The sequence below is a fragment of the Protomyctophum parallelum genome (genome assembly GCF_964188405.1).
Source record: "Protomyctophum parallelum genome assembly, chromosome: 15".
Taxonomy (NCBI): domain Eukaryota; kingdom Metazoa; phylum Chordata; class Actinopteri; order Myctophiformes; family Myctophidae; genus Protomyctophum; species Protomyctophum parallelum.
This window is the reverse complement of record NC_139710.1, coordinates 38,553,281-38,675,176: the sequence shown is the minus strand read 5'-3', so window position 1 is coordinate 38,675,176 and position 121,896 is coordinate 38,553,281. Positions and strand designations below refer to the sequence as shown.

Below are 121,896 nucleotides of genomic sequence, written 5' to 3'. Positions count from 1 at the left end.
CTCTCTCTCTCTCTCTCTCTCTCTCTCTCTCACTTGGTTTCAGTTTCCACTGACAGTTTGCTACTGTATTACTTCACTGCCAGAGGAATCAGTCAGGCACTTACAGTTTCTGTGAGTACAGGGATTATTACATCTATCCCTCATTTCTGTTTTTCTTTAATTGAACTTTGACAGGCTAAAATGGCTTAGGGTTGACGACAGAGTACAGCAGCTTGCAATGGGTCTGGTCCATACCCAACACCAGAGGGAGTTCAACAAACCATGTGCAACCCAGATTCGGCACAAACACGGGACTAAATTCATTTCGCTCCTATGCCACCAAAATGTGGAACGCCATACTAACATTAAGACATGCGAATCCCTTGACTCCTTCAAAACCGCTCTCAAAGGTCACACATTACAGACGGCTGCAATTCGAAACTGGCCCCCGTAAAATCTGAATCCCCCACCCACCCCTTTTCCCCATCACTGTATATGTTTTTTTTTCTCCCCTTTTTACCTCTATGATGATTTCCTGTATTTGTTATCAAGTATTAATTGAACATGGTGGACCCTATTGTAACAAGTGTAATGCTTTATGATGCCGTCCACAGTTAACAGTTTGTGTACTCAATCAAGCAAACATGAACATGAACATGAACAAAAGTCCTGCACACTGCTCTTGCTCATCAGCCTCAGTTTGCTTCAGTTGTCACTGTACTAGCACCAGAGATGGGCAGTATTTGAAATACATTTTGAAATACGTATTTGAAATACTTTTTTGTATTTTGTAATTTGTATTTCGCTGGGATGGAAGAAATGAGATGTATTTTGTATCTAAATACTTTCCGATTGAGTAATTTCTGTATTTCAAATACATAAAATACTTTTTTTGTTTTAATGTAATTTTATTCTCAAATGGACACATGTTAAACATTTACACTGCCTCAGGTTTAAACTGTAGGGGCAAAACACACGCACCCACCCATACACACAACACAACACAATGTGTGATGTCACTTCTATTCCGCCTTCTGATTAATCAATCAGATTGATTGATTGAAATATTTATTAACAGTTTGCAGAATTACAGTACATTTCAAGCACAAACTCAATACAAAGACTGTTTACTGTGAGTGGACGACCCAATTAATCATTACACTTGTTTACAACAGGGTCCACCATGTTCAATTCATCAAAACATTTAGAGACGTACAAATAGACACTTCTATTAGTTAAAGAACAGAACAGGAATTCATCATAAAGGAAGCAAAAAGGGAAAAGAAAGATATACAGTGAGGGGAAAAAAGTGGGGGGCGGTGGGGGGGGATTCAGATTTTATGGGGGCCAGTTTTGAATTGCAGCCGTCCGTAGGTGCCCTTTGAGAGCGGTTTTGAAGGAGTCAAGGGATTAACATGTCTTAATGACTGTTGGTAGGGCGTTCCACATTTTGGTGGCATAGGAGCGAAAATAATTTAGTCCCTTGTTTGTGCCGGATCTGGGTTGTACATGGTTTGCTGCACTCCCTCTGGTGTTGTGGGTGTGGACTTCGTTTACATTAAGGAAGTATTTAGACAGGTACATGGGTATCTTAGTGAAGTATTTAGACAGGTACATGGGTATCTTGGTGGTGTATCGAATCTTGTGGACCAGACCCATTGCAAGATGCTGTACTCTGTCTTCGACCCTAAGCCATCCCAGCCTGTCAAAGTGGGCAGGGGTGAGGTGGGTTCGGGGGTGAGGCCAAGTAGGAGCCTGACCAGTTTGTTTTGGGAGGTCTGGAGCCTTGTTTTAAGGGCCTTTGAGGTGCTGTGGTACCAAGAGGTGGATGCATAGTCAAAGAAACCTTGTACGAAGGCTCCTGTTAAGGTCTTCAAAGTGATTTTGTTGACCAGTGAGGAGATCCTGTAAAGGAATCTTGTTCTTTGATTTACTTTTTTGATTACGTTGGTGGCCATTTTATCACTATGCATGCACCTCTTGGTACCACAGCACCTCAAAGGCCCTTAAAACAAGGCTCCAGACCTCCCAAAACAAACTGGTCAGGCTCCTACTTGGCCTCACCCTCCGAACCCACCTCACCCCTGCCCACTTTGACAGGCTGGGATGGCTTAGGGTCAACGACAGAGTACAGCATCTTGCAATGGGTCTGGTCCACAAGATTCGATACACCACCAAGATACCCATGTACTGTACCTGTCTAAATACTTCCTTAATGTAAACTAAGTCCACACCCACAACACCAGAGGGTGTGCAACAAACCATGTGCAACCCAGATTCGGCACAAACAAGGGACTAAATTATTTTCGCTCCTATGCCACCAAAATGTGGAACGCCCTACCAACAGTCATTAAGACATATGAATCCCTTGACTCCTTCAGAACCGCTCTCAAAGGGCACCTACGGACGGCTGCAATTAGAAACTGGGCCCCATAAAATCTGAATCCCCCGACCACCCCCCCTTTTTTTCCCCTCACTGTATATGTTTCTTTTCCCTTTTTGCTTCCTTTATGATGAATTCCTGTGCTGTTCTTTGACTATAATAGAAGTGTCTATTTGTACGTCTCTAAATGTTTTGATGAATTGAACATGCGGTGGACCCTGTTGTAAACAATTGTAATGCTTAAATTGGGTCGTCTACTCACAGTTAACAGTCTTTGTATTGATTTTTTGCTTGAAATGTACTGTAATTCTGCAAACTGTTAAAGGGATTGTGACATTAAAAAAAAGGTTTTGGAATTGTTCTTATTTTTTTTAGGTTTTCTAATCTCAATTGCACCCAAAAAACATGAACTTTTAACATTCAGTAGATTTTCTGTGATCTGGGGTTTTCTGGCTCAAACAGGTGCTCTGATTTTCCTACTGTTTGTGATGTAAGATCCTGCAAATCCCATATATGTCAATGGGATTTGCCAGCAGATGTCACTGTTTTCACTGTGTTGCCTGTTTTCATTTTAGCTCAAAAGGCTTCCAAACCCCAAAGAAAACTTCAGACCACAGAAAATCCACTGAATGTTCAAAGTTCAGGTTTTTTGGGTGTAATTGAGGTCATAAAACCTAAAAGAAAAAAGAAAAAGAAAAATAAATGAAAATGAATGTCATAAAACCTTCAATACATATTTCAATCAATCAATCAATCAATCAAAGCTTACACACTCAAATTGAACCACAAATGAGAGGCAGAGTAGGGCGGGCCTTCAGTTGTTGGAGACTAACCTCACAAGGCTCATATCTTCAAGTTCTTCTTAATAATCTTCAATGTATTAGACATTCTGACAGGTCATTAATTTAATATTTGGCAATCAATTATGAATTTACTTATCATTATACACATGTTCATAAAAATGTATTTTCATGTATTTTCAAAATACAAAATACGTATTTGTATCTCAAATACATTTCTCAGACCAGTATTTGTATTTTGTATTTAGATACATTTTTTGACCCAGTATTTGTATTTTGTATCAAAATACATTTTCAATGTATTTTTTGCATTTTCAATGTATTTTGCCCATCTCTGCCTAGCACCTGCATCTGAACAAAGTGGATGTGAGAAAATATCCTTTGCATAGATGTTTGAGGGGCGCTAGCCCCACCTATGCCCAGCGTTGTGTATGTATGCGCTAGGGCATTCACTTATAGTCATTTTGACTAGTTGACTAGTTGACTAGTTGCCTAGTTTACTAGTCGACTAGTTGTTTAACTACCTATTTTGGAAATAGATATTTGTACATTTAAAAACTGTGTACATTGGTGACTATAACTATAATCTACCTGATCTTGAGGCCTACAAAATCGGCCCCATGATCCCCATCGCAATGATTTGATTGGCTGAGGGCTTAAAAAGTGAGGATATAAAGTGAGGACAGACAAGTGAGGATGCCAAAAGAGATTGGCCGGAATGTGATGATGTATGATGATGAAGTACTGTATAAGAGTGCACCTCACTTCACACGAGTGTCATTTTTTGTTGAATTAAAATGTATCATAGTTGTATCATTGGCATTGCATATATATATATATTTCTATTTTTTTAATAATTGTGTTGTGATGTGTGGCCTAATGTGAGTGCAACATCAGTCTTCCAGTTCAGTCATAAGATCAAGTGCTTTTACCGAGTTCTGAGGAAACGGCACATTACATACAGTATGTTGTCGGAGGCAAGTCAGTAGTTTCTTTTTCTTAAAGATTTTCTTTTTTGGGGTGCTTTTTCTGCCTTTATTGATAGAGTACAGTAGACTGAGATGAGGGGCTATGCTGAGATGAGGAGTGCCACGCAGCAATTGATCGTTTGGATCGGGACTCGAACCCGCGACGTGCTGTCAGGCTAGTTGCCAGGACGACTACGCCAGCCGTCCAGGCCTGAGGTCAGTATAGTTTCACTCTCCAACTCTTACAAGCTTGTCTCTTCAAAGCCTAAAACAGAATTGAACTTATGTAGCCAAGCCAGGCAGCGTCTAGTGAACAGATCTAATGAACAGATTTAAGGCTTCCGGTGGACGATCTCTTCAAAATAAGAGTACCCTCTAGAGTATTGAAAAAAAGTTTAATTTGCACATTAAAACTACAAATTAAGCATTTAAATGATGCTATATGATGCTATAAGACACACATTATGTTTCTGTGTAAAAATAAGTAATTAAATCATTATAATAATAATAATAAAGTTATCTAAATGGATAAATGCTATTCACTGGAGTGCATGGACTTTATAAAGTGGACACTGGACAAAAGACGGCTCCGCGAGGCAACTATCTGGACATACCCACGCGTTCGGGGAGATGTCCTCTACCACACCCCACTCTCCGCTAAGCGGGAGAGGTGTAAAATTCACAGCAGCAGACCTTCTACTGTGGTCAATGCTGAAAAAAGTACCGTTTCCGGACCCAGAATGGACACTGGACAAAAGACGGCTCAGCGAGGCAACTATCTGGACATACCCACATGTTCGGGGAGATGTCCTCTACCACACCCCACTCTCCGCTAAGCGGGAGAGGTGTAAAATTCACAGCAGCAGACCTTCTACTGTGGTCAATGCTGAAAAAAGTACCGTTTCCGGACCCAGAATGGACACTGGACAAAAGACGGCTCCGCGAGGCAACTATCTGGACATACCCACACGTTCGGGGAGATGTCCTCTACCACACCCCACTCTCCGCTAAGCGGGAGAGGTGTAAAATTCACAGCAGCAGACTTTCTACTGTGGTCAATGCTGAAAAAAGTACCGTTTCCGGACCCAGAATGGACACTGGACAAAGAGGCCTCCGCGAGGCAACTATCTGGACATACCCACGCATTCGGGGAGATGTCCTCTACCACACCCCACTATCCGCTAAGCGGGAGAGGTGTAAAATTCACAGCAGCAGACCTTCTACTGTGGTCAATGCTGAAAAAAGTACCGTTTCCGGACCCAGAATGGACACTGGACAAAAGACGGCTCCGCGAGGCAACTATCTGGACATACCCACACGTTCGGGGAGATGTCCTCTACCACACCCCACTCTCCGCTAAGCGGGAGAGGTGTAAAATTCACAGCAGCAGACCTTCTACTGTGGTCAATGCTGAAAAAAGTACCGTTTCCGGACCCAGAATGGACACTGGACAAAAGACGGCTCCGCGAGGCAACTATCTGGACATACCCACACGTTCGGGGAGATGTCCTCTACCACACCCCACTCTCCGCTAAGCGGGAGAGGTGTAAAATTCACAGCAGCAGACCTTCTACTGTGGTCAATGCTGAAAAAAGTACCGTTTCCGGACCCAGAATGGACACAGCACTGTAAAAATAAACTATTACTGTTAATGGCCCATCTACATAGTGAATGACATTACCATTGTCATTGATGCAGACATTAGTGTTCAAACACCAGTAATTACCAAAATAATTAGTATTACTTTGCAATGCATGTTATAGGCCAGTGATTTCATGTCAATGCCCCAAGGCACAGCACTTTTTTGAGCATTGACCTCAGTAGAAGGTCTGCTGCTGTGAATTTTACACCTCTCCCGCTTAGCGGAGAGTGGGGTGTGGTAGAGGACATCTCCCCGAACGCGTGGGTATGTCCAGATAGTTGCCTCGCGGAGCCGTCTTTTGTCCAGTGTCCATTCTGGGTCCGGAAACGGTACTTTTTTCAGCATTGACCACAGTAGAAGGTCTGCTGCTGTGAATTTTACACCTCTCCCGCTTAGCGGAGAGTGGAGTGTGGTAGAGGACATCTCCCCGAACGTGTGGGTATGTCCAGATAGTTGCCTCGCGGAGCCGTCTTTTGTCCAGTGTCCATTCTGGGTCCGGAAACGGTACTTTTTTCAGCATTGACCACAGTAGAAGGTCTGCTGCTGTGAATTTTACACCTCTCCCGCTTAGCGGAGAGTGGAGTGTGGTAGAGGACATCTCCCCGAACGCGTGGGTATGTCCAGATAGTTGCCTCGCGGAGGCCTCTTTGTCCAGTGTCCATTCTGGGTCCGGAAACGGTACTTTTTTCAGCATTGACCACAGTAGAAGGTCTGCTGCTGTGAATTTTACACCTCTCCCGCTTAGCGGAGAGTGGGGTGTGGTAGAGGACATCTCCCCGAACATGTGGGTATGTCCAGATAGTTGCCTCGCGGAGCCGTCTTTTGTCCAGTGTCCATTCTGGGTCCGGAAACGGTACTTTTTTCAGCATTGACCCCAGTAGAAGGTCTGCTGCTGTGAATTTTACACCTCTCCCGCTTAGCGGAGAGTGGGGTGTGGTAGAGGACATCTCCCCGAACGCGTGGGTATGTCCAGATAGTTGCCTCGCGGAGGCCTCTTTGTCCAGTGTCCATTCTGGGTCCGGAAACGGTACTTTTTTCAGCATTGACCACAGTAGAAGGTCTGCTGCTGTGAATTTTACACCTCTCCCGCTTAGCGGAGAGTGGGGTGTGGTAGAGGACATCTCCCCGAACGCGTGGGTATGTCCAGATAGTTGCCTCGCGGAGCCGTCTTTGTCCAGTGTCCATTCTGGGTCCGGAAACGGTACTTTTTTCAGCATTGACCACAGTAGAAGGTCTGCTGCTGTGAATTTTACACCTCTCCCGCTTAGCGGAGAGTGGGGTGTGGTAGAGGACATCTCCCCGAACGCGTGGGTATGTCCAGATAGTTGCCTCGCGGAGGCCTCTTTGTCCAGTGTCCATTCTGGGTCCGGAAACGGTACTTTTTTCAGCATTGACCACAGTAGAAGGTCTGCTGCTGTGAATTTTACACCTCTCCCGCTTAGCGGAGAGTGGGGTGTGGTAGAGGACATCTCCCCGAACGCGTGGGTATGTCCAGATAGTTGCCTCGCGGAGGCCTCTTTTGTCCAGTGTCCACTTTATAAAGTCCATGCACTCCAGTGAATAGCATTTATCCATTTAGATAACTTTTATTATTATTTAATTACTAATTAGTAATTTAATTACTTATTTTTACACAGAAACATAATGTGTGTCTTTACAATAACTGTAATGTAATAATAATACTAATTGTTATAATAGGTGTATTATTGCTTGATGAAATAGGAACCTTTATTGCTTAGATAGGAACCTAGGAACCTTGCTTATACAGGTGCGTGACGCACGGTACGCACGGTACCTGTTGTTGGTTGCACTAGACTGAGCTGACAGGTTGTTTATTACTACTCTTAGCACGGGACTTTATAATAAACTATTGCCCGGCTGGGCTAAACTACAATCCTTTTTGGGTGATTCTTAACGAAAAGAACACACTTTTACACTAATAATGTAACGTAATAGTTATTTAATTAACGAATTAAAAATATTATTTTATTCTGAAGGCAACCGGATGTCTTAAATCTGCTAGCTCTCAGAGCGGAAGTCTTAAATTTGCTCATAAGACGGAGCCACGAAGCCACGTGAAGCATACTGACTTCCTCTGACCACACAGTGTCACTATTTACTATTTTGTGTACGTACACCGTTATTATTCTAGGAAACAAGTATGCATAGTTTTGGTGAACTTCACATGAGGAAACACAGCATATTCACAAATTTCACATCTTCTGTTACACGAGCAACAACCCAGTTTAATATTATGTGGGTTCAATTAAGGCACATAACTATATTTCTTATGTACAGTAGTAGTCGTAAACCTGCCATGTTGAACCAAACGGTAATATTGCAAACAAATGCATTAGTTCTACACCAATCCAGTGTTATTTTCGTCGACTACCTTTTTTCACTGGCAAAAACAAAATGGAAACTAAATGAAAACTAAGCTACGATGACTAAAACTGAGACTAAATATATTGACAATTTCGTCAACAAATAAAAACTAGACTAAAATGTTAAAAGTAAGTCTCTGGGCTCTAGAAACTAGTGTGCGGACTAAAATCTCATGACATTTAGTCGACTAAAACTAAACTAACACGAACACATTCCAGGTGACTAAATGTGACTCTAAAACCAAGTGAAAACTATTCAAGAGACTATGACTAAAACTAAAATAGAAATTTGCTGCCAAAAACAACACTGGTGTACAGACCGCTCCCCATATACGCTCACCTGAGCAGCACGTACTGCTGGGTCAAATGCAGTACAGTAATTTCCCCTCTGCGATCAGTAAATACAGTGCATACTAAGCAGTGTTGTTTTTGGCAGCACATTTTGATTTTAGTTTTAGTCATAGTCACTTGAATAGTTTTAATTTAGTTTTAGTCACATTTTAGTCACCTGGAATGTTTTAGTGTTAGTCTAGTTTTAGTCGACTAAATATCATAAGATTTTAGTCGACTAAATCTACAGGTGATTTAGTCGACTAAAATGTGTTTTGGCGGGCCTTGATGGCGTCGTAATGACTGTTTTTACATTTGCTGAAAATAGCCAATGCGCTTGTAGATCTGCTATTTTCAGCATGCAACCAAGTGTAAAATTACTTATACTGGATCTCTTGTCCACTAGTCCCTTCCTAACATTTTAGTCTAGTTTTTAATCGTTGACGAAATCGTCAGTATATTTAGTCTTAGTTTTAGTCATCATAGCTTAGTTTTCATGTAGTTTTCGTCAGTAGAAAAAGATAGTCGACATTTTTCGTCTTAAGTTTTAGTCGACGAAAACAACTGATTCAATCTCCTCCCTATATAGACAGACAGCAACAGCAGCTGAGTATGAGGTTAGGGCTTTTATTAGAAAGGAATAAAATAATAATAAACAATAATTCATACATGTCAATTTACAGGCTGTAGGCTACATATTATGAGTAGAAAAAAAAAGAAAAGAAATCTCAAATACCTGTTATGTACAAGAAGTGTTTGCCTAAATGGTGTGCTTAGTTATAAATACAAAGGTTTTCACACTAGTCAAGAGTTCAGTGATCAGTAAATGCTTAAAAAAAAGAGTTGTTGGGGGAAAAGGAAAAACCAACAACACAACTACAACAACACACAGACTAATAACAGACCTAAAATAATAATAAAACACTGGATGAATAATGAAATGAAGTGTCAGTGTCCAGCACTGGCAAACGTTCATCTGACTATCATATCTGTCTCTGTGCTGAGAGGATTCACACCCTCTGTATTCTTTTTTTAAGTGCTGAGATCACCACATAGTATGGTATTCTTGTTAAGGTATATTTCATGAATGTGATATAGGCAATGATATATGGTGATATAGACCCTCCAGAAACATGTGTTTATTTATGCGACCACGCAGATTATGAAGGCGTCAATTTATTCCAAAAAGGGGCACAGCAATAGTCACGCAAACTTCCCGCATATTTCACAGCATAGAATTACAGAAAATCCCACGTATGTGTTTACACATATTTCACAACTTTCCGCATATTCCGCATCTTTTCGCATATTTTGCATTTGTCATTTTTACACAAATTCCCGCAATTTCACAGGATATAATCACATAAGAACCATGCATATTTAATCGTAAATTCAATGATTTCAAGCCGCATAATCATGTTATTTTTTGTTTTCTTTCTGGAGGGTCTAGTAGTAATCTATACAGTAGTTGCTCTTCCTGAAGAATCCTTAATAATAATGAGAGACCTGAACAGAGCACCATGTAATCGGTTTTTGAAAGACCTTCATTATTGGGATGAGAACAAAACAATGTCAATACATCATGTCAGCTCTCCTGCAGTTAAACGTTGACATGCTGTAGATGGCGCCCTAGAGCTTTGTCAGCAGCACACATACAGCGCTCCTTTCCCTGCATCTAGCACAGTGGTTCCCAAACGTTTTCATGTCAAGGACCCCCAAATTGACACAAATGATCCCGCGGACCCCCATTTAAAAAAATATATGCCAGGGACCCCCCCCATGAGAAGATTTTTACGGCTCTAGCTGTGATTCTCAACCCGTTTAATTTCAAAGACCTCCAGTTTGACATGCATTAGGTTACGGACCCTACCCCCTGGAACTCCCTCAAGGACCCCTGGGGGTCACGGGACCCCACTTTGGGAACCACTGCCCTAGATCAGTGGCTCTAAAATGTCTCAGGGCACCCCTGAAAAGAACTTTCCCAAACCCACGGGGGTGCCGTGGGTTTGGATTTTGGATTACATCATTACTTTTATAGCACCTTTTGTCAAATTAACGGTACGTACATATGTAAATCTCTCCCCTAAAACTATACAGTATACAGTATGTCACAAGGAAAACTGGAGAGAATATTTGTTTCCATTTAGGACCGATAAATGTTAATACTTGGCCCTTCGTTAAATTTCTATTTTAAAATACTCCCGCACACTGTAGATCCGCTCGGTACAAGAGGATAATTTAATAATACTTAATACTAAAGCCTTATAGTAAATTACTAAATGATCCTCTTGTACCGAGCAGGTCCACACACACAGTGTTTTCTATTTTATTGAACATGCTTGGAGTTTAACCATGTAAACCGCACCATTCTTATTCTAGGGGGGGGGGGCATTCACCAAAAATAGCCGATCTACAAGCTCACAATGCGTCACGTTGCGACGCATTGCGAGCTTGTAGATCGGCTATCTTTTGGCGAGGAGGTCTTGCCAAGTCTAGTGGGTCTAAGTGGTCAAACTGAAGTGATACTGATGAATTCCCAAATATTTTTTCTGAGGCACCCCCTGACTTGACTTGCGTCACGTCACCCTGGCCTAGGATGCCGCGGCACCCACTTTGAGAACCACTGTCCTATAGATACAATACATCCACAATGATGACACAGTAAACTAACAGATAAAACTAAACGTTCTATTGCGCTTCAGTCTGTGAATTACTAAATCAATCTTCCAACCGACTCAACCGACCCCAATCAACCGAAAGGAGGTAGGAAGGACGCGTGCGGTTCACGACATCAGGACAAGGGGCGCCAGAAACAACAATGTGCAAAAATAAATATGAATATAGCTGCACATGAAGTGCCAACTCTGAGGAGACATCGTCAATTAAGTTTTCCTGAGAAAGAAGGTGTAATTGATTTGATCAGTATTTCAGTTCAGTATCCCCCCCCCCCTGCCTCCACAGGATGTAGTACATTATTATGAAAGGTTCTGTGTGCCACAAAGCACAGAAACCGTTTAGTTTCAAATTCACCGCGGCGGCTGTGCTGCCGCTATTATTATTCACACATTTCTGCAACCGAAGAAGTCCATTCCGACGTAGCGGGGGTAGCCTTCTAGTGAGTTCATGTTGACGGGATCAAACTTCCAGTATTGCCTTCCGCGGATGAAGTGAGCGTAGCCTGATATGAGAGAGAGAGAGAGAGAGAGAGAGAGAGACAGTTAAGTGTTACATTCCTGGCCGCTAATATGGGGTAGAATTCGGATATGCCTGGAATTAGTTTTTTTGGTTATGTCACAGAGCGCACAGAGTGTGAAACTGGTCATTTTAACCAGTTAAAACATGGGCCAAGGTAAATGATGAACACTTGTATGGTGGTGTACTAAATGCTTGCCTTGCTAGCTTAGCTTTCGTCCCCGCGGCGGGGAGTGCTCGAGACGCAATCACACTGAACAACCCCAACTTCTGAGTATGGTTTGCCTTAGCCTGGGCACCATTCCATTTCGGGTTCATGAACTGGTTGGGAGCAGATGATATCGCTACGTCATGTTGTAGTCAGCAATCAGAACTCCCTTTTCCCTCAAACCGATTTTTCTCAATAAAAGCTACAGGCTACGAGAGCTTTTATTGTTATTCTTCCGGTTTGAGGGAAAAGGAAGTTCCGTTTGATTGTTCCTGCCTGATGACTACAAAACAATACTACAACATGACATAAAGATATTATCCGCTCCCGACCGGATCATACGTCACTTTTGGAACAGAGACCAGGCTTTCCTCCGAGGTGGAAAGCCTGGTGAGGCGACGTTAGGGTTGCCTGGGCTGGTCAGTGCGGGCACTCGGCACGCCCAAGGCGCAGCGCACCAGATTTTCGAACGACAACACACAGAGTGCACTGAATAAACTAACAAGAAGAGGGCACACCAGTGCGCTCAGTGCGAATTTCCGAATGCACCCGTACTGTCAATTTTTCCAACATGGAAACAAACAATTGACGATTATGCAAAACTAATTGCAACTATCTCAAATAATTGTGATTAGGCCAGTGGTTCTCAACCAGTGGTCCGGGGACCACCAGTGGTCCTAGAGGGAGTTCCATGATGGAAGAGTTGGTAAACAAATGGATTGTAAATATTTAACTCTTGAGAGAGCGGGTTCCATTTGGTTTCATCTTACGCTCTTTCCTTCTTGTTTATTAGAAGCATAATATTAAGAGTTAAGAGAACTTACCATATATGTCTTTGAAGGCGGCGTCGACGTCGTCAGGAATGCCGGCCCAGTCCTGCATCCTGCGAGGGTAGACGGAGTCGACGCGGTTCTCCCGCGGACTGAACTTCCAGTAGCTTCCCGACTTGAAGAAGTAGGTGTTGTAGTTGCTGTCCTGACCCCAGCGGAGGGACGCCTGGATGTGGCTGACCGAGAGGCCCAGGCTCCGGATGGACTCCGGACCCCTGATCTGTCTCTCGGCGTCAAACACCCAGTAGTTCTCACCTAGCAAAGAGGAGGAGAATCAACACTGGATATACCTCAGATTAACATAGAGGACATTTGCGAGCAGTGGCGTAATGGTGATTTTCCTTCCCCGCAGTAGCCTACGGCATGTTAATGACGCCCCAGACATGCAAAAGTAGACTTAAAATAATCAGACACATTTACTAGTAGCGAAACTAAAACGTTTCCTTTGGACTAATCCCTTCTTCTTCGGTGGAGGAGGAGGCATATATTCTTGTTGCGTGCAAACAGAACAGGACAGAAGCAGTAGGCTAAAACTGGAGCCATACTTTAGCCATGTTTATAAAGCTCTCAATAGTCTTGCACCTTCCTACCTACATTAATTACTGCCTGCCTACTGCCTATAGAGATATGTCTCAAACTGTCCCCTCACTGCTGGCCTGCTCAAAGTGCCTGAAAAAATGGCAAAGCATATCAATTCTTGAGCTTCAGCTTCTAATATATTATTTATGCCCCAAAAACTATAAATCTCACACTATTGAGGCAACCGGCCGGTTCCACACGCTGCACAAGGTGCCCTTTTTTTCACTTGAGCACCTGCCCCTCTAAATGTCTGTGCACGCCACTGGTAATTTACATACATTATCTGATCTAAGCGCGATTGAAATATTTACATGAAAGACTTACATGTCACGAATCCAAAGCCTGGTATTTAGTTTAAAGCCTGGTAATTAACATTCTTTAAAATAGTTATCCTGGGCTACAAGGATTATAAGATGTTTGACTTGTTATGTTTATCCTGCTGTGTTAAACATCCCGAGGCGCTCCTGTGATCCATCCGTCCCTAACGTTCAACCAGTAAACCACATGACAAGCAAGAGAGGGTTATAGCATCATCTCCCGCCGTCGCCCCACCTTGAAAGAACCAGATATTCCCTGACTGGTCTTCAAAGGCGGCGTCGATGTTGTCTGGAATCCCCCTCCAGTGGCGGCTCGCCAGCGCCGGGTACCCCCGCTCAAGGTGCCCGTCCCGGATGCGCCACACGTAGCCCGCCTTGAAGAAGAACAGCTCCCCTCGGATCATAGACACGGCATCGAAGTCCGTCTGGCAGGCGTCGGGCTATAGGAAAACAAGACGAGAGCACTTTGTTCACTTCCCGAACACCGGTGAATGTTGGGGTGGTTTGCCTGGCGTTTGCTTTCATTTCAGCAGTGGTGGAAAGAGTACTCAATTGTTTTACTTAAGTAAAAGTACCAATACTGCAATTTACAACTACTTCGTTATAAGGAAAAGTATGGAATTTAAAATGTACTTGAGTAAAAGTACAAAAGTATCGGCATCAGAAGTACTCATTGCAGAATGTCCCATTTCACAAGTGTACACAATCTATTGAAAATAGCAGATCTACAAGCTCACAGTGTGTTGCGGTGCGACACATTGTGAGCTTGTAGATCTGCTATTCAAATGGCCGAAATGTATAGGGTTGAAGTGGTTAATGTATGTTTTCTAATCTAAATTTAAATCGCCAAAGTAACTAGTAACTAAAGTTTTCAAATTTTGGCTCTGAGATGTAGTGGAGTATAGAAGTAAAAGTACTGGAAATTGGAAATACTCAAGTAAAGTACAAATACCTCCCCCACCCTCTGGTTAGTACATAGTCGTTTTACAATTTGCTACTGGAAATCTGAACTTGGACGATACCTTACTGAAGATGTGGGCTCCTAATTAACTATACAGTAACTTCAGTCTGTCCCCCTTCAGTGTGAACAAGGTCTTCTTGCTAATGATGCCAGTAAAGGGCCTTGCAAACGGGAAGCGATGAAATGCGCCTATAGTTCATTTTCAATGAGACCTGTGTTTTTGCTCTGACCTGTGTTTTTCTTGCGTTGTTGTGCCCCTCTTCAACAGACCGGGAGGAGACCTGTGTTCATCCAGGCAACAACGCCTGCGTTCCTCGCTTCACGTTTGCAAGGCCCTTAAATGCATACTGTCTTAAACTCTTTGCTGCTAATTCCAGAATGCATTCCACACATTTTTTTGAGTGGTGCACACCGCTGTGTCTATGTACGTAATATTACGGTCAATGCTTGTGTGAACAGTTGGAGCGATTGGTGCAGGCAGTGATGACTGATGAGCTACGGCAGTGTTTCAGACAGACATGTTTTTCTTAATTTCCTGAAAAATGTTCCCCCTCCGACAGCACAGCAGAGATAGAGCCTTCTGATTTTTTTTAACCCGCTTTCTGAAGGGTCTCTCTCTCTCTCTCTCTCTCTCAGCCTGGGCACACTTGAACTTCCACGCGGCAGAATGCCGCTGCGGGGCAAGCTTTTCCTGGGAATCTGCCACGTGGGTTTAGAGCTTCAATTCCATCCACCAGCTGTCTAAAAAACCCGGAAATGACGCAAAAGACAGCTTCTTTTGTCCGCGCATGGAATCTTAGATGTAGTCTCACCCAGTGTTGTTTTTGTCAGTACAGTTTAGTTTTAGTCATAGTCTTTTGAATAATTTTATTCACCTGGAATATTTTGGTGTTTAGTCTACTAAAATGTGTTTTGACAGGCCTTGATGTCGTTGTAATGGCAGATTTTACACATTGTTTGCATGCTGAAAAGCTGCGACGCGTTGTGAGCTTGTAGATCTGCTACTGGATCTCTTGTCCACTAGTTCCTCCCTAACATTTAGTCTAGTTTTTATTTGTTGACGAAATTGTCAATATATTTAGTCTTATATAGTTTAAGTTATCATAGATTCGTTTATTTTTTGTTTTTATTTTGTTTTAGTGGAAAAAAGGTAGTCGACGAACATTTTTCGTATTAGTTTTATAGTCGACGAAAACAACACTGCAGGTCTCACCGTTGTGATGGTGATCTCGTTGGTCTCGGGGTTGACGGGCGGGGGCGGCGGCGGGGGCAGGACCTGCGGACGCTTGCCGTACAGGTGTTGGATGCCCTGCTTGTCGTCGTCGCTCAGCTCCAGCGGGTAGGAGAAGCTGTAGTAGGCGGACATGACGGCTCCGGGCTCGTTGGAGTGCTGGAGGCCCAGGACGTGACCAAACTCATGGGCGGCCACCTGCAGAAGGTCTGTGCCTGTATGTATTAGCAGCAGGGTTATACATACAGTATGTATCTGCGCTGCACACGGGTGCAGTCTGTTTGTTTACAAGTGAGAGACGAGCGCTCTAAGCACTTCTGAACTTGAACCCTAGCATCCCTAGTTCTGGGGGGTGGCGGGGGGGGGGGGGGCAGGGAGAGGGGGGGTTGGGGGGTGAACTATCTGCAACAACAACAGAACTGTCACGACATGTCCCGACGCGCTGTCGTGTGGTGACTGACTGGTGGTGAGGTTGTACGTCGGCTGTTTTGGGGCCGAAAACAAATTGTGTTGTAGAGGGAAATAAATTCACTAGCACTATTCACTTGGTGGTGCCCTAAACCTAAACAAACATTAAAAGTCCATAGACTTGGTTGCCATATGATGTCACGTTTAGTGCCCTAAACCGAAACAAACATTAAAAGTCCATAGACTTGGCTGCCATATGATATCACGTTTAGTGCCCTAAACCTAAACAAACATCAAAAGTCCATAGACTTGGCTGCCATATGATATCACGTTTAGTGCCCTAAACCTAAACAAACATCAAAAGTCCATAGACTTGGCTGCAGCCATATGACATACTTTCAAAAGCCAAGCATTGGAGGGGCTGGCGCCCCTCAATTGTTGAGGGGCGCCAGCCCCTCCTACATCCAGCCGTGTGGTTACCGTCCACAAACTTCGTCTTAAACAAACATGAAATTCCCATTGACAATGAATGGAGAATTTTACGTCATAGTGTCTGAGGCAAATAGGCACAGTGTCTATTTTTCGTTGTGATGATGTACATGTATATACGATGATAAGAGTGCCCCTCACTTCACACGGGTGTGTGATTTAAAAACAAACAAACCAACACATATTTGGTGTTCTGAGGAGATTATATCAAATGCAGAGAATACGATAAACGATACCAGAAAATACCTTTTATATTTGCCTCATGTCACTATAACAATGAGACTTGGCAGCCAGATCCTGTACTTTATACTTACCTACTTATTATAGCCTCTAAAAAAGACAAAGGCTTACCCATGTTGTTGCCGACGGTCCATGACTCATCATAGTCGAAATGGATGTCGCCCTGCCGGTGTGTGTTGGGGAAGAAGGCGTGGGCGAGGATACCTCCGGGCCCGTCGAACGGAAGGCTGTCCCCGTGCCAGTACCTATGTGTTCCAAAAAATATCTTAAAGGAATACTTCACCCCCGGAATGAAGATGTTTGTATCAAGTTATTCACCCCGTGTGTTGCCGTATTGACTTGGTGCCGCACGATTCTTGCGCAAATGTGAATCTCGATTTTCTTTTTTTCACATGATTCTCATTGGTGATATGAGAATCGTGGTAATATTTGGTAATATTTATTGTCTTCTATAGTCTGTAGTTGCTGAACATTAACTACATTCAAAATGTGGCACCTGGAGCCATAACTACTGTGGCTTTAAACAGACAAACATCAAAGTGCTTGACTTAAACCTCTCTCAAAGTCAAAAAATAAGAGTAACTAAAATGAATTGGACAGCCAACTCGTGCTGCACCATTCTTGCTAAAAATTTAGAAATGAGATCACATGGTGTCTGAATCTAGAATCGCGATTTCTTTTCGATTCAGCTTTGGATTGTATTTTTTTGGGGCCTTTAGTTTTTCCCCCTTTGGCACTGCTTTCCCGGCGGGCGAGAATGTGCGTGTTCTCAACATGCACACTACTCGTTTGTAGTGCGAGACTTAATTGTTTACACGGAAATGCATTAAACAGTTCACGAGTGGCACGATGGATGGCATGTTGTTTTGGAAGTACAGAGCATTGCAGCTGGATAAATGGACTGTACTGTTACTGTAAGTTATGTGACGGTTTACAAAACGGATGTTTTGATCATCATTTGATGTGTTGTTTTTGTCGTTACTGTAGACGCGGTCGCCAAATTCATCAAGCCTCCTCTCGGTTCTTTGTTCATCGGGGAGGCATGCGAGGAGGAGGACGAAAAAAAAACCAATGTCTCCAGGCGTTCGAGGCAACATGGGGTGAGTAACTGATATAAATATTTTCATTTCGGGGGTGAAGTATGTGGGTATTATTGCATACTACTAAGTCTGGGCTAAACGCAAACTCTTGCTCCACTCCCTTTGATCTTCAAATGAACAAATAGGGGAAGAAAGAAACGACGGCAGGACTTTGTCATGTCGTCGCAGCTGTTTGTTGTTATTTTTGTTATTTCTTGATTGATTTAAGAAGATGACACCATCCATTATGTTCATTATGGTCTCCGCTGTTTGTCATTATGTTTGTCATTTCACACACGCACGCACGCACGCACGCACGCACACACGCACGCACGCACGCACGCACGCACGCACACACACACACATACACACACAACCGTACTGGCAAGATTTCTCTCCCTCTCTCGTTGGTACTGTGTCTCTCTCTCTCTCTACCTCTGAACCCACAAATACTGTAAGCTCTATCAACATATTTTTGGATTCATGATGTACTTGTTCCCTCTTGTTTTCAACTCTTGTTGTTAATCTGTCTTTCTGCCCTTTGTTCCTTGTGACGCAAACGCGCTTTGTTGGCGAGGCTCTTTGTTAGAGAGGCAAACCTCGTAAATATGTTTGACTTGATTCTGCTTCGACTTGATTCTGCTAGCCTAACACATTCTGGACGGGAACGCCTTTTGGTGTTTTAAGCATTATGTTATAATTTTGCTATTGAAAAATAGCAGACCTACAAGCTCATGAACTTGAAAATGTGCCACAAATCTTTGAATATACTGTATATTCTTTCAGAGAGAACGTTTGTAACTCAAATCTTTGCTCCTGGGGGGTTGGGGGGGTGGTGGTCCCTGGAACAACATATTTTCAGATGGGGGGTCGGCAGCCAATTACATATAATCTTTGGGGTCCTTGACATGAAATAGTGAGCACCACTGACATAGAAACATGAGGATTTTCCAGAAAAAATACATTTTAAAAAGACATTTTTGTAATTTCGACGTTGGGGCCTAAATGGGCTAAGCTTCGCTAAAAGCTTTGCTCGCACACGGGGGGAGGGAAGAAAAAGAAAAACATCTCCTTCACCTCGTGAAGTCGATGACGATGTCGGCCTTGCCGCTGCGGACCTCGGTGAAGGTGAGCGGCGTGACGTCGCTCCACACGCGCAGAGCCTCCTGCAAAACACGGCGCACCTTGTCCTCCGTCATCTGCCAGGGAAAACGCACCACCCTAGGTTGGGGGCAACCACACACACACACACACACACACACACACACACACACACACACACACACACACACACACACACACACACACACACACACACACACACACACACAATATATAACATCATCTGCCAGGGAAAATGCACCACCCTGGGTTGGGGACAACCACACACACACACACACACACACACACACACACACACAATATATAACATCATCTGCCAGGGAAAACGCACCACCCTGGGGTGGGGGAGAACCATGTTGCCTGATCAGCTCTCGGCTTGGGTATTCCTACAATCTGCAGGCCCCTTACGACTGATTTATGGACATTAACGAGGCTTCCAAATATGAACACAAGTGGTTTACATTTGTAGCCAAGCTGTATAATGGCATCCTTAAGACGCTGGTACTTAAGCACCTTGGTAAGGAATGCCTCTTCCAGACTGTGGTCAAATGTACATGCCACTTCCAAACACGCACACGCACACACACACACACACACACACACACACATACACACACACACACACACACACGACCCAGCTGGCGCTCGCTCACGCTCACGCACCAACACGCACCAACACGCCTCTCTTCACTGGCTCCCTGTTCGTTTTTAGAGTACTGTAGATTTTAAGATTCTATTGTTTGTTTTTAAATCACTGAACGGTCTGGCACCTCAGTATCTCTCTGATCTCATGGTTTAAACTCCCTTCAAGTGGTCTGCAGGCCACTTGAATCTCGAGGTCACAAAGAAGACATGTTTAAAGACCAGAGGTCTGTCGACTCGTAGCCCCCAAATTGTGTAACGAGCTCCCCTCACATGTCAAACTGGCCCCCACGCACCATCGAGACTTTTAAATCTCGCCTTTAAGACCCACCTTCACACCTTTAATTCCGTTTCAGAGTCCCTGTGGTTTTTGTTTAGCTTTGTTGTCATGTGTTCTTTTTTTGACAGTGTGGTCTTGCTTGTTGTTTCTAAGTGATATCTTTCTGTAGAGCACACGCGGGGGCAAAGACACATGCATGTCGTCCAACCACACACATACACACACACACACACGCACGCACATGCACGCACGCACGCACGTCGCACGCGCACACACACATACACACACGTCAGGAACTGTAGATGGCTGCACACAACAGGGACCACCAGCCTTGCAGGTGTCGCTGCTCATCTCATCTGATATGAGGTGTGCTGCTGCCAGCCAGCGCCCCTAGGGCTCTGATACCAGATAATACTATATCATATCATGGTCTTCCTTTTTCCCTTTTCTTGGGGGTGAAACCACCCAGTGTGATGTATGAGAAACACCTCCCCCCTCCCTCATGTGTCATAAACAGACACCATCACTCATATGCGTTACATTTACAGGGCCTTAATGCCTTCTTAATAATGATGACTCCATGCCAAAAAATGTAAACAGCTGTAACAATGCATATACGACCGATGTGTGGGGTTCCTTGCATTATGCGGCTTATTATAGTAAATTGTGTAATGTAATGTGGATGATATTGATATTCCTATAGACTGAAATTGGCCCAACAAACAGAACGGCCTCTATGCACACGTATACACACCATTTTGGAAAGAACTCGGGCCACTTCCCTACTTCCTTCACAGGTGTTACCAATGACAATAATGAAGGCTCTGTTCCATTCTGGTCAAACAGAGTTAGGGTGCTGCTATAGAGTGTCACAGTCCCGCCCTTAGAGTATATATGAATAGAGAAGGCACCCAGAGGAAACACTGAGGCGAAATGGACATAGTGGCCGAATTTTATATTGCAGCCTGGCCCCAAACACATGAACGCGCTGGTCCGTTGACTATCATTGTGCACATTCACGACGGCAGCACGCTCGTGCGCGTTCAACGGCAGCGCGTTCATGTGTTTGGGGCCACTCAATATTGCAATCCATCCCAGAATGCACTCTGTTCCTATCCGGAAGAAGGAGTGAAATCGCCTCATGCGCTTTTGAGCAACTTAATGCAAGTGGATGGAAGGAGAACTCGGATGTCATCTCTATTCATATATACTCTAAGGTCCCGCCCCCTTTCATGACGACGGCAGGCCCAGGAAATAATTCCAAATGCATTCCAAATTATGGTTAGAAAGTGTTTAAAAAAAAACGACACAGACGCTTTCCCGGGTTCGTTGTAACGGTTTAAAAGAGTATCAGATATTGGTACAGATATGCGGTTCTCAACTGAGGTTCCCTCTAACAAATTATTATTAAAAAAATAAAAAAAATAAAAAACGTTTCTACTTCAACCAGATCCCTTTCAGGTGTAGTGGAATAATGGCTCTCAGATGTACGGTATTCATATCCGGCTCCCTGGATCACATAATTCCGCTGAGCGCCGAAGGCTTGTGGTTCACGTTCAAGTGCCTTCCAGTAGTAGCGGTGTGTGATGTGAGCGGCTTTGGTTACACCTGCGTTAATCCATTAAGACCTGGGACGCAGCTGTGTCACCTTAGCTTTTACAGTAACCACTTTAACCTGCACACTTTGGGGCGGGAACCCCTTTTGGTGTTTTAAGCGTATAATGTTATCATTTAGCTATTGAAAAACAGCAGATCTACAAGCTCATAGTGCGAGCTTGTAGGTCTGCTTTTTTTTTTTTTTTTTTTTTGTGAAAATGTGGCGCAAATCTTTGAATATATATATTCTTTCACAGCGAACGTTTTTAACTAAAATCTTTGCTTCCGGGGGGGTCCCTGGTCCCTGGTTCCTGGCTGGTACAAAACATTTTCAGATGGGGGTTGGTGGCCGAATACATATAATTTTGGGGGTCCTTGACATGAAATAGTTTTTTTTTGTGTTTTTCAGAAAACTGTCAGGATTTAGAAGATGTTTTTTTTAAACATCGGCCTCTGGTCTAAATGGGTTAATAGCCGTGTTTCCTGTCTTTCAGCAGTTTTGGTAGCAGATACATTAACCCATTTAGACCTGATGCCGATAAAATAAATAAAAAGGCTTCTAAATCCAAACAGTTTTCTTAAAAACCTGTTTCTATGTCAACCATGTTCATGTCAAGCACCCCCAGAATCATCTGAATTTGTCCGCCGACCCCCCATCCGAAAATATGTTGTTCCAAGGACCCCCTCCCAGAAGCAAAGTTTTGAGTTAAAAATAATATATATTCAAAGATTTGTGCCACATTTTCAAGATTTTTCAAAAAATAGCAGATCTACAAGCTCATAGCGCGGCACCGAGTGCTGCGCTATGAGCTTGTAGATCTGCTATTTTTCCCAATAACTAAAGTATAACATAATGCTTAAAACACCAGAAGGGGTTCTCCGACCCTGAGTGGGTTAAGTAGAAGCTAAACACGCCTAGCAGGGTGTGATGAATTAAATCCTAAATCTTAATGACTTGTATTTACCCAGAAAGATTTGCTGAGCATAATACTGTATCTATCATGGCGTGTTGAGGTTTATATGAGCGCTGCTCGTGAAGCTTTCTAGAGTACCACCATCTTTCTTGTATGCTATGAAGTGGACCGGCTTCCTCCGTGTCCATACATAGACTAGTACTATGCCATTTTGCCGTGTTAGCATTTCAACGTCCCATTCTCTTTTTTTTTTATCCCACGATTTTGCAACCCATTTTTTCACCCAGTGTCAATTATCTAATGTAATCCGGGGCGCTACACTTCCTCTGCCAACCTGGGGGGTGGGGGGGGGGGGGGGGCGGGTGGCGGCAGCGGACTGACCTCATGCCCCCTTCTATGCATGAGGAGTCCAAGCTGCTTCTTTACACCCGACAGGGGGGAGTTTACCCAGCCGGACGTAGCGCCTGGAAGGAACACGTTATTCCGACCAGTTCCTTAGAGTTCACATCGGGCCCGAAATTTGAAGCCCGGCCCGGCCCTAACTGGGTCAGCCCGAAGCCCGGCCCGGCCCGGCCCTAAAAAATACCATAATGTTAGGCCCGAAGCCCTAAAAAGCCCGACAAAGAAAAAAAGGAACGCCACTTTAATGCATGGCCAGCGCAGCAGCATGCGCCATCAGTGAACCACTGACGGCGCGTGCTGCTGCGCTGGCCATGCATTAAAGTGGCGTTCTTTTTTTTCTTTCAGTGTGTGTCTGTGTGAGAGTGAGAACGGAGTTCAATGGACTTATCGCCAAAATAAAGGATTTATGTAGCTCACGTTAGACTGTTAATGTACCATTTCCATATCATTCTAATGGATTCCATTTCCAGTGGTTGTGAGGGACTGGTGAGTAGCTCCCTGTTTCCTCTGAAGTGAAGCTATGTCCAAGACCCCAAGTATCGTCCCCGACTCCCCGTTCGGTGTCCAAAAGAACAAACATATAGCCTACAAAGTTTACAAACCATCCATGCACCCGCTCATGGCGTGTCTCGACAGCTTAGAGATCTGTTATTTTACATCGGGCACATATAACGAGGAGCGCCGCTGCCGCACTGAGGGACGGGCGGTTATAATACTAATCATTTTGTAAATCAAATAGCCTGTAGCCTGCAGTGGACTGTAACATTGCGTGGTCAGATCATACACTACAGAATTATATGGATCGGTTGGTGACTATATGACGTTGATTAGGCCTAATGATTAGGTTATTCATCGCAGCCAGCTGGGTTTAACGAGATGGCTCAGTGCAACTGTTTTTGTCATGTGACTCATGTTGCAGTCTATCGTGTGATAATCCGATTGATTTATAAAATATTTAGCATTATGAACTGAAGCTCATTTGGTGCGCCGCAAAACAGAGGCCAGCCAGCGGTATAAACATTAAACAACCACCCCACCGTTCACTTCTCTCTGCCTGCGCAGTCAGTAATCCATTCCAAGCCCCCCACCTCCACTCCTCCGTCTTCCTCCTGTCACAAGTGAATCGCCATAGCGCAGCCCTCTTCATAATAAATACATACTTGTAGGCTATATAGCCTACACATTACACAAATAACAGAATTGCTATTTTTATTATAATAACATTTTTGAAAAAAGAAAAGAAAAATCACGGAAAATCACAGAGCCCGAGGCCCGGCCCGGCCCGGCCCGGCCCGACTAATTAGCATATTTCTTGGGCCCGGCCCGGCCCTAAAATGTCGGGCCGGGTCGGGTTCGGGCAGAAAATGAGAACTCTCCTCCATCAGGCACCCCGGTTGGCCAGGGGGATGTAGTTTAGAGACCAGGATTACTGTATATGTTTTGTGAGGGTAGGCCCACTACCTACCCTAGGGGACCCAGGGAGAACATGCAACTCCACACAGAAAGGCCCTTTCGCCAACCCCGCCTCGGGTATGGGCACTGATGACGTGGAGGAGAGAACACGCCCCCCAGTGCCCACATCGTCCCGAGTGGGAATCGAACCTAGGACCTTCTAGCTGTGAGGCGACAGCACTACCGACTGTGCCACCGTGCCTACCGACTGTGCCACCGTGCCCCCCACGTCCCCACAGACAGTGGCCTAGTGGTTAGAGTGTCCGCCCTGAAACTGGGAGGTCGGTCGGGTTTCGATCCCTGGCCGGGTCATACCAAAGACTGTAAAGAATGGGACCCAATGCCTCCCTGCTTGGCAGTCAGCATCAGTGGATTGGATTTGGGGGTCAAATCGACTAATCAAATGATTCCCAAGCGCGACACGGCTGCAGCTCACCGCTCCAAGAAACGGGTCAAATGTGGAGAACAAATCTCACTGCGGTAACGTTTGTGACAAATTGTGCAACTTTGACTTTGTTTCTCATAATTTCTCACCATTCTAAGACGGAACACACACACACACACACACACACACACACACACACACACACACACACACACACACACACACACACACACACACACACACACACACACATACACATACACACACACACACACACACAGTGTCCCAAACATGGGATGGAAGGAAGCTCATTGTTTTTGACAGGACTTGTTTTTTTGCAGTCCGTTCCCAAGGTCTGAATTGAAATGGGCCATGTTTGTCTCCTAGCCTTGGAATACTCTGTGGACAAAGTTAAGAGCTGCATGGTCTCTCTTTTCTGTGTGTGCGCGTGCGTGCGTGTGTCTGGGGGGCGGGGGGGTAGCTCCATAACTGAATCTTATCTTTATCTTACCCTTTCTTATCTTCATTTAAACATTTCTGACGGTTTCAGATAGGACTGAATTGCAGTCGTGACATAATGCCAAATACATCCTTTTTTTCTCTCCCGGTTATCATTGTGACTGATAACAAAAGCCCTTTGTTCTGTCTCTCGTTCTTTATATTGTATAAAATAAACAATGGCGGCTACAAGGAAAGTATTCATGACAGACAGACAGACAGACAGACAGACAGACAACAGCCTATATATATATATATATATATATATATATATATATATAGCATGCTGTGCTGTACTCTGTTGTGGTGGGACTCGGATGAAAGAAAAACAATCACATTATTCAGATGCAGTGTTTTAGGAAACAAAAACTCTTGTTTTTCAAGAATGCCATTTAACTTTTCAGAAACATGTGTTGACACAATGAGGCAAGGGGCAAGCCACTGATTGCAGTTGGCAAAGAATTTGAATTATGTTTTGTGTGCATTTTCTTTGTATGCCTGTACCTGTGCCTTTCATCCAAAAATGAAAAAAGAAATGTGTTGACACAGACCGCAAGCAACACAAGTTCATTGTTCAGTAGGCTATCTTTAAAACACATTATTCAGCAAGTGCTATATCACTTTAGGGATACACGTTTTAGGATACAAGTTACCTGCTTTATTTTTTTGGTATTTTGAGCGATCCGTCATTTTATCAGAGTATCTGTCACTTTTTACAGCTGGTGGATGTCTTATCTTTGCAGCTTAAAGCCTTGTATGTCTTCTTGGCAGTACAGTATATCATGACAACACACGGCTCAATTATGGCTCCAGGGCAATGATGACAAGTAGCCAAATAAATCATAAAGTATGGAATTTTCATGAGTGGAAACTCCTTTTATAAAAATAATACTGCCAATCAATTATATGAGCAAATATAACTCATCTCGCCATCTTTGGCTCAGCTTCAACCATATTGTACCCCAATGTTGTTAAATGCACACATTGTTGAGTGCAAGTTCAAATAGACTGTTTAAGTCTATGATTTATTGCACCATATTTGACAACCCCATGAACCCTATAAAACTATGTGGATATTGTGTACACTATAGACATGTGCCCGTCGGCCACCGGCCTACTTGGGGACGATGCAAGTTGGGAACCTGTTGTCATAACACCCATTTTAACAGTCTGACTGTGTGCCTTTTGTGCCCATAATGGAGATCCCCGTATCTGTCTGTCTGCCTGTGTCTGAAGAGTGCAAACTGACTGTGAAACGTGGACTGGTTAAGTAATCAAAATGGTATAGGTGTGGGTCAATTGGCTGAGGCAGAGGTCTAATGGTTTGAGGTCAGATGAGTTGCTGGCCATGACATCAGGGTGCTTAACTGAGACAGCAGGTCGCATTTACTATATACTATATATCCATCCCTGATGATGTCATGTGTGATGTCACAATGACCTGGGCACCTGGGGTGAGCCCCCTGCAGGGGGCTTATGTCACGTGATGTCACGATAACCTGGGTGGCTTGCCTGGGGTGACCAACCAACAACCAACACACACACACACACACACACACACACTGACAGGAAATGTTGCATTCCTGAGTAATTAATGTGATGCCCCGCGGAGTAGACTCAAACGGTCTCCTACTAGAAGTCTGCTATAGAGCGTCGCAGTCCCGCCCCCTTTCATGACGACGCCTGGCCCAGGAAATGAATCGCAATGCATTTTTCCCATAGACATTTCAAAAAGTATTTATTTAAAGACCTTTTAAGCGCCGTACAAAGCCAACTCGAGTCGTGACAAATCATGACAACACACACAATATTTTGGACAAAACAAATAATTACATAGAAGAAAAACAAACAAAAAAAGTGTTGTAACCTGCCGTTTTTTTCTACTTTCTAATTCTTTGTTTGGCCCGAAAAATTGTGTTTGTTGTCGATGATTTGTCACGACAAGAGTTGGCTTTGTCCGCAGTGTAAACGTCTTTAAATAAATACTTTCTGAAATGTCTATGAGGAAAATGAACGGAGAATCATTTCCTGGGCCATGGTAGGGGGCGGGACTGCGACGCTCTATAGATCAAATCATTGGCTCCTTGAATTCAAGGCTTCATGGGTGTAATTTTGGGTGAACTACTCCTTTAACCCATTTTGGGCGGGAACCCCTTTTGGTGTTTTAAGCATTATGTTATACTTTAGCTATTGAAAAATAGCAGATCTACAAGCTCATAGCGTGGCACTTGGTGCCGCGCTATGAGCTTGTAGGTCTGCTATTTTTGAAAGATCTCGAAAATGTGGCGCACATCTTTGAATATATATTCTTTCCGAGCGAACACTTTTAACTCAAATCTTTGCTTCTGGGGGGGTCCCGGGAACAACATATTTTCAGATGGGGGTCGGAGGCCTATATTACATATAGTTTTTGGGTTCCTTGACATGAAATATTGAGCACCACCGACATAGAAACATACAGTAGCTATTTCAGAAAACTGTCATGATTTAGAAGACATTTTTTACATTTCGACTACGGTAGTACATTGAATAGAATAGTGTAGTGCAGAGTTGAGTACTATATACTGTATATACTGTATATATGTGGTGAGTGACACGTACTTGTAGGTGAGATCTGTCTTGTCCCAGCGGCCTCCATAGAGGACGAAGCGCCGCTGTCTGTGTTTCCCTCTGTAGTGGAGCTCCTTCTGCGTGGGGAAGTCCGGGACGCCGCAACGCGGACGGTTCCACAGCTCGCTGGCGTTGGCGGTCGTCGTCGGCGGCAGCGGGCTCGCCTCCTTCACCAGGTCCTGGGCGTGATGCGCGATCCTTCCTCGCTTCTTCAGGTCGTGGAACTTTTCGGACATGTGGAGCAAGCCCTTCAAAACAAACAGCCCATCGGTGTTCATCATCATCAGAGACAGTATAGCTAGATGATTTTTTCACAATAGAGCTGCCTTTGACGGAAAACCAAACCTTTGTCGGAATTCTCCGTCAGTTAATGTACTGTACTTCATCGATATATGAAAGGTAATAATTTACAATTCTGTCCATATCGGGTCGCAACTCGAATGGGGCTGAGCGAACTTCACGACGTTCGACACGACAACTCGCGAGCTTTAACTGTTTTATAATGTGAAAATGCCACGCGCCGCTGGCGCCCTACTACTTCCTACTAGACATTCATGGACAACACTGTTTAAGATGACTCGATGTCATTCTCCATAGAGAAGTTATTTCCTCAAACCAGGGGATGAGCGAGTGACGTCAGGACTTTATCAGTCAGCATCTTTTCCACTCTTGTCTCTCTGGGTCATTCACACCTGCATAATAATAATGTGAGACTGGCATTTGGGGCAAGCGAAGGAGAAAGAAAACCATGTTATCCTTTCTTTCTGAACTGAGGCAAACACTTGAATTTATTTACATGCTGGTCATATATATATATATATTTAGCAACACAGAGACTTGTAATCTGGTCATGTTTTTTTTCCTCTGTCGTAAAGTGGGTCCCAGAAGACTATCACTGTCCCTTATCCCTCTACCTATTAGAGTAAATACCCCCCCTGCCAAAAAGAGTGGAAATGGCTTTGCTTATTGCATCAGGGGGAAATTACAGAGAGTGCAGGCTCTCCTCTCCATGACCACAGTAGTGTTTCACTAGCTTCTCGCGTGGCGCCAACCAAAGCTTCCGAATTACGTTTTTTTTTTTACAGTTCTGGTGGTGCGCTTTGGGCCGTTCCTTAAATTACCAAACTTACACGCATATCCTCTTCTACTGCTGAACAGAACAGGCCCTGTGGGATGTTCAGCCCTGACGGTGCACGTTGAGGAGGTGGAGGCATCGTCCCACATTAACCTTATGCAGACCGCGGCCATCTTGCCATTAAGTTAATGGCAGGAAAAGCTTGAATTGAAAGCTTGAATTGAATTATCCTCTTTCAATCATCTGCAAAGTGTTTGTTTCATAAAGAAAGATCCACCGCAGACATGTTATGAGCTACTTTCTGTCAAGAAATTCCTCGCAGGTGATCACCTGCAAGTGTTGGGAGTTTGGAAGCACTCGTTATCAGTAAAGCAACGTCCTGCTGCATTCTGTGACAATTCAAAACAGGTGGTGGTTACAATGCAGGCCCGTTGAGTGATATCCAACGAGCACTCCCAAACTGCAACACTCCCAAACTGCAACACTTAGAAAAATAATCACTTGCAAGGAATGTCTTGACATAAAGGAGCTCATACATAACATGTCTACGTTGGATTTTTATGAAACAAACACTTTGCAGATAGAAAGAAGACAATTCAAGCTTTTTCGTTCAGCTGCAATGTTGGTGAGAACATCGTTTAACACAATCAGATATGACTTTGTGGGTTTGGATGTTTGGGCTGTCTACTTACCACCCATTAGCTTAATGGCAAGATAGCCGCGGTCTGCATTGTGGTCTATGGACAATGTGTTTGGACTCATTCCCGGGTGTGTTTTTATTATGTTCTGAATCAAGTGACCCATCACCGTCCGTCCCACTGTGCTGTGCAGGGCTGTAACACTGCTGTGTGGTTACAGAGCCACAGAGAACAATACCCAGCAGGATTCATGGAATGTGCTCCAACAGTCAGTCCCCGAGTCCTACAACTCCTCCTGACCACAGAAAGTAAAGGGGCTTTAGTTCACAGTGAGTGATGGACCTTGATCGAGGGAGAGACGCACACACACCTCTCGGAGCCCCCCCACCCCCCCACCCCCTCTAGCCGCCATCTCTCCATTAGACTGGCTCCACTGTTCTTATTGCCTTTTACATTTCACTTAGTTTGAAAGATACCCTTTGACGTTTTGGAATTTCTGCCCTTTTTTGTCTTTTCCGGCGACGGCAGGTTTTTCATATTTTTGTCTGCCAGTTTCCCCCTGAAATGAATAGTTATAGCTCGTCCTTTCACACTGAAATCCAGGCTTTGCACTGACCATGCATTCAGGAATCAGGACGCAATATGGCCGACTAAAGTGGCATTACTCCTAAAGCTGTTCCTATGTGTGTCTCTGTGTCCGAGCACGAAAATAGCAAATTAGTTGGTTTTCATCACCAAGTGTCACTGTTGTGCAGCCTAACACACACACACACACACACACACACACACACACACACACACATTGGGTGTGACAGTACAGTGACAGTGCAGTACAGTAGAGGGACCCCCAGGGGACCCCCACACGGTTCGGGCCACCACCCTGGGCTCGTTCCTGTGGGTGTGGGAATTCCGGGGACCCCCTGGGGTCCCCCACATCGAGTTGCACCACTCACTTCACACGTGTGTGATTTTAAGTATAAAACAGGGAATAAGTGGTTACATATAAAGGGCTAATTGAGTCCTGGTTTTGATGTTTGAAGGAAAACAACTGGCTAAAATTGGCATATGTCAACATATCCCTTTCAGAGAGGGGTTTTGACTGTTGTTTCTAAACAGACTGATCCCAATCAGTAAGTTGAGAGGAGTATTGGGCTGTCAGGGTTGTAAAACATGGCTAATTCTAAGCAGTAGGTGCATGTGGTCTCCCCTGTCGTTTCAAAGGCATGAGAGATGAAACGATTGCGCGGTTAGACGAAATAGTCCCGACTCAAGTGTCAAATGGACCTATAGTTGACCCTGTCTGACCCTGCCTGGGTGAGCGAAAACACAGCCAATACGTCTCCAAAGAGAGACCCACCAACAGGTCTGGATCAAAGTTCAAGGTTACACCCATATGCCAAGTTCATTAACTGAGAAGGTTTGGTCAGTGCAAAGATAACAACGTGTTGCACTATTGATGTCAGGGTTGTCATTGTGTGTGCCACCAAGACCGCCCTAGGGTGATGGTAACAATCCCCAGGATAGCTCAATGATTCAAGCATGGTGATGTAGGATAGACACTATAGAGTATAGAGCGTCACAGTCCCTCCCCCTTTCAGAACGACGAGTGCCCCAGGAAATGAATCCCAATGCATTTTTCCCATAGGTATTTCAAAACGTATTTATTTAAAGACCTTTTAAGCGTCGTACGAAGCCAACTCTTATCGTGACAAATCATGACAACACACACAATTTTTCGGGCCAAACAAAGAATTAGAAAGTAGAAAGAAACGGCAGGTTACAACACTTTTTTGTTGTTTTTCTTCTTTGTGTGTGTTGTCATGATTTGTCACGACAAGAGTTGGCTTCGTACGACGCTTAAAACGTCTTTAAATAAATACGTTTTGAAATGCCTATGGGAAAAATGCATTGGGATTCATTTCCTGGGCCACTCGTCGTTCTGAAAGGGGGAGGGACTGCGATGCTCTATAGAGTACTGGTTCTATAGTACTTCAATGAGCAGAGCATACTATTAAGAATGCCAGAGTCAGAGGTTTGTTTCCCTAAGACTGTATCATGTGTTTTAGAACAAGAGTTATTTTAATGTTCAATACCTTTGTAAAAGTCACAGTTGAAAAAATGATTATTCCACTAATGGAATAAAGGATTTTCTACTTGAACTGTGAGCAGAGTCGCCTTAATTGGACCTTCTTTAAGTTTGCCACCATCATTTATTTTTTCACTTTGATTTTACACATTTTTACAAACTTTAAAAGAACTCTTGTCCTGAAACAAAAAAAAAACCCTCTCCAAAGAGCACCTGTTTACAGTTTTCTATATTTAAGGACCCACGGAGCGCTTTATCTTCTTCTTTTGTCATATCATATGTTTTAGTGTAGAAGATGGAAAATGTAGATGGAAAATGTAAAGTTTTTAGTAGTTCAATCAAGTTCAGTGGTTCACAGGAGGTTTAGTTTTGGCAGTCGCATGCAGTCACGCAGATGTGGAAAGCTTTGTGGCCCAACATCGCTTGATGTAATGCTCATGTAATTTCAGCGCAGACAATGGAAATCCTGTTAGGACGGAGACTGTATAGCACAATGTTTCAGAAAAAGTCCCCGGGAGAATAAAGCCCCATCACAATCTGCTGAATGCGCAAAGAAGTGACGAGAGTCAGTGATGAGACACTAACCTCAACAGCCAGACTCAGCCCCGAAGGCCTTTTGTCGGATGCTTTATCATTATGTGCACATGAGGATAGAGGAAGGGGGGTGAGGGGGGGGGGGGGGGGGGGGTCTCTTACATGTATGAACACATCTAGCTTCTGGTTATGTTGATGACAAGATCTGTGAGCTACAGTGGAGGGGATCTGACTGTGGTATTCACAAAGCGCACGTTAACATGCCTGTACACGGCATGCGTCTGAAGAGTGTCTCTGTTTTAACAACACGAGCTTTGCGTTTGCATTTGAGCATCATTATTTCAGCGACGTATCTCTGTAAAAGGTACAGTGCAACAAGAATGACTCTCAGTCATAACTGCCAGGTGCAACAAGCTCTTGTAGCGTCTGTTTTCGTTCGTTTTCCGACGTTCTTTTCACTTGCTTTTGTTACGGTTGTCCTCTAGCTCCAGTTTGCTCATAGCTTTAGCTTCTGTTGCCACTCGCTCCGCGTTGCGGTGGCTTCAGAGTATGGGTTTTTAACTCTTTTTTTAGGAGGCATCATGACTAGGTCGCTAGTAAGGTCTCTAGTAAAGTCGTCTTTACGGTCGCCAGTAGTGGTGGGTGCAAATGTAGTCCAGGCGCTTTTCAAGCACCTGGCAAAAAAATGCATGAGACTTTGAGCAAAAAGAGGCGCCGTGCTGACAGAATACAGATCATGTTTTCAGCATGTTGTCATTATAGCAACAGCAGCAGAACTGCTGACTCGTGGTGCATCCTAAGAGGATCTGCTTAATTTAACGCAGCTTGACGGGAAAAAGGGGTAACCGAGGGCCACTGGGCCACTCGAAAAGTAGATTCTCCATAAAGATTAGCTCTGAATGTCTAAATAACATTAATCTAACATCCACTCAGTTCAGGACAGTAGGAAATAAGTCTTAAGTGACTGTTTACTCGAGGAGAGAGATGCCGTCTTGATTTGAAGGGCGTGTTTATGCCGATAAAACAGGACAAAGGGGGCTGCTTCCTCGCTAGAGGATTTACTGTAGCAGATATGGGGAGATTATATGCTTTTTCTATCTGCCTCCTTATCCCCCAAAATCCAATACATCGGCTGGAAAATCAGAAACACAAGAGAAGGCAGTGCATGGTTATAGATGATACAAACCCCTGGGTGTGACTGCATGTCTTATCGTTCCATGACACCAAAATATCCTCTGCTGAGTCCTTGAGGTCTCTTTTCTACTACAATCTCTTATTGCATGCACAGCATATAGTTGTTGTTAAACCTGTCCCAAACTGAACTCACACACGGAGTCCTGGTTAATAATCTTTACTTCCTATCTGTGGAGCTGGGAATAGTGACAGTCAGTCAGTGATGATGCTCTGCGCTCCCCTTGCATGACCTAGCTGGCCACCACATCAATGGGCGATTCACATCAAGGCAAAAAGGCCCCTCCTCCTCCTCTCCTCCAACTAACGAACTAAAAGCTTCTGATTAATTTCTAGAGGGAGGCACACATGTGCCTCGTAACTACACACACACACACGCAAACGCACACACACACTCTACAAGTGTCTTTCATTGGGTAGCTATAGTCAGCGCGATTGCAGCTGTGACCTAGTTCTGCTCATGGAAGCAAGCCGATGGGAAGCCAGAGTGCTCTCTGATGTCACCTGGGGTCTCACGCTCTATATTTTGCCCAATAGTTTTTGCCCAAAAAGACACAGACGAAGATATATGGAACAAAACAGGAAGAAGAGCCGAGGCCGGCACTCGGGTTTTGTTGACAGTGGGGATATCTAAACATTTAGACATGGAGTTCACTGCCATTTATTTTTCTTCCCCGGAGAGAGAAAGCAGCGTGTTTGTGTTGTATCCCTGCTGCCCCAAATGCCACAGACAGGGAGACTTGTCCGAGCTTGTATAATCACTGGCGCTTTTGTCAACAATGGGGGAACAAATTGACGAAACTAAAGATTAGAGTTTCCACCAGGCTAAATGAGCGAGAGACATAACAAAGTTGTCACCACACCACACAGGTGCAAAAGCGCTTTCTTTCTGATAATGTGTGGGTGGATACGCGCAGCTTTTCATGCATTCCACTTAATTTCGTTACAATCCTTTGAGCTAAATCACGCTGTTGACAAAAAGTGAGGCTGCACGTCACAATAACCCTAATCCACTCCGTCAACAGTTTAGCCTGCAAGTAAACCTATGGAGTTATGCGCAGGGATACCACATTAGTGCTTACAGAAACTTGTTATAGTATACATACAGACACACTTTGTGACTCTTCCATATAGGCTACATATAAGCCAAAATACTGCAATGAAGCAAATGGAATTTGTAAACCTTGAGTTGAGTGGATTGGATTGGAATGATGATGTTGAAAAAAAGTAAAAGCTTGAATGTGTTAATGTGTTGATGTCTGCAACTGATGCCAATGCCAACATAACATTAACAACATACATATGCTGGCTTCCACCCACCGCCACATAGTCTATGGAGGTCCCCCCCCCCCCCCCCCCCATCTCTCTCTCTCCCTCTCTCTATTTTATGGTGTTGTTGACAAAATGCCTAGAAGACCTGTTATTACGGCTTCCTGCCCTGCAGTCAAACATGGGAGCCCATGAACAACCATGTCTTATTTCCTCAGAGAAGCTATTCTCTTCCCATACGGTGGTATTAAGGTAATCAAGGTAATCATCACCCCAATGGTTGACTGGCTGGCTGACTGACTGGCTGCGCAATAAGCCAGAAAGATCATAGTAGTATAGGCATCATCAGACATGAGGTTTTTTCTCTTTTTTTCGCTGTCAGGACATGACTGTAGGAATTGTGCTGCCATCAGTGCTGAGCATGCAAAAGGCTTGATGACAGTAATTTATTCAGAGGAAACACTAGGCTACATGTACTGCATGCATGCAGCAGGTATAGCCATAATGCACGTCCATGCAGTTAAAAGTGTAATTACAGTGACCGGTCATAGGCTACAGCTCATCGTTTTGTGTAAAAAGTACCCATTTTCTTAATTAATGGTGCAATTGCAGCAGGGACAGAATGCGTGAAGATGCAAACTGCAAAATAGTGCTGAAGCAGCAGAACCATGTGGGCTATGTCCAACCATCCCGGCACAATCATTCACAATTCTTTATAAATGCAATGTAAAAAATAAAGAAATAAGAAAACAAAGTGAATGCGTGCATGCAACTCGCGGCTTTTATAATCCACGCAAACGTGTTTTGGACCAACAGAAAGTGCACGCACGCACGCCATAATAATAACAACATAACGGTCATTTGCTTTTATAGTACTCGCGAAAGTTTGTAGCCTATTCTTTTCCTTTTTCTGCTCTTTGTTGGTCCGGACGACAACAACAACACAGCAACAACAACACAAAGTAGCCTATAGCCCAAATAATATTAATAATAATAATAATAGAAACATTGTTTTCCACTCACCGGTGCAACTTTGTACCTGCCGCCGCCGCCGCCGGATGATCCACGGTGGACGGGCGAACAATGCATGCTTCGGAAGCAATGCAGCGTGAAGAGCAGAGAAAGCGTCCGCATCATCAACATCATCATCACCGCTGCAGGAAGGGACAAACCATGCACAGCCAGACGTTACAAGAACAGCGTTCTCTTTCCGACATGCAGGGAGAGTTGGAGAATGACTCTGCCTCCTCTGGGGGGGGCTCTTATATAGATTCGGATTTCTTTGTTCTGCTCTTTTTTTCTTTTCTTTTTTTAAACTTCACATACACTTTTTTTTTTTTTTTTTTATAGCCTGGGGTGATAATACCACCCGCGCCCCACGTGACACTTAACCCCTTCACTTCAATGCTGCAGTGCGTGTGTGTGTGTGTGTGTGTGTGTGTGTGTGTGTGTGTGTGTGTGTGTGTGGGGGGGGGGGGGGGGGGGGGCGAACTTCGATTCAAAACAGATGACCCACCTGTGGTTCAAGTCCTTTTTTTAGAGGGTTTTCGGTTTATCTGCACGGATGATGCAAATGTTAGTAAGGGGGGTACAAGCCAAACCGTGCACGTGCATGATGATGAGACAAAAGGAATTTACTCCACTTGGTTATATTTATCCAAACAGAGAGAAAGTGGGGGTTCTCTCTCTCTCTCTCTCTCTCTCTCTCTCTCTCTCTCTCTCTCTCTCTCTCTGTGTGCGTGTGTCTGTCTGTCTGCGCGCGTGTGTGTGTGTGTGTGTGTGTGTGTGTGTGTGTGGGCGTGCGCGTGTGCGTAAGAGACAGCTAGAAGACAGAACAAAGACAATGAAAAAATATCAATAATGAAGTTGAACAATGGACTTCCATTAAGCCAACATAAATCATACACATGATTTGGAAACCGAATGGAAAAAACAAACAAAAAAACAATTGATGCAGACAAGGATAATATTTAAACAGGACGTTTAGCCTATATTGGAGCCAAGCAGCCATACTGTATGCAGGATGACATTTATAAAGGAGAGAATGTCTAGTAGGCCTAGGCCTAAACCGAGGAACTGAGGATGTAAGTGTGTGTGTGTGTGTGTGTGTGTGTGTGTGTGTGTGTGTGTGTGTGTGTGTGTGTGTGTGTGTGTGTGTGTGTGTGTGTGTGTGTGTGTGTGTGTGTGTGTGTGTGTGCGCGCGCGTCAGACAGACAGACAGACAGACAGACAGACAGACAGACAGACAGACAGACAGACAGACAGACACAGACAGACAGACAAATTCAGCGTCTTGGAGAGAAACAAATCGAGAAACAAGCCTGGGTCAAAATTATAGGCTATAACCTACATGGATTATCTCAAATGTTCTGTATAGTGGTCCCATTAATGGTTGTTGTTAAAGTGTAGTAGCATATCTTAGGTTGATAAAAAACAAAGGTTAAAATATATATATATATATATATCATGCATGTCTTGGGATGTTTGTTTTGAAAGAGAACTTATTGACTATAATAACGATTATACTTATCTCTTGACTCTCCCTTTCATTTGTTTGACATGTGTTGTTTTTTCTAAGAAGTATTGAATGTTAATGTTAATGTTAATGTGATTATTATTTGGGGAAGCTCTCCCTCATGCCTTTGACACACTGAGAGCTATTTTCTCATCTTTGTTTGAAATGAGAATGACAACTAATCAAAATGACGTATAGTTAATATAAACTAGAAGCGCGACCCGCCTCTCAAGTCTAACGCCACGAATCTGTGTCGCAGTGTGATCCGATTGAGAGACACACACACACACACACACACACACACACACACACACACACACACACACACACACAGGCGCAATAAGGCGGCACTTCCGCATGATGCTCGGCCTTGCGTCACGGTCTATGACTTGCCGAACTGAACTGTGCACGAACTGTGCGCTCACAACTTGTTACCGGCTCAAATGTATATAGATGAGTTGCTGGGCCGAATGTTCGGTCAGTCAGTTAGTTGGTCAGTCGGTCGGTCAGGTCAGGTCAGGTCAAGACATGCGAGTCTATAGGCAGATTCACAATTCACACTAATATCCCCGGATTCTCACTTCATGGGACCACTTGGCAGATGTTGTGGTTAGTGTGAATGCTGCGTACCGTTCCCCGGAGCAGATCACCCAACCGTTCCCGGGACTGTCCGGGGAATGGGGATGTAGTTTTGGGACCGATTGAACTGTGCCCGGATTACGGATAGCTGCAATGTGAAAGCCATCCGTATTAAAAGGCCAATGTGAATCATGGCCAGTGGGGATCAGCCAGGCAATCGTATTTGGGAACAGTTCGAATCAATCTTCCCTAAGTGTACTTGGATGTGGTAGAATCAATCTGACTCAGTGTACTGTGAATCTTCCCTAAGTGTATACTTGAATGTGGTAGAATCAAGGCCAATGTGAATCATGCCCAGCAGGGACCAGGTATTCGGTACCAGTTCGATTCAATCCGACACGATGTGAATCTGCCCAGATTCACATATATAGGCTGGCCAGCTGGTCCAGCCAAAAAATACAAAGTATGGGAATGAGAAGATGTGGATGCAATTTATTATGTTTTCAGAAAACTTGGAGAAGTCTTTGAAAGTCAAATTATTTGACTGGCCCCTCGCCAGAACATTATTCCATGGGTCAGTTGAGTTCATTTCTGTAATTATGGGCACTAATAGCAGTGAAGAATTTAGCCTGTACTATTCTCAGCATAATGGCTGTCAGGTTTTAAAAGTTGTTTGGACAGGAAAGGGGCTCTAATAAAATCCAATTTGCCTGACAGGGAATTGCAAAGCTCCAAGCCACAGCAAGCCTGTTATCAGAACATCAGAACGAACAGTGAAAGAGAGAAGGAAAGGGAGAGGCTTCGAGACTTCTGAGCTATGGCGCAAGAGTGTCACTTCTAATTAAGACAGCTGGGTACTGTAATTAACCGTATATTGCCTGTAGATTTATTACACCCAGTAGCCAATTACCGTACATTGGCTTGGTCAGTTATCTGATGTACAGTACTGTACGACAGTGGTGGAAAGTAACTAAGTATACATTTACTCAAGTATTGTACATAAGTAGTAAGTACAATGTTTAGGTATTTGTAGTTTACTCGAGTATTTCCAAATTCCCAATACTTTTACTTCGATCTACTCCACTACATCTCGGATCCAAATATTGTACTTTTACTCCACTGCATTTATTTCAAAATGTTTGTTATAGTAACTTTGTAGTTTTGGATTGTTGTGCATTAACCACTTCAACCCTACATATATCGAGCATTTGAAAATGTAGCTGATCTACAAAGTCACAAAGGACCTATGTGACCTTTACTTCATAAAGGACCTACTGTATGAAGTAAAGATGCAAGAACATCAAATCAACTGACATGCCTGCCTTTCCCACAAATTCCATAAGTCATATAGGTTGACTATACATAATATATAGTTTCTATAGAGCCTGGAGTAGAACATAATCCCAGCTTTAGTTTTTTAGGTTCATGTCGGGTCTCCTGTCAAGATGTGAAATGACAGGCTGTCAGGCAGCTACAGGCCCAATTACATGGGTGTTGCATTTTAGGTTGTATAATGTATATAAAACTCATCCAGTGCCACCAGGTGGATACCAGTTTTGGCCCTCGTTGCCACCGAAGCCCATTATAAATAAAATAAGGAATTTGTAATTATATTGTGCATGTAATGTGCATATCATCACCTGAACACCAGATTAGAGGAATTTTCGAAATCTGGATGAAGTAAAAAAAAAGAAAATACATTGAAAATATTTATTTTTTTATTTCTTTCAAAAAGGCGTCCAAAGGCGCCAATGGCAACGAGGGCGTCACGGGAAAGGCGTCTAAGGGCGTCATGTGGCATTGAAGTAGCCTGGTTAATAAACCAGACAGAATCAGCCGTTGGCAAAAATAAATTGCCTGCCGGCGGATTACGGTCTGGAGAGGCTCAATTGTACGCCCATTTCCTACACCAGAGAAATGGGGCGGCCAATCGGGACACGGTATGCAATATGGGCGGGCTGGTACAGTGACTTTCAATGCTTGAGACCTTTGACTGACAGTAGCTCTGACCAATTGCGTCAAAGAGAAAATGTTTCAACCCGCCCCCCCCTGGAAGTGAAATCCAAGCTGAGCCTCCCCAGACTATAATATCCCGCGGTCCGTGCAATATTAGTCTGGTTTATTAACCAGGCTAGGTTTTTAAGGCCCCATTTACACTGGCAGCCGAATCCAGCCTGAATCAGATCTGTGCCACATCCAGATTCAGATCAGATTCAGATCCAGAATCCGATTTGTTTGAAATATGTCTAAACACAAACAAGTCACATGGAATCCGATTTTTACAAATCTAAATCTGACCTGAGCTGACATTTCAGAGGTGGTTTCAAATCTGATTTCAGCAGATCTGTCTCAGTCTGAACGCAGTAACCTGATCTAAAATCGGATTCCATGTGACTTGTTTGTGTTTAGACTTCAAACGAATTAGGTTCCAATCTGGATGTGGCACAGATCTGATTCAGACTGGATTTGGCTGCCAGTCTGAACACACAGATCTGTGACAGATCCAATCTGGTCACTTGAAAAGTGATGCAGATTTGAGAAATATGCAGTGTGATGCAGATTTGAGAAATATGCAGAGTGATGCAGATTTAGTGGGATGCAGATTTGAGAAATATGCAGATTTGAGAAATATGCAGTGGGATGCAGATTTGAGAAATATGCAGTGTGATGCAGATTTGAGAAAAATGCAGTGTGATGCAGATTTGAGAAATATGCAGTGGGATGCAGATTTGAGAAATAAATCAGATTTTAATCGGATGTGACTGCAGTCTAAATATGGGGCCTTAGTTGGACGTTTTAGTTGGTTATTTGTTTTATTTATTTATTGTTTGTGAATCAGCATGTCAGTTCATCGTTTGTTAAATGAAATGGAAGATCTGTCCTGTAATTCCATATAGGCTAATTTGGAAGCATGACACTTTATATTATACCCCAAAAATGACACATTTTCTATCAATTACACACCCCATGGAGGTAAGTAAGTACACACTCCATCGATACTTCAATCAATCAATCAACCAACCAACCAATTGCCAACTAACAAACCAATCAATCAATCATAGTGTACTCGTCTCTCACTAATGTTTTCAGTTGTATATAAGGACATACAAAGACGCTTCATTGAATTTCTAATGGCAGGTTCAGAACCTGCTGTCACATCACAGTACAAGTAAGGTGGGTGGGTAATAAACGTGGTTGTGCAAGGCTCATCGTTGCATTTAAAAGAGAAAGAGAAGAGAGGAGCATAAAGTGCATAATATGCTGGACTGTGTGTTGTTCACATTCATAGTAGCCTATTGATATGCACACGGCTGCCATCTTGCCAGCAAGGTGCTACCTAGACATATATAAAGGCTAGATGGCTCAAGGTGGAGTCTCTGACATAGTTCACCCGGCAGCCATCTTGCTGAGGGGCTACAGTACAGTATGTTCTATGGCAGCTCAAACAAAAATAGCCATAACTCCCTCAAATCCTGACGGATTTACAAACGGGTTGTTTTATTACAAACGTTGTCAACGTGGCTATGATTCAGGACGCTTATCTGCTTAATTTTGTTTTTTCTCTAAGTAAGGTGGGTGGGTACGTCTCTGACGTTTATAACAAACCAAACCATTAGAAAATCGGTTGAAAATTTAGCAAGTTATGGTTATTTAAAAAGTACATGCCCAAACACACAATGTAGCAACGTCGCTCTCCATTGGCCAGAGCGCGGTTGAGCCATCTAGCTTTCTTATCTATGGGTGCAACTTCCCATAGACAGCCCATTCCTCCAAACAGAAAAGTCCTATTTAATTGTATTAAATAACGTCAAATTCCAACATTGCAGCTGTACGAAAAGCGTGAATTATCGTCTTACTATCTGCAAAGTGTTTGTTTCATAAAAATCCACTGTAGACATGTTATGAGCTACTTCCTGTCAAGAAATTCCTTGCAGATGGTTATTCTTCTCAGGGCGCGTTCGGAAATAGCGCACTGTGCAATGTAAACTAATAGGCGAGTGCGCTCCTGGTGCACATTTCCGAACGCACCCTAAGTGTCAGAGTTTAGAAGCACTCGTTATCAGTAAAGCAACCTCCTGCTGCCTCCTGCATGCATTATGTGCACATTCTAAACAGGTGATACACATGGGCTGTTGAGTGATAGTCAACGAGCACTTCCAAACTCCAGCACTTAGAAAAAAAGGAATTTCTTGACAGAAAGAATTCTAAGCTCATAACATGTCTACAGTGGACTTTTATTAAACAGATAGAAAGAGGCTAATTCAAGCTTTCCGTACAGCTGCAATGTTGGTGAGTTTGACGTTATTTAATACAATTAGATAGGACTTTTCTGTTTGGATGAATGGGCTGTCTATGGGAAGTTGCACCTAGGTATAGCACCTTGCTGGCAAGATGGCAGCCGTGTGCATATAATTATTGTTCATCTATGCTGGCATAAACTGAGAATGAGACTAGCGGGACACTGCCAAAGGCATCAAGAACTGCCAGCCAGTTAACTGGTGCTCTGGGAACCAACACACGGGCATAGTTCACGAGGATGTCCCACGCTAACATACGTGGATGTACTCAAGAGCGATGCAGGAGTGCAAAGTACCAATTAACAAACTGTATGGATAACCGGGATGACTGGAAACGACAATGGAGGGCTCTTCTGAGGACGACCTAGAGAGAGAGAGAGATGCTGGTAAATGTTGTAGGACATATGTGTGTGTATTCCCCAGTTAATAACACTAAAACAAGCCCAAATTGATTAAATCAATTAATTACCAGCTGCCTCATTATTATCTGCGGGGGTCCGCTATAACAGTTTCAGCACAGTAGTTTAGGTAGGAACCAAAAGTCTCTGTTATTGTGTTGTGTTCTGAGTCGTTCCTTTCCGCCCGGAAATATTTGCAGTGCGCACATCCATCAGCCAATGAGAAAACCAGCTGGACTACAGGACTAGAGGACTACTGGACTAGCTTGCACATCGAATATATAGTCTCAGCTTGCTATTGCATAGCAGCTGCTAAAAACACTCCATGATTCACAGCAACAAAAAACCCTGCACACATTTACTGTCAACAACATACTGTACAGAATTTCAAGCATAGTTTCCATCGCATAATAATGGAGCTATGGCCTTCTGTTTGCACATACAGTATGTTGACTGTCTACTCTACTGTATCGTGTTATCGTTTCCCCCATACTCGCCTCTAACTGTCTGTATTTATCTGTGTTTTGATGCTGTAAGTTACCTCAGGTGCCCAGCCACAGGTGGTGTTGATAAAATGTCCTCCTCCTTCTCTGCTGTTTTTACAAGATGTGGCATCGCGCCAGAATTCTGTAAAGGTGAATTTATACAGTGCTCTGTCGCACGACGAAGCATACTGTATGTCAACTGACACCGTGTGACACGTAACGAAAGGACCGCTCAACGAAATATAAATGGAACTGTTAAAAGAGTTGGATTTTTTACAATCCAAGCTTTGGAGCAACACGCTGACATACAAGGATAAGGGGGAGCTCTGCATAGACGTGTGTAGGCCTATATACAGGGTTTGAATGACAATCTTTGCAACCAAAACAAATAATTAAAACATGAATAATAATAATAATAATCAATCCCCAAAAACGATTATTGGAATCTTTGATTATTATTATGACTCATCCATAATTACAATTAATTGTATCTATTTCATAAAAGATTCTACTGCGAATTAGGAATGTTTGCCGCAGACATTCTTTCCGCGGATTCCTGTGGGGACTATAGTGGTGGTATTCACTTGTTTTACTTAAGTCAAAGTATCAATACTGAAATGTAGAACTACTTTGTTACAAGTAAAAGTCCGGAATTCAAAATGTACTTGAGTTTGTACATTTCATATATGATGATCCACCTTTTTCAGAACTTTATTTATTTATTTATTTGTTGTATAGTTAATTGAAGAATGTGTATTAATTGTTATAAACGTATAGACATGTGATCACTCAATCAAATGAGCTCACCACCGCTACCATGGTTTTATCCTCAGCTTCGGGTTCTTGGAAACACCCCCCAGCCACTGTGTTAGTTTTACTGAGGTTAGGTTTAGGTATAGTTTACTGAGGTTAGGTTTAAGTATTGTTTTACTGAGGTTAGGGTTAGGTTTAGGTATAGTTTTACTGAGGTTAAGGTTAGGGTTAGGTTTAGGTATAGTTTTACTGAGGTTAAGGTTAGGGTTAGGTTTAGGTGTAGGCTGTCAATTACAGCGACTGGCCAGTCACAGCGCACCCTCTACGCCACTCTGTACTCAACCCGAGGATAAAACCATGGTAGCCTCACCACCTGTTATGGGTCCCATCCCTATTAATGAGGGCGACTGTGATTGGTCATTGTGGATCTATGTGTGTGTATATAGCTATGTTGCTACCTATTATCAGCAGATGCCTGAAGAAGGTCTTTGACCGAAACGTTGCCAATAAAGTTCGTATTGCAAGTGCAGACGGTGTCTTTGTGCACTTTATGTGCATTTTTCAAAATGTACTTGAGCAAAAGTACATAAGTATTGGCATCAAAATGTACTTAAAGAACCAACAGTATAAAGTACTCACTTACGCAGAACGTCCCGTTTCAAGTTTTCAAACTAGATATTCGCCGCCCTTCGGGCGGCTCACCTCTAGTGGCACGCGTCGCGAATGGGAAGAAGGAAATTGCAGGATTTCACAGCCTCCACTTCATGTTTCAGCTTTGTTCCCTTTATTCTGCCCTTGACATGCGGCCTACATCGTAGACACACGCCCACCCAGGGTAAATAGTATATGTACTGTACTGTAGTTTATGTAACAGGGTATCTGTATGTTTAGGCAAGTCAGATGTAACTTAGGAAAGACCTTATATTTTAATAGTGTGAGCTTGTATATCTGTGGAAGCTGCAGGTAGTGTTGGCAAGTGTGGTCATTCTAAAGTGTTTGTCAACCACTGCTGTGAAACTGAAGAATATGGGATTCCATAATTATACAATGTTCTTCTGCCTTGTGTAAATTACATAGGCTACAGACAGTAGACCTATTTCTGGTAATCAGCACCTACGTGGGTGTCGGCCTTCTCGGGATGAGAAGGATCCGAATTCCGGTGCCTATTTGTATAACAAAGGAGTTTGAGACAGACAGGTTGATCAAAGACTTTGGTTTTACATATGCAATAAAAGTCAACACCCTACACCCATGTAAACTGTTTAAAAGGTTAACCAGGATAGGATTGGTCAGTTGGGCGCAAGCCTGTGGAGACGTGAGCCACTTTGCTGGCTGGCGTGAGTCTATGCTGTAAGCTGTACTTCGTTGAAATAAACATCATGGAACTTCATCTCGTCTGTCTGCCGTGCACATTTCTCTCCTGTATGGTATAAAATATACTTCAGATAGTGCCTGAAACTCGTCATGGTGGTGTGTTTTTTCACGTCAGATGGAACAGAACCAGCGGCTTTTTTTCCGTCTAATTCGGTGGAGGGGAGTTTTTGTGAACGGCGACGAAGGAGTTCCAGCGGACCCGACCGTGATCTTGTCTACGCAGCGGGGATGATGACGGCGACCACCGCGAGGAGTGTTGTGCAACGGGGACCGATACCAGCCGCCGGACGGGTGGGCTGCGGAGCGGTCGACGGGCGGCGACAGCCACACGGAGGCCTTGATCGTCACGTCGGCGCGGGGACAAGTCCGGAGTGACTTAACTGATATTGTATTGGCATTGGAATAGCAGAGTTTAGTAGTAAATCATGTAGGTTATTGCATATCAAAAAAGTGCTCTTGTAACAATAGGAGCTGAAAGCGATGTGTATTGTGTTTCAGTGTCAGATTTTTGTAATACGGTTTATCAGTGTCAATGATCATATATGTATGGATGTCTGTGTTTGAAAAACCATTTGGGGGGAGTTCTGTACTGTAATGCTGTTATTTTTGGTTTCTTGAATGTATTGTCCAGCTGAGGGTCAAGGGGGGTGTAAGATAATTATGGTTCTGTGGTGACCCACATCTAGAGGCTGTGAGAGACTGTGAGAGACATTCACCCGAGGGGTAGTGGTGCCTTTAAGAGCACGGGGGAAAGATGGAGGACTCAGTGCTTCCGGTTCCGGGTCACAGTGTTGTTGTTCTCACTGCAGAGTATCTGTATTGTATTTATGTGGAAGATCAGTAAACTCCTCTACGCAACTCGGGTTTCCTGTCTCGCTGTTTCCTACTCCACAGTTCCATATTTTTATGTGACCATCTTGTGATGGTCAAGGGGGGATATGAAGAATATGGGATTCCATAATTATACAATGTTCTTCTGCCTTGTGTAAATTACATAGGCTACAGACAGTAGACCTATTTCTGGTAATCAGCACCTACGTGGGTGTCGGCCTTCTCGGGATGAGAAGGAGCCGAATTCCGGTGCCTATTTGTATAACAAAGGAGTTTGAGACAGACAGGTTGATCAAAGACTTTGGTTTTACATATGCAATAAAAGTCAACACTGGTTAACGAGGGTAGGATCACTTGGTCAGTTGGGCGCAAGCCTGTGGACAGTGTGGAGACTTGAGCCACTTTGCTGGCTGGCGTGAGTCTATGCTGTAAGCTGTACTTCGTTGAAATAAACATCATGGAACTTCATCTCGTCTGTCTGCTGTGCACATTTCTTTCCTGTATGGTATAAAATATACTTCACGACATTGGACAATACATTTTGTGGCAGGTTCGAGGCCAGTGTACTGGGCGCATCTAGTGAAAGCAAGTACTGCATGAAATTACCAGGTGTGGTGAATAAAAATGTATTTAATACACAGAAAGTACACCAGTGATTAGTATTCATTGGCAGGACTTTTGCTATTAGTTAATGTGTGAATTGCCTCGTAACTATGGCTCACAGCCACCCATTATCACCTCAAGAAAGACAACAGCAACACATTCCTTCACATCACAAAAGAGGATTTTTTTTTTTTATAAAAAAATAAAAACACACTTTTCTTATGAGGGATCAAGGATGTTGGGTTGAGAGGACCCCTTTTGACCCCTGTGGCACCGGGCCTGGCTTATAACTTCCACTGTCAAAGAAGTGAATATAGTGTTTGGTCTGAGGGCAAGTATTTAGAAAACGTTACCTGGGTGTTGTTGTTGGCTGTCGACACCTCTGGTGGCGGCGCACTGTGTAATGATGATCCAACTACTGTCACCCGCGTGTGTGTAGTGTGTGTGTAGTGTGTGTGTGTGTAGTGTTTGTTGTGTGTGTGTGTGTGTGTGTGTGTGCGTGTGTGTGTGTGTGTGTGCGTGTGTGCGTGTGTGCGTGTGTGTGTGTGTGCGTGCGTGCGTGCGTGCGTGCGTGCGTGCGTGTGTGTGTGTGCGCGCACACGTAATTTCCGGGAGGCGAGTAGGAAGTGTTGTGTGGTCGTGGTCACGTCGGAGCCAATAGAAAGACAGGAAGCACAAAATCCATATACAATATACAATATATTCATAATTGTCCCAAAACATTTACAGACATTGTAACCATACACAGAGAACTCAGGCTGATCAGGCCATCATACTGCTACCTAAGTACAACAATATACCCCGACAAAAACTCCACACATCTTGCATTTTATGCCCATTTACTTAATTGGGGCACTTTGGGCATTTACGTTGGGCCTACTTGGAACGATGCAAGTTGGAAAAGCTTATACTCCACTACATCTCGGATCCAATTATTGTACTTTTACTCCACTACATTTATTTGAAAACGTTTGTTCCTTGTAGAATATGATTATTATTTATACAAAACATACATTATACATTTCGGGCCATTTGAAAATTGCCGATCTACAAGCCCATGCATAGATCTGTGCTATTTTCAAAAGATTTGTATACATGTTGAACTCGTGAAATGGGACATTCTGCAATATCAGTATAGCGAATACTACTTTAAGTATATTTTGATGCCGATACTTTTATCTTGAGTACATTTCGAATATGGGACATGAAGTATTGGTATACTGTTCTTTTTCCACCAACTGTTCACTTTCTTTACCTTAACGCCGTCCCAAGTGAAATCGACCTCATCTCTTAAGTTAATGGTACTGCATAAAAAGGCTTTTTTATTTTATTTTTTAGAGCATCTGGGTTTCCGACCATGGAGAATAAAAAAAAACACACACACAGCAGTGTTTTTTTTTTTGCAGCAAATTTTGATTTTAGTTTTAGTCATAGTCTCTTCAATAGTTTTAATTTAGTTTCAGTCACATTCTAATCACCTGGAATGTTTTAGTGTTCAACTGTAGATTTAGTCGACTAAATCGTATGATATTTAGTCGACTAAATCTACAGTTGATTTAGTCAAAGAAAATGTGTTTAGGTGGGCGTTGATGCTGTCGTAATGACTGTTCTTTGCTGAAAATAGTCGATCTACAAGCTTGTAGATCTGCTATTTTCAGCATGCAACCAAGTGTAAAATGACTTATACTGGATCTCTTGTCCACTAGTCGCTTCCTAACATTTTTGTCTAGTTTTTATTTGTTGACGAAATCGTCAGCATATTTAGTCATAGTTTTAGTAGTCATAGCTTAGTTTTCATGAAGTTTCCGTTTAGTCAGTGGAAAAAGGTAGTCGACGAACATTTTAGTCTTAGTTTTAGTCGACGAAAAAAACACACATACACACACACACACACACACACACACACACACACACACACACACACACACACACACACACAGCCATTGCCTGCCAAGGTGCCTCTGCTGCCTGCCGCTTGCCGCTGCTGCTGTCACACATCATGGTGAATGGAGCCTCCAGCATAATGTCTGCTTATCAGATGCACACATTATTGTGCTGCAGTGCTGCTGCTGCTGCTGCTGCTGTGGCTGAATGCTTTCCTTTGTTGTTTGCTGTGTTTATGGTTTCAGCATTTTCCTCTAAACTGAAGAACTGGCGTTGTTATCCAGTGAGCTAATGCCATGTGGGGGGGCTTGGTGGGTGGGTGGGGGGGAGGGGAAAATGTGTTCAAGTGGAAATCACCCTCATAAACTTTGACTGGATTGACCCACGCTTATACCTCTCTGTCTGTCTGTCTGTCTGTCCGTCCGTCTACACCAGGGGTGTTCCCAACCTGACTTTGAGGGGGGTCCTCCAGTCCAGATGACAGTCACAATTTAAGTGACTTTTTAAATACCTCAAAAGTGAACTTAAAGCGACCATTAACGTACTAATGCATCAAAAGTCATCAACTATAGCTATAGCCTACTATAAAAACTGGTCAAACATTGGCCAAATTGTCAAATAATAAGAAAATAGCTACAAGCTCACAAACGCCTCGCAAACGTGAGGCGTTGTGATCAAATGTGATTATTTTGGGGGGTCCCCAGTTCAAATATGATTATTTTGGGGGGTCCCCAGATCAAATATGATTATGTTGGGGGGTACCCAGTTCAAATATGATTATTTTGGGGGGTCCCTAGTTCAAATATGATTATGATGGGGGTCCCCAGTTCAAATATGATTATTTGGGGAGGGGGGGGGGTCCCCAGTTCAAATATGACTATGATGGGGGGTCCCCAGTTCAAATATGATTATTTGTGGGGGGGGGGGGGGTCCCCAGTTCAAATATGATTATGATGGGGGGTCCCCAGTTCAAATATGAATATTTGGGGGGGGGGTCCCCAGTTCAAATATGATTATGATGGGGGGTCCCCAGTTCAAATATGATTATGATGGGGGGTCCCCAGTTCAAATATGATTATTTTGGGGGGTCCCCAGTTCAAATATGATTATTTTGGGGGGTCACCAGTTCAAATATGATCTGAAAGGGTTGAGGACCACCGGTCTACACCGCATACAGCAGGATGCTTTATGGCCCTTTCAGAAAGCTGTCCCTTTCTATAAGGTACTGTTTAGAGTGCCTTTGTGGGTTATGTGAGAGTCCAATAAATTACAGTTTTGCTACAACTCATTTTATGTCTGCCGAATAGCCATTGTTGAATTGGTCTGGTAAGGAAGTCCAGAAGATGATTCACATGCAGCAATAAATCCTGCTGTGTCAAGTTCGATCAGATAACCCTATAATACCAGAAAGACATTTAAAAGTCTGTATTGTTGCAAGAGCTGAAAGACATCACTCGGATTATTTGGAGGATAAGAATCTGTTTCCACTGACCCAGCCACATACATACATACTTTCATAGATCAAGCCTATCCATTATCTATATACAACCACTCTTAGTCCTGTCACAGGCTTCCTGTCTTAAGGCTAAAAAAACATTTTTTTAACGAAACATTAATTATAACAAAAGCATCTTCTATCCATTCCTGAATGGATACAGAATCCATTTTTCATATGCTTTGGTTATTGGCTCATGTCAGGCCCACTTCGCAAAACAAAGGCCACATGTGTGTCCATTTAATGCAAGCCAGACCTGTGGATGTATAAGCAACCATTCCACGGCCGCCTGCTCTCATTGGCTGGCAGACTTAAAGTAGAGGGCTGTGAAGAAGCCGGCCCTAGGGAGAACCATTAGCCCTCTTTCTCTGCCTCGCTGTGACCCAGGCTGACCCCCAGTGGGACTCACCACCACAACAAAGAGCTGAAGTGAGCAACACGGCCCTATATGTAGCCCTACTGAGATCAACTCAGCGGATGGTGGAGATCAAGCGGAGTGGTGGTGAAAATAAGATGTTTTCACAATGATCAAGATGCACAGCCTTTTGTGGCCAATTTAATAGCGAAAATAATGTCCTCGGTTTTACGGCATCCGTCAGCTTGCTCCAGTTCCTGTGATGATGACGACATTATTAAGGAAATCATATGAAACTCATTGCTCTTTTAGCCCTAAAATTCTATCTGAGAATAAATACAGACTTGACCAAAACGGAATTCTTATTTTTGACAATTTATTTCAGACCTACTTATTATATATTTCACAACTGTTATTCCTGGGTCCTACAACTCAGCACCGTATTCCAAAGAAAAGCCAGTTGTTTAGGGCAGGCCAACATTTTTGTCGACTAAAACTAAGACGAAAAATGTTTGTCGACTACCTTTTTTCACAGACGAAAACTAAATGGAAACTAAATGAAAACTAAAGCTATGATGACTAAAACTAAGGTTCGTCAACAGATAGAAACTAGACTAAAATGTGGACGAGAGATCCAGTATAAGTAATTTTACACTTGGTTGCATGCTGAAAATAGCAGATCTACAAGCTCACAACGAGTCGCAGCGTGAACGCGTTGTGAGCTTGTAGATCGGCTATTTTCAACAAGTGTAAAATGAGCCATTACGACGGCATCAAGGCCCGCCAAAACACATTTCAGTCGACTAAATGAACTGCAGGTTTAGTCGACTAAAATCTTATGACATTTAGTCGACTAAAACTAGACTAACACTAAAACATTCCAGGTGCCTAAAATATGACTAAAACTACAAATTAAGTTTCATTCCAAAGACTATATGACTAAACTAAAATAGACATTTTCTGCCAAAAACAACACTGGGGCTATAGACAAGCATGCCTATAATTTACACTTGACACAAATCAGGCTTCAGACAGTCCTCTCTCCCTGTATAGCCTCCTGGAAGGTCAGAGTCCCTTTCTCTCTTAGACTTTACCCCTTTTATTAACAGATAATCTGTCTTAGAGGCATCTCAGCCAGCTACCACTTTAATAGTAAACACATACGTTTCAACACAAGGGATGAAGTCCAAAGGAAAAGATCAATGTATCAGCATTGCCATGGTCTCCCTTTTTGTTGGATGTCAACATTCGAGGGACTCACCATATTTAGCTATAGGCCTAGGGCTATACACATTGTAAATATGTTTGTCTGTCAGTGTATCGACTTCACAAGTTCTAGGCTGTAGCCTATGTGTGCGGACATGTTCTTTGTGATAAGATAAGAACCTTGGAAGTGAATGCAGATGTTATTACTTTGGTATAATAACATCAGTAGCCTATCAGCAGTAGAATTTGAACTTAATAAACTTCTTATATGGGGGCCCAATATGCAAGCTTTTATATAGGTTCATTGTGGCGTCTGATGATGATGATGACAAGTTGGCAACTAGCCAAGTCTCTACAACATATAGATATCAGAAAAAAATACGTTCACATTCACACTGTGTATATATGGTGTTGTGTGTGGCGGTTAAGGAATTTCCAATGTTTACAAAACATTGAGCCATTGATCTCAGCCTCGGCCGTTGTCTGACCACTAGTGTGTGTTCAGTGACCTTTGAACTGTCACTGTCACTTAAAATCACTGTATTGCTCTTAAAGAGCGAGGGAGGCGGGGCTTCTTTTGGCACGTGAAGTAGGTTAGTGGGGCTGCGGTTTAATAAGTAAAAAGTATTGGAAGACTGGAAGTTTCCGAACCCTCCACAGCAAACATCCCACCACCACCACGCTCGATCCGTGCCTTGCAGCGACAAGACGGACAAGATCACCCTAAAATGCCGTTGGAACTCTACTTAGATCTCCACTCTCAGCCATGTCGCTCAGTCTATCTGTTTGCCAAAATAGCAGACATTCCGTTTGAGTACAAGGCTGTCGACCTTGCCGCAGGTAAGAGGACTGACTGCAGTGCCAAACAAAACATCTAACTTGAGTGATATGAATTAAAAGTATAAATTTTAGGGCTATTGCAGATTGTGCTGCAGCTGTTTTGCAGAGCTCTAAACAAATGGTTTGCATCTTTGTTCATCAGGTGTTTTATATAGTCGCAGTTCGATCATTCAGATGTTTTACTTTAGGAGTTGTTGACTTTGAACGCAGTTGTTGACTTTGAACGCAGAAAATGTATTAGCCTACAATATAATTAAATTAATCCTATTACTTGCTACCTGTAGCGATTAAACTGCATATAGCCTACTGTATAGGCTTGAATGTGGGATTAATTGATGTTCTTCCCCAGATCGATTTCTGCCTGCAACAATATAGAATGAGTTTATAGATCACCATGAACAACTCATTATTAAATCAATGCCATGGCCAGACAAAGCAGGCCCACCGTACAAAACAGAATGAAATAACCTAGCTATAGTTTGAATATGCCTGTAGTATGGTAGGCCTACCCTAAACATTAACCTTTGGTAAATGACTAACGACTCGATTCAGTTATAACATGAAATGTGTTTTTAGTGTTTATTCCTTAATTGGGACAATTAAACCAATATAACATGCTAACTTATGAGGAAAAGCTATGCTCTCATATAATATCAGAGCTGGTTATACATTATTTACAAGACTCATTGCAGAGTCCAGATACTTAATTTACAACCCTAAAGAAATGTTCAGATTTGCTTATAATAAGCGGAGTGTGTCCATCCATCAATCCCAGGTCAAAATCACTCGGAGGAGTTTGGCAAGATCAACATTGTGAGAAAGGTTCCAGTGATGAAAGATGGGGACTTCATTCTTACAGAAAGGTATAGCACGCTACAAATTACACTAAGGCACCTTTTATCTTTTATTGGCAGTTAAACTGCCACTTTTCTTTGAAGAGGACTTGTACTGTGCACATAGAAGCACTATAGAGCCTGCAAATCCTTCTGTGCAGTTGACTTTGTATTATGCTTACAGTCACACACCACACATAGCGGACCTACAGTATAAGCTCACAACCCATCCCATTGTGCCACATTGTGAGCTTGTAGATCTTACATTTTCGGCGCGCAATTCTGTGTGATGAATTATAATTCAGGCTTTAGACAGTTTTCTGAAAAACCCATATTTCTATATCAGTCGTTCTCAAACAAGGACCCCCAAAAATATATGAAATTGGCCGCCGACCCCCATCTGAAAATATGTTGTTCCAGGGACCCCTCCCCCAGAAGCAAAGATTTGCGTTTGTTCAAAAATAGCAGATCTACAAGCTCGTAGGGCGAGCTTGTAGATCTGCTATTTTTCAACAGCTAAACGCAGGGGTCCTCAACTAGAAATGATGAAGGTCCACATTTTTTTTTTTAATAAGACAGAGGTCTGGTCCCATGCGCGGCGTCCTTCGGAGAGCGGGGCTCTATGCCCGTTCAGTATGGTCAAGCCAAGCTTATACAAATCAGATCCCCTTCCACCCAACCAATAATGGGGTGCAGGCCCGGAGTGGAACTCCAAATCAGGCCGGGAGTTATACGCCCTGGCAGGCCACACTGCGCGCGCGCATAGCGCGCGCCAGAATTTTGGAGGCCCTTGGGGGACATTTTGGGGGCCTTTGCAGCAATTTCACATGAGAAATGTACCATCTGATGTTATTTATATTATTAACTTAAAAAAAAAAAAAAAAAAAAAAAGATTTTTTTTTCTTTTTTTTTTTTTTGGGTGGTCCGCAAAGAGGTGGTCGGACCGCGGTCCGCCAGTTGAGTACCCCTGAGCTAAAGCATGACATAATGCTTGAAACACCAAAAGTGGTTCCCGTCATGAATGGATTAAAAGGGCCCATATTTGGTACGGCATTAACTGAATGAAATGGAATACTTGCGTAAATGGTGCGTTTTCCTGTAGCCTATATATTTATCCAAATCGCTTTACATAGATTGTGCATTACGTTCACCCATCCATTCCACACACACACATTCACATACACAGATGGCGGAGGAAACCATGCAAGGCACCAACCTGCTCATTGGGAGCAATTAGGGCTTCGGAGTATAGGGGTGCACGGTATAGAGGCGTATGTTTTCTGTTCACTTTTCAAAATATATTACCTTCAAAAGCTGTGAGCACAAATATTCTGACGCACGTAGTATCAGTTGTAACGCTTTACTTGATGTAAAGGCAAAAAATACAGGTGGTACAAAATGTCTTAGTATGGTTACATGGTGGCAACAAAAAAATACGGGGAAGCAGCTTTTTGCTTCTACGGGCCGTCGGCATGGAACAAGCTCCCACTGTACCTTCGTCAGGCAGCCTCTGTAGACATTTTTAAAGCTCAGCTCAAGACCCACTTCTACAACATTGCTTTTAATTGATCTTTTATTATTTATTATACATGTCCTCACTGTATTGCATTACTGCTTGTTTTTAATGTCGTTGCCTTGCTTTTCTTTTATTCTCCATTGTTCTGTAAAGCACTTTGAGCTGCATTTCATGTCATGAAAGGTGCTATACAAATAAAGTTTTATTTTTATTATTATTATTGCGAACGCAGTGATTGCGAATGCAATGAGCACTAACTATGAGACCCTGCAGATCATGTCTGTCTGTCTGTGTGTCTGTCTGTCCCGCTGTGACACACACACACACACACACACACACACACACACACACACACACACACACACACAGTAGAAAACTTAACAAAATTACTAACTAAAAAGAAAAAAAAAGTACGTAATTTATTCTAATTGTTGTTATTGCAATTTACAAGCTGCGTTCGCTTCCCGCGTTTGCGCGTCTTACTTGTTATTATGGTGTGATAACATGTGTGGTAGAAAAAATATGTGCTCTTCAACTTCACAGCTTCTGACAAGCTCAAACAGGAGGACAGGAGAGTAACTTGTGATCACCAATCACAAATATTCAATCAAGAACTGACAGTAAAAGTAAAAGGCAGTAAAAAGAGTACTCTGCTGCACTAATTATCATGAGATCAAACACTGCTGCATGGAATAGGCACAATCAAGCAATTAAGGTCATCATGACATGACCTCATAAAGTGGCTCTTACACACTTTATGAAATTATGACCGTCATGATCCGATCTCTAGCCCGGGTTCCGAACTGGGAACGTCGTGGTTCCCCTCAGGCTGCTCTACCCGGCATGTGTTCCCAAAGTGGAGTCCGGGGGCCCCTGGGGGTAGTTGAAGGAGTTCCAGGGGGTCCCCAGCTCAATTAGACATAGTTACAAATGGACCCTTATGTGTCTGTAACTCAGATTTACAGTGTACAAATGGAACACAAATGGACCCCAACAGGTCCATTTGGTTCCATTTGTACACTCTCAGAGTTAAATTAACAGTGGTTTTACAACAACATAACATCTTGACACGAAAAGTTTGGGAACCACTCTACCGGACACTCTACCCCTGAGCCACTGCTCAAGCAGTAGGCTATGGGCGACCATGGTTGAGGGGCTAGGAATCGGAAGGTCGTCGGTTTGACTCGGCTCACCCAGCCTATACGTGTTGAAGTCTCCCTGTGAGCACGGGGCCGCAAAACTAGTTAAACATATAGCTAGGTGTAATGTTAGAGACCACAGAAGTGAAACTTTCAAGCCTGTTTTCTCAACTTTCTTTGCAAGATATTACTCTATATCTCCAAAACTTGTGGGTCAAACTGAACAACCAATATGTCAATTTGAAGCTATGGTTCCCTGCTTTCATATGACAAAAAAACGAAAATTCAAAAAATTCCAATGGCAGTCCCTCAGTCAAATGTGGTCACAAATGTCTTCTAAATCATGACAGTTTGCTGAAAACCCTCATGTTTCTATATCAGTGGTTTTCATGTCAAGGACCCCCAAAATTATATATGTTTGGCCTCCGACCCCCATCTGAAAATATGTTGTTCTTGTTTTTTTTTTAAATGTGGCGCAAATCTTTGAATATATATTCTTTCAGAGGGAACGTTTTTAAATCTTTGCTTCCCTGCATGGGGCGTCCCTGGAACTACATATTTTCAGAGGGTGTCCGCGGCCAAATTAATACAGATAATTCCGGGGGGGTCTTTGACATGAAAAAGTTTGAGAACCACTGACATAGAAACAGGGTTTTCTTTAATAAAACTGTTTGGATTTGGAACAAGCCTTTTTTTTTTTTTTTTTTCTGGTCTAAATGGGTTAAACTGATGAAATAACATTGTTACATTCCAAATATTATCAAAGTATTCCGAGTCAACCCCTGAATTTGTGTTCCAAAGGAACCACTATTATAGGGTTTCAACAACAGCACCCATTTTGAGAATCCTCCTCCGCCGCATACACTGATAATATTTAAAAAATGCCTTATGTTTGTGTTGCAGCGTTGCCATCCTGAAATACATGGCGGAGAAATACAAAGCCTCGGTGCCCGACCACTGGTACCCGGCGGAGCTGCAGGCGCGTGCCCGCGTTGATGAATACCTGGCCTGGCAGCACGGCGCCATCAGAGCACACGGCTCCAAGGTGTTCTGGTTCAGGGTACGACTCACTCCACTCGCACGGACTCCCCTAAAACACGGTCATTCATATCAGCAGTGTTGATTTCGTCGAGTCGTCGACTAAAAAAAAAAAGACGAAAAATGTTCGCCGACTACCTTTTTTCACTGACAGAAACGAAATGGAAACTAAGCTGTGATGACAAAAAACTAAGACTAAATATACTGACAATTTCGTCAACAAATTTGAAAACTAGAATAAAATGTTAGGAAGGGACTAGTGGAAGATCCAGATGATCAGATCCAGTATGAAGGGCCTTGCAAACGTGAAGCGAGGAACGCAGGCGTTGTTGCCTGGATCAACACAGGTCTCCTCCAGGTTGAAGAGGGGCGGGTTGAAGAGGGGCGCAACAACGAAAGCGTAAAAGCTCACAAGCTCACAACGTGTCGCACTGCGACGCGTTGTGAGCTTGTAGATTAAATCGTAATAAAACATTACGATGGCATCACGGCTCACCAAAATACATTTTAGTCGACTAAACCAACTGTAGATTTTGTCGACTAAAATCTTATGATATTTAATTAGACTAAAATTAGACTAACACTAAAACATTCCAGGTGAATAAAATGTGACTGAAACTAAATGAAAACTATCGAAGAGACTATGACTAAAACTAAAATCTAAATTTGCTTCCAAAAACAACACTTCTTGACTGGTACAGGGTATGACTCCACTCGCCCGCCCCCAAAACACGTTCATTTCATTCATAGAAAGGAACCTTATATAGTGTTGTGGTTCCCAAACGTTTTGGCCTGTAACCCCAAAAAATTATATGATGTCTCCCTTTCGGGACCTAGTCTCCTCGGGAACTAGTGATAATTGCTGATCTTGTAGATCGGCTGCTTAAACATTTGTATTCTAATTTTTATTTTAAATATTAAATTTCTTCATGAAAGGACTTAAAAAAGTAATTGCATTTGTTTTAACCGGTAATTCATGTTTTGTTTGGCTTTTTGGGGGAATGTAAAGTTGTGAAAATGTTGTGAACTTTGGCCACTTTCCCTGCCGTTTGTCTTTGTTACATAATGTTACATAATGGTGACCATATCAGTACAGGCTGTACTCCAGTCATACTGTACTACAGTGTGTCCTGATGCTCACGTTTCCTCCTGCTCACACAGGGGTGCATATCTTTGTTACGACAATACACGCAATAGTCCAACACCCTATTCACTATATGTGACCAGATTTGACTGAGGGACTGCCATTGGATTTTTTTTAATTTTCGTTTTTTCATGTCATGTGAAGGCATAGCTTCAAATTGACATATTGGTTGTTCAGTTTGACCCACCCGTTTTGAAGATATGGCTTATAGAGTAATATGTCTTGCAGAAAACAGCGAGTTGAGTTAACATTACACCTAGCTACATGTTTAAGCATTTATCTATCTAACCAATGACTAGTCTAAACTAAGTATGCACCGCGTGGGAAGTACTTGGAGCTGATGGTAGGTGTGGCGCTCCACCTCAGCGATCCATCTATAGCGCATTGTAACAGGGATAGACTCCCACGTGTTACTGGCTGATACCGAAACTAAGACGAAAATTGTTCGTCGACTACCTTTTTTTCCACTGACGAAAACTAAATGGAAACTAAATAAAAACTAAGCTATGATGACTAAAACTAATATGCTGACAATTTCGTCAACAAATAAAAACTAGACTAAAATGTTAGGAAGGTACTAGTGGATAAGAGATCCAGTATAAGTCATTTTACAATTGGTTGCATGCTGAAAATAGCAGATCTACAAGCTTGAGCTTGTAGATCGGCTATTTTCAGCAAGTGTGAAAACAGTCATTACGACAGTATCAAGGCCCACCAAAGAAAAATGACTAAAATCTTATGATATTTAGTCGACTAAAACTAGACTAACACTAAAACATTCCAGGTGACTAAAATGTGACTAAAACTAAAATAGAAAAATTCTGCCAAAAACAACACTAACCGACAAAAAGCCACTTCCACTCTACTTCATCTACCCCAGAGCCATCTAATAGAAGAGTTACGATATAGAGGGGGCAGAAACCGAGCGCTCGAGCGCTGTTCATTCAGCCTGAACTGAGCCATGCTGGAGTTGGAAATACATTGTTTTCAACGAGGGTAGCGCAAATAAGAGCTATTGTAAGCCTGTGTGCAGTGCAACATGACAACTGTTTTGAAGTATTGTACAGTAACAACTAAAGTCTCTTTTAATGTTTATGTTGTCTATTACTACAAAACAATTTAAAATAAAGGGATTTAAGATCATTAAAGCTGGGCTGTTGCCTGAGTCCAATGCATTTCTGCCTATATCCGGTCCAGGACTTGGCCCAGTTGGTTGTCCCCACGCTCAATGCGTAGTCTATGTAGGATAGCCGCCATTGGACTGGCCCCATGCGTAACTCTGTCTATATCTAAGGCTCTGGTCTACCCCAAACCCTAAGCCATGGGTGAGTCTTAACTGGCCACGCATGTCGGACTGTTAGTATACGTCGGACCAACGTATGCGCCCCCTCGCGCAGAGCTAACGCAAGGCAGCATTCTCTGTCCGTGCTCCATCTGCTTGCAATGAGCTCCAGAAGTCCTTAAAAATATCAGCTCGCTTCCTCCTCTGGGTCAATTCGGGGCAATGGTATGGTTTCCAACGCTTTTGTTCAAGGTTGTGTAACTGGTTCATGTCAGGTTTATATCTGGTTTAGTTTTTCCAGATATTGTTATTTTTTATTATTGCTGTATACTGTATATGCACTCTGTAGTGTATACTCACAGCGTCACTGTATACATATATTCTACCGTTGGACGGATGTTAGGTTCTTAGCTTGCTTATGATTCTTCATGACTATTTCTATGTATGTTATGTATTACCATGTGTTGTTCTTGCTTACTAAGTTACTGTAAAACCTAAATTGTAAATTGAATGAGTCTTACCTGTTGAGTATTGTGTCATTTAACCCGTTGAGGTGAAATACATTGGGGTGAACAATCAATCAGTCCAGGACAGCAGTATACACGTAATACGTTGCGGGGACAAAATATCTCAAAATAATAACGTGAAATCTTTCCATGATGCCAGGCTGTACTTCCTCTTGCGACCGGTTCAGAGGTACCAAAAGAGAAGATGGACGCCGCTGTGGAAGAGCTCACGCAGTCCCTGACCATGTTGGAGCAGAAGTTCCTTCTGGACAGGCCATTCATCGTTGGGGAGAAAGCGTCTCTTGCTGATCTGGTGGCAATAGTCGAGGTCATGCAGGTAATGTTGACACTACACTACACAGCAGGGACGTGCACACATAGACATCAAAGGGGGGCTTCAGGGGGTCCTTTTACCCGTCTGTAAACAGAACTTTCCAGACCACGAATGCAGCATATTTACGTAAGACACACGGACACACAGACACCGTGACACACAGACAGACAGACAATGCGTTCGCAATAATATGGTGAAAGAAATGCAAAATGCCACTCCTTTCCATGCCATTATACCAAAAGCCTTTTGAATCTGAACGCAGTATTTTGCATTGAACACATTTGTTTAGAAATCGATGTCGTACACACCGCGTCTCCACTAGCTAAAAAGTGCTGGGTTGCGCCCCGAAAATAGCTGATGTACAAGCTCTCAACGTGTCCAAGAGATGGGTCAAATGTGGAGAACAAATGTCACTGCGGTAGCGGTGACTTTGAAAGATCGGTTTCTCCAGATCGGGTAAATTGCAGATATGTTCTTTGTTTGTTTGTAGCCTGTTGCGACCGGTCTAGATATCTTTCAAGACAGGCCCACTCTGGTTGCCTGGAGAGACCGTGTGAAGAAGGAGATCGGCGAGGAGCTGTTCGACGAAGCCCACAAGACCATCATGCACGTGGACAGCCTCAGCCAAACCTTCAAGGACAACGGCATGTTGGAGCTTCTCAAGCCTCGGCTTCAGAAGATGTTCAACTGAGGATTTCGGTCTCGTATGCGAGGATGTTTTTGCCATCACCACCCAGTTAGACTATTAGGTTTGTTAAGGGTGCCCATACCAATCTGGAAAAGATCTTTGAAAGGCAAGGGAAATTTGATGTTATTTCTAGATTTTAGTCTGCTAGACGGATAAGATATAATGTTTGTATTAATAAACCTAGCCCCACTTAGTGTGATTGTAGTGATATTCCCGTAATTTTTCTGAGCATCAACCAAATATTCAAATCCAGAAATGAAAGTCTCGGCCGGGAGAAGGGATCTGTCCTGACTCCTATCACACTGGACTATAGAGCGTCGCAGTGCCGCCCCCTTTCAGAATGACGAGGCACCAGGAACTAATTCCCCATTCATGTGTTTCAAAAAGTATTTATTTAAAGATCTGTAAGCCTCGGGTTGACAAATCATGACAATAAACACGTTTTTTTGGGGTCGAACAAATAATTACAAAGAAGAAAAACGTTGTACCCTGTCCTTTTTTTCTTCTAATTATTTGTTCAGTGTTTATGGTCATGATTTGTTTGCTTTGTCCGAGGCTTACAGATCTTTAAATAAATACATTTTTGAAATGCCTATGGGAATTATGAATGGGGAATTTGTTCCGAAAGCGGGCGGGACTGCGATGCTCTATAAGGCCTCCTCACAGTGTAAGCACACATTAGATTCGATGCACGGAAAATAAGCTGTCTGCCGGCATCTCTTCTGGGTTTTTAGACAGCTGGTGGATGGAAATGAAGCTCCACCCACGCGGCAGATTGCAGCGTCGGCCAGATTCCCGGAAAAGCTTGCCCCAGGGGCATTCTGCCGCGTGGCAGAACGCACATGGAAACTTAGGTGTGCCCAGAGTGTCAGAGAGTCTCTGATGGAATACAGATTCCTGTTAAATCTGTTAAGATCAGACAACATGGTAGGGTCATTTCTGTCACACATTTATAGAAATTATGGATGCACTAACTTGTACAGCGCCATGCTATGAAAAGTATGAATAGTTCATTAAAGATCATTTTCATTTTGTAAATTACTTGTATGTGTGTATGACGATTTCGTCGACTAAAACTAAGACGAACAATGTTCGTCGACTACCTTTTTCCACAGATGAAAACTAAATGGAAACTAAATGAAAACTAAGCTATGATGACTAAAACTAAGACTAAATATACTGACAATTTCGTCAACAAATAAAAACTAGACTAAAATGTTAGGAAGGGACTAGTGGACAAGAGATCCAGTATAAGTCATTTTACACTTGGTTGCATGCTAAAAATAGCAGATCTACAAGCTCACAACGCGTCACAGCGCAACGCGTTGTGGGCTTGTAGATCGGCTATTTTCAGCAAGTGTAAAATCAGCCATTACGACGCCATCAAGTTCCGCCAAAACACATGTTAGTCGACCATCTGTAGATTTAGTCGACTAGACTAAAAAAACATTCCAGGTGACTAAAATGTGACTAAAACAAAATGAAAACTATTCAAGAGACTACGACTAAAACTAAAATCAAAATTTGCTGCCAAAAACAACACTATGTGCAGCCACACAATGCTCTTATGTAAATGTGTGCGTTATGCGGTAATAATCATATTTCGTTACACAGGTCCCAAAACAACACAGCCCCCATTTATTTCTGGCAGACCACCCCCCTCCTCCCTCCCCCCTATAGGAATACCTGGTGGCGACTGTCACTGTTCAGAGGTCGGCAGATTTGACCCGGGGCGAGCGTGCTTTCTTCTTGAATTAAAATGGAGAACTGTGCACTTGAGAGAGCTGGTTGTGTGTGTTCTGTGGGAGAACTGTGCCGATCCCACCTTTTAGACACATTTCTAATCACTTATCGCAGTGGTTTTCAACCATTTTCATATCAAGGCCCATTGTTTATAGGCCATTTGATCCACGGACCACCGTTTGATAGCCTCTCAGACGCAAAACTAAAGAATACTTTGTTATCGTTGACACACAATTCCATGCTGTTGGCAAACATGGAATGGAAATAACATTCTCTAATCGTGTAGACTTCTTGTAAATTAAGTAATGCAGATGATTAACAATAATTTTACTCTTGACAGTGTAAAGGTTTCATTTTACACTGTCAAGAGTTAAAGATCTAATAAGGGTCCATTTGGTTACCACCTCTCCATCATTTTGCGGTGGGGGTGTTGCCTTTATTAGGGGAAAGTAGAGACAGACAGGTAATGAGGTGAGAGAGAGACGCGGGGAGTAAGTGACATACAGCAAAGTTCGTCATGAACGTGACTCGAACCAGAGCTGCGTCGTCAGTCTGCATTAGGAGCCTATATAGTGCCCGGACCGCTAGGCCAGGCCCAGGCCGATGAGGTGCATTGTTAACATTCACTGTACAACATTTACATTCACTTCATTTTCACCCTCCATAATGGTTCCTCCTATAGCCTAACAGATGCCGTGCGGTGTCAACAAAGAATATTGTAGGCAAACTAAATAAAAATAAATGTTCAGCAGCACTCACCCGCCTGCACAGATTATATTAATAAAAGGCTATCTAATAGAATAATGATTAAACGTTTAGGTTTAAGGCAATTTTATGTAGGCCCATTCACTTTAGGCTGCCCCTACACATTACATCTCTTTGGGCTGGGACATATAGGCAATAACAATGCCTCCATCTAGTGTACAAAGCATTGCATTGCAACTTGAGAACCCTGCATTTCCCTCGTCACTGCTGCATACTACAACCTTATTGCAATGTTCTTGAATTAGTTGACTCAACAACAAAAGGCAAAAACATTTGTGCATTTGTCAAGCTGCCTGCAAGTTTCTTCACCTATACGTTCAATTCTGTATTGACTATTTTAAATCGGATCGACATTGATTTGTTTAACGCTAAAGTGGCGTAGGGTTTCTGGGTTTGTTTCAACTGCGGCTTGAATGTAGGAAACTTTAGTGAGTAGATTGATTGAAATATTTATTAACAGTTTGCAGAATTACAGTACATTTCAATCAGATCAGGGTGTGTGTGTGTGTGTGTGTGTGTGTGTGTGTGTGTGTGTGTGCGCACTGCACTGACTGAATGAATCTGGCTGAAGAGAGTCACTGTGGACTGTGTTGGAGCACAGCAGTGCTCAGACAAGGGGGAGAAGTTAACTGATGGACTCTTTGTTATTGGCAAGGAGGGAAAGAAGAGAAAAACCACACAGCTGTGCACATGTGACCCACCCGGCCGCGCATAACATTACATCCCCACGAGAGGGCCGAGGAGGGATCCGGTGGAATGAGTCAGAGATTCCTTCACACTCACAAACAAAATGCCAAGCAGGCTACTTAGCTGTTGTCAGTACGAAACAAACAAACTGGTCAGGATAGAAAGCATCAGGCTCGGCTCTCTGAAATGGACACTGAACGGAGTCATTTTGATGTTTATTTGGTGAGTATATACGGCCATGATCCAGGCAATAATATAAATGACTTCTCGTGCTGCATAGCAGGATAAGGCACGCCTACACATCTTCATAGCGAGTGTGTAGCCTTCTAGCCTACTGCTACTGAAAGCTTAGAAAAACTAAAGAAAACTATGACTATCGTACCTTTATTTTTATTTTGTAGCCCCATTCCCACATAATTTAGTAATGCCAATAAAACAATTTGGGAAATTGCCTTTTTTCATTTAGTCAAGTGGTACTATAGTACTGATTGATTGATTGATTGATTGATTGATTGATTGAAAATTGTGTTTAGTTTGCAGAAAGTATACACGTCAATACAAAATCTGCTAAGATGAGGAAAAGCACTAAGACTTGTTTACATAAGGGTTTTGTTTAATTAAAAAGTACTATAACTATGCATCTTCTACACTACATTTATAGAGACAAGAGACAACATTTATAGAGAAAGTAAATAGTAACTAAAGTTTTCAAATAATTGTACTGAAGTAAAAGTACAAATTTTGGGTAGTAGAAGTAAAAGTATTGGAAATTGGAAATACTCAAGTAAAGTACAAATACCTCAAAATTGTACAGTACAGTACTTAAGTAAAAGTACTTAGTTACTTTCCACCACTGCATAGCAGTGATGCAATACAGTGAGGACAATAATAACTAAGGATTTTAAAAGCTCAACTAAAAGCAAGAGTGTAGAAGTAGGTCTTGAGCTGTGTTTTAAAAATGTCTACAGAGGCTGCCTGTCGAAGGTATAGTGGGAGTTTGTTCCACGCCGTCGGCCCCGTAGAAGCAGAAAGCTGCTTCACTGTGTTTTTAAATGTTATATGTGTTAGAAATCTATAATTTATTTTACAGCATGATGCTGCTGTGGAATAAAAGCTACCAGGAATTTGACTTGGTGGTGAGTTCTGTCACCACCAAGGTGAAGGGAGTGGCCATGATCAGCCTGCCAGGTGTTCTTGATGACGTGGTCTGGGACGTCGTAGACTACAGTGGTCCAGTGCACGTGAGTGTCTGAAGGGAATTGATTGATTGGTTTAAGTATTTGTTAACAGTTTGTACATTACAGTTTGTACATTTCAAGCACAACTCAATACAAAGACTGTTAACTGTGGACGACACCATACACTTGTTTACAATAGGATCCACCATTTTCAATTCATCATAATATTTAGAGACGTACAAATATAATACTTACCGGTATATATAGCCAAAATCAGGAAATCATCATAGAGGAGGTAAAAAGGAAAAAAAAACATACAGTGAGGGGAAAAAGGGGTGGGTGGGGGATTCCGATTTTACGGGGGCCAGTTTCGAATTGCAGCCGTCCGTAGGTGCCCTTTAAAGGTATATTCAGTGATTTCACTTAATTCAAATATCACTTTTTTGTTTTGTTTTGTTGTGATAATCCTCCCTACTATAGAGTGTGCTGGCCATATAAGGAGTTCCTCCCTGTCCCCAGTTAACCCCTGGGGGTCAAAAAACCTTAGGTTTCGTTTTTGACTCTCTATCCTGATTGGACGAAAGGCTGGGTCCCACAGCCAAAAACGAAACCTAAGGGTTTTTGAGTGAAATCACTGAATATACCTTTAAGAGTGATTTTGAAGTAGTCAAGGGATTCGCATGTCTTAATGACTGTTGGTAGGGCGTTCCACATTTTGGTGGCATAGGAGCGAAATTAATTTAGTCCCTTATTTGTGCAGAATCTGGGTTGCACATTTATTTATTTATTTGTTTATTTAGGCGGGACACATGGTTTGTTGAACTCCCTCTGGTGTTGTGTGTGTGGACTTCGTTGACATTAAGGAAGTATTTAGACAGGTACATGGTGGTGTGTCGAATCTTGTGGACCAGACCCATTGCAAGATGCTGTACTCTGTCGTCAACCCTAAGCCATTCCAGCCTCTCAAAATGGGCAGGGGTGAGGTGGGTTCGTGGAGTGAGGCCAAGTAGTAGCCTGACCAGGAAGGGATGTGTAAAAGCCTTTACCTCTAGACCAGAGCCATAGAGTAAAGATGTTCCTAGAAGCTTTGTCATTTTTGAATTGCAATCAAGAAAAGTAAAAAATGTTATTACATTTCAAATGCATTTAGTTTTTAGTTATAGTTATGTTAACTTATATGAACTAAATACATTGCACATAAAAAATAGAATAACATTTTAATACTAGTCATTAGCTAGTAGCTACATAGACTAAAGTAATTCCAGCGGGTCATGTTTCCATGTTTGGAATTGTAGCAGCTGAAATCAATAATCTAGTATTCTGATATTAACCTGTGGGCCACATTAAGGGATGGTGGGGGTCGCATGTGGCCCCCGGGCCGCCAGTTGCCCATATACAGGTATGGTTTCATCATCGGATATAATCAATTTGTGTCTTTCTTTTGTTCGTTTTTACTTTTTAGGAGAAGAATTCATTTTTCGTGGTGACCAACATCATTGTTACAAAGAACCAAAAGCAAGGGAAATGCCCAGAGGTACTTTCATATTATTATTATTATTATTATTAGCCTACTGTCGTCATCATCGTCATCATCACTACAAGTAATAACTTAGTTGGACAAATTTTACAGAATGGGTACAGTTCAAGGAAAGGAAATCTGCTACGAGGATAAAACCATAAGGGTTTACATAAGGGTTCTCCATTTTCAATTCATCAGAACATTTGAAAGACATACAAATATACACTTTCATGGAAAAATAAGAAGAACTCATCATATACACGGTTTGAAACCTTTACATTTTGAAACATCCTATTGGTATTAGTTATCGATCATGACATCAATATGTCAATCCGTGTTGATTTTGGTAGCCCCTTTGGATTTTAGTCATAGTCTCTTGAATAGTTTTTATTTAGTTTTCATCACATTTTAGTCACCTGGAATGTTTTTAGTGTTAGTCTAGTTTTATTCGACTAAAATGTATTTGGCCTTGCCTGTATTATCCCTTGATGCCGTCGTAATGAATGATTTTATGGGTGCAATACTTAGTTCAGACAAGTCATTGGTCCGACAAACGACAACCTATACCTCAAACCCTAACCTAACCATAACCGCAAGCACAGGAGCAGCGCATGTTCGAGCAGTTCCCGCATGTCGGACTAATGCGGGAATGTCGGAATTACCCTGAATTTACACTTACAACTTTTATTTGTTGACAAAATTGTCAACATCTAACATCTAACATCTTAGTTTTAGTCATCATAGCTTAGTTTTAATTTTGTTTCCATTTAGTTTTGGTCAGTGAAAAAAGGTAGTCGACCAACTATTAGTCATTAGTCAACAACTATGACCAACATTAGTCATAGTTTTAGTCGACAAATTCAACACTGGCCTCAACCACTGATCTCAATGCCTGCTAATCTTTCAGTGGTGCTGCTTACATTACAGCAGTACTGGAAAGTAACTAAGTACATTTACTTAAGTACTGTGCAATTTTGTAGTATTTGAAGTATTACTTGATTTCCAATACTTTTACTTCTACTCCACTACAACTCTGATCCAAAATACATTTATTTGAAAACTTTAGTTACTAGTTACTTTGTAGACTTTGATTATTATTACAAAACATACAGTAACCACTTCAGCCCTACTATATACATTTTGGCCATTTGAAAGCAACATATTGTGAGCTTTTGTATATCAAAAGACTTTTGATATACATTTGGAAACTAATGAAATGAGTAAACATTCTGCATGATATGTACTTTAATTTTGGTACTTTAAGTACATTTTGATGCCAATACTTTTGAACCTTTTCCCCATCACTGCTTACTGTACTTACATTACAGGTTCCCCCTGGTGGCAAACCATGTCGTACTGATACAGACTGTGAGAAAGGAGCCTGGGACCAACACAGCCATGGTACAGTACTGTTTTTGATTGCACTGCTTATAGTATTATACTGTACAGTTGCCCTTTTGTTGCTTTGTTGAATTAGCTCTGTTGAATTAGCCATTTGTACGAGATGAAGAGGATATCTGTCAGACATCAGACATGATGTTGCAACAACTTTCACTTCTCCGTGTTGAGAAAGGTCACTGTCACAGCCAGTCACTTCCCTTCTCAAATCTTTTACGGCTCTAGCAGTGATTCTCAACCACTATCATTTCAACAACCCCCAGTTTGACCTGCATTAGGCTACGGACCCCCATTTAATGGCATTTCTACCTCTGGGACAGAAATGTGTATTGCAAAATCAATGCTAATTTAACTCTGAGAGAGTGTACAAATGGAACCATACTCTCTGAGTTACAGACCCATAAGGGTCCATTTGGTTCCTATACTATCTATCATTTAGCTGGGGACTCCCTGGAACTCCCTCAAGGAAAATTGATTAAAAAGAAAATATATATATGTTTTCTTTTGCAGCTTTCGCCTTTATTTTATTTTATTTTTATAGAGGGACAGACAGTAGGCTGACGGTAAATGGGGGAGTGACATGCAGTAAAGTCCGTCGGGATCGAGAGTCGAACCTGCGGCACACTGCCAGACTCACGCTACCGGCCAAGGTGCCCAGGCCGCGAATTCTCCTTATACGTAACTGTCAGGGGTGCCCAAACCCCTTTTTGTTTTTCGTTTGGTACTTTATTTACAGTTTGCTAATAAACACAGTGGTCAACAGTAAAGTAAATAATTAATGCATGTCTATTGTATCGTAATTGTGGCGATCGCTTATTTAAAACAAAAGCCACCATATTAGCATTTGAATACCTGTTCTGAGAACACCCCCACCACCCTCGTAAAGGTGTGCCTATGTGACAAAACCACAGTCATGGAGGAAGGAAGCTCAGGGGTGATATTTTGTGTTCCTATTTTCTTCAGGGGTGCTTCAGCTACCAGGCACCCCCGTAGTTGTCGCCGCTGCCCCTGGGGGTCACTGGACCCCACTTTTGTGTACATACATCTACTGATGCCTAGTCTGGACACATCCTCAGTGATGTTCCTGGAATCTTAGGGTGTTTTGGGTCTTTCAACATCATACGCCCTCCTCCAGGTGACCCAGCCAGGGTTGATCAGACCCCAGCTTGTGTCCAGACGGCTAGCTAGCTACCATGACTCCAAGGCTCCCCTCTTTTGAGCCACAGCCATCTTGAGGCTCTCTCTGCCGTATCAGTGGTACTGCGGATGGCTCTCCTCTTTCTCTCTCCCTCGATGCCTAAGCTACTGAAGGCTCTGGCCAAGGACGGGCTGCAAAACCTCTGCATCCAACGTCCACAGGGAAACACCTTGCTCTCCAACCAGCCTGCTGGCAGTCGCTGACCAGTCCTGCATACTTGGAGAGCTTCCTTTCAAAGGTTTCTTCCAGGCGATCTTCCACGGGACTGTCAGCTCTAGCAGCACTGCTTGCTTGGTGGACTCAGACACAAGGACAATGTCTGGTCGCAGGGTGGTGACTGAAATATGGCTGGGGAACTTCAACTGATGTTCAAGATCCACCAACAACTGCCAGTCTCTTGCAGACATCAGGATGCCTGCAGATGTTGTTCTTCTGACAGGAGTTGGCTTGTCCCCAGCTCTGACAAAGGCAATGGTTTTGCCCACTTTTAGAACCTTACACGCCCTTTCAACTTGTATCATGTCTGTCTTGGGTTGGAGTCAGTCAGCATCCTTTAATTTAATACATAGCATTAGTTACTACTGTGTGTTATGGATGCACTACTGTCTCATACAGTGACAAATAAAGATTGTATCTTATCTAGCAGTTGTTTAGGAAGCATTGATTCCAGTGATAGCACTCATTTCAGTTTTTAGAGGAAATTAAATGGACAGAACTTTTGCACAGAGAAGATCAACAACTATCATAGACAAAAGACTCCTGCACATTAGATTGCAATCGGCTATTTTCAGAACGCAACAAAAACAAAAAAAATCACTTGTCTTTTAGTTCACCTGCATCTCTTCTCCCCCAGTCCCCCCTAACATTTTAGCCTAGTTTTTATTTGTAGAAGAAATTGTCAATATATTTAGTTTTAGTCATCACAGCTTAGGAAAAAAAAAAAAAAAGATTGACGAACATTTTTCGTAGTTTTAGTCGACAAAATTACGTCCTTAACTTTAAGAAGAGAACATTGTGAATGGCGTGCAGGTTACCAGTAGTGAGGACCACACACAGGCTTCGTGTGTCCGTATGTCCCTATGTGTGTTTGGAGTAGGAACAGCTATGTCCACTACAGTAACTATAACAATAAAAGTAGAGATGCACCGCTCACTTCACACAGGTGTGTTTTTTGTCCTCTTCCAGGGCTTCAGACCGGTTCGTGCGTCAAATCTGATGTGATGAGAAAGACCTGTGAGGTGTCAGCGTGGTGCCCCGTAGAAGCCAGAAGGAAACCGCCACGGTAAACCCCAATCCAATCAACAATTACTCAGTGTGGTGCCCTGTTGCCCCTGTTTTAGCCAGAACAAAATTGCACACGATTCAAAACAACAACAATATTTTGTTCGTAAAATGGCAGTGGCTCAGGGGTAGAGTGGCCAGTAGAGGGACCGGATGGGAACCGCCAGGTTCCCAGTTCAACCCCGGGACTCCCCCAGAGTTAGTTTTGAAGTGTCATTGAGCAAGACTCTGAACCTCTAATTTGCCCTTTGTTAAATCCCACCCCAAAAAGCGATTGTCCAATGCCAATCCAAATAGTTTAGCAACTGTTGCTATGCAGGTCAAGATTTCGTCACCTCATAGCTGTCAATGTTATTTTGCATGGCTTTGTAGTTTGTTGTTGAACATATACATGGCTTAACGTCATGAAAGTTACACGACTGACCCACCCAGGTGATGGCAATAATACTAATGACCATAGTCTTACCGTGCAACATGAAAACATGAAAACTGATGCCATGCACATTTGTCCAGTGCATAGCCTACTGCAGGCCTGGTTGAATAGATATAGAAGACATTTTGATGGGCTTGCTACTGAAATGATCGATTATTTATATGGAGAAATCCCGTCATTTAATGGGGGAGAAGATCAACTTGTCCTGGCTCCTCACTGCTAACATGCCTATTGGACAAGGACGGGTTGGGGACGGACTTAGCTAATTGCTCCCGATGTGCAGGTTGGTGCCTTGCATGGTTTCCCCTGCCATGGTGTGTGGATGTGTGTGTGAGTGGGTGAATGTGCATGTAAAGGTGTATGTGTGAATGGGTGAATGGAATGCACAATCTATGTAAAGGTGTATGAATGTGTGTGTGAATGGATGACATTCTGCACAATTAGTACTTTTACTTTTGGTACTTTAAGTACATTTTGAAACCAATACTTTTGTACTTTTACTCAAGTTCATTTTGAATATTGACACTTTTTAAAAAACAGAGTACTTTTTCCACCACTCGTGACGTAGGGCGCTTATGACTCATCTACTTAATGTTCCTTGTATCTGTGTGTCAAAAGTATAGTTGCTTGACATTAGTGTGACAGTTTCTGACCGAGGCTAAGTCATTCTTTATTTTTTTATGTTAATTTCTTCATGTCATATGAAAGCATAGCTTCAAATTGACATGTTGGTTGTTCAGTTTGACCCACCAGTTTTGGAGAAATTACATTACTCCTAGCTACTAACATACTAACATCACTAACATTACTCCTAGCTACATCTTTTTCATATTTATTTCAGCTCTGACATAATTATTTCAGACATGCTGTAGTATGTGAAGAGTCTGCCTGTGCTATTTTTTTCTCCTCTCCTGAACAGTTAGTTTTACCGCCAGCCCATTACTCTCTCTGTATCAAAAAGAGCCACATTTAATGATGGAATGCGACACACAAACAGCAAACAAGCAAACAAATACTCAAAGTGATTTTCCTTCCATCTAGGCCTGCTCTGCTGGCTGCAGCGGAGAATTTCACAGTCCTTATAAAAAACAATATCAGATTCCCAGCATTTAACTACATACGGTGAGTATGCTTCATGGGTGTTGGTGACATTTGAAATGAAGCTCTGAGATTAGAGTCATAATAATATTAATTGCCATTCGATGATTTCAAGTGCCATCTTTCTTCCTGTAATGCCTTCACCTTAACCAAAATATTCAAATCTGAATGTAAACATAATTATGCCAAAGAATACAATACATGAAAAGCTGCAACTGTAGGCACGTCATGACGAAATACATTATTATTATCATAGTTGCAATATTCAACGCAATAATAAAAAATTTGAATTTGAATTTGAATACTGTACCTGCCAAGTCTGGCGTACCTCTCTGTTGTGAATAACCCATTTAGACCTGAGGACGATTCTACAAATGTCGTTCTCAAACTATTTCATGTCAAGGACCCCCAAAAATACATGTAATTGGCCCCCATCTGAAAATATGTTGTTCCTGGGACCCCGCAGAAGCAAATATTTGAGTGAAAAACGTTCGCTCTGAAAGAATATGCATTCAAAGATTTGCGCCACATTTTCAGGACTTAAAAAAATAGCTACAAGCTCGTAGCACGGCACTGTCTCGGTGCCACACTATGAGCTTGTAGATCTCCTATATTTCAACAGCTAAAGTCTAACATAATGCTTAAAACACCAAAAGGGGTTTTCCCGTCCAGAATGGGTTTTAAGGGTCTCTCTTTTGACTTAACAGAAGGAACATTCTCCCAAACATGAACGACGCGTACCTGAAGAGTTGTCAGCGGAGAAACGACCCCCTGTGTCCCATCTTCAGACTGGGGGACATCGTACGAGAGGCCGGGGAGACCTTCTCACAGATGGCCGTGGAGGTGATTCTGTTTCTAAATTCTGTTTTATTCAATAAAATACTCTCAAATGTACAACACACACTGTAAATGTGTATGAATGGGTGCCACTGTCTCCCTGATCCCACCTATTTCTAAACCAAGGTGTTGTGCTGTCTGTCTTCACAACAATGAGCACAGGGTGGCGTCATTGCCATTCAAATCAACTGGGACTGCAACCTCGACCGGTTCATGCAGAGATGTTTGCCTAAGTACTCGTTCCGACGGCTGGACGAGAAGGAGAGCAACAGGACACTTTACCCCGGCCTCAACTTCAGGTGACGATCTTTATTAATGCATTTATGGTGTAGCTTACCACCCAAAAGAAAAAAGAAAAAAAGACCATTATGGCATCAAAAGTACGGTAGTCAAGAAATTATACAATAGAAACTGGTCTCGCAAATTAACTACTACATTCTAAGTGCTTATCAGTCAGGGTGGGGTGGGGGGGGGGGTCCCCAGTTCAAATATGACTATTTTGGCGGGTCCCCATCAAATATGAATATTTTGGGGGGTCCCCAGTTCAAATATGATTATTTTGGGGGGTCCCCCAGTTCAAATAAGATTATTTTGGGGGGTCCCCACTACAAATATGATTATTTTGGAGGGTACTCTCAGTGTTGCATTGCTGTTACTGTCTCTGATCACCAGGTTTGCGAGGTATGCCTCTGTGAACGGAGTTGAGGAGCGCACGTTATACAAAGCATTTGGAATCAGGTTTGACGTCATGGTGTTTGGAAAGGTATCGTACTGTATGCTCTTCTTTTTTTATCCCACGATTTTGCAACCCATTCCTTTCACCCAGTGTCAATTATCTAATGTAATCCTGGGTGCTACACTTCCTTCTATGCATGAGGAGTCCAAGCTGCTTCTTTTCACCTGACGGGGGGAGTTTCCCCGGCCGGACGTAGCTCGTGGAAGGAACACATTATTCCGACCAGTTCCTTTCCCCTCCATCAAGCGCCCCAGCTGGCCAGGGGGAGGCAGTATAGAGACCAGGATTACTGCATGTTTTTTGTGAGGGTACCTACCCTAGGGGACATGGAGAGAACATGCCGCCAGCACCCACAGCGTCCCCAGTGGGAATCAAACCCAGGACCTTCTAGCTGTGAGGCGATAGCACTACTGACTGTGCCATCGTGCCCCCAGTACTGAATGATTCTACGAATCTAAGCCTAATTTATGTCTTGTTGCATCATAGCGGTGCCATTCGTCATAAATAACTGATTTCCAAGTGATGGAAATCAGTTATTTACCATGGGTGACGAGTGATTTACCGCATTGTCGTGATTGAAGTACAAATTAGACTTCAGTAATCCTGGTCTCTAAACTTCCTCCCCCTGGCCAGCCGGGGCGCCTGATGGAGGGGAAAGGAACTGGTCGGAATAACGTGTTCCTTCCACATGCTACGTCCGGCCGGGGAAACTCCCCTCTGTCAGGTGAAAATAAGTGGCTTGGACTCCTCATGCAAGAAGGAAGCATGAGGTCAGTCCGTTGCTCAGAAATGGGTTACAAAAATTGTGGGATATTTATTTTTCTTCTTTTTAATGGAGTGTATTTCTTTTTTTTTTTGCAGAAAAGACACTGTTCACTGACAAGTCAGGTTGCTATGCTATCTCTATGCAGAACACAATGGTTTTCATTTATTTGCACATCATATCAAGGTGATTAATAAAAAAAGAAATACACAAATTCTGATCCATGCAGGAAGATACTGTACAAAAAAAACAAACAAACAAGGGAATAATTGTATAACTGTAATATAGAAAAAACAAATTAAATTTATAAGAAATTGAGAATGACAATTACTTGACTGAAGTTCAGAAATTCCACCAATTCTTTGTGTATTGTTTGTATTTATTTATGATTACATGCAGAGAGAATGACATAAAAAAAGGAAAGGTAACTAGCGATATTGAACTTTAGCCAGTCGGTGATTGATTGTACGTATGATTTATTGGTGGCGGGACAAACTAGACTTATATTAAATTGTTTATAGGATCAATAAAAACTATTCATCCCTGTACCGGTAGCCGGTAGGTATAGTTTTCCCCACTCAATTCATAATTAACGTTCCAATTTTCAAGCTCTGGCTAATGGACTAAAAACCAAAAAGAACTGAACCGGTTCCCATTGGGAACCTACCAGTAGAAAAGGGGCCTCAGAGTTACAGACCCATAAGGGTCCATTTGGTTCAAAACTATCATTTAGCTGGGGACCCCCTGGAACTCCCTCAAGGACCCCTGGGGGTCCCCGGACCCCACATTGGGAACCACTGGTCTAAGACAATGATGTGTCACTGTGTAATGTGTATTTCAATGACATGCTGGTGTAAATCATTGTGTTCTGTCCCATTTAAGGCAGGACAGTTCAGCTTCATCCAGCTCATCATCTACGTTGGATCAACGCTGTCGTACTACGCCCTGGTGAGAGATGACATGTCAACATTGACAGTCTGTTGACAAAACAAAAATGAACAGGGAACACAAACATGTTCAAACATGTAGTCTTAGTCAACTAAATGAACACTGCACATTGGCCTTGATTCATTCAACTGTATTCAATTTGATTTCATTGCTTCCACATTGCATCGACCCGTGTCCCGAGTACACTTTAATCGGCACCGAGACTATACCTCCATCTGGTCCGGAGAACGGTTGGGTGATCCGCACCGAGGACCGGTCAGCTAGCGCAGCAGCATTCACACTGACCACAACATCTGCCCAAGTGGTCCCTGGGCCCAAGTGTGCATCTGGGACCATAGTGTGAATCTGTCCTAAGAGCCACGGTGAACTAAATACCTCACGCCGACATATAATGATGTGTTTCCTCCTCATACCACCAGACCACTATGCTCATCGACTGGCTCATTGGAACCAGCTGTTACACCATAGAGGCCAGACAAAACTACTCCGAGAAGAAAGTAGAGCCGGTTCATGACAAACAGCAGGTAACTAGAAAATTCGCAATTTAAAAAAATTGCAGAGTGTGGTTGCCGCAATCGTTGATTTTGTAACCTAGTTTTCTTTTCAGCCAGTGCCAATTATCTAATGTAATCCTGGGCGCTAAACTTCCTCTGCCAACCTGGGGGGGCAGCGACTGACATCATGCCTCCTTCTATGCATGAGGAGTCCAAGCTGCTTCTGAATGTCTCTCCTTATAATACAAGTGGAATCATTGTCTATCCATGTCAAGCTGGTCTATAGCAGATTTGAATGCTATATTCATTATTTTGGGGACAACCCAGTCAAGGACCCCACTTTGAGAAGTACATAATCTCATTCTGTATCATGAAATATAATAATTCATTAATATGCATGGTTAATCTTGCACAGTTCTTCCCAAACAATGAAACACAGTGTCTAACGTAGTTGCTCATGCTGTGACGGTGAGAGGACGAAGTCACCGTTCAATGAGGAAAAATGAGGAGGCTCACTACCTTCAGGTTTCTCAAAATGAATAGTTGTAATGCGGTTCATCCTGCAGTTGCAGTCGGATGGTTTTCCTGCGGTTGCAGATGACTACAGTGTGCAGTTCCCACAAAGTTGCATCTACTTCAGTGTGTTTCTCAGTCTGTCAGTGATTTCTGTAGTGAAACTCCAAAAACCTATGTTACAGTGTCAGAGTGACATATCTTTAAAAACAAAAGATTGTTTTTTTTGTGGACAAATGAAAGACTGAGAAAGACTCTGTTTGATCAAAATACATTTGACCATGTTGACTTAGTGGTCCGGGCACACTTGGCTCTAAAGTAGCTTGACAGTGCATTGTGAGTTTGAGTCCTTTTTTTACTGCATGTCGACTCTGCATGTGTCCTGTCCATCAAAAGGCAGAAAATCTCTCTTTCTTTCTCTCTCTCTCTCTCTCTCTCTCTCTCGCTCTCTCTTTCTGTGGACACTGGCATGCATCCACTTGAGATTGAACTGTTTTTATTTTCCTTTGCCGTTTGTAGAAGTGTAAATGTAATGTGTTACAGCAACAATGCTCATTGTTTTTTTCCTATTAACAGATCACACTTCATTCAGAAAAGGTTATGTACCAGTCGAAATTAAATATTGTAGCCGTAGATCAGAAGAGGTCCATATAAACTCAATGGAGAAAAAAGTATTTCCCCCTCCAATGTCTAAACCGGAAGAGCAACTGACGTCACGTTAATAGGGTCTATTAGGTTTCAAAGCTCACACCATAGCAATTCGGCCAATAGGAAAGCAGCTCACATCACCAGATGGCTGAACCAGGACTCGCTTCTGGCCAATGGACGGCGACGTTGTGTGCGTGGCGGCCATCTTAGATGTAGTTTTTAAATAACAATAGCTTTCTTAATTTGCAACCGATTTTCAAATGGTTTGGTTTGTTATAAACGACAGAGACGTCCGCATTGCTTTTAGAACTTGCTTGATTGAACCACCCCGGACATGTGATTCAAATTTGACCCCTGTGATTATGCGTAAGTGATTCGGAGGGGATTTAACCCCCGAAATTCATGTTTTTGCGACAAACGGTTACATTTCTCGCATTTGCGGCGCCCCCTATGGATGAAAATGGAATTGCTTTTAGAACTTGGTTGATTGAACCACCCCGGACATGTGATTCAAATTTGGGATGGATTGGACATTCCGTTCGTGATTTATGGCATTTTAGTGATATAGACCCCTTCTACTAACTTCGGAAGACGATTACGGCCGAACGATACGCACTACCAAAATTCTGCAGTTGGTGTTTTAATCGGATAGGTCCAGTGATCATGTGTGCCGATTTCTGTGAGATTTGGACAAAATCTGTAGGAGGAAAAGCAAAAAGTGTGTTTTGGACAAAATTCAAAATGGCGGAAAATCTATCATGGCGGTAATTTTCATTTTACGACCTACGGTTCAAGAGTTATAAGCCAAAAGGTAAAGTGGGCTGTTATAGCGCCACCATGAGGCCGACCGATACAATTTTAGTGTTAAATAATTTTAGGGATAATGTTGAATTTATCCTCCAAGTTTTGTAACTATAGTGATTACAGTCTCCGAGGAACAAATACTTGAATGTGAATTTTTGCCTTTTCCCATTCATGTCATTGGGGAAATTTAATTCACTAATAAGTTCATATCAATTAAACTATACAACATTTATCTTAACAAAATACAAGCACACTATTCCCGATTTTTCCGGTCAATTTGACATATGGCTCAAGTGCATATAGCGTACAGAGTTGGAGGTATAAAGCGTCAAACTAAAAGACTACTCCAGTGAAATAAAGTGTTACAATTACAAGAGTCTGGTTGCCCATTCGGGCAACCACACTAATGAGACATTGTGGTTGGTTCCCAAACCTTTTCATGTCAAGGACCCCAAAATTGACCCTAATTAGCCCGCAGACCCCCATTTGAAGAGATACTGGGACCCCCATAAGAGAAGATGTTTACGGCCCTAGCAGTGATTTCCAACCATTTTAATTTCAAGGACCCCCAGTTTGATATGCAACCGACCATTTATTTGCCGCCCCCCATTTAATGTTAATTTAATAAATGGATAAATGGAACCAAATTGACCTGTTAGTGTCCATTTAGTTCCATTGTGGTCCTCTGTATAATATCGGAATCGGTCAGAATCGGTATCGGCAGATATGACCCTGTTGTTGTGGCTGATAATAATTTACCAATAAATTACTCATGCCGGCAGGCTAAACCTGGGAGCTAAAACAAACTGTAATGACGCGCAATAAAACAATGATAAAATGATTCATATCCAATCAAGCTCAAAGTTTAAAACGTTTATATAGCTCAGTGCACAAAATATTACAATACAATAAATAAATATATATATATGCAATAAATATGTGCAAAGAATCTAATAAATAACAATCAAACAGTGAGCAAACAAAACGTGAATGAATCAAGCTAACAAAGTATATGTGCGGTCAACAAAGTGTATCCTCCCAGCTCACCCTGCCTCCAAGTTCAAACAGCCTTAGGGGCGAGCTGGTTCAGACACGCATATTTGTTGACTACCAAGGGCCACCCACAGACGCTCCCACCAATAACGGAACGTCAATGCGGTGCCCACACCCATCACCAACCAAGTGACAAAATACTGTAGCTAAGCATTCTTTGGCTCCTACATTCCGGCCCCTAATTAAGCCTTGCATTAATTAACTATTATTAATTATGTAGGAGCCCTTAATTAGCCTTAGCAAAGTTACAATAATTCCAAATTATAAAGTCAATGCAAATTAATTCAGAATAATGCATCAATTCTCTCCATCGATAGGATCTCCATTCCTCTATAAACTCTCCATCTGCAAAAATAGAGATAAAGAGAGGATTCGGAGTATGAGCGCCCCGAGTAAGACTTCATGGCTCCTCTGCTTCTTGAAGAAGACAGACTTTAGTAATGGGCCTGTCCAGGCAGCTGGTCTTCGTCTTCACGCGAATCTGTCGCACCAGACCCTTCTTATCTGGAATTGCCTGCACAACTTTTCCTGTCAACCATGTGTTGCGAGGTGCAGATTCATCCACCACGATGACCAGATCTCCAGGAACAAAGTTCCGCTGGACGCTCTGCCACTTCTGGCGCTCTTGAAGCTGTGGGAGGTACTCCTTCACCCATCGCTTCCAAAACAGGTCAGACATGTATTGTACCTGTCTCCAACGGCGACGCACATAGAGGTCTTGCTTGACGAATACCCCTGGTGGTAGTGAGGGCTTAGACCTAAGAAGCAGAAGATGGTTGGGCGTCAATGCTTCCAAGTCATTAGGATCAGTGGAAGCTTTAGTTATTGGTCGGCTGTTCACAATAGCCTCAGCTTCACAAAGGACCGTATGGAGGCCTTCATCATCAAGATTCTGGGTCTGCAAGATGGAATTCAGCACCTTCCGTATGGATCTTATCAAGCGCTCCCACACTCCGCCATGATGGGACCCATAGGGGGGATTGAAAACCCACTTGATTCCCTTCTGCAGGAGCACGTCACTGATCTGAGCCTGGTTCCACCTTCCAATTGACTCCCTCAACTCACGTTCACCTCCGACAAAGTTTGTACCGTTGTCTGAACGCAACTCCAACGCCTGACCACGCCTTGCCACGAAGCGTCTAAGAGCGTTGATAAAGGAGTCAGTGTCAAGAGACGCTGCTACCTCAAGATGCACAGCTCTTACAGCCAGACAAGTGAAGATGACCCCGTACCTTTTTACTGTACATCTTCCTCGCCTAACTTCGAAAGGCCCAAAGTAATCCACTCCAGATCGAGTGAATGGCGGCTCGTCAGGTGAAACCCTGTCAAGAGGGAGATCTGCCATACGTTGATGTCCTGGTACTGCATGCAGTCTACGACAGACGACACACTTGGACAGAGTCTTCCTTATGGCAATGCTGGCTCCAGGGATCCAATATCTCTGGCGCAGATTCGACAGCATGTGATTACGTCCACCGTGCCCTGTCTCTTGATGAACGTGACGTAGTAGAAGGTCGGAAACGTGAAGGTCCTTGGTCAAGATAGCAGGATGTCTTGCCTCCTCTGGCATAGCTGCTCTACCAAGCCTACCCCCTACTCTCAGAATGCCACCTCCCAGAATGGGGTCAAGCCTGTAGAGATGACTGGTCTTCTTCACACCTTCCCCTTTCTGCAAGCTACCTATCTCCTCTGAGAACCTTTTCCCTTGACAAAAGCAGACAATTGCAGTTTCTGCTTTGTCAAGCTCTTCAACTGAAAGAGGACCCTTGGCGGCTTGAGCTCTGATGGTCTGCATCTCCTCGTGCACCTTCTCATCCTCCAGACCAGACTGGACAAGAAGCCTCCTCTTCTGAGCCAAATCCAACAACAGTCTCCTAAACCTGAGAACCCAACCAACCATCTTTCTCAGGCGGAACCAAGACGAGAAGTGGATAATGAACTGCGTGACCAAGTCTGCCTGCTCATCAGCTTGGATCGCATTCACAGAGGCCACCATCTTAACTTCAGGATCCTCTAGAGAGACCTTTCCAGCAAGATCAGGCTGTGCCGGCCACTCCGTTTCGGGTTCAATAAGGAACTTGGGTCCTGACACCCAAACGTCAGACTTCAGGAAGGATTCCACTCTGGTCCCTCTGGAAGCCATCCGCTGGATTACTCAACGTGTCAACGTATCTCCACTGAGAAGGACTGGACATTGAAAGTATCTCGGAGACACGATTTGCCACAAATGTCTTGAACCTTGATGTTTCGTTCCTGATGTATTTCAGTACGGAGGTACTATCCGTCCAGAACACTGACTCCAGTAGTGGCATTCGCAACTCCCTTTTCCAGAGCTTATCCATCCTGCTTGCCACCACTGCCGCTGTTAACTCCATGCGAGGGATGGTGATGGATTTCAATGGGGCAACTCGTGCCTTACCCATTACAAATGCACAGTGGGCTTTCTTGTGGATGTTATTCAGCAACAGGTATGTGACCGTGCCATACCCATCCTCGCTAGCATCCGCAAAGTGATGCAATTGAGCGGAAGTGACTTCTCCAAACTTGGGAGGTTTCAAGCACCTGCACATGCGAAACTCTTCGATGAGATGAAGCTCCTCCAGCCAGACTGTCCACTCCCGGACATTGCTTACTGGCAAAACATCATCCCAGCCCAGCTGATCCCTGCACAGGCGTTGAAGTAGCTTCTTGGCGCTCAGCACCACAGGTGCAAGAAACCCCAACGGATCGTATATGGAGCTAACGGTGGACAAGATCCCTCTCCTCGTCAGAGGTTTGTCCTTGAGTGTGATCTTGAACTTGAAAGCATCCGACTGGACACACCAGTGTACGCCCAGAGCCCTTTCCACAGGCAAATTGTCATTGTCCAAGTCAAGATCCTTGACATCCACCGCTCTTTCCTGTGGAGGTATGGCTGCAAGCACAGCGCGTCTGTTGCTAATCCACTTTGTTAGCTGAAAGCCTCCTTTAGCACACAGAGCACGAAGTTGGTGATATAGTGACACTGCCTCCTCTTCGGTGCCAATAGACACAAGACAGTCGTCCACATAGAAATGATGCAGAACTGTGTCCGCAACCTCTGAACCGAACTGATCCCGGTTATCCTCTGCACATTTCCTTAATGCAAAGTTTGCACAGCTTGGAGAAGATGTTGCTCCAAACAGATGTGCCAACATCCTATGCTCCACCAACTCCTGGCTGTGGTCACCATTCGGCCACCAAAGGAACCTCAATAGGTCAGAGTCTGACCTTGGTACTTTGACCTGATGGAACATGGCTGCGATATCAGCCATAAGAACAACTGGCTCTTTTCGGAACCTGCTCATGACACCAACCAGTGAGCTTGTCAGATCCGGGCCTTGAAGAAGTTGTGCATTCAAAGAGGTTCCTCGGAACGTAGCTGCGCAGTCAAATACGACCCTCAGCTTTTTCTTTTGTGGGTGGTATACACCATGGTGTGGTATGTACCACACCTTGCCATCAGAACGACCCAGATCCTCAGTTGGCACCTGCTCAGCATAACCACTGGCGATGATCTCGTTCATAAAGTTGGTGTAGTCCGTATGGAACGAACCGTTGTTGTCAAATCTCCTTTTGAGAGCCAGGGTACGCTGCTCAGCAACCTTCCTGTTGTTCGGCATTCTGACATTATCTTGTCTCAAGGGTAAGCAAATGTGGTAATGACCATCAACTAACTGTACAGAGCCATTGACAGACTCCATGAAGTTCAAGTCTTCCCAAGACATTCCAAGCTGTTCCTCCTGAACACATTCAGGGAAGTCTGCCTTCATCTGCTGCTCCCACAGCTGGTCTAGTCTTGCGACTGCAATCCGATTGACGGTTACGTCATGGCTCGTGTAAGTGGTATCAGTAGGGCAGTCGCCCCTAAGAGGACCATTCACGGTCCAACCCAACATGGTTCGAATGGCGTAAGGACCGCCATACTCACTTCTGACCACCTCCCATGGCTCTAGAGCCTTGGGGACGTTGGTGCCAATAAGAAGATCCACTCCTGAGTCGATTGCTGTGATGTTTATGTGCGCAAGGTGCGGCCAGTTCCGCAGATCTTCCTGCCTAGGAATGTTGCCTTGGTGGACAGGCATGCACTTCTGCGTGAATATTTCAGGTAGCTCACAGAAACAGTCTGTGTCCAGCCCAGCTACCTCCAAGTCCATCACAATGTGACTGCCCACCACCTTCTCCTGACCCATTGTCCGTAGGAGGATATCCGACCTTCGTCCTGAGAGGTTCAGCCGTTTCATTAGCCCTTCTGTACAGAAAGTAGCCGAGCTTCCAGGATCAAGGAAAGCATAAGTGACCACTGTTTTATGACCCTTCCTAGACTTCACTCGAACCGGAAGTATAGCAAGTGTGCACTCACCATCTCCGGCCCCAGTAAGACCGCTGGACTGAACTGAGATCAGAGCACTTTCATCTGCTGTTCTCTTTTCGCCTTTGGCCTGCATAGGACCTTCCCAGTCTTTGGAATAGATATGCAGCATGCTGGGATGTTTCATACCGCACACCTTGCACACCAGGCGTTTGCGACATTGTTTGCTTTGGTGCCCAGTGCACATGCAGCCAAAACACACCCCTTTCTCTTTCAAGAAGGACATCTTATCGATGTGTGTCTTCCTTTCCAATAAGGAACACAGGTCCAAGGTGTGACCTGCTCCACAAAGCAAGCAAACTCCAGGTGAGCTCCTCTCTCTATTCCATCCAGTGTCCTTGTCCCCTTCAACTGTAGCGACAGTGGTCGCAAAGCTACTTCCCCTGGGTTTAGAAAAGGACTGGGGTTTAGTAGTTCTCGATACTGCCGGGGAAGAATCCTGTAAGTCTCCAAACAGGGGGTCGCTTGCAATCTTCACCTGCCATTCGATGAATTCAACGATGTCGCGAAAGGTGGCTCTGCGGTGGTTCGTCTCCTGCAAACTGCAAGCGACATCTCTCCACTTATCCCTTAGCTTATAGGGTAACTTCCTGATAACAGTCTGCATGTTAGCAGGAACATCCAGCTCATATGTGGATTCAAACTCTCCCAGAGCATTGAAGCAGGACCGCAGCAAGAAGCTGTAAGATTGAAGCGTGTTCACGTCCTCAGACTTTAGCGCTGGCCACAAGAAGACCTTGTCCATGTATGCCGAGGTGATCTTCAATGAGTTGCCAAAGTGTTCTTGTAATAAGGATTTGGCCTTGGCATAGCCATTTTCGGAAGACATATGATGACAGCTCCGAACCATGTCTCTGGGCTTCCCTTTGGTATACTGCTCGAGAAAGTACAAACAATCCTTGGCGCTGCGAGTCTTCTCCTCAATGCAATGCTCAAAGGCTCTCATAAATGTTTGGTATTCCAAAGGATCACCGTCAAAGGCTTGAATGTCACGGCGCGGGAGAAAGAACAACGACTGCTGTTCAGCCAGCAAAGAGGTTATCTCGTTTTGTTTCTCCAAAACAGAGATCAGCTGACCATGATTGGCGCTGCCTTGCGATAAAGGTGCAGAATGGTGTGACTGCAGCTGCAGCTGGGGATGTACTTGAGGGTTATACCCTCCACTTTGTTGCACCCTAACCGTCTCTGGCCTTGGCTGAGGCTGGTATACTGCAGCGTGAGACTGCAGCCCCATGTTCTTCACATTAGGTCGAGAATCCAATAAAGGTGGACGCGATACTGGCTGCTTAGGCCTAGCGTCAAGCAAATGGGAACGTGACTGCGGTTCACGTATTGAAGCATGATGAGATGGATGCCTCCCTGACACAGGCACAAAGGTCTCAGCATCAACATCCAACAACGGAAACCTTTCTTTCCTTTTCTCAATGTAAGAATTCATCCCATCTGCCCTACTGGCTGCAGCACCAGACACTCGAGAGCTGCCAGAAACCTTCAAGACACTTATTTTAGCCGCAGATGCTGCTATCTCAGTCTCCAACTCTAGCTGCTCTTTCTTTCTTTTGAGCTGCATGGCTTGCTCTCTGACCTGCGCCTCTTGCTCTCTGACCTGCGCCTCTTGCTCTTCCAGATCCTGTTTCTCCTGGAGCATATTCAGGCGAACGAGAAGAGCTGCCAAGTCTGCTTCTGCCACTACACGTGCAGATGCAGTAGTTGAGGCGGTGGTACTAGTGGACCTACACTTACTACCTGCAATGCTCTTTTCCCTTGATGCTTCAACTGCAACATTTGAAATACTATCATCAGGGTCAATGTCATCAACGACTGAGGCTACCACCTCATCCTCATCGCCTTCTGCAACACAAATAACATCATCGTTATTTACTTCATTCAATGGTACAACATGAGGTGTGTGTGACTGACTAACTTCCTGTAACTGAGCTGCACTTTGAAGTGGGCCATTAATGTCTGAGAGCCATTTATTTGCATTTTCAATGAAAACCACTTTACGTCTGTGTATGTTCGAAAACCAAGTATTTTGTCTCTCTTGTTCTTCCAGAGGAAGTAATGGGATGACAGAATCATGCAGATAGCTCGCTTCATCGTACAATGCAGATACAGTGTGAAGATTAAATTGAACTGTTTTTGCATTGTCAGTGTTTTGCATAAGGTCAGTAATTGCTTTTACAAGACCATCAATTTTATTAACCTTAGCTTTTCGTTCCTTTTGAAGTTGTTCCATTTTGTGTAATAATGCTTTGGCAGTGAGCTTTGATTGCCTTTTCGGTTCACTTGTACTGGCATTAGAACCTGGCCTAGATGAATTTAATTCCATTTCGAATTTGCGTTAAATGAATCAAAGTACAAAATCCTTCATCCAACTCAAAAGTCAGCATATACACGTTGCACAGTGACAGCCCTAAATAGTATGCACGTGTGTGAATGTAAATGTAGTCATTAAAAGAAAGCTATTGCTCCCCTCTAAACTTCCTGATAAATTTAAACTATCAATGCAGACCCTATGTCTTCAGCATGTAACGATGGGTATTTATGTGCCTATATATCTCAATTAAGAGACGGCACTCCCGGGCCACCCGGTCAGCGGGTATTATAAAGCGGGCCGACCCGTTCATACACAGGAAAAACAATAAACAATAGCCTAAAACCGGAGCTATAGGCTAAAGCCGCTTCACCTATAGGGGAACAATAGAATGTGTGTGTTTGTGTGTGTGCAACAGCTGTTTGGGCTAAGCCGCTATGCGAGCGTGTAACGTGCCGTCGAGTGGACTCGATATACGAATGGATTAAACAAACTATAGAGGAATACAACATATACTGCCGTGGTGCGCACCAATGCACGTTCCGTTGTCTAAGCGTCGTGGGAAACCAGGTAGGCTAAACGCCAACTTCCCGACACCAACACCAACAAGATACCGTTTTGTTGACAATGTTGTGGCTGATAATAATTTACCAATAAATTACTCATGCCGGCAGGCTAAACCTGGGAGCTAAAACAAACTGTAATGACGCGCAATAAAACAATGATAAAATGATTCATATCCAATCAAGCTCAAAGTTTAAAACGTTTATATAGCTCAGTGCACAAAATATTACAATACAATAAATAAATATATATATATGCAATAAATATGTGCAAAGAATCTAATAAATAACAATCAAACAGTGAGCAAACAAAACGTGAATGAATCAAGCTAACAAAGTATATGTGCGGTCAACAAAGTGTATCCTCCCAGCTCACCCTGCCTCCAAGTTCAAACAGCCTTAGGGGCGAGCTGGTTCAGACACGCATATTTGTTGACTACCAAGGGCCACCCACAGACGCTCCCACCAATAACGGAACGTCAATGCGGTGCCCACACCCATCACCAACCAAGTGACAAAATACTGTAGCTAAGCATTCTTTGGCTCCTACACCTGTCATAATTTCATAATCGTGTACCCCTAATTCTGGTGGAATATACGTGATGAGACAGTGGTTTTCCTTCTTCGGCTTTGTTCCAGTGCATACTCGCTGTTTCCTTCGTGGATGAGAATCACATCCGACTGGTGCGGAGATCCCATAAGAAATGCTTACAAGACGTCAAGCCCATGTCCATACAGCAGTACAAGGTCAGCACCAGTGTTGTTTTTGGCTGGAAATTTCTATTTTAGTTTTAGTCATATAGTCTCTTGAATGGTTTTCATTTAGTTTTAGTCACATTTTAGACACCCGGTATGTTTTAGTGTTTAGTCTAGTTTCAGTCGACTAAATGTCATACAATTTTAGTTGTTTCTAGTTTTTCTAGTTTTTATTTGTTGACAAAATTGACAGTATATTTAGTCTTAATTTTAGTCATTATGGCCTAGGTTTTATTTCGTTTTTATGTCGTTTTTGTCAGTGAAAAAAGGTAGTCGACGAACATTTTTCGTCATGGTTTTAATCGACAAAATCAACACTGGTCAGCACACACACAGATATTGAAGAGTGTTGTTCCAAAATAAAAGGAGATTTTACACTATATAAAATACCAGTGACACAACGTTTCATACAATTTAATTAACATCCTATCTAACAGTTATGCCTATACTATGTTTACAGTTATCTATATATTTGTAAGCACTTGCCGTAGCACTTGCACTATAGCCTCGACAAACTTACAGGCGTATGCAAAGACTAAACTTATGTAATTTAGATAAGCATTGTATGTACATGGCACTCTATAGTGTACAGTATACTCATAGTTTCATTGTACAGTATTCTACTGTTACACAGATGTTAGGTTCTTAGCTTGCTTATATGCTTATGCTTGATGACTATTTCTATGTATTTGATGTATTACCATGTGTTGTTCTTGCCTACTGTAAATCGCTCTGGATTAAGAGCGTCTGCTAAATGTCTAAAATTGTAAATGTAATGCATTCGGATGAGGCTCTTACATTTGGTGTATTTCTTGTGCTGTCTGTGTTACTGTGAACCGAAGGAGGATGCAGGACGCCTGGCCATGGTGGGCGCGTTACAACATGGACTCACCAACGTGGAACGCCAGCCCCGGTCCCACCCTCCCACCCCGGTTCCCAGCCCCAGCCCCAACCCCACCTCTAGCCCCATCTCCAGCAGCATGCCGGGGCCCAGCAGTGGTCCGGCTCCGGCCTGGTGTAGTTGTGGCTGCTGCGGCCCCTCCTCCGTCCTGGTCCAGGAACAGCTGTGCTGCAGGAAGACCCCCGGCCCCTGCATCACCTCTTCTCCCGTTTTCGAACAGGTGGTGACCCGTCGCTCGCTGCTGGAGGCCATCGCTCTGTACCGCGACCCGCTCCGCGATCAGGTGGCGGCAGAGAGCACCGATGATGGCGCCTTGTTGCGCCGCTGTGCGTACGGCCAGTACGTCAGCTGGAGGTTCGGTGTGCCGCCCGCGGACACCTACCCCGTCGCCCCCAGCTGCTGTGTGGCGAGGATCAGGAAGGAGTATCCCAGCCCAGACGGGCAGTACAGCGGGTTCAGACCTGCCGCGACCGCAGCATCGCTGGGCTTACTCTAAATTAGTGGCTCCCCAAACCTTTTCATGTCAAGGACCCCCAAAATGACACTCATTAGAACGCGGACCCCTATTTGAAATATATGCCAAGGACCCGTCCCCCATAAGAGAAGATTTTTATGGCTCTAGCAGTGATCTTCAACCATTTTCATTTCAAGGGCCCCCGCGGTTTGACCTGAATTAGGCTACGATCCCCTATGTTATGTGGCATGTCTATCTCTGGGACCCCAATGTATATTGTAAAATCACTGTTAATATAACTCTGAGTGTACAAATGGACCCTAACGGGTCCATTTGGTTCCATTTGTACACGAAGAGTTACAGTCCCATAAGGGTCCATTTGGTTCCTATAACTATCATTTAGCTGGGGACCCCCTGGAACTCCGTCAAGGACCCCACTTTAGGAACCACTGCTCCAATTAACCCAATTCAATTCAAAGGGCTTTATTGGCATGAGAAAACATACATACGTTTACATTGCCAAAACAAAAAGTGGAACAATACAATCAAAACAGAATTTATGTACCGTAACCCACTGACTGCAAATGAAGGGAATGCATCACTTCTCACGCGACACAGTTTTCTGCACATCAAGGGGAGGGACTTTCGCTAGTGCTGCACAATTAATCAATAAAAAAAAGAGTCGTGCAGCACTGTAGTTGGCGGTCCAATTAATTTCAGGTACTCTTATGTTTTTTTCTACAAGAGAGAGATGTTTAAGTCAAGCTCTTTGATGTTGTCTGTTTAAAGCCACAAGCTGGTTGGCTCCAGGTGACACATTTTGATTGTAGTAATGTTCAGCAACTACAGACACATGTTTTCATGGAAAATAATGAGAATCGTGTGAGAATCGTGATCTCAATTCTTGTGAAGGAAAATCGACATTCACATTTGAGCAAGAATCGTGCGGCACTACCTTTCACCCACGAAGGGAGGGACTTTCGCCCTATAGTTCTAGATCGCGACGGAGGGGCGAATTTGAGCCACGAGAGAAGCCACCGAGCGAGCTAAAGGGAGCGAGTTGCCGCGTCGCATCGTTGCAAAGTTCGCTTGAGCCGACTCAGCCTCGTTGGAGTTGCGATCCGACAGGCACAGAAGAGTATTAATCCTTGCCCCCATAGACTACAATGAACACAGCGGAGCACTCCGTCCATACCCCACTGACGGCCCCGTCTCACCCAATCACAAGCCACGGCGCTCCTTCCAGCCCCTGCCTTCGTGGGGCAGAAGAAAACCATAGAGTAATAAAGACCGAACCGGAGCGTTAGACCCTTCCGCTATTAATTTCAATAGAAGTTGCTCAGTGGCGTTTTGAAGCACCCGGAATACTGCCGGAAGTACAATTATAACTCATATATAACGCGGAAGTTTAGCCTAGCCTAGCATGACGCACGTTACGCACATGACGTCATGAACGTCCGTCCACCTCCAAGAAAATTCTGCAGTTCCACTTTTCGCCAGTAGGTAGTGGCAGCTTCAATGTTGGATAGCCTTAATTACCGTGCCTGACTGCCATTACGGAATACACTGTACGAGTGTACGCAATCCTGTACTCTTGAGTGTACTATAATGGACACTGAGGATTTAATTGTGTAGAGACTCATTCAGGAACCCAAACAACGACACTACTAAGTTCAGTACATTAGATAGGCCTGCAGTTTGACTTTGCTAACATATTAAAGATGGATTGCCGTGATTTTTGTACTTTTTCTGTTTTGTATGTGTCTATGGAGTGTACTCAGGACACCTCCCCCTTTTTTGCAAAAACATATAGAGGGTATGAGCGTGACATCATCATCATACCCGGAAGTTATGCGGGAACGCCTACTGAGTGGCCTTGACATACATACAAACAGAAAAGTCCTATCTGATTGTATTTTAGGTTAAACTCACTTTGCCACTCGATTTGCCATTGACTTTATGCATGCGCATACCCTCTATATGTTTAGAGGATTTAGAACACTTTCCTGGGGTCTTTATGTGTGTAATAGGCTATGTGGTTTTAGATATTTTAGGCTCACTTACTTCCTGGACTACATGTTGTCTCAGTAAGACAACCCTCCCCCTATCCACAAGGAGGAGCAGTGCACCAAAGCATTATGGGAATTGTAGTCCAGGAAGGAAGTGAGCCCAGTGTCCATGGACACTGAGGAAATCTAAAATATCTAAATGTTCCAAATGTTCTATTACTCCGTTTTTCAACTGCAAATACTTCAAAACGTCCCTGTTGTTTAATTTGTATTTGTCTTTTAATTCCTGAAATCTTAAGCAGTTATTATTTATAATATCTGATAACTTCTGAATCCCATGTTTCCCAGTTCAGTTGAGCATTTTGAATTGTTATTGATGGGTTGTTCCAGATTTGTATATGTTTAGGGATTCCTATATGGCCTACTATCTCTTTCATATTTTTTACATAGTTTGATGTTTTGATTATTTTCTTGGGGAAAAGGGCTAAGAGTAAACTATGTGGTAGCCTATGTGGTATGTGGTTGTAGCTGGTGGTTTTCAATGTCTATCCATTGTTCCTCGTTTGTTTTATTAAAGCTGCTATAAGCAATATGTAAAAAAACATAATGACCTTTTTTTTTTGTAGTCAGACAGCCAGCAATGGAGGAATGGTTAGAACGCTCCCCCAATAAATGTAGTCTCTGTGACACATCTAGGGGCCGCAATCTGCATTCAAAGATGTTCCTAGAAGCTTTGTCATTGGTCGAAAAAACCCGGTTGCAATGACTAACCAATCAGAAAACAGACAGACCACTCTGGTCTGGAAACGGCACATCCTTTTACCTCTGACCCCACTGGAGGGCCCGCCACAAAGTTGCGGGCCCTCCACTGGAGTGAGTGTGGAAATATAGTGGCCCTCTGGAGTGAGTGTGGAAATATAGTGGCCCTCTGGAGTGAGTGTGGAAATAGTGGCCCTCTGGAGTGAGTGGGGAAATATAGTGGCCCCTCCAGCTTCAAAGTTGCCCACCCCTGTTCCCTGATATGGGAACAACTGTGTTTTCTTTGAGAACCTGTCCTGGAGAGTTAACATACTGACTGTTTTACCACAGTAACCACACGAAGGCGCTGTAACATCATGGTAGCGAGAGTATAGTCCCGCGAGACCTGGGGGCGGGAGTTCATTGTGTTATGGACAGTGTTGCCATGTCTGCTTATTATAAGCGACTTTGGGCTTGTTTTTCTATGAAGTTGCGCTTATGTAAATATTGGCGTTCTTTTGGGGGCTTGTTTCTAAACTAAAGTGCAGTTGATTATTTTGGACTCGTTTCAAAATGTTGTTTTAAACCAGTGATTCTCACACATTTCCATTTCAAGGACAGAAGGACCGCCAGATTAATGTATTTCTCCAACTAAAGGCCCTGCAACATCTGTACGGACCTGGGACCCACAATTTATTGTAAAATCAATGTTAATTTAATTCTCATAGAATATATGAGGAACCGGGTCCATTTGGTTCCATTTGTACACTCTCAGAGTCACCGACCCAAAGTATAATTTAGCTGGGGACCCCCTGGAACTCCCTAAGTGCCCCACAACACCAGAGGGAGTGCAACAAACCATGTACAACCCAGATTCGGCACAAACAAGGGACTAAATTCTTTTCGCTCCTATGCCACCAAAATGTGGAACGCCCTACCAACAGTCATTAAGACATGTGAATCCCTTGACTCCTTCAAAACCGCTCTCAAAGGGCACCTACGGATGGCTGCAATTCGAAACTGGCCTCTGTAAAATCATTTTCCCTCACTGTATATTGTATCTTTTCCCTTTTTTGCTTTGAGTTTGTGCTTAAAATGTACTGTAAATTCTACAAACTGTTAATAAATATTTCAATCAATCAAAAAAAACCATGCACTTCCCTAGCCTAGTCGCTTCTTGTGGGCTTGTTTCTCTTCCAAAACCTGGCAACGCTGCTGCTGGTTAGCTATGGACTATGGACGTCTGACCTCTGACTCTGAAATCCAAGATGGCGGAATAAACAAACCAGCCCTGATCCACACGGTCCTTGTATTTATTAAAATAAAGACGTTATAAAAGGTTTAAAAGTGTTTAAAGGGGCATACATATTAACAGCAGCATGCTGAAGGTTTATTTAGACTTGTTGTCTCAGCCGTGCCGCGCCGTGCACATTCTGTTAAACTACAACAAAATACCCCACACCGTCCACGCGGTGGCGCTGAGGAAAGGTGAGGAAACGTCATATTATTAATATTACCAGACTTGTGCACAGTTTAATTAATTAATTATACCATAAAATAACTACTATTAACGTCTAAACCAGCTGCAAGTAACAAGTTAATTACCATGCACTTAAAATAAAGCAACGGAACTACTAGATTACATTAGCCGCTCTGTTTTATGTCCTGCTTTCAACTCTAGTCCTTGTGAACTTTGACCTAGTTAAGCACAACATACGCTTCTAAACTGAACCCTAAAGTCCGTGTAGTGTGCACATGGAACCAATAGACCATGGTGGGAAATTATGACGATGATGATAATAATAAACAGCTCTGACTTAAAAGGAAGCTGCACAATTGAGCATTGCTATTATACTATATTCTTTTATTAATATTATATTATTTATTATATTATATTTATTATTTACTTATTATTAACATCAGCATTACAAGAAAAGTCTACACAATTAGAGAATGCTGAAGAATTGTCATTTTGATCAACGTTATCTCTGCTAATCGTACCTTAACATAAATACAGCATGGATGATGGAATTGTGGACAAAATCTTATCCAACGATATTCAAAATACATATATGCCTTATGTGTCTGAGAGGCTAAATGTCATCATTGATTTATTGATGTATTTATTAACAGTTTGCAGAATAGGTACATTTCAACACAACTCAATACAAAAACTGTTAACTGTGGACAGCACCATGAAGCATTTTAATTGTTTACAATAGGGTCCACTCTTTTCAATTCATCCAATGGTGGTTCAGTGGTTGGTGGCTCAAAATAATGCAGAATAAATAATGGACCTTGATATGAAATGGGTTACATGAAAACCACTGACCTATATTATACATTTGGAAAAATGCATCGATTGCACCTTTATTTATTTTAGAAAGAGCTCATGATGTTCTGTTGTGCAGTGGTTTCCAACCAGTGGTCCTTGAGAGGGTTCCAGGTGGTCCCCAGCTAAATGATGGAGAGTTGGTAACCAAATGGACCCTTGTAGATCTTTAACTCATGTTAAATAATTGTTAATCATCTTCATTACTTAATTCACAAGACGTCTACGCAATTAGAGAATGTAGAATAATTGTTATTTTGATCGACGTTTGGCAACGGCATTGAATTGTGGACAAAATCGTATATCCAATGAGAGCACAAATATTCTTTAATTTTGGGTCTGAGAGGCTAAATGTCATCAAACGGTGGCTCAAATGCCCAATAAATAATGGGCCTTGATATGAATATGGTTGAAAACCAGTGCTGTAGTGCATTGAAATCTGACTGTAGAGTTAGCCCATAGTTAGAGTAGTACTTATACCCTGAGTACTTGTTATTCCCATGTGTGTGTGTGTGTGTGTGTGTGTGTGTGTGTGTGTGTGTGTGTGTGTGTGTGTGTGTGTGTGTGTGTGTGTGTGTGTGTGTGTGTGTGTGTGTGTGTGTGTGTGTGTTGTGTGTGTGTGTGTGCGCGCGCATGTGTGCGTGCGTGCGTGCAATGCATGCGTATAGGAGAGCAGAGTACACCAGAGTTCACCAGGTTGAATCCCATGCAGAAAGTTCCTGTTTTGGTGGACGAGGGTTTTGTCCTGACAGAAAGGTCAGACAGGGGTCATTCTATTGTAAACGTCGATTAGTTCAATGTTGCCCTAATTTTATGGGTCACGTCTCGAGTAAAATATATATATTACTGTACAATCTGCTATTTTCACTAATTTGGGTCCCAGGACAAATGTCTAATCTCTCTTTTGGGCCACGGGCTAAAAAGTTTGTCTTATAGTCGAGGGAAGTTAGCCAAATTTGTGACCAATCTGCAACATACATGCTTACCACTAGCTTTCCTCACAAAACGTGTTCATAAAGATGACAGCTGCTGAAAGTTGGGAAACACTTTTATCGTTTTCAATAACAAACATTATTTTCCCTGCCGCAGTTTTTCACTACACTTTGAAGAGTCACCCGCTCGTGAACGTAGCTCCATTGTACGATCATCTGCCTTAATATAGCACGGTCACTTTTCCTATTGTCTGATAATATCCCAAGATCGCCATCGATAACAACAGAGAAACAGCACCTCGGTATACAGTATATCTATTGATTGCAGAATATTATATTCTCTGTTCATATACAATCCCCTTTTTTTGTTGCTCTCACAATGTTCCTAAACTCCATAATGCTTACTTGCCTTCTCCAAGGTCAAGCTTAGCTACATCTATCAATGGGCCATTCAAGCTCTGGTTTCATGCTTGAATGGAAACTTGTCATGATGTATTGTCTTCATATATTCAATGAATGTCCATTTTTCCTTTTTACTCCTTCAGAGAGGTTGCGTCTATCATAATTTGTATACATCTTAATTCTAGAATAAATTGAACACCACAGACCAGACCAGTCAACTTTATTTCTCATCTTGTGCTTAAAAACTCCGCAAACACTATCTATACCTCTATATACATTTCTACCGCTTATGTGTTTCTGTAGTTGGTTAACCCATTTAGACCTGAGGATGCATCTGTGTCACATTATAGCTTTTAACCACTTTAACCATTATTATATTTTAAACTTTAGCTGTTGAAAAATTGCAGATCTACGAGTGCCACTATGAGCTTGTAGATCTTTGAATATGTATTCTTTTAGAGTGAACATTTTTTATTCAAGTTTTTGCTTCTGGGAGGTCCCTGAGAGTGAGACAACAATATTTTCAGATGGGGGTCCGCGGCCAATTTCATATAACTTTTGGGCGTCCTTGACATGAAATAGTTTTGAGAAACATTGATATAGAAACAATTAACTGTCAATTTAGAAGACATTTTGTAAAATCTGGTCTTAATTAATGTTGTTGTTACCATAGCGATGCCATCCTCAAGTACCTGGTGACCAAACACAACATCCCAGAACACTGGTATCCACGACAACCGGAGAGGAGAGCCCGAGTGGACGAATACACCGCCTGGCACCACACACACACACGACCGCACGCCGCCAAGGTGTTCATACTGGAGGTACACACACACACACACACACACACACAGACCATTACTACAGTACTTTGGCTGTATGGGCCGGTGAATAAACCTTGTTTTTATTTCTAATTACATTTTATCCCACGATTTTACAACCCCTTTCTTTCACCCAGTGTCAATTATCTAATTCCTCTGCCAACCTGGGGGGGCAGCGGACTGGCCTCATGCCTCCTTCTATGCATGAGGAGTCCAAGCTGCTTCTTTTTTCACCTGACAAAGGAGAGTTTCCCCGGCCGGACGTAGCGCGTGGAAGGAACACGTTATTCTGACCAGTTCCTTTCCCCTCCATCAGGCGCCCCGGCTGGAGGTAGTTTAGAGACCAGGATTACTGCATGGTTTTTGTGAGGGTACCTACCCTAGGGGACACGGGGAGAACATGCAAACACGGCCCCAGCGTCCCCAGCAGGAATCGAACCCAGGACCTTCTAGCTGTGAGGCGACAGCACTACCGACTGTGCCACCATGCCCCGGATAAAGCTTGTTTTGACAGAAACATAATCTGGGACAAGGAATCTGAGATAACGGCATTTGAAAGGAACAGAAACAACAGCGAGTGGAGCACGTGGCCGAACAAGATGGACGCTTCATTTTCGGTTTACTTCATCACCTAGCAACTCTTTATATTACATATTTTATCCATACAGTACGTCACGCAAATCTTTATACACCATCTAATCTTTATACACGATTTTGTAACCCATTTTTCACCCCTGTGTCAATTATCTAATGTGATCCTGGGCTCTACACACCCTCCACCAACCTAGTCCCCATATATGAGGGACATGGGGAGAGCAACGGATTGAACTCATGCTTCCTTCATGCCTGAGTGTCCAAGTTGCTCCTTTACACCTGACAGGGGGGAGTTTCCCTGGTTGGACGTAGCACGTGGAAGGAACACGTTATTCCAACCAGTTCCTTTCCCCTCCATCAGGCGCCCCGGCTGGCCAGGGGGAGAAAGTTTAGAGACCAGGATTACTGCATGCTTTTTGTGAGGGTACCTACCCTAGGGGACACGGGGAGAGAGTATGTTTTGCACTCCATCCGTCCGTGTGTCCGTCCGTCTGTGAACAGCTAATCTCTGGCACCGTTTGCTTGATCGTAGCCATACTCTGCACACACACTCCCTGAATGCCAGAGCTGAACCTCTGCCCCAAAGTTTTCTCATTGGCCTGTTATAGCGCCACCAGGAGGCCGCTTTGTGCAAAACAAATGTTTTGACAGTACACCTACAGCTTTTGTCCAAACATCACGCAAATTGGTACACAGTCTCTAGAGCCATTCAACGAAACACGTCTTTCAGATTTTTCAGACTCCATCCTGATTGGCTAAGATTGGCTTCCAAAGTTCGCAGGAGTGCTCCGTTTCAAACAAAATGCTGCAAATCATGAACACATCGTGTGATTTCCGTGAAACTTTGCACACACAATACCACTAGTACGAGGAAGAAATGCCACTTGAATATTTTCAACTCTGGCGCTATAACTGACCGATTTGTGTTTTTACCCTTAACTGCACCGATCTGTGTAAAACCTTGTATGCACACTCCCTAGAAGCCAAGGAAAAACCTTTGCCTGGAATCTTTTCACATCTGCTCTTTATAGCGCCAGCAGGAGGCCGACATATGTAAAACACATTTTCTAATATTCTATATTCCAAATCCAAATTTCACGCAAATCGGTACACATGCTCTCCATAGTCATGTGATCATGTGATTTGTTTGATTTCTCATAATTATCCATCCCGATTGGCTACGATTGGTTCTAAAGTTTTCAGTAGTAGCCCGTTTTGTACAAATCGCCACAACTCCTCAACGCAGCGTCCCATTGTGGTGAAACTGTGCATGCCTATTCCCACTAGGCTGAGGAAGAAATGCCACTTGACAGTTTTCAAATCAGCCTCATGGTGGCGCTACAACAGGCCAAGTCACGACACACACACTTCTTTATTTGAGTCCAAAATCAAATTTATAAAATACATTATCAAGGGCACAAATATTATCACTTGCTTCCAATATACTACGCACTCTACATCACATGTCTCAGTGCTTGAGTCCAAACAAGCCCTAAATGTACAGAATATAGGCAACACATGAACTTATTCACAGCAAACATTGGTCACTTCAGTCTGTCATATTACCAACACTGAAAGTAAATCATGGGTACAAAAAGCACCTTCTCCTCCAAATAGACTGACTGCAAGCTGCTTTGCCTTACACTTGGACAACGCTATAATCCTCAAGCCTCTGACCACTAGCCTGTGGACATGGCCCAGGCTGCCAAATATAAAAACAATGAGCTGACACGTATAGCCCAGTTGTATAATGGCCTGTACTAATGGTTGAGATTTTACTTGTTTAGTAAGGAAAGCTTCCTCTAAACTTGAATCAAAAGCACAGCCAACTTCCAATAGAACTTACACACACACACACACACACACACAAAACCCCAAACAAACATGTTTATATTACTCCTAAACATTTTGCCAAACATCACACACACTCCTATCCTCCTGGTGGAGACATGTGCCCAGAATGGCACTTTTTCTAGTTATTATTATTATTATTATAGACTAGTGAATCATGGTGTGTGGGATATGAAATGTCCAGTACCTCCCCCAGTGTCCCCCTGAGTGACTCTGCAGTGTCTCCCTGCGTGCCTCCCCAGTGCCTCCTCAGTGTCCCCCCCCAGTGCCTCCCCAGTGTCCCCCCAGTGCCTCCCCATTGTCTCCCTGAGTGCCTCCCCAGTGTCTGCCCAGTGTCCCCCAGTGCCTCCCCAGTGCCTCAGTGTCTCCCCAGTGTCCCCCTGAGTGCCTCCCCAGTGCCTCCCCAGTGCCTCAGTGTCTCGCCAGTGTCCCCCAGTGCCTCCCCAGTGTCCCCCTGAGTGCCTCCCCAGTGCCGCCTCAGTTTCTCCCCAGTGTCCCCCCAGTGCCTCCCCAGTGTCCCCCTGAGTGCCTACCCAGTGCCTCCCCAGTGTTTTTATTGTCTCCACCAGCCGAAGGCATGGGGAGAGTATGTTTTGCACTCCGTCCGTCCGTCCGTGTGTCCGTCCGTCCGTGACCAGCTAATCTCAGCCACCGTTAACGAGGCTCATTGTGTCCTTGTGGATGCGTTGTCGCAGGTTCTGCTCCCGCGCATGTCGGGCGGTTCTGGTCCAGACCGCTCGCAGCTGGAGCGAGCTCTGTCGGAGCTGGACAGGACACTGGAGCTGCTGGACTCCATGTTCCTGCGACGACAGCCCTTCCTGTGTGGCGATGACATCACCGTGGCGGACCTACTGGCCGTCTGCGAGCTCATGCAGGTCAGAGGTCGGGGGTGGGGGGGGTGACAATTCACTATTTACTTAGTAGTAGGCATGTACCGATTCACTCAACTCGCAATATGATTCGCATCATGAGTTTCACGATACGATTTTTCACGATATTCTAAACAAAAGATATTTTCCAGAAAAAATACCTTTAAAAAAAAAAAATAATAATAAAGTTATCGGCCATAAAATAATGCCATGTCGATATCGGAACGGTCTCAAAATAATACAGGTTATTTAATTTGGTTTTCACCAGCAAGAATGTTTTTAAATAAAACATCAATAAGTTCAATATAAATAAAAAGTATCTAGTACATCTAGTCTAGAACAAAAGCCAAATCAAATGTGATGTAAAATAGTAAGTATAAAAATAAAATAAAAAGAACATTTCTCTACATTTTCAACGTTGTCAAAACGGACACTTGGAAAAGAGTATAGGCTATTTATTGATTGATTGCATACTTTATTAACAGGCTTTGGGCCAAGCCCCGGGCCTAGCTAGGATTGTTTCCATTGTGGTCCTCTGTATAATATCGGAATCGGTCAGAATCGGTATCAGCAGATATGACCCTGCAAATAATCTGAGATCAGATATTGCTCATAATTAATGTGACCAGATTTGACTGAGCTTTTCACCAGAGGAGAAAAACTTTTTTGTTTTCTTTTTTTTCCAAAATGAGTTTATAGCACAGGCAGACTCTTCACATACTAGAGCATGTCTGAAATAAATGTCAACATCGAAATCGACATGTAAATATGAAATAAATGCCCAAACATGTAGCAGGTGTAATGTTAGATGTTCAAGCCTGTTTTCTCAACTCGCTGTTTTCTGCAAGACATTACTCTATAATCCATATCTCCAAAACTGGTGGGTTAAACTGAACAACCAATATGTCAATTTAAAGCTATGGTTCCCTGCTTTAATCTGACATGAATCATCATGAGTCACACATAAGCTAAGAACCTAACAGTGGAATATCTATATAATGAAACTATGCATAATTACTATATTATAGTGCTATATAAAATGCTATCTGGGTTAGATAAATTTAACCACATGGGTCACATGGTCATACTTTAAAAATGGGACCCAGTGTCTCCCTGCTTGGCATCAACGGTTGGATTGGTAAACAGATCCAAACGTTCATTTGAGGGACAGAATTATAAAATATGTTGTTCCCCAAGAAGCAAAGATTTGAGTTAAAAACGTTCGCTCTGAAAGATTATATATTCAAATATTTGTGCCTCATTTTCACGATTTTTCTAAAATAGCAGACCTACAAGCTTATAGCGCGGCACTCGGTGAAACATTATAGGTTAGAAAATAACGAATTACTTTTAAAAAGTTACTTGCCCAACACTGGAATTAAGCCACAAGCTTTGCTGCCGGTCTTGCTCTAGTAAGCAAACAAACACAACGCACTCGTTGATTGAAACTGAAACTACAACATAAAATGCTCCAAATTGACCTCTAACCTTATTTAAAAGTGTGTGTGTGTGTGTGTGTGTGTGTGTGGTTGTGGGTGTGTGTGTGTGTGCTGTTCTCCTGTCAGCCTCTAGGTGGTGACAGAGATGTACTGCAGGACCGGCCCAACCTGCAGCGCTGGAGGAGTCGCGTCCAATCGGCTCTCGGCGAGTCGTTCGACCACGCCCACGCAGTGCTCTACGCCCTCCGTGACCGACGCAAGGCCAAGCTCTGACATCGCCACACGTAGCGGACCAATCGGAGCAAGGCTGTGACAGAACGCACCATGTCATTGGTGTGTTTTGCTGTCTGGATGGAGTCAGTGGAGACAAAGTCGCCGATGCTAAACTAATGGAGTTGGTTTCTGAAACCTCGAGCTGAAGAGCAGTGGTTCCCAAAGTGCGGTCCGGGGACCCCCAAGGGTCCTTGACGGAGTTCCAGGGGTTCCCCAGCTAAATGATAGGTTGGGACCAAATGGACCTTTATGGGTCTGTAACTCTGAGAGTTGTACTTAGGGTCCATTTGGTTCCATTGATTTTACATTATAAATTGGGGTCTCAGAGATAGAAATGCCATTAAATGGTGGTCCGTAGACTAATGTGTGTCAAACTGAGGAACCTTGAAATGTAACGGGTTGAGAATCACTGCTAGAGCCGCAACAATCCTTGGCGTATCTTTTCAAATGGGGGAACGAGGGCTAATTATTTTGGGGGTCCTTGACGTGAAAATGTTTGGGAACCACTGCTGTAGAATCGTCTCTTTGCAGAAGCAGAACTGATTTAATTCTGGTCTGGAAAGAAAACAACTTGTCAATCAATCAGTTACTTCAATTTGTAAAAAAAAAAGAAAGTATACAGCTCCTTCTTTTAAAAAAATAAAAAATCCCTCCGTAATATAATTCAAACGGTGAAACAGCTCATGAAATCTAAAATCCATGTCTCAAAATATTACAATATTTCATAAGGCCACTAAAAATTTATATTTTTATAATGCAGAAATGTGGACCATCTGAAAAACATGTATATTAATCCATGCACTCAATACTTGGTCTGGGCTACTTTTAAACAAATTATTCTGCATGGAGGTGAACAGCCTTTGTCACTGTTGACAACACCCAGGTTTCAAGCCCAGCTTGACAAAACACATGCAGTGTTGGTCCACTGACAATGAAAACGTCACACGGCCATCTACCAGGACATTTTATAAAACCATGTGAATAATTTAGCAAAGAAATTGTCTGAAGTATTGTCTTTTTTTTTCTTCTAAAATGTTAAGATTAAACTTTTTTTTTTTTGTATTATGTCTATACTACTCAAATTGTGCAGAATAATTTAATTTGCATGTGCTGTACATATACATACTCATTTAAGAGACGTTTGCGATATTGTATTAACATGAACAATTGCAAATATCAAAAGGTTCTGAATAACAAACTTTATTTTGATTGGCTTTATATTGTTTAAATGATGAATAAACAAATAAGTATTTGCTAAAGGGAAAAGAGTTATTCAATTATGTATAAGTGAATACATTACCACTTGACTCACCTCGGGCAATTTGAGGTGTGTGAGTGTGTGTGTGCGTGCGGTGGGGGTTTGAGTGGTCATTTACATGCATTTATAAAGGGCGATCAAGTGCATGCTCGCTTCTTTTGGGCTTTGTTTTCATAGACCTGGAAGCTTATTTCTCTCACAATGTGGCAACACTTCAGGAGAGTCAGGGAGAAGAGGTGGTCAGCAACTGTCTGACTGCTGTCTGATCTGGGATTGGGATGAAACAGTTTGACTTTGACCCCAGGGGGCAGGGGTGAGGTGGGTTCTGGGAGTAAGGCCAGGTAAATAGTAGCCTGACCAGTTTGTTTTGGGATTTCTGGAGCCTTTTTTTAGGGCCATTGAGGTGCTGTGGTAGCAAGAGGTGCATGCATAGTCGAAGATTACCTCTTATTTCCAGTTTATTGATATAATGTCATGCACAATTGTGTCCAGTGCATAGCCTACTAGCAAATAGCAAAGGCCTGGTTGACTAGATTTAGGAGACTGTGTGTGTGTGTGTGTGTGTTCGGTCTGCAGCGGATTGAAGGCACAGACGCATGACCGTGACCTTGAGTTTGCCAGGTGGATTGCAATAAAATTCCAATGAAGCACGCCATGTTCGCTTTGATAACTAATAGCTGCGCACACACACAAAACTTATGTTTCCAAATGATACACGCACGTACACACACAATACAAATGAGTTTAAAGCTGCTATCAAAACAAATCTAGGCTTCCAAAACACCAACAGTGTCACAGGCTTATCGCCTCCATGCCACGCCCCATTGATGAAACAATTTGTTTAAAAGTAGCCCAGACCACGTATTGAGTGCATAAATTAAGTTAACATACTTTTCAGATGGTCGACATTTCTGCATAATAAACATGTTTTTTTAGTGATCTCATAAAATATTCTAATATTTTGGATTTTTAGATTTTCATGAGCTGTATGCCATAACACACATTCACACACCTTTACATACTAGACTGTGCATTACATTCACCCATTCACACACCTTTACATAGATTGTGCATTACATTCATTCACCCATTCACACACCGATGGCGGAGGAAACCATGCATGTACCCTGGACTCTGATTTAAACAAGTTTAATTTAGCTTTTCATGGTTTCGTCCTCAAAGTAACAGTTTTTGAATTGACTTGTTTGCATACTGTGAAATAATCAATCAGACCTGTCGTTGATCCAGGCAAATTTCTCTCTTTTGAAAAGTGCTTTCAGAGTGCAGGGTGAACCACTGAGAGAAAATAGTCTTTTCTCTCAGTGGTCCACCCTCCACTCTGAAAGCACTTGAACTTTAACCTTTTGAGGCTACCCAGACCTTACCAGGTAAATAGCCTATAAGTGCAAAGACGTGACTAGCTGTAGTTTGCAATAGTCAACATGAGAAAGCAAAAAGGAGACCCGCACACCGTTTTAAAAGCCCCCAAAATAATGTATTGACAACAGAGCGGACAAAAAATACAACGTTTCGACCTAACAGGCCTTCCTCAGGTATATAGGCCAATATTCCCAAATTGCGCGTTATGCATCCAAAGGGTGGGCAATTTTATTTTCGATTTTCTGACTAGCTGTACATCTCTACTTTATAGTTTGTCATGATAACCATTGCAAACTCGTAGCTTAGTGGTGGTTATCATGCGTTGAATATGTGGACCCCTATATTGTCACCATCAAAATGTCCTAACAAATATATGGATAACTTTTGAACCTTAACTTGTGTCAAGAATAATGAAACCACTTTTCTGCATAATTAAAACATGGGAAATTGTTTGGAATGGTTATTGTACTTGTTCAAAACTTCTATATATGCTTAAATGGCATTTTAATGCAATATTTCCATCCCAAATATGATGATTTTGAAAAAAGCTAGTAAATATACCCATTTTCAAAGTGTATGCTGAGACCCAACATGTTTCTAATGGCAATAGAAAGCTGCCCATCGTTCTAAGCTTCGATTTGAGTGGTAACATGTGGTTGTACCTCCTGACATACTGTCAGGAATGTGATAAGTGATGACATGAGCCAGCGTCCCAAACAGACAGAAACCCCTTCCATGCTAGCCTCATCATGGCCTCATAGACAATTTTGTGAAGCCTGACAGCACGGTTGTACCTGCGCCTTTCCATCACAGCTGTGATGGAGCCTTCACAGATGACACCAGACTCCACACACAGGTCACGGAGGCCAGCATCCTGAAACCTCTTCCCAATGGTCGATAGGAAGTTGCAGATGGTATGGAACGCTCCCATCCTCAATATGATGTTACTGAACTTCTCATGTTTCCAAATGATTTCTGTGGCCTTGGCGTAGAGAGCTTGGTCAAAGACACAGACAATCTCGTTCAGTTCCAAGGTCTCCATGATGTTCAGAGTTTGGGTGAGGATTTCATTGACAGTCGACATATCAGTAGCTGGGGCATTGATTGTTGGTAGGTAGCCCACAGTGTCCTGGACGACTTGTATGTCAGTGCGGATGAGGATGTTAAATCCAGTCCAACTGCTGATAGTTTGGTCGTCTGGGTTTGACCTGATCTGGCTGCTCCTGGTGAGCAGCCAGATCAAGTTTTTCACCCTGGCATCCTGGATTTGTTTCCCTGCGTCCGCATCTAGGCTGACTATGGCTGGAGGACCCACTCTCTGACCAGAGTTGTAAATGGGGAATGATGATGATGTTGTTGGAGAGATGCTCCGCTTCCTAGACTTTCCAATTGTATTCATTTTATCTCGTGGCATTGGTCCAATCATTCTGGGCTGTACGGCAATGCCATTTACTCTATGTGAAGTGCCCCCTCCACTGGTTGTCTCCTCCAAGCGGTCTATATTATCCCAGGCAAGGGTGGTGAAGACTCCTTTGCAGAGGTTGCTTGGCAATGCGACACTCATCTGGGATTGCTCCAGCTTTTGAAGACACAGTGCCGTGTCTATCTGCTCAACTTGTGTGTATGAAACACCGTGGCCCAGTCGATTCAGCACACGAATCAGTTCTGTATTCCCTGTGAGAGACCCTGTGTGTGTGTGTGTGTGTGTGTGTGTGTGTGTGTGTGTGTGTGTGTGTGTGTGTGTGTGTGCATGCGTGCGCGTGTGTGAACGGAACATTTATAAGTCTACATATTGCTGTATAGGGCTGGGCCATATGACTTCAAATCAATATTTTCAAACTTTTGCCTCGATTGTGATTAACGAACGATAATGTTTCAAATAGTGAAAATAGCAAACCTGCAAGCTTGTTGTGATCTAGTAGATTGGCTATGGTCACTAATAATACAGGGTCAAGTGGTTAATCAGATAAATCGATTTACTCAAACTAACACAGAACGCGTGTCTAGGAAATGTTCAACAGACTTCACTAAATCATAGATTTGGGGAGTTGGCCTTTAGCAACAGTTTTCAGTTGTGAGATTTCTACTAGCTTTAAAAAAGCTAAAACAAAAGTTAAAAGCCAAAACAAAAAAAACAAAACAAATGCAGATCTACAAGCTAAAAGGTCAAGTTTACAAAGTATTGAGGGTTCAAGTGGTTAAAAACGTCCAAAAATACATGCATAGAAGAGATTGTGTGTAAAACAAAGCAACAGAAAACTAATTAGCATTACTGATGATAGTGCTGTCAAACAGTGGACCCAGGGACCCCCACTATTATTGTCTCATCAGTTAGCGGGGGGTTCCCACATAATTATCGTCTCATCATATTGCCTCATTTCTCTCTCTCTGCTAAGGGGTCGTTGGCCTAACAAATGTTGCAGACCCCTGGGGCCACGCCAGCGCTTTATGCTGTAACATTTTCTGGGCTATTAAGCTAAACATTTGAAAAGCTCAAAGGCTCGACTGGTGCCAATTGAACGCTGCCGCCTGCCGTACCTGTTCTGGTACACTCTCAACAAGATCAGCTATTTTCGGGCGAGGAGATTTGGTGTGGAGGGAAATACTAGAGCTCCTCGTAGGCTCGTACTAACCTCTCGTCACCAGGGCTTTCCACCTCGGAGGAAAGCCTGGTACTGTGTGAACCGGTCTGGAGCGGATGATATCATTACGTCATGTTGTAGTCATTGTTTTGTAGTCATCAGGCAGGAAGAATCATCCGGGACTTCCTTTTCCCTTTCAATCCGGAAGAATAACAATAAAAGCTCTCGTATATAGCCTGCAGCTTTTTTTTTTTTAGAAAAATCGGTTTGAGGGAAAGATTGATGACTACAAAACAATGACTACAACATGACGTAGCGATATCATCTGCTCCCGACCGGATCGTGAACCCGAAAAGGAATGCTGCCCAGGCTACCCTCGTACAGGGTTGCAACTATCGTTAATTTACGTAGCGATTCATCGATCAATTGCTTTTTTTTTTTACTAATCGAATAATTGGAGAAGCGTGTTTTTTTTGTTCTGTCTGTAAGAAAATATATAGGCTATGCAATGCTGTTTGTGCAATGATGTGCGAAAATAGCCGATCCATAATCTCATAGATTGAACATGTGTTGACCTTTTTGCTGTTGCATTGATATTGATTTATTATTTAATTAAATTGATAATGTTTTTATAATCAATTTAATTGATTAGTTTGATTAACTATTGCAACCCCAATCCGATTAAGAGCCCTGAGGGACACCGCTCAAAAACGTTGTTTAAGTGTGGCTAAAACATAAGAATCGAATCATACATAATATATCATTTTGGTCTTCATATTTTGTATAAACACAAATGTAATCGTATACGGACAGCATCGCGTACAGTACACGTTGTAGTGGTTCTCAAACTGAGGTCCAGGGACCGTCTCGGTTAATTGTAACTCTTGAGGGAGTGTAAAACGTACACACTCTCTCTCTCTCTCGGTTTTAGACATAGCAGACATGAATCCACATGTCAGCTCTGACCGTGTGCAAAACGGGTTCCACAAACTCTTTCAAATGTGATGGAACTGATCTCTGCTTCCTCCGTGTTTGGGTTCGGTTCGTCCAGTTCATAATTATGATCCCAATTAACCCTATTCGCGTATACCATACAGTACGTCAGATGTTAGCCAATCAGGTGTTTTTTGTTTTTCCAAGCACTTAAACGCAGTACTATATATATATATATATTGTGGGAGGTCGGGTGGGAAACAGGACACAGAGGGCAGTATCAGGGGTTAGACGCACGGTGGCGCCCCTGTGTTTATTTCAGTTCAGGTCAAACAAAGTCAGTTTCAAATCAGAATTCTCATACAGACAATATTCTTTTCCAAGATGTCCCGGGTCCGAGGCGGGAATTATCACTGCAGAGGATGAGAGAGGTGGTTAGCATACGGTCAGAGTACAAGGTGAGTATATAGTTGGGGCCTGAGACTCCGGTCTCTGCAATTCTACCAACTAGTCTTTTCTGTAACTTTCTTTCTTCTTCTTTTCCAGGTACCAGAGGCGCCAGGAGGCTCCCCCGGAGGTGGGTACGGTGGTAGGTAGCTTTCCCTCTCCACAGGGCACAAAAGAGTACTTTTGAGTAGAAGTACTCGGATACACCGCTTTGAGTAATCAGAGTAAAAGTACTTGGTAGGGGACCGGGTGAGTATGGTACCTAGGGCCCCTTAGGCTCGGCCAACAGGTAGGTACACAAGCATTTATACTCTGATTTCTCTCTATCTACTGGGTGGCCGTATCGATACGACAACGGCCGTCAGGGGGTTACATTGCCTGCTGGTAACGTACAGCTACGGCAACCCCAGTATACAGAGAGAAATCAGAGTATAAGTGCTTGTGTACCTACCCGTCGGCTGAGCCTAAGGGGCCCTAGGTCACATACTCACCCAGACCCGAACCAAGTACTTTTACTCTAAAGTACTCTTCTGCACCCTGTGGATAGAGAAAGCTACCTAACATCATACCTACCTCCGGGGGAGCCTCGTGGCACCCTCTGGACCCTGGAGAAGAAGAAGAGGAAAGTTATAGAAAGCCTAGTTGGTAGATTGCCCAGACTGGAGTCTCAGGCCCCAACCCTGTACTTACCTTGTGCTCTGACCGTTGCTAACCACCCCTCTCATCCTCTGCAGTGTGGTAACCCTCCTGGAAGACCGGACTTCAAGAAAGATTGTTATCTGTTGAATTCTGATGTACAAATTTACTTTTGTTTTGAACTGAACTGAAATAAATCCAGGGGCGCCACCGTGCGTCTAACCCCTGATACTGCCCTCTGTGTCCTGTTTCCCACCCGACCTCCCACAATATATATATATATATACACTCTGTCACAGGTAAAAGGTCTGTGATGAAAATGTTATTTGAGTAAAAGTAGTGGCATCGAAATATGAATTAATTAATTAATAAAGTTTTTTTCTTTCTTTTCTTTTCTTTTTGTTTTACTAATTTGTCTCGACCTCACAATGCTGAGCTTGTCTTGTAGATTGGCTATTAACAGGGCTCAATTGGACCTAATTGGTTAAAGTATGTTATCAAAATAATTAGTAAAAGAAAAATCTGCAAAGTAACTTTTAAGTAAACTTTTTAAAATGATTGTAGTGGAGTAAAAAGTACACTTATTTGCAGAAGCATACAGTATTGGGAGAATGTTAAAAACTCAAGTAGAGTAAAGATTACAGCACTTAAGTAAATGTAATGCAGTAAATGTTCTCGGGTACGTCTCAAAATGACACCATTTTGTCAAACTATACATATTAATATGTATTACATATTAATATGTAGGCCTATAGGTTTATATTATATTATATTTGTACTATTGTTAGTATTATTATTTTTCTCTTATGTAGATCCCTTTTTGGTCTCAAAACCATGGGATTTGTTTAGAGTTGTTGAAATACTGTGAAAAGCTTATATATAAAAATATATATTATATATACATGAACACAGGGTCTGTTCTGTGTATGATGACGTTTCATTATTGCCTGATTTTATGTTTACTCAACATTTACCTACGTTGTGAATGATTTTGTTCTTAATAATACCAACGGTATTATTCTTATTATAACATACCAACTCTTATCAATACGAACTGTATTATTATGTCTTATTGTTGTTAACCAAATGAACCCATCTATGCACACGTGAGCTGATCACTTCATAACACAAGGATGTTCTTTTAGTGTTTTGCTTTCTTTTTTTCTTTTCTTTTTTTTTAAGTTCATAATTTAAAGTGGAGATTTTACGGTTATGGATTTTCCGAGGGTCTCAATCAATGTTTAGTAAAAGAAACAAACGATGGAATGAACAAACTTAAAAATAAATAAAATAAATCATTATGCTCATCGATTTGAGGTACTCTTTTCTTTAATATTTCAACAAATTGAAATGAAAAATAAGAAAAACTGATTTAATGCGGGGTAGCTAGTAATGGGACAACATCAGTGAAAAATGTGGGTATTATAGTAAAACATATTCCTAAAAATCACACCCGAGTGAACTGAGTGGTGCACTCTTCTCCTCCTCCTCCCCCCCCCCCTCCTCTCCTCTCTCATTAGCAGGCAACAGTGCAGCACTCATACTATCTCTGTTTCTGGCACAACAGCGCCCCTACTGGTACTCATAGTCATATACTGGTGCTCATGGCCACATACGTAGGTGAACACGGACATTGCTGTTCTTTGGAGTGGTTGCACCACTCAAAAAATAAAATAGAAAAGGTGCTGGGATCTACTCCTTCCTGGGACATGTGAGAATGGTCCAGTGGTGAATCCTGATGATTGTATCAACTGCCAGACAGTAGCCTTGTGGTTAGATTGTCCGCCCTGAAACTGGGAGGTCAGGGGTTCGTTCCCCGGCTGGGTCATACCAAAAGGCTGGGACCCTTAACTGTTAACTGTTCTCCCTTAAACTGAAATTGTGTATGAGAATAAGTCAAACTTTAAAATGTTCATCTAACATGTTTGCCTGAAAAGCAATCTTTGAAATGTTGTAGAAATTATTTAATTTAAACGCCCAATGCATTCTCAATGGCAATATAGCACAAACTTTGGCACGCTACTAGTCCTACATACTTACACCTAGAAACCCCTTTCAAACCTTATTAGGTTCATATCTTACGGTGGACATGTTTGCCTGAAAAGGAATCTTTGAAATGTTTCATAGTTTTAGAAATATAGTGCTTTCAAATTTGAGACATTTATAATGGGGCTCAATGGCAGCTCTATAGGCACATCAAAAAGTAACTTTCACCTAGAAACTGCATTTCACACTTTTTATAATTCAGCTTACTGTGGGCACACATGCTGGAGTTATTTACCCTATAGGGACATGGGGAGAACATGTGAGGGTACCTACCCTAGGGGACACGGGGAGAACATGTGAGGGTACCTATCCTAGGGGACACGGGGAGAACATGTGAGGGTACCTACCCTAGGGGACACGGGGAGAACATGTGAGGGTACCTATCCTAGTGGACACGGGGAGAACATGTGAGGGTACCTACCCTAGGGGACACGGGGAGAACATGTGAGGGTACCTATCCTAGTGGACACGGGGAGAACATGCAAACTCCACAGAGAAAGGCCTTTTTGCAAACCCTGCCCTCCCAGCTTCTCCAGCGGGAATCGAACCAAGGACCTTCTAGTTCTAGCTGTGAGGCGACAGCACTGCCGACTGCATGTGCCACCGTGCCCCCAAATGTAGGCCTATACTTAAAGTATACCAAAAGGAAAAGTAGACAACATTATGCAGAACCTTCCATTGAAATGTATATTACACATATTCAAAATAACAGATCTATAAAGTCACAGTGCAATAACAGATCTACAAAAGGTCGTGAATTGGACAAACAAAATACAATAACATGTTAAAAACCCATTCTGGGCGGGAACCCCTTTTGGTGTTTTAAAGCATTATGTTATACTTTGGCTATTGAAAAATAGCAGATCTACAAGCTCATAACTATGAACTTGTAGGTCTGCTATTTTTGAAAAATCGTGAAAATGCGCCTCAAATCTTTGAATATATAGTATTACAGAATGAACATTTTAACGCAGATAAAATAAAATCATCACAGCATGGAATTGTAGACAACATCTTATCCAACGACAACTCATTCGTACTCATTCATACGTGTTGGTGGCCTGTGATTGATATTGATTGATTGATTGATTGATTGATTGATTGATTGATTGAAGTATGTATTAACAGTTTGCAGAATTACAGAACATTTCAAGCACAACTCAATACAAACTGTGAGTGGACGACCAATAAAGCACTAGACTTGTTTACCTTATTGTTCAATTCATCATAACATTTAGAGACATACAAATATACACTTCTAGAGAGAGAGAGAGAGAGAGAGAGAGACAGAGAGAGAGAGAGAGAGAGAGAGAGAGAGAGAGAGAGAGAGAGAGAGAGAGAGAGAGAGAGAGCAGGTGAAACTGCCATCTAGTGTTCACCAGTAGACACTGCATGTGTCTGAATATTATTATGGATGCAGCAGTTCTTGACAAACCTTTTCATATTATATAATTTGTGGGTCTTTGTCAAGGACCCACAAATTATATAATGTATACAATGTCTGTCTGTCTGTCTGTCTGTCTGTCTGTCTGTCTGTCTGTCTGTCTGTCTGTCTGTCTGTCTGTCTGTCTGTCTGTCTGTCTGTCTGTCTGTCTGTCTGTCTGTCTGTGTGTGTGTGTGTGTGTGTGTGTGTGTGTGTGTGTGTGTGTGTGTGTGTGTGTGTGTGTGTGTGTGTGTGTGTGTGTGTGTGTGTGTGTGTGTGTGTGTGCGTGCGCGCATGCGTGCGTGCGTGCGTGCGCATGCGTGCAGCTTGTAAATCCACACAGCTGTGAACCATTCACTCTGACGGACCAATGACCGACGGTCTAGGTCCGGATACAGTAGGCGGGGCTTATGCTTTAAAATGGAGCCGCACGCGGTGCATAGCAGAGTGTTTGGGGCGGAGCTGCAACAAGGTGAGGTTTGTTTGAGAACCGCATGGTTTTTAGCCAACATTAACTCTGTTATTGTTTAAACATTAGTGTTGCTAGAAGGACTGTTGGTTTTTAGCCAACATTAACTCTGTTATTGTTTAAACATTAGTGTTGTTAGAAGGACTGTTGGTTGTTTATTGTGACTCTAAAAGGACAACAATATGAGGAATGTGTTGGTACTTTTTGAGACACAAACAAATAAACTAAAACAAGGTAAATTCTACTGAAGTACTGTGGACAATATATTGTACTTTTATATTCTATTATTTGGACACTTTACTAGTTATTTTGTAGATTTGGATTATTTAAAAAAATATATCCTTTTGGCTACATTGCAATTTGCCACTGAGCTACAACCTCATTTTGGCCATTTGGAAGTAGCTGATCTACAATCTCACAGTGCATTGTGATGCAATGCATTGTGAGATTGTAGATCTGCTATTTTCAGATTTTTCTTTTCTTTCAAACATTTGAAATGGGACATTCTGTGTAATGAGTACATTTGTTAATTAAAGTACATTTTGATGCCATACCCTTTTACTTTAGTACTTAATGGTAACACAAGTTGTAACTGTCTCAGACACATTCATAAGATTGAGCTAAACTAAATGTCTCTCTGCTGGATGGAAAACTCAAACTTCTCAGAATTCAAAAGTAGCAGATCTACAAGCCCATTTCTACCATACAGAGCAACTTTAAAGGGCCTTTTCACCCCTCTGCCCCCTTGCAACTAGATCGTATTTGAATGACTTGAGACAAACCCTTTCCTGGGGGGTTTTATGTGTTTTTAGATATTTTAGTATTTCAAAGTGTCCATGGACTCCATGATGTCATGGACACCGGGCTCACTTCCTTCCTGAACTACTATTCCCACAATTATTTGGTCCACTGCTCCTCCTTGTGGATAGGGAGAGGGCTGTCTTTCTGAGACAACATGAAGTCCAGGAAGGAAGTGTGTCTAGTGTCCATGACATCATGGAGTCCATGGACTCTTTGAAATACTGAAATATCTAAACCCCAGGAAAGTGTTTTGTTTCCCAAACATCATTAAAATAAGATCTGGTTGCAAAAGAAAAATGCAAGAATTTCCTAAAGATGTATTTTCTACAATGTATAAAATCTGGATAAAGTGTAATGTTGGTGTATGTTTGTGTCTTACAGGTTGATCATGTGACCTTGGTGTCATGCGGTGACCTTGGATGCAGTCATCAGGAGATGGCTGGTATTGGTAATAGAGTGTCTACTCGGCTGGGCTGAAACGAATAACGGTGTCAACGAACGCTCCCTGAGATTACGAGGCGTACGGTGCTCGGGACGTATTGTGCCATACAACCTACGCGGCTCTATTAATACCGGCCATCTTCAACCGAGCGACGGAAGGCCCCCCACGGTACGTACCTGGATTACATGTGGCTGTAGTAGAAACTAGGGCTGTGTCACCATTACAACATGTTAAGTTGACCATTCATTGTCATACAAAGGATTGTGATTAATAATTGTGTTTGCTGTTGAACATATGAATACGAAGTTTCCTTTTTAGCTTTTAGGCTTCATAAAAGAAATGGTTGCACAAGGCAGATTATAGCCCTAGAATGTGTGTAATAATGGTGACACAGCCCTGTCAGTGACTGTTATGACTTCCAATATGTCATCCTTTAAGCCGACAACTAATTTTCTTTTCCCCTACCATTTCAGAAAGTCAAGCTGACTGGAGGTGTGAACTCTATGCTGTTGCCACTGCTGGGTGAACTCTATGCTGTTGCCACTGCTGGCTGCTGTTAGCAGTGAAGGTTAGTTAACCGTCTGCTTGTTTAAGTGGGCTACATGCTACCATACCGTAGGTTGTCTTTCGCGCCATGTATAGTTTCACTTAATTTGTGTGTGTATAATGCCAGTCCACATCACCGTTATGTGATGTTTGTGGAGGGCCTGGAGGCATGTGATTTAATTATCGTTTAACATAATTTACGGGTAGAGTCTGTCCACATCCACATCACATATGTATGTTCTCTTGTGTCTCCTTTCTCTTCTCTATTCTTTGGATTTAATAAAGTTATTTATTTTTTGTTCTAGTTTTTAATCGCTTTTTGCTTTATTTTATTTAGGTAATTTCTTTCTTCTTGCCCATCTATTGCCCTAGTTCTTCACTAGTGTTTTATGTGTACAAATGTGACGTGGAGGTGTGTCATTATGGTAGCATGTCGCCCCTTAACACTGTGTTTACAGCTTACTATGCTGTAGGTCTGTGCAAACTAACAAGAGGAAGCAAATGATGACCGCTGTGTCATTTGCTTCCTTGGTTGGTGTGTGTTTTGTTTAGTGCTGATATTGAAGGTAAGTGAGCATAGTTTATTATCCTTGACTGTTGGGCAGAAACCTTGTATCTCCATAGTTCAACCTTTAGTAAATTAATTTCCTTACTTGGTCATGCTACAGTGTCACACACAAGTAGCAAATGGCCAATCTCATGAGGCAAAGATAATCCATTATTGAATATTTAACTTGTAGTATTCTGTTTTTCTAATGTATCAAACCAGTGAAGTATCAGCAAGAGCTTGTGACTAAATGATAACATTGGAACACTTATTATATTAATAATATTGGATCACAGTTGTTTTGGTCCATAAAAGTAACCGTTTTGGACGTACAAGGTTTCTACCCAACCTTCTTTTCTCTCCTTCTTTGCTTTAATAAAGTTATTTGTTTTTGTGGTCTCAGAGTTTTTAATCGCATTTTGCTTTATTGTAATTTCTTATTTCTTTATCTATGACACTAGTTCTTCACTAGTGTATGTGTGACTTGGGTCGTGTCTAGCGTACAGTTTCTCATTTGGAGCTGTTTCATGTAATTTACCAGTAAAGCGTCAACACGTCAGTTCACATCAGATATGAACACAGGCCTGGTATGTGATGTGCATTTATGTGTTTTTTTAAAGGTGATATTTCACAGCAATTGCGGATAGCTCGTCATTCACGTCTGTTGGCATTGCGCCATACGAATTGTGTTAATTGCTGTTGTATGTTGTGTACTAATGTTCATAGTATTGCTGACAAATGCTGGGGCGCAAAGAATGCTGCTACCTCGTATAATTTATGTCAATCGTCCACAAATGGCATAAATTGTACAGTCTTGCCCCATGTTTCCTACATGGGACAACTAGATAGAAAAATACTTGCGCCACGAAAACCTAAAGGCCAACTGCTTGGGCAGAGACCAAGAAAATCTATTTTGTTCATGTTCATAAAGCGCTCTAAGTGCTTAAAGTGAAAAGTGCAGCAGCAAACCTCTAGGTCATAAGACCATTGTTGGTGCTATATTATCAGATCTAATTTGTGAGTAAAGGTTCATTACGTAAGCCCACATCACCTATGAACACAGGCCCGGTATGTGATGTGTGTTTATGTCTTGTCTCATTTCACATTTGTGAGTAAGGCTTCATCATGTCATCCCACATCACATAATGAACAATGGGGTTAGGGTAGGGTTAGGTATGTGATGTTGGTTGATGTGACGTATGTCTTATAATGTGCAAGCTTCATCGCGTCAGTTAACATCCCATTATGTGGTGTGTATTGATGTGATTTATTTATGCTGCCATTTGCAGCTAAAACTTCTTCCATGCCGGTCAGTAGGCGAGGCATTGACGATGGGTCTATGACCCAAAGGTTTTCTGCTGCACTTTTCACTTTTTGCACTTTGCAGCACTTTATGAGCATGACAAAATAAGATATTCTTAGTTTATGTCTGAGGAGTTTTCCTTAAGGTATTTGTGGAGTGAGTCTTCTTCCGGTTTTCAATTGTTTAAAGACATATTCATGGCTATCATTTATAGTCATGATTCAAATTGAGTGTGTAGTCTATATTTTTAATTATCTTGCCGCAGGAGGCCAGCAAGAGTAAGTTTAAAACATATTTTGCAAAATTGAAACTAATGACTGATTTTGGACCTGTAAATTATAAAACAGAAACTAAGGCACTGGTGTGGTTCTCCTGGTTTACCAGAACGGGGTTCAACTCCCTGCGGTGCTCTGCTCAATTTGTTGTATTTACATGGTTCATTTTCTGCTCATTGTGTTTTTTCATAGATGATAACCCCCAGGTTCTTTGCTGTGTTTGTACTCCCTACAAGTTACAAGTCTATTTAGGGGCCAAGCCCGAAGGGACTCTTGGTCCCTTATTTTTCTCTTCTCCTTCCACCAAAAATGTCAGTTCTGGCTGAACTGTGCTGTCGGGTTTTCATGAAACTTGGCAATATGATAGCCCTCTACTTTTTTTTTTTTTTTTTTTTTTTTTTTTTTTTTTTTTTTGCTCCCCAATTCCAATCATTTGAAAATGACTATTGGCCCTGATTTCCGATCACCCCATCTGATCGGGACAACCTAGAGGGCAATGCCAAACGGTGAGGACGTGAAGCCCACAACCATTGGCCAATGGGTGGCGCTATAGCACTCAACTGAAAATTCAAACTTTAAACGGGCATAGCTCATGAACCGCTTGACCGTGAGCAATAAAACGTTGATACCCATGTGTAGGGATGGAGCTCGATACCCGAAAAAATCAGATAAGCTTTTTGAGTACCAGTTATCAAGCTTTGGGCTTATCAAGCTTGTTATTGAGCATAGTGGTATAATGGCCCGTCGTGTTTAAATAATCAAGACAAGAGGCGATCAACAAATGCCTACCAGCACTATCCGGGTAAACACTTTATTGGTTTTTTGAAGTGGCTGACAGGAAACGGGAGAGAGATGGGGGATGACATGCAGTAAAGGCCGTGTCGGGCTCGGGAGTTCGAACCCGCGGCACACTGCGACTGGATTACCAGACGGTTACGCCACCGCCTGGGCAACACTTACGCTTTTAAAGTGGCGGAACATATATTAACCTGTTAACAGGTTATTTAATATTTTATTGGTAAAAAGTAGTGATCGACCGATAATCGGCCACGGCCGATTATCGGCTTCGATATTCATGATTTTAATTAATATCGGTATCGGTGCTAAAAACAAATAATCGGAAAAAAAACGGCCGATTATTATATTTCTCATAAATGCGCAAACATGGTGAAACAACCACTTTCATTGAAAATCCGGTAGAGTACGGTTGTAAGGAAATGTATAGCTGCGTGTCTGACTCTCCCAGTGCTCCACCCCCGGAGGAGTAGACACGGCTTAGCTCCACTCTACAGACTGACGTCTCCTCTCTCTCTGTCTCTCTCACACACACATGCACACACACGGAGTCAGAGAGAGGGCCACTGCAGGGAGGAGGCTACTAACCTTGTAACGATAAAAAGCTTTGCTGTTTTCATCTTCAATTAACCAAAATAAAATCCACACGTGAGAGGGACAGAGTCACAGAGAGCAGTGGTAGAACTACGTTAGCCAAGCTAGCTGCTGCCTGCTAACAACAGCTGTAACACGTTGTATTGATTGCCTGTTGTGTCCGTGTGTCTGTGTGTGTGTGTGTGTGTGTGTGTGTGTGTGTGCGCGCGCGCGCGTCAGCCAACTGAAGGACAAAGTTTTTTCCCCCCATCCTGACCAGCCTAATATGATTATTGCATGTTGGCTATAATTAGTTGCCAATAACTTTATTGTTGGCCAGTGTTTTGAGACATATTGTCTTTTATTGCTATAAAATGAATGGTAAAAACAAATTCTACATGCATTAAAAAAGTGGCCAGTGATCTTGAAAGTGGCAAACAAGGTCACATGGCTTTGGAGAGTTTGGGCAGCAGATCTACAAGCTCTCAACATGTCATGCTGCAATGTGCTGTGGGCTTGTAGATCACCAATTTTGATAAACTAGTAGTGCCTCTACAGCCCCATTGGGCACTGACCTACTTGGAACGATGCAAGTTGGAAATTAATGCCCCACCCAGTAATTATGTCTGTCTCCCTTTTATGCCCATATATGGAGTTCTTTGTAAGGCATGCCCAAATAGGGAGTATAGGCAGCCAGCTTGTGGAGTTCTGTCTTCTGTGTCAGGCATGCCCAAATATGGAGCCAGCTCCATATATGGATGCTGGGCAGTGGGCATGGGCCCGGTCCAGATCCCGGGCAGAGGCCTTTTTGGGGCGGTTCTGGACAATTACACACACACACACACACACACACACACTTGGTGCATTCATATATACATATATAGATAGATACATACATAGATACATATATATGCTGCTACAGTACATGCAATTAAAAAAAAAGCTGCATTTGATGGAGGGGGGGGGGAGTGTTACTGAAACGATGTTGGTGCTTCTTATAAGCGATAAATATCAATAATGCATTTCAAGGAATTCTTGTGTTGGAATTTATGTTACTGTAAAAACTTTTTTTTTAACTTAAATAATCGGCTCATAATCGGCTATCGGCTTTTTGATTTGTCCACTAATCGGTGATCGGAAATATCGGCCAAAAACCATATCGGTCGATCACTAGTAAAAAGGTCAATTGCCTTCCATCTGCCCTAGTATAACATAATGGTTCTCTTCAGAGTTTGTCTTTCCACAAAATAATAGAAATTGCTGGATAAGAAGACTGATCGTTATCAATAACATAATGAGCTCCATCCCTACCCATGTGTCGCCTCTTGCCTCACTTTCGTATTCTGACTTTTGTATCTGAAATGTATCTCTCTCCTCCTGGGATCTTTATATCTTTTGTATCTGAAATGTATCTCTCTCCTCCTGGGATCTTTATATCTTTTGTATCTGAAATGTATCTCTCTCCTCCCGGGATCTTTGCTCAAAATGCCTAAACATTTCTACACTATTAGAAAAAAAAAAGACCGAACGTGGAAGGACCACAGACAAGGGTTTTACATGTATAACAATCTTTATTAAAGTAAATACTCAGTGGGTTATAAAATGAGGCAAAACTGTAAACTACGACGAGACATTTCATATATGCAAAGCACTTAAACACAATTAAACTCCCTTCACATAAAACTTCTCTATAAAATACTAGCCTCTATTACGTCTACACAATATACAACAGTGTTTGGTTGTGCAATTAAATCGATGAGTTCTTTGAGATATTGTGGTGCCTGACCATTGAGAGCTTTATAGGTGAGGATTTTGAACTCTATTCTGTATTTAACCGGGAGCCAGTGTAGAGGCCAGTGATGGTTCTGATCACATGGTTCCCGGACCCCTATGGTATGGTTCCTCGTTACTACAGAGGAGTTCCAAATCTTTGCTTGCAACTTTTTTCATTTAATGTTCATTCATTCATATCGTTAATGTAATAATTAAATCCAATTTTCATTTATGCATTTACTACATTAATTACATTAACCCTAGAATCACTATTCTGAGGGGAACATTAGCAAAACAATCTGATCTACAAGATCATGATTTAAGAGGATTTGTAAAAGAATGACTGTTTCGGACGGTATACTATAGAGCGAGCGTCCCTTTCATGACGACGCCAGGCCCAGGAAATGAATCCCAATGCATTTTTCCCATAGACATTTCAAAATGTGTCGTACGAATCAGAGTCGTGACAAATGACGACAAACACAATATTTTGGACAAAACAAATAATAAAGAAGAAAAACAACAGTTGTAGCCTACCTGCCGTTTTTTTCTAATTCTTTGTTTGTCATGATTTGTCACGACAAGAGTTGGCTTTGTCCGCGGCGTAAACGTCTTTAAATAAATGCTTTCTGAAAAGTCTGAGGAAAATGAACGGGATTTATTTTCCGGGTCTCTCGAGGGAGCGGGACTGCGACGCTCTATAGAATGCCGTGGTGCAACCCAACAGAGTTGCAGCACTTACTACACATGGGTGTGATTTTCAAGATTGGAGCATTTGAAAAAAATATGAATCACGAATAAAAAAGGTATACTAGTCCATTGTTTCAGACTGCATGACGTTTTTCATGATTTTGCAGGATTTGAGAACAAGATGAAAATAATGGACCTGTAAATTACAACAAACAAACCAAGGCACTGGTGTGGTACTCCTGGTTTACCAGAACGGGGTTCAAGTCCCTGCAGTGCTCTGCTCAATGTGTTGTATTTACATGGTTTATTTAAATGTTCTGCTCAATGTGTTGTATTTACATGGTTTATTTAAATGTTCTGCTCAATGTGTTGTATTTACATGGTTTATTTAAATGTTCTGCTCAATGTGTTGTATTTACATGGTTTATTTAAATGTTCTGCTCATTGTGTTGTATTTACATGGTTTATTTAAATGTTCTGCTCAATGTGTTGTATTTACATGGTTTATTTAAATGCTCTGCTCAATGTGTTGTATTTACATGGTTTATTTAAATGCTCTGCTCAATGTGTTGTATTTACATGGTTTATTTAAATGTTCTGCTCAATGTGTTGTATTTACATGGTTTATTTAAATGCTCTGCTCAATGTGTTGTATTTACATGGTTTATTTAAATGCTCTGCTCAATGTGTTGTATTTACATGGTTTATTTAAATGTTCTGCTCAATGTGTTGTATTTACATGGTTTATTTAAATGTTCTGCTCAATGTGTTGTATTTACATGGTTTATTTAAATGTTCTTCTCAATGTGTTGTATTTACATGGTTTATTTAAATGCTCTGCTCAACGTGTTGTATTTACATGGTTTATTTAAATGTTCTGCTCAATGTGTTGTATTTACATGGTTTATTTAAATGTTCTGCTCAATGTGTTGTTTTTACATGGTTTATTTAAATGTTCTGCTCAATGTGTTGTATTTACATGGTTTATTTAAATGCTCTGCTCAATGTGTTGTATTTACATGGTTTATTTAAATGTTCTGCTCAATGTGTTGTATTTACATGGTTTATTTAAATGCTCTGCTCAATGTGTTGTATTTACATGGTTTATTTAAATAATAATAATAATAATAATAACTTTATTTGTATAGCACCTTTCATACATAAATGCAGCTCAAAGTGCTTCACAGGGCAGGACACAAAAATAGAATGCAATAAAACACAAGTAGTTAAAATGATAGAACAATGGCAAAGAACAAAATTGAATATAAGAACATAAAATAAATAAAAACAAATAAAATCACCACATGCAGCAATCAGTCAGGGCAGGGTAGGAACGTGCATAGTAAAAACTCAACTAAAAGCAAGAGTGAAGAGGTGAGTCTTGAGTTGAGATTTAAAAATGTCTACAGAGGGTGCGTGTCTGAGCTCGAATGGAAGTTTATTCCAGGCTGTTGGGCCGTAGAAGCAAAAAGCTGCCTCACCATATTTTTTTGTGCACATTCTTTTAGGCACTTCAAGTAGGCCAGCATTGGAGGACCCATCGTTTTTTTTCATTTTTTTCAAATCCTCAAAAATGATGAAAAACGGCGTGCTATAGTATGCCGTACGATGTAGGCTATAGCCCATGGTCAAAAAGGATGAAAAACGAGGATATTTAGTTTTTTGGAAAAAAATGAAATAATGAAAAAAACGATGGGCTATAACCCATCGTTTTTTTCATTTTTTTCAAATCCTCAAAAATGATGAAAAACGGCGTGCTATAGTATGCCGTACGATGTAGGCTATAGCCCATGGTCAAAAAGGATGAAAAACGAGGATATTTTGTTTTTTGGAAAAACATGAAATAATGAAAAAAACGATGGGCTATAACCCATCGTTTTTTTCATTTTTTTCAAATCCTCAAAAATGATGAAAAACGGCGTGCTATAGTATGCCGTACGATGTAGGCTATAGCCCATGGTCAAAAATGATGAAAAATGAGGATAAAAAAATAATAATCAAAAATTCAAAAAACGATGGGCTATTGATGTGTAAATTCAATAGTACAGTTCCAATCAATCGGCTTATGTCTTAAAAACACAGGTCAAGATGTCTAATCTTAGTCTCACTCCAGGAGCCCGGGAGCGGCCCAAGGAAAGGGGTCCTGGGCTGAGACTATCTCATTTTACCTCGTTTGAAGTACTGTCTAAAAACACCCCCCATCGGTTTTATTGACATCCTGCAGTTGTAGAAATAGTAAATTACATACAGTAAAGTTACCATCTGTCTCTGTCAGGCTGTTTGCACTCCAGGGCGGCGGACAGTCCTATTCTTAGGTCATAGGATTCCTTGAGGAGATAGTTATTTAGGGACCCAAGATAATAAAAGCCCCCAGGGTAGGTGTGAACTCTTGCCACTACAGTAGGCTGGGGTCAGCTGTTAGAGCTCCTC

At 42.6% G+C, this 121,896-nt stretch overlaps 4 protein-coding genes across 5 annotated transcripts; 3 read left to right on the top strand and 1 right to left on the bottom strand.

The window, feature by feature from the left end:
* Positions 1 to 9,097: 9,097 nt before the first annotated feature.
* Positions 9,098 to 35,930, bottom strand: mmp11a (matrix metallopeptidase 11a). Of its 2 annotated transcripts, none has more exons than XM_083784557.1 (8): positions 35,738 to 35,930; positions 27,913 to 28,169; positions 19,098 to 19,241; positions 17,053 to 17,186; positions 15,787 to 16,019; positions 13,848 to 14,052; positions 12,711 to 12,971; positions 9,098 to 11,664 (listed from the first exon to the last, which is right to left on the bottom strand). In XM_083784557.1, the coding sequence occupies exons 1-8, from the start codon at positions 35,861 to 35,863 to the stop codon at positions 11,546 to 11,548; spliced, it is 1,479 nt and encodes a 492-aa protein (XP_083640683.1). In that variant the 5' UTR covers positions 35,864 to 35,930; the 3' UTR covers positions 9,098 to 11,545. The 2 variants fall into 2 exon arrangements, with proteins under 2 accessions (XP_083640683.1, XP_083640684.1); XM_083784558.1 differs by having other exon boundaries at positions 17,053 to 17,168.
* A 15,690-nt stretch (positions 35,931 to 51,620) lies between these two features.
* Positions 51,621 to 61,861, top strand: gstt1a (glutathione S-transferase theta 1a). The gene is made up of 5 exons (XM_083784560.1): positions 51,621 to 52,330; positions 53,106 to 53,193; positions 56,722 to 56,878; positions 59,949 to 60,125; positions 60,613 to 61,861. The coding sequence occupies exons 1-5, from the start codon at positions 52,219 to 52,221 to the stop codon at positions 60,811 to 60,813; spliced, it is 735 nt and encodes a 244-aa protein (XP_083640686.1). The 5' UTR covers positions 51,621 to 52,218; the 3' UTR covers positions 60,814 to 61,861.
* A 2,049-nt stretch (positions 61,862 to 63,910) lies between these two features.
* On the top strand, positions 63,911 to 91,120 carry p2rx7 (purinergic receptor P2X, ligand-gated ion channel, 7). Its single transcript, XM_083784556.1, has 13 exons — positions 63,911 to 64,227; positions 65,096 to 65,246; positions 66,646 to 66,717; positions 68,031 to 68,103; positions 70,484 to 70,580; positions 72,054 to 72,134; positions 72,818 to 72,953; positions 73,110 to 73,246; positions 73,620 to 73,710; positions 75,329 to 75,394; positions 75,814 to 75,918; positions 86,816 to 86,923; positions 87,775 to 91,120. The coding sequence occupies exons 1-13, from the start codon at positions 64,109 to 64,111 to the stop codon at positions 88,327 to 88,329; spliced, it is 1,791 nt and encodes a 596-aa protein (XP_083640682.1). The 5' UTR covers positions 63,911 to 64,108; the 3' UTR covers positions 88,330 to 91,120.
* Positions 91,121 to 92,310: 1,190 nt separating this feature from the next.
* gstt2 (glutathione S-transferase theta 2) lies at positions 92,311 to 101,161 on the top strand. The gene is made up of 5 exons (XM_083784561.1): positions 92,311 to 92,522; positions 94,035 to 94,122; positions 95,374 to 95,524; positions 98,662 to 98,841; positions 100,401 to 101,161. The coding sequence occupies exons 1-5, from the start codon at positions 92,414 to 92,416 to the stop codon at positions 100,545 to 100,547; spliced, it is 675 nt and encodes a 224-aa protein (XP_083640687.1). The 5' UTR covers positions 92,311 to 92,413; the 3' UTR covers positions 100,548 to 101,161.
* The last annotated feature ends 20,735 nt before the right edge of the window (positions 101,162 to 121,896 follow it).

Bases quoted from the DNA above. Each gene is read 5' to 3' on its own strand.
- mmp11a (XM_083784557.1), bottom strand. From the start codon at position 35,863: ATGATGATGTTGATGATGCGGACGCTTTCTCTGCTCTTCACGCTGCAT. The intron at 19,242-27,912 runs GTACGTGTCACT...CCCCCAACCTAG, and splicing joins AAGACAGATCTCACCTACAA to GGTGGTGCGTTTTCCCTGGC. The intron at 17,187-19,097 runs GTGAAGGAGATG...TGGAACACATAG, and splicing joins ATCGTCATCGACTTCACGAG to GTACTGGCACGGGGACAGCC.
- gstt1a (XM_083784560.1), top strand. From the start codon at position 52,219: ATGCCGTTGGAACTCTACTTAGATCTCCACTCTCAGCCATGTCGCTCA. The intron at 53,194-56,721 runs GTATAGCACGCT...TTTGTGTTGCAG, and splicing joins GACTTCATTCTTACAGAAAG to CGTTGCCATCCTGAAATACA. The intron at 56,879-59,948 runs GTACGACTCACT...CCATGATGCCAG, and splicing joins CCAAGGTGTTCTGGTTCAGG to GCTGTACTTCCTCTTGCGAC.
- p2rx7 (XM_083784556.1), top strand. From the start codon at position 64,109: ATGCCAAGCAGGCTACTTAGCTGTTGTCAGTACGAAACAAACAAACTG. The intron at 72,954-73,109 runs GTGATTCTGTTT...CAATGAGCACAG, and splicing joins TCTCACAGATGGCCGTGGAG to GGTGGCGTCATTGCCATTCA. The intron at 73,711-75,328 runs GTATCGTACTGT...GTCCCATTTAAG, and splicing joins ACGTCATGGTGTTTGGAAAG to GCAGGACAGTTCAGCTTCAT.
- gstt2 (XM_083784561.1), top strand. From the start codon at position 92,414: ATGCTGAAGGTTTATTTAGACTTGTTGTCTCAGCCGTGCCGCGCCGTG. The intron at 94,123-95,373 runs GTCAGACAGGGG...TTGTTACCATAG, and splicing joins GGTTTTGTCCTGACAGAAAG to CGATGCCATCCTCAAGTACC. The intron at 98,842-100,400 runs GTCAGAGGTCGG...TTCTCCTGTCAG, and splicing joins CCGTCTGCGAGCTCATGCAG to CCTCTAGGTGGTGACAGAGA.